Genomic DNA, 120,727 nt, shown 5'->3' on the forward strand with positions numbered 1-120,727 from the left:
CCCAGAAAGGATCTGCTCAGTCCCTGTGGTGCAGTGCCAGAGCCTGGTGGAACTGGGTAGAATTTCTACTGGGAGAAGTATTGAGCACACCCGATGAAAAGGGACATTGTGAAGGAATGCTAGGAAACAGAACCCAAGAGGAAATTCCAACTTAAAGATCATAGGCTGGATTTGTTGGGTTTTTCCTTTTTCAAGTGTACAGAAGGAAATTGCAAGTGAAGCTTAGTTTTTCTTTACTGAGACATGGTGCTGAAAAAACCCTTGTTTCAGAGTTTGTTCTGGTATTTGGCACTTGCAGCACTTTCCAGCATTTCAAGGTGTTTTGCAAATGTTGCTTATCTGTGAGGAAATGCAGGCACCCCAGTTTGGAGTGCCCAAAAGAGAGACAACATTACCTTGTGCCTGCAGGAATCCAGATGAAAAAACTTGTTGTCTAAGATAAAAGACTGCTGGAAATTTCTTTTGGTCTTGGTTAAGCCAGAAATCATCACTGCAAGCTATCCACTTGATTTTTTTTCCCCCCACAAGTTAATGGAGTTAGATGTACTTAGGAGTGAGAATGGCAGCTCCCTAAAGCACGAGCCAAAGTGGCAGGGTTAAGACTGAAGCCAGTGTAAGACATCTGAGTTCAGTGCTGGCTCTTTTCCACACTGCTGCCAAACAGACTAATGCAAAGTAATTTTGATGTCATTTTTGAGGTGGTGATTCTGCCACGTGCAATTCAAACTGTCAGCGTCAAAATGGTGCTTTAAAAAATGACCAGTTAAGGGAAATGGTTTAGTTTTTTTCAAAGCTGTGCTTTCAGAAGTGCTGCTGTTGGGGCTCGAGGCTTTATCTCTGTTAAATTGTGTCTTTGGAATGCCACAAAACTGTCTTTAAAAAATAACATGTAGTGTTTGAAAAAAATAACTCCCTGGGTTTTTTCCCCCACAAGTTCAGTGAGAATGTCAGTTGCTGATTAGGGTCTGCAGTAGTGCCATGCCCTCCACAGACACGAAAAACACTGCAGGAGTTTTGCAGCATTTGTCTGGATGCTTTCTCTAGTTGTGTTGTTGTTTGGTGTTCACTGGTACAAACAGAAGGGTGAAAACTTGATGTGCAGTGGATTTGGTTTAGAAGTGTTCTTTGCAGGTCACTAAGTTGTATCCTTATTGCTTTATTTGGGATTGTCTTTGATTGTACTCATTCTCATTGGAATTTAGCCTGAAATCCTTGATTTGGATCAAAGTCCAGGTGGCCAATCCCTCTGTTTTCCAGACTAGCAGGGAGTGATGGAAGAAGCTGAATAACGAGGGGTAGTGAATAATCTGCAGAGAGTGGTGCAGATGCCCTAACCCTGCTGAGTCAGCCTGCAAAACCAGCCTTGGGGGGATGCTGTCCCACCACTGCTTTGGAGAGAACAAATTAGCTTTGGCACATCCCAAAGGCAGAGCTGGCTCTGTGCTCCTGGTGGTACTGCTTTAAAGCTAATCCTCTTAGATTGAGGGCACTGCTGAGCCTCAGGGGATAAGCCTGCATGGGCCTCAGCTGGCTCCTTCCAGAGCCATTGGGGTGATTTATTCCATGACCTTCCCAGCCAGGGCATCAAGCCTGGTTCTGCTGCACTGTGTGAGGACAGTTGTGCAGCTCTTGCAGCCAAATTGTCTTTTTGCAGCCACATGCAGTCTGGGTAGTTGAGCTGATGACATCTTTTTACTCTGAAACACATCATTTGCAGAGGTGGATTCATGTTTTGCTTTTCCAAATTCTTGAGACAGTTCCAGCCATTGTGGTTGGAGCCTCCTAGCCAAGAATAAGAATGCACATGAAATTCCAAAGGTAGATAATTTTTGGGTTGCCTCATAATTTGAGCTGTTTTTAAAGCAAATGGAAAATTAAACAATCTTTTATGAATGATGTTTTCTTTAATAACATAATACTCAGCCAGTTTGCAGTGTTGTGGGAAGCTGCTGGTGCTTATATGTGGTTGGCTTTTCCTCTTTCAGGATCAGGTTATCCAGCTGATGAATGCCATTTTTAGCAAGAAGAACTTTGAGACCCTCTCGGAGGCCTTCAGCGTTGCTCGTGCTGCAGGTGCCCTGTCCCAGAACCGCTTCCACTTGCCCGTCATCGTTGTCCCTGACGGGCCTGCAGCTGTGTCTCACCACCAGCCCCTGCTCAGGGTAAGGCCTTAGCCCCAGATCTTGCCTCGGTCTGTGGTGGTGTAGCTCTGGCTGGCTCAAAGTGTAAGCTGATGTCTTTCACTTTTAGCTCTGTGGCTGAGGCTCCAGCAGATCTGGGATTGTAGTGCTTTTGTGAAGGGATTCTTAAGAACTTGGATATACCAGGCACTGCCTCAAGAACACATCATGTGGAAGTCAGCTCTTCACCTTCCCTCTTGTGTTAGAAAGAAGCAGGGAGGCTGGGGTGCTGAGCAGGGGAGAGCTCTGGGTGTGTAACACGGAGGGGTACTGAGTTGTCTGTGCTCCTGCATTCCTTCTGGGCCAAGTCTCATTGAAATGCTGGTTTTTCTCTCGTAGCTTCAAGTGACCAATGTTATGTCCCAGCTACTGACTCAAGTTTCTGTAAAGCTTGACCAAGCTAAGTCTGTGTCTAGCAAAGCCACTGTCCTTCAACAGCTACCATTTACTCTCTCTGGGTAAGAAAATAAGATTATTTTCAGAGTAAGGCAAGTAGGTGTTATTTAAGCAATGTTGGACTTTGTTTTCTGTTAAGTGTTTTTCCACCAGAGAAATGTTTGTGATAGAAAGCTCAAAATGCTGTGGTTGTCTTTTGTTAGTGTGGAGTGACTGATCACATTTGGTGGTGATGGTGAATTTCTGCTGTTTTTTCTTTTGACTGGGAGTGGGAAATTCCAGTGTTCTTTTTGACTTTGGCCAGCTTTGAAGAATTCTTTTCCTACTGCACTTAGCAATGTTAGCTTTATGCTGTGTTTGTTTACCTGTTTAATGGAGCATATTTGGAGGCTTCTTAACACCTTGGGGTTTTTTTGTTACAGAGATTTCTTTGAGCTGAACTTCATGAATGTGAAACCTGCTAGTGGATATTATGATTTCTCTATCAGTGTAGATGGAGATAAGCGATTTATTGCTAACAAAGTGGAGGTGGGTGTGCTCTTTGATGTATTTTCATTCTGTGCCTATTCACTGAAACAGCTTTTTATTTATACTTATGAAAGATGTTGCCAGTTGTATGGAATTATCACATGCTTTTCTATAATGCATTGGATTTTGACTCCGGATTACGGCCAGTAACCAGATTAATACATGATCAAAAGGGATTTGTGTAAATTTCAAACCTGTCTTATCACTTAGATGCTGATCTGACAGTGTATGAACAAAGGGTAACTTGGAGGTGTTTATATGGCAGCCCTAAGTCGATATGCACAAATGATTACCAAGTGTTAGTTCTTCAGAGCATTCCAGAGTGGAGCCCATAAATCTCAGGGCTTGGCTCTCAGTTGTCTGGGGATTGCCTGCTGTGTGGAAGCTGAGCATTTCTTGTTGTCTGTTTGTATAAGCTCTAGAGCCCTAGGAGAGAGTCAAGGGGGTCTTTTGGCATTTCCAAACTGTGTGGGTGGTGAAGATTTTGTAGTGGAGAAGCAGTGACCAAAGCAGATGAAGTCTTCTTTTCATGCGCACACAGCCCTTTTTCGGTGACAAAAACTGTTAGACCACACCTTTCTGAAGAGCAGCTTTATATAAACATTTGGAGTTTTCATTTCCTCAAGTTTGTTACAGTGAGAGGAATGTGACCTCTCTGACTGTTCGTGTAGTCACCCCAGTGTCAACAGCTGAGAATGCTCTTCTCCAAAGAGGTTAATTTTTGCCCTCAATCACCTATTTAAGGAAACAATTAGCATTTCAAGTCTTCCAACATATTTAGCTTGGAGTGGAGGAAGACACAACCGCTGACCTTTACTCTGAGTATCAAATTGGCTCTGTCAGTGGAGCAGTAATGGCTCTCAGGGCTGTCAGAAGGGGCTGGATTGTCCTGCTTAAGCTGGGGCTGGCACGGGGAGGCACCGGCAGGAATGTATTAGCACTGCAGCTTTGTGGGAACGGCTGCTAATAAGACACATTGTTACGGGGGAGGACTGCTGGGGAGCTGCTTTTTTCCTTACTGTTATTAGCATTAATTGTCCTTAATGCACCATCGTTTTGACAGTAATGAGCTAAACCAGTGGGTTATTACTCAGGCAGAGACTACATTTCCTGGCATTAAAATATTTGAGAGATGTTTGTGTACTGTGCAGCTGGGGGGGGCTTTGTGCAGCAGCTCTGAGTTGCCTCCACACAACTTTTTAAAAATAAATATTTCTTAGTCCATCTTTCTTTGCTCCCATCTTGGAACAAATGCAGGCTTTGCTAAAGTTAGCCTGAATCATCTGCATGTTAATGGAGCCATTTTTGGGGGTAGCCTCTCTCTTAAATTACACTTTTTTGTTGTAAAGGAATTGCCAAGATGATTGTGTTTGAAGTCTGACCTGAATAGTTTAGTTAATGTTTTTACATATTTTTCCTACAGGTTCTCTGAATTATTTTTCAGGCTGAGGGTGTGGGGCTGGCTCACATGAGCAAACCTGTAATAACAAATTGTAGTATAAGATGAAAAATGTCTTGGCAACGAAACTACAATTCTCTAGGGGAGCATTTGTAAGCTGTGAGAACAAATGTGCTAATTAAAAACTACAGACTGCAGTAACTGCTTATGTTTGAGAGAAGAATTGAAGTCAGTCAAACCCTCTTGGCTCAGTGCCTGAATGGGCTGTGGTTTGGGGCTGGGGAAAGGGCAGGAAATCATTTCTCTGCTTGGGGTTTATACTGCGCTTAGCACAGAGGAGTGAGATAAATGGCAGGGCCTTATTGGCTGCCCTGCACTGAGGGGTAAATGCTGTGACTCTGCAGGAAAGCTTGCTGGACAAAGTGCAGGTCTGCAGGAATGCTTTGCCATTTGCCTGCTGGTAATAAAGTCAACAGAAACCTGTTGGGCTTTAGGAGCCAGCAGAGGCAGAACTGTTGCTGTCCAGAGACCTCTTGTCTCAAATGGCTGTCCAGAAGGTAGAAGGACATGCACAGGCAGTGTGAAGCTGTATCATATGTGATGTAATCTTTCATAGCTAGCTTCTGCTAGTTCAGAAGGAAAACTGGTTGGATCTGGGTAGCTGGACTGTTTCATTCAAAGCAGCTCTCTCAAGGACAGCTGATTCCAGCATGCCTGAGAAGCTGGTGTCTGCAGAGCTGGCTGCTTGTGCAGGGAGGAAGGGGATGGGATAGTGACTGGTGCTGGAGCTTTGCCAGAAGGTAAATTGCTGTAGATCCTTCTGAGCAGTTAGGCTCTGACTTGGGCTTTGTTGTAAGACCCTCTTTGGGGAAGAAGGACTGAAGTATCTGCAATGAACTTGACCATAATCGGTGTATGTAGGGTTCTCTGAAGAATTTTCTATTGTGTTTTGTTGCAGCTGAAAGTAAAAGTTTCCACAGAAGTGGGGATTACTAATGTAGATCTTTCTACGGTGGATAAGGACCAGAGCATTGCACCAAAAACAACCAGGTAAAAGTGCTGGGGTGTGTGATCCTGGAAGGGCAACCCTGACTCTAGACTAGAGCCTTGGTTTCTCTGAGCACCAGGCCTTCTCTTGGAAAATCACCTCAGTTCTGTGTGGTTTTTTTCCTCCTAGGGTAGCTTACCCAGCCAAAGCCAAGGGCTCATTCACTGCTGACAGCCATCAGAACTTTGCTTTATCCTTCCAGCTGATAGATGTGAACAGTGGAGCTGAACTCATCCCTCACCAGGTTAGGACAATTTTTGTCATTGCTGTGTTACCAAGGTGTTCCATCATGAAGCATCTGATGTGACAGTTGCTCTTGAAAAGATTTGATAGGTTTTGTGAAGCCTTATGTTTCTGACATGTACTGTGAAGATCACTGATCTCACTAGCTGGGAGATTCACTTCATTTGTTTTGTCTGTCTGTTAAATGAAACCTCTCCTGGCTCTGGTATTGTGTTGTATTTAACTCCACAGATTGAGTGTGCATCACCTGCCCTGTAAAAGCACACTTCTGATTTATTTTTTTTTTTAATGTACATTGCTGGCTGAAAAGTTCTTGAATGTTACAATCTTCTTTGCAGACTTTTGTTCGACTTCACAACCAAAAGACTGGCCAGGAGGTGGTGTTTGTTGCAGAGCCAGACAGCAAGAATGTGTACAAATTTGAACTGGATACCTCTGAAAGGAAGACTGAATTTGACTCTGCCTCTGGGACCTACACTCTTTACCTGATCATTGGAGATGCCACTCTGGAAAATCCGATCCTTTGGAATGTGGTATGTTGCTGGGAGTGGGGTGGTGTGGGTTTGTCATTACTGACAGTCTAACAGCAGGGCATGGTACAGGCTTGGAAGCAAAAAGCTCAAATGTTTTGTTCTTTTTAGTGAACCAGAATCCTTTGGCCATTTATGGGCTCCGAGGTTTGCTGTTCATTGCAAGGTTTAAGTAAACATCAAAGCAAGGCAGAAATTAACATTAATTTCCTCATGTGGTGGTGCAGAAACTTCAGAAGATTTATGGGTTTGATGCAATTTCACAGCAGGCTCTCAAGGTTTAACCTCTCTGTTCTTTCTCTGCTTTAAATAAATCCAGTTCTTAATGATGGGTGAATGACATTGCTGCCCCTGTTTAGGAGAGGTTGTTTCTTAAAAAATATGGTGTCTTTTTCTCAATTTCCTTTAAAAATTATGTAAATTGTAGATTGTCAAATAAGGAAATAGAGCACAGTAATGGAATATGTTTTATGCATTTAGATCTAAATGCATGAAGCTGCACAATTTCGTTTCAGGCTGATGTTGTGATCACATTCCCAGAAGAGGATGCACCATCCACAGTCCAGTCCAAGAACCTCTTTGTTCCCAAACCTGAAATCCAGGTACAGTCAAGATTATATTTGGAGATGAGAGCTTAGTGTTATGTGTTCTCATCATCATTTATTTGTAAGTAATGCAATTAAAGGAAGACCAGAGTTACTGCTTAATGGAAAGAAGTTTGTTGGAGTTCTCTGGTGTATGAATAAAAAAGCTGTGTGTTCTAGCTATGAGAGAGCAACTGGTGGGAGTGAAAAGACCCAAACATGAAAATTTGGCCAGGCAAGCACCACAGAAAGGTCTCTGTTTCATTCCAGCCATCTAGGCTAATGTCAAGCTAACCAGTGCTTCTGTGAGTGCAAGGAAAAGTTACTGTGCAAGAAATCAAACGTGCGGAGACGGGAATAGACACTGTGTTAAAGAGTCAGTGTTTGCCTTAAGAAGAATGGCTCTCACCCAGAGGAACCTCTGAGAACAGCACTGGGGCTGCAGCTTGGGAGCAGAGGAGCTGCTCTGTTGGAACACTGCTGCTCATGAGCTGCTTTCGTTTGTTTGCAGCACCTCTTCAGGGAACCTGAGAAGAGGCCTCCCACAGTGGTCTCCAACACTTTCACAGCACTGGTTCTCTCCCCGCTGCTTTTGCTGCTCATCTTGGTGAGTGAACTGGGTCACAGAAGAACACTTCTTCCCATCCAGTCAGAGTCACTTAGGAGGTGACAGCTCAACTTCTTGCTAAAGCTCTTGGTTAATCATGACTGGCACAGCAGTGCTGGAGTCACAGCTAGCAGGTGTCAGTGCAGAGCACTGGTCTGGTTTGGGTTTTTGAGGTTACAGTCAAAGCAGAATGACACTGCTGCCAAGTTGAAGGAGGTGGATAAGTTTTTTCAGTGTGCTTCAGCTGGGGATGGTGAATAACAGTGGGCAGATTAAGTTACACTTACATTAGACTTCCACAGGAAAAAGGCAGTTATTCTGCCTCACATGTAATAAATCCATCACAAAATCTGTGTTACTTAATCCTATCAGATTGAATTCCCATTTATGGACATTTAAGTGTCTGGTTGAAACGTCCCCTGCTACTCACTGTATCATCAGGTCAGTGCTTTGAACCTAATGCAATAAAAATCCCACTGAGACAAGTTACATTATTCCTTTTTTGGAAGATGAAACTGATCCCAGCAGTAATCTCCCATTAGCCAGTCTCAGTGAAACTAGCGTTCAGGCAATCATGTCTTCTGGTCTATGGAGTATACAATATACAAGTTGATGACACTTTAATTAAAAAACTCATTGTTGCTGCTCCTCTTTTCAACCCTTCATGTCTTTATCTTTTGTAGTCAAAAACTGTAAGTGTTACTGTGAGCAAATATCTTGTATCTATAGCTGCTCTTTGGATGAGTCCAAAATGAGAGCATTCGGTGTTTCTTTTTTTTGTTTTGGTTTTTTGTTTGTTTGTTTGTTTTTTGGTGGTTTTTTTTATTTTTAATGGAAATGAATTCAACTGGGTAGAAATAGCAATGTCTGTTTCTTTTTCACTATTTAAATTTGGAGCAGTCTTCTCTCATGAGTTTAAGATATTTGAGGAACTGCATTAGGGCAGTCAGAAGTAGCAGGAGACATTTCCACTAAAGGAACTGAACGATGCTGCCTTTAGCAAAATTCCTACTGTCTCCTCTTGCAGTATTAAACAAATGCTTCTGTAGAGAATATACTGAATTCACTGAAGATCTTCAACAGGCTTGAAAGATGCTGAAGCTTAAAATAAAAGCTCATGTTTACAAGGCTGTTTAACTCCAATTTTGTTTCTTGTCCCTTTCAGTGGATCAAGATAGGTGCCAACATCTCCAACTTCAGCTTTGCTCCCAGCACCATTGTTTTTCACTTGGGACATGCTGGTAAGTGTCAGAGGCTTTGTGTGTGTTTGACCTCCTCACCTGGGAGTTACAGATGAGAGCCTCTGGTTAATGGGCTTGTGGTCTATTAACTCTAATGACATAACAGCATAACACTTGTTCTCTTGTTTCCATCTGCCTTCCTGCTTTTCATGATTGTTAATATGGTGATAAGCCTGTTTTGGCCATCAGCTTATAACAGCCATCATTATCCAGGCCCCTCTCTCACTCCATTTATCTGTACTTAATAGAACTTCTTATTTCCAGAGGTCACACTTTATTGCATGTTTATCCTCTGAGAGTGGGGGACCTGCAGGACTCTCAACAGTGAAAAGCCACATCTTTTCTTTAAAGCTCTTCCCATAAAAGCACTTCTGGTTCTTTGGCTGAACCAAATTTTTTCATCCATTTTATTGTGTCCTTGGTTACACAGTTATTTACTGTCTTGGTAGAATTTCAAAAGCATAGCAGGTTGGGAGAACATTGAATTGATTTCCAAATGTCACTGTGTTTCTCAGTCCAAGTCAGGTTACTTGGAAGCTTTATAAAGCTGTAAGCCCTTACAGATGTGTGAGGTTAGTATCCCCTATTGAAATCCAGGGTATCCTCCTCTTTTTAATAGCTCTTAATGTCTATAATACGTCCATAATTCTGCCACAGGAGAGTTGGTTGCAAGGTGTCAGTGTTACATTTTCACTCCGGAATGGGAACCCAGATGTCTCCATTCCCTGGCAGTAATGTGTGGTCTTTAGAGCTGCCATTCAGAGCTTCAGAGATGAGATAGAAACCAAATGCTTAGGCCTGGCAATGCAGTTCTTCTGAGGATGACAAATGGTTGGTCTTTGAAATGCAGTTTCAGCCATGGGCTGTCTCTTTTTTTTCCCCAGCAATGTTGGGACTCATGTATGTCTACTGGACTCAGCTCAACATGTTCCAGACTCTGAAGTACTTGGCCATTTTGGGTGGCATCACATTCCTGGCAGGCAACAGGATGCTGGCTCAGAAAGCTGTGAAGAGGTAAGGGGGAGACAGAGCTTTAACACCAGTGGGGAGGAGGTCACAGGATGCTGCTGTGTGTCAGTGACCACTGCTTTGGCTCTTGGACCTCCTGTGTGAGGCTGGGCTGCTCAGCCCCACTTCCCTGCCTCTGGATCTGAGCAGGGCAGCGAGGGGCTGTCCCCAGGGAGCAGCTCCTGCAGAGAGAATTGGCCGTGTGCTGAAGGAAGCTCTTAGAATAGTGTTAGATTATAGAAGCCACTGTAAATGTAGAAGAGGCCCAACTATTTGGGAGCTCTGCTTGTGATAAAGGTTTTAAGAGGAGGAAGGTAAGGTGGGAGTACATTAACTGCTGTGTTTTTCTAGCTAAGGGGTGGTTGTAGGGAAAAGGGAAGCAGCTGCTTATCAGCTGTGCAGCAACAGACAAGAGGCAACAAACACTGGCAAACTCAGGGAAAATTGTGCTAGATATTAGGGATACAGCATTCCTTTCTGCACTGGGTTGGATTCATTCTGCACACTTGTCTTCTGCCACACAGTGTCTCGTGGCTGGTGTGCCCCTGGTGGGGGCAGCCAGCAGTTTGCTGACCCAAACTGCCGCTGCAGTGCCCTGGTTAGAGGTCACACCATTCCCTCTCCTTCACCTCCGCCACACACAGTTTCCATGTGGGACTTAAGCTTTTGTACTGATGTAGCATTTGACTTTGAGGATGATTTACTGACCTGCTTTGCCATCATACCTGTGCTTTCCTTACTTTCCCCTTTTTCAGCTACTGGATACCTACCTGCATAGACATCCCTGGGGTCTCACCTTTTTGATTACGCTCTATTAACACCAGGACAAGAGCTGTAAAAAACCCATAATAATATAATTTTCAGGAGGATTGCATTGATTTCTTTTCTTTAAAACATCTCTACATTTATGGCTGTGTCAGGGAGGATGATTAATGTAATTAACCGTTTTCATACTGTCCTCCTAGCTTTCTCAGCCTTGCTCCCTCAGATGTCCAGCTCTCTCCACTGGCATTTTATTGTGTTAGCATAACTTCCTATGGGAATTTTGTTGCCCCTGGGACTGTCATGTCATTTAATAATGTTTCCTTTTTCATTGAAAGAGTAATGAGACATTGTTATTAAGTGCAGATTGCCTAAGATACAGATTTGGGGGGAAATAATACAATGAAGCAAATTTCTAAGTGTCTTGGCTCAACCAGGGCTTCTGTTAGCACTTAGATGCAGGTGGTTGGTTCCTGCTTCAAACCACTGCAGGGGGTGTCCATGTGCTTTTTCACTGTAAATGACACGAAGCTGCAACTACAATGGCAAATTTGAAAGTAAAACTTCTCTCTGAGGCTAAAGTTAAACCCTTTGTACACGACTTTAATGTTCAAAAAGACATGTTCTTGTGAAGGCAGTGCCTGCCTGTCTGAGATGCTGAAGTGCAGTGACAATTAAGCAGATTGCACTTTGAGGTGAAGCTGTGGAGGCCAGCAGCAGGCGTGGGAAGGAGAGGGAAGGGGGCTGACTGTATGAACCATCTCGTTACAGAAGTTACCAGAAGGCCTGGTTTTGCTTTTTGCATTTCTGTCACTGGGTCTGGCTCCTGGAACAGGGCTGCTTTCTTCCTTCCTGTCTTCTCTGAACCTTTCTCCCTCTCTCCTTTTGGCAGGATCGCTGCAGAGCAGAGCAGTAGGTTGGCAAAGTATAGAACGCTGCGGTAAAAGGGGGTTTGCTAGTGACCAGCTCTTCAGGAAGTAAGGGCCTTTTTGGATTTTGCCTCTCCCTGGGCATGCTGCCTGTTTCATTTCACCTCATCACTCACTCCTTTGACAAAAAAATATGTGAGCTGAAGCTGCTTCCCCCAGCATTGCTTAGTGGGCTTTAAATCAGTCCTCGGGTGCCCTGGCTGCAGCTGGGTTTGGCATATTAGCAGGACGTGTTCTCTGAGACTAAAATTGCATTTGTGTGATTTCCTGAACTATCTGAAGTCTGTGTGATGATATGTGCACATGTAAATATGCTGTTGTGGACATCAAGCAGCTCTCAGGTGATGAAATAAAACAATATTATTGCTCCTATAAATAAATTATTAGCAATGTTGACTGGAGGAGACCATGATCAAAGTGGCTGCCACTGGGGCTGTTCCCACCCTGCTGCTGGTACTCCCTGTCCCCTCCTGCAGTATTCTGGCTGTGCAGCTGCCAGGCACTCTGCCTGCTGAATTACGTCCTCATTTGGGGTGGTGAGAGCTCTGTGCAGCCAGGAGCCAGGTCAGCACCACCTCTCTCAGCTGAGAACACGACCCAGTCCCAGGTCACCCTCCCATTAGACTGAACTGGTCATGATGGCTCAGGCAGCAGCAGCTCCCAGCCTCCTCCGTTCCATACAGTCATGTGCTGGGTCTCCATTGCCCTTTGCCAGGAGAAAACCCTTTGTTTCCCTTCTTTCCCAAAGGTAAGGTCCCAGTTTGCTCTGTGCACTGTGGTGCAGCGGGCAGGACTGCCCAGTTCTGAGTGTGTGTGCATGGGGGCTTCATTCCTTGTTCAGTGCTCTGGTTTGTTGTGGGGAAGAGGAAGAGTTTGTGGGATGAGTCCTGTGATGACACAAATCAATGTACAATGTGCTGCACAGGTACATCTGAGCATCTGCTTCCCCTCACATCCACAGTCAGTGCTCCAGGGTCGTGGGGAGTTGAATGGAGCCCAATTTTTGTGGTGCAAATCAAAACCAGCACTGGGAGATTGTGCCACACAAAAGGTGTGCACTGTGGTGAGAGCTCCTGTCTGCAGATCAGGGAGCATGCAGGATGGTGGCATGGAAATTACCTGTGGAAATTTGGCACCATGTCCCTCAGAAAAACATCCTTTTGCTGTCTTTTCTCTCCCTGGAGCGTTTTGAGGTACTTGAGCACAGAACAAGCTGCAGGAAGTTATTGGAGAGGAACTGGAGGTGGCTGTCACTTGTCCTTTTGACTGCTGTGTTTGCTGTTCAAGCTCGTGGATGCTTCTCTTTTACATCACTTTGGGCCAGTGGTTTGCAGCTTTTTAGTGGCCTGTTACCAAGTGCCTCATGAGTGTGTTCTCCACAGCCTGCATGTTTCCTGTTGCTCAGCCTGGTATTTTAACTCCTTCCTTCCTTATGGGCTGTAAGTAATCCTAGAGGATTGTGGAATCACTGACTGGTTTGGGTTGGAAGGGATCTTAAGGTCCTCTAGTTCCAACCCCTGCCATAGGCAGGGACACATCCACTAGACCACATCCACCTGGCCAGGGTGGATCATATCCAAACCAGGGCAACATCCCCCCTGGCCTTTAACAGATTCCAGAGATGGGGCAGCAACAGCTTCTCTGGGCAGCCTGAGCTGGTGCCTCACCACATGGTGAGTTTAAAATTTCTTCCTAACATCTACTCTAAACCTGCCCTCTTTCAGTTGAAAACCGCTGCTGCATCTGCCTCTCTGAAACATCCCTCTCACTCCTTTTCATAAACCCCCTTCAAGTCCTGCATGGCCACAGTGAGGCCTCCCTTGGGACTGCTCCAGGCTGAGCATCCCCAACTCCCTCAGCTTTGCCTCAGAGCAGAGGGACTGCAGCTCTCAGAGCTGTCTGTGGCCCTAAGATCTTGAAAATGATTCAATATCTACAAACCCTAAGTTAGATTTTGCTGCCATGTGCAGTCACAAGCATTTTTCCTCGTTGCTGAGTCTTGTGCTGCCCCAGCTGTGTCAGTTAAGAGTGTGTGCCATGTGTGCCTGTGTGGCATCATGGAAGGCAGAAGGATCTCAAAAGGTTGGGTTTGCTGTGCTAACCCTGCCTGATCTTCCTGGGGAGATGAAGATCTTTGTGTTAACCTGGACCAGCAATTGCCAGCAGATGGATCAGCCCTGTTGAAAGGAGAAGTTAAGGTACTTGCAGGCTTTGCCTTCAGCCTGGGTTTTTTGGGGGTTTTTTGGGGTTTTTTTGTTCAGTTCTGTAATTTAATAGGTGCATTCATCCCTTTTGCACCAGAAATTAATCTTCATTTTCTCTGACCATTTCCATGCTCCTTGAATTCCATCCCCCATTCCAGAGCAGTACTGGTTTATCACTCAGATAAGTTGCTTTGGGGAAGTTTTTCCAACGAGCTGCTTTTGAGAGAGAATGAGGAGTCTGGGGGTGCTTGTACTGTCCAAGTAAGTGCTTTATTGCCTGGAAGAGTTAATATTTTTTAATTTTTCTTTCCAGGACACACTAGTACCAGAAGAATGGAAGAAATGTGGAAAAACAAAGCAAATCTTTTCAGAACAGAAGCAAATGAGTAACTGAAAGGCCAGAAGAAGGAAGGCAGAAGATAATTCTTTTTTATATATTAAGTCAAAAGGGTGCCAGTTAAACTTTTTTTAAAGTCTTTATTTTCATCATTGTGTTCATGCTACTGGAGTGCTTTTCATATGAATCTGGAAAATCTTTTCTTCCCTGGATCCTCTCCCCTTCTCCCAGGACATTTGAATTTCTTTTTGAGAAAAAGGAAGAAGAAAATACAAACTTGCTTTTTTCCCCAGGTGCCCTTTCCTCATCCTAAAGATTTGTGAATAAAGAGGAGGAAAGGATGGTCCTGGGTGTTGTGTTTTGGTTGTCTCAGAGGCAGTGATTGGAAGCTGGGCTCACATGAGAATGAAAAGAGCTTTTTCAGGTGGGTAATTTTGTGTGTGAGTCATTGCTGAGTGTGCAGCTTCCTGTTCTTTCATGTCCTTTCCCTGGGGGTTGTGTTTATTGGGGGGGACTTCCCTCCTGCCTGTCCCTGGGGTGAGGCTGTGGCTGCCTTTCTCCACCAAAGGCTTGTCTCTCCCGCTCCAGGCTGTGCCCAGCTGCTCTGGGCTCTTGGGGTCAGGCCTTGTGAGGAGCCAGCAGCTGTGTCTGACCCAGCAGCTCGGGGGGTCCTGTGGGGACTTCACTTTCTTTCCAGCCTCTGGCAGTTACCTTCTCACTCCAAACACCAGTTTGATGGGGGTTGTTGCTTCTGGTTTTCTATGAAACCAAAAGCCAGGTGTCTGCTGTTTGCCATGTGGCTGTGTTTGAGTTACTCAAACTGATTTCCCACCTAATTACTCCCTTCAGGACCACCAAGCAGGGCTGAGGCAGCAGCTTTGGGTGTTAGTGAAGGACTCACAGATAGTAATAACCAAAGGCTTCCTGATGAGCAACTTTTACATGGAAAACTTAACAGTTGCTCCCTCCCCTGCTCCTGTTCATCCTGTGTCAAGGGTAGTTGCTTTAGAGGCCTTTTGGCAAAAGGAACCTTATCAAATATCTTCTGAAAATCTGGGAAAATTACATCAGCAAGCAAGCATGTGCATAGAGGGTGTGGAGCTGAATCCTCCGAAGCATTTCACGTGTGTGAGACATGACCCCACTTTATTAAATCCACCTTGTCTCTTCCCCATACTGTTGCTCACACTTAGCTCACTGTTCCTGCTCTTTGTAGCTGTTCCTACCTGCTGGTTCAGTGTAAACATTAGGGTGGGCCCACAGAGGTTTAATGAACTTCTTTGACCTCCCCTGCACTCTTTCAAACACCAGATCTCAGGCTACATTCAAGTCCTCTGGGACTAAAGAAGTTTTAGAGAAGAAATAACCAAGCTACTATTCATAGTCATTTACTCTGAAATATTTTTTTTAGCCTTATATTTTGTTACTGCTCACTTAGCAGCTTTGTTTTGTAACTAATTCTTTCTGCTGATGCTTTGTGCTAGGGCAGAACTTCCCCTGTGCCTGTAGAGCTGCAGCATGTTATCCAAGGAGAGCAGGGATGCAAAAGGGAAATCATGGAGTGCCCCTGTGATGTATCTTCTCTAAGCTGTGTGTGTTGCTATTGATTGTACTACTTACTGTTTTTATTATTTTGGTCTTAGAGTCCTCAGATATTTTTTATTTGCTTTATTTGTTTTTATATTTAATCTCACAGAGATTGAGTATTTGTTTCCTCATTTTGAAGCAAACTGAACCTCCAGAGGAATCTCTTTTATTCCAAATAGCTACACTCACCCATCCATTTAATCACACAGACTTAATCACCCAAACACTTTCTGAAATGTTTTTGAAAGGGTTTTGATTTTATTGGCACTATCCAATCCAATGTTTGCATATGCTTTTTATGCCACTTAACAGAGTTTAAATTCATTTTGCTACTATGTCTACTTACTGCTTTAGGAATCTTCTTAATTTTTTATAATTCCTTTCCTTGGAGGGAGTAAGTCCTATTGGCTTTGAGTGTGCTGTTACAGAATGTATTTAGAAATCCATTTTGAAGCGGGTTACTCAGGTGATTCTTCTTTTGTGTATTTCTGCACTGTGGAGCAGAAGGAGGTCTCTGGCAGCTGCCTGCCCATGGAAGGGTAGCAGTTATCCATTAGTGCTCCTGCTGCTGTCACAGCTTCACTGCTCTCCCCCAACATCCTCTCAGTGTTCCCCATCCTGCTGGGTGGCTTTTAACACTTCCCTAGTGCTGGAATTGCAAAACCTGAACAGGAGGTTCATAAGGAGGTTCATAGGGAGGCTATAACAGGGAGGGAGTTGGTGCAAGGATGAAATAATTTCCATGCACGCTGGAGCCTCCTATCCTAAAACGTGTCACCTGAGGAAAAATGAGATGGTAGCTACTGCAGACCAACCCTGAATTGTTGGAGTGCAAGGAGGGAAGGCTTCCTAGGCCTCAACACACATTTATATATCAGTGTGTTTCCAGGCTGGTGTTGTTATTGGTACTGGAGCTGGTGCCTTTGTTAGCCCCGTTTTGAGTCATCCTTGGTGCACTTGACACCTGTCTCTGAGGAACATCTTCCGTGCTGGGCCCAGAATCAAGAAACTAAGGTGTCGACAAAAGAACCATCTTGACCTGCTGTTGGACAGGTTTATTTAGAACGACTCTCATTTCCTGCTGCTGATGAGAGAGCAGACCCCATCCTGGTGTTATTTACATTTCTGAAGACATAATTATTACACAAATAACAGGGGGATTGGGGTGAGAGGGAGGAAGGAGCTGTATGAGAGCACTGGGCTAATAACCTACTCCTTTTAAAACATTTACAGCTGTAACTGCAGCCACGGTGGATTCAGAGCCAGGGGATGGCACTCAACAGGAGTGTTCAACAGGATGGTGTTCAACAGGAGGCTGAGTTGAAACAGCCCAATCTGATGCACAGGGATCTCCTTTAGCTCTGGCAGAGCTGTAACTTCAGCTTGAACTCCTCAAGGCTGAGCAGGAATTGTAGCTGAGCATTTTAGAGTTCCTTCTGCTGCCAGGGCTCTGTGTCAGGCAGCCAGGCAGCAGCAGCCCTGGGCAGCGTTTCCAATGAATGGGAGATGTGTGGATTCATCTCTCACCTCACCCTGATCCTTGCTGTGTGTGGTTGTGCCATCAGCATCAATTTAGAGAATGCTGTAATCAATTTATTAAGTTCCCTAAAGGTGCCTTTTGGTGGCCTCATATTTATTAATCAGGCCCTCAAACAGAAAGATGACTTGGCAGAAATTTTGCCACACTTTGTGATTTGAAACCTTAATTAGCAGACAGAATGTCCCCAGGATTACAAGTGTATCACTTGTTTTAGTCTCTGTGTAAAGCAGCCTGAGGTTAAATCACGGAGGTGGTTTTTTTCTGATTTAGTAAAGAGCAGTGTTTCAAGAGGGGAGTTAAATTGTAAAGGCTGGAGTAAATTAAGTGGTGCTTCAGCACTGCATTCCTTTGATCAGATCTGAGGAGTGCATGCATCAGTTTCCAGCTGCTCACATCTGGGAGTGTCTTCACTGCCATGAAGGGCTCACTGTACAGTTTGGTCCATGAGCTCTGAATTATTCTAGACAGAAAGAGGAGGAAAAGACAATTACCAGAAAACTTCATAAGCACAAAGAAATTTTTTCATCCTTTGGAGGCTTTTCCTGACTAACCTTATCTGTGGAAAGATAACCAAGTCAAGCATGGCAAGAGAGATACTGGACTATTGTGCTCTCCCAGCTGAATGCACAGGTGTGATTGATGGAGAGTTCTGATCTTCCCTCTCTTCCCCAGCCCCTCTTTTGTTCAGTGTGCACTCTGATCTCTCCACACCCCTTTGTATGGTGCTGGTAGGATTGGACAGACTTAATTTCTGTGGGACAGCTGATCAAGTGAAGGTCCTCCCAAGGATGGATGGTTTGCTGTCTCTCATTCCCCCAGGAATGCCAAGACTTAGAGCACAATTCAAGTTCTGGCTGACTGTTTTCAGGAGTGAGGAATACAGAAAACAGTAAAACTTTCTCTGCTGTCCAGTGCAGGGAAAACCTGATAGGTCCCGGGGACCTAGAGACAGGTTCTGCTGCTGGAGAAAGACTTTTGTTTGCCTTGAGCCTGGCCTAGACCCTCAGGCACTCCGTCTCAGATAGATTTGCAAGGCTGCTTTGGGCTGCTGCAAGCCTGTTCCCAGACATCCACATGCAGCTTCACAGCACTTGTCTTCTGTCCGTTCAAACTAGCAGGGTTTTAGATACTTGACAATATTAATTGGGAGCTTTTTTCCCCTTAAACTGCAGCAAGCACCTTTTTCATGGGCAGCAGTGGGAGCTGGCATCGCTGAAAGAGCCTTCAAACCTTGAGCAGTGCAGCAGCAGAGAGTTATGCACAGGATTGAGCAGGGATGGTACTCACCAGAGCGTGGGGAGGTGGAAAAGGAAGAAGTATTTACACAAGCTTAGCCAGGGTGCTGGGAAAGCCTTCTAGCCCACTGCTGTCAATGTCCTGGGGCCTGTCGAGGAAGAGGACAGGGATGGCATCATTGGGATCAAGAGAGAAATTCTCTTTTCTGCTGCTCTTTGACTAGATTACAAGGCTGAGAAGACAGCAGAGTGATGTGCTGCTGCGTGGTGCAGGCTGGCTCAGGACAGGCTGTTCTTATCTGTACCCTGCTTGTGAGGTCAGCCTTATTCTTTCCCTGACTGTTCCTGAAACAACACTTAATCCAGAAGGTTCACACCTGGAAGGCAGGCAGTAATAAGGGCCTGGCTGTGTTCCTGCAGTGAGCAGAGGATGACCTGATTCCCACCCACCTTTGGCTCTGCAGGACGGCTCCCAGGAAGTCCCTCAGTACCATGTGCTGCTGGTATTGGCTGTCCATCAGGATGCTGTCGGACTGGCGCCTGCTCAGGAATTCCTGCACCCCTTCCCCTGGGCTGCTCTCGCTGCTTCTGTTTGGTGAAGATGAGAAACTTCTTTGTTTCTGACATGCTTTTTTCGTCCCTCACTCCAAGTTTGGCTCAGCCTGAGCAGCCCAGAAAGGGAGCCTGCTGGGACTGAGCCTAAGGACACTCTGCCTAATTTCAGCAAGGAACTGGTCGCTGTATTTGCTCCTTTGTTAGAAGATGGACTGGGCTGGCTTGCGTCTGACCAGTTGGTGTTGTTTAGTGGCAGACAGTGATCTAAGCAGCCAAGGGTAATGGAGAGGCTGTTTTCAGTGTTCAAACCAGGCCAGGGATAACAGTTCCCTACCAGTGAAAGATCATTGCAAATATTATCCACAAATACTATTGCTTGTTGGTATTGCAGCAGAACTCTCAGCTGATCTGATGCTTACAGCCTTGGAGGAAAGCATTAATTAGGCTGCTTAATGATCCTGTGATTAGGGGTATCCAAGACTGTAGGGATGCAGGATGCCCTTTGGGATGTGGAGCAGCAGAAGAGATTGCTTCTGCTGCAGTGAAAGGCAGCTACTTCTGCCAGGTGAATGGAAGGCACTGCCCAGGGTAACGGACAAATCCCAGCCCTAGGGCAGCAGGGTGCTGGGGCTTACCCAAGCCTCTTGCCAATGATGGTCTGGAGGAATTTTCGGGCTGAAATCTGCCCCAGGAATTTCCTGTAGTTGTCAGTGAATATGGCGTCAGCGTGGCGCTGCATCCTGGGGAAAAGGAAGCACAGTGTGCTCTCTGAGCTGTCTGAGAAAACACTGAACAGCCCACGTGTCACAGGGCTGGTACCAGAGCAGGTACCCTCAACAAACACCTGGTACTGTTGCACTGCATTAGTGTTGGAGGGTGAAAGGGTTTGAGGGAGCTCAGTCCTGACATGGAGGCAGCAGGCAAAACGAAATATCTAGGGCAGGGCAGGGCTGTTCCTGTGTTCTGCAGCAGCACCATCACCTCCTGGGAGGGCTGTGTGTGGGACAGGCTGACAGGAGCCTCCAGCAGATCTCTGGCCTGTGGTTTGAATCAGGCTCCAGAAAATCCACAGGTAAGGGAAGCACAAACCACGGGGCTGCTGCCACTGTTGTAAGGATGGGTCCTCTCTGCTTCAGACAGAAATAATGATGCTCTGTCTCCAGGCAGAGATGGAAAGGAGAGGCTCTAGCATCCCTGCAGATAGAGTCCCAGAGCTCAGTGGAAAATTCTGTCCCCTGAAGGAGCCCTGGGCCTGTGAGCCTGCCCCTGTCAGCATGTCCTTGCTGGTGGGGACAGCAGGACATGGCTCTGGACATGGGTGATGATTTGGGACTCGCTGAGCTGCTCCTGGGCTGGGGGGAGACTGTCACCAGCACATTCTGCAGCAGCAGGGCTGGCAGGTGAGGTACAAACCTTTTCTCAGTGGGGTCTGTTAACAAGCCCTCCTCCTGCTGCTGCTCTGCCAAGGGGTTATGGCTCTGCAGGGAGCTGCTGGGCTGCAGCTGGAAGCTCATGGCCTTGCCAGCAACTGGCTCTGGGCTGAACCTGCAAGAGAAACCCCCGGCACACTGTGAGATGTGCCGAGATGCCAGCTGGGGCTCAGTCTTCTTAACCATCATTCCCTACTCTCCGTTTTCTTCCTCCATTTGTCATCCCACCTTAGCAGTAACACAAGTACTGTCTGTCACTCTCCCCAGCCAGAAAGTGCCCTGAAGCTCTTCCAGCAGTGAAAGGATGGTTTATAGATGGTTTATGGAGCTGCCTCAAACACACATCCCCTCCCAGCAGCCTTGAGCAGAATCCCTCTGTTCTGCTGCCATTGTGCCATGCCTTTGGCACAAGGCTAAAGCATCTTCCATGGGACAGTGCAAATCCACAGTAGAGAAGCCAATGCTCCATTTTGGGCTTCTGTGGAGTCGTAGAGGCACAAAGCAGTATTGCAACTTCTAAGACCCACCAAGGAAATCCTTGAAATATTAATAAGTATCTGTAGAGTTCATGTACTAGAATATCTGCAGTTCTGACTTCAGTGCAGGTGCCCTTCAGACACAAATTATTATCAGTGTTTGAACTGGAGGAGCTGCCTGCTCTGGAGATTGCCAGATTTCCCTTTACAGAGCCCAGCATTCAATCCTAAACCCAACTGTTTTGGCTGAAACATTCCATCAGGTGCCTGCCTTCTTTGGAAATCACCCCTAGGCCAGCAGTGTACCCAAAAAAAATTAAGACAGGGCAGAGAAATAGGCCTAGAAACACATTTAGAGCTCACTTGGCTTTCAGAAGGGCTGGCAACTTTAGTTTGGCACCTGCTTATTCTGCACAAGGTCAGAGATGAGGCAGAGTGTGCATAAAGCACTCAGCACTTACCTGAGAGCTGGGTAGAGAGGGGAGGAGATGGAGCATGTGACTAAATGCAGGAACAGGAGCAGGGTGGCTTTATCCAGCATCTTCCACCCCCTGGAGTCACCTGAAATGCAGAGCAGCTGGGTCAGGGCACTGAGGGGAGGCCAAGTGCCACCTTTGCGTTCTCAGTCCCTCTGCCCATTTCTCAGCACCAAGGGACTGGAAATGTGCCTCTGAAGCTGTGGTGCTTCCCAGGGCAGGGATGCCTTGGTGTGGCACAGTCTCCCCCGTGGAGAGCCGCTCCTGGGGGCAGTGGCTGTGTGTGATGCCCTGGAGCTGCTGTCTGCTCTGTCGGGGTTTGAGGCTGTGGGAGCCCCTCCCTGACCTGGAGGTCAGTGGAGCAGAGCTCTCTTGGGCTGCTGTGAGCCCCAGGAACCCCTGCACGGGCTGTCAAAGCACCTGGATGAGGACAGCAGCTGGCAGGGATGCGAAAGGAACCCGCACAGAGCCTTCTGCAGCCAGCCCTGGGACCACTCCTGCCCTGCTCTCATGGCTGTACCTGCAGGGCACAGGTCTGTGCTTGGGCTGCCTCGCTGGCTGTCCAGAGGCTGGGGAGAAACAGGGAAATCCAAACAAAGCTCCTGGGCAGAGGGGTCATACTGCACAGAGGAACCCCTGGCAAAGCCATTCATCAAAGGCGAGTGCCGGGCTTGGTTTGCCGAACAAAACAGACTGTTCCTTCAGCGGAGAGGGGACCGAAATGCGTCCCTTTGGAGAGGCTGAGCTCTGCTGTGAGAGCAGCTCCCCCTGAGCCCCAGCCCCGGAGCCAGGAGAGCGGGGCTGAGCCGGGGTGCAGCCCCGTGTCCCGGGCTGGGCTGCGGGTGACTCAGGCCGGGGTCAGCCACCCTCGGGAGCTGAATGCCGAGATGAATGCCGAGCTTTTGTCCCTGGAAGCGAGCAACAGGAGGAAGGTATTTCAGCGAATGCTGCTCTCTCTGAGCCTTCATTGAAAGCGACTGATCTTTCGCTCAAAGAAGATTCTTAAAGAATGTGGATGGGAACCTTTAAAATACCAAGTTTCCCTGTTCCCTATCTTATTATACACAAGAAAAGCAGAAAGGTGTTTGATCTCCCTAAGAGGAGGAAAAAAAACCCCTCTTCCAAATGTATAATGATGCTGCCTTGTAAAAGGAGCAGCTTCCAGGTGGAAAGGGCTTGCTTGGACTTCTGATTGCTCAAGTGAACTTTCAAGCAGTGGGTTTTACCCATGGGGGGACGGGGAGGGAGGCTCCCTGCTGGAAAACATCATCGGTGAGCTCTTTTCTGCTTGGACAGAACAGGGCAGCACGGAGAGGGGGAGGCTGATTGAGGACCTGAGGTCTTGCAGGTGGGTCTGATGTTGACACCAGGCGAGTCAATAACAGAATTAGTGGCAGTGCCAGAAGTGCACAGACAGACACGGAAAAGGTGGCACTCTGAGAAATGGGGTTTCTTATCACCAAATCCTTCTCACCCAATCTCTGTTTCCCATTATTGTGCTCCCAGATGGGACCAGCAGATTCCCAAGCATTTCCCCTGGGAATAAAACAGGAGCTCCTGGCTCCTGCAAAGCTCCTTGTGCTCATGGGTGGCATCTCCTACCTCCTGCACAATCACTTTGGCCCCCCAGAGAGCCAAGGAATGCTTAAAGAGACTTTGATAGACATACAGGACTTCTGCTTTTAGATCAAATCCCCTGCTTCCCTTTCTTTTTTGACTTTTCATTTGAATTTGGAAAAACATGCTGCTTCTGTGCCTCTTCCCTAAATATCTTCAAGAAAATCCCAAGTCAGATCTTCCTAGACAGAGGAAATTACCTAAAGCTTTTATCAGTGGGTACCAGCAGACTGTGGCACCAGCATCTATGGAAAGTGCCAACCAGGAGATTTATTCACTATTAGAGAAGCTTCTATGTGAGCTGAGAAGTTAAGTGCCAATGGAAATGAAAACCTAGCCCAAAGCTGTCTTCTTCTCCTTCCTCCCCTAGGATACAGCCCTGATTACCACTTTCTTTCTGTCTCTGGCTTCCCTTTAAATGTTGGGTTTTTCTCTAGAATTGCTTTTTAACCATTTGAGATACTTTTTTTTTTTTTCCTTTTTCCCTACTATTAGTCTCTTTGAAATTATTTTTTGTTTGTTCCTGGCTTTGTTCTTCTTCCCTATCCTGCTTTTCTTCTCCCCCTTAGCTTCAGCCTGCTTCCAGATTTTGGGGTATGTCTGCCTCCCTTTTCCCCTCAGGAATAAATCAGAAATGAAAGTTCTACATCCCTTCCCAGATGTGTCTGCTATTTCAGAAGAGAAGCTGGGAAATTGAAGTGTCACCCTGCGTGCAGGCAGCTTGACAGCTCTGCAAAACATTGTCACCTTGGAAATTCTCCTGAGGTGAGGGACACCTTCCCTTCCCATTCAGGCAGCATGTGAAAAAATGATTAATAAATAAATCCCTCTTAAGATGAAGAGCTTTTAGCACCATTCCAGCAGATGAAGTGTAATAGCTTTGTTCCATCCTGTGCAGTGGGAACAGCAGCATTGTGGCAGTGATGTCGGAGAGCTGGGTAACTGCCTCTGGCCAATTCTGAAACCTCAACCTGAGCAGTCTTCAAAACACCTCTGTGTAGATGAAATGAAGCTTTTGCCATGCCTGCTGTTTTATAAAGCCAAAACTTTCATCCCCTGAAATGCTGCACTAGAAAAGCAGAAATCCTTTCAAGTGCCTCCCTGTGCCCCGTCGTGGCTGGCTTTGCATTGCCTGTAACACCGAGTTGTGTTCCTCCTCACACCTTCTTGGGCTCAAACACAGTCTCATTGCTGGGTGAGTAAAACACCGTTCATTTGCCAGGGATAAAGAAACTCACATCAACACAGCAAAAGAGGAGGACTGTGCTACAGCTAGCAATCATCTAACATGTTTTATAAAGCTCATCTATTGTATAATTCCATTGGTTTGTATTTACGATGTAGCTCAATTGTTGATTCATTCTATAAGTTGGTATAAAAACATGTTGATATAAATCTTGATACGGTACAAAGACACCTGGCAAAACTCCTTCCCGATGCCAGCTTTGATTGCATTTCAGTGGAATTTAATTGTCCCCAACCTCCAAATAGTCATTATCTTGTTAAACGCACAGAGAGAGGCTCCCACTTACCGTTCCTGGAGAAAACAAGCTCTTCCTGGATCAGCTCCTGCCCAGGTGCTCCTTCCCCTGCTGCAAATCCAACTTCTCCTCGGGAGCCCGCAGGGTCCGTGCCAGGCAGGGCGGGCACTCCGGACCGCCCCGCTGTCCTCTGGCTGCCAGGGCGTGAGTGCATCTCTGCTTTTATACCTGAGCTCCCTCAGGACTCCTGTGGGCTTCCACGCGTCAGAGCATCAATTATCCTCCTGAATTTCAGAGGCTGTGTTTGCATCCTCTTTGTGTGCGTGTGTGAGTGCGGAGGGGGCTGTGCCCGTAGCCCAGGGTCATTCGCACGATTTCTCTTTATCCCTCTAAGAGTGAAGAGCAAATAACAGCAAGAATCTGGCAGAGTGAATGACAAATTCGCTTTGCTAGGTAAACTTTGCTTTTCCTCTGCAACTGCATTTTTCCTTCTAGTCCACAATGAGTGTGAGTTAACCGTTAGTACTTTCTCGCTGTCTGAACAGGAGGGTTGATCTTTCTTTGCTATTTTATTTTTCTTTGATTATCAGCCTTTGCCTCCTTCTCCTTTGTTACTCACACCTGCACCAGGGGGGCAGTTCATGCTTCAGTCCCTCACAAACATCACAGCTTCCCACCAAGCCCACAGAGCAGCTGCAGAGCCCTGCTCCATTCATGTGCTCTGGGAAAAGGCAGGGGTGCTCCCTGGGGTGCTGCAGCACCAGCAGCTGTGCTCATTCCTGGAACAAGGTTCATGAAAGCCCCATTAAAACCAACACGGAGCCTTCGTGCCAAAAAGACCGGGACAGTTCAGAGGAGCTCAAAATGAGGTGTCAGCATGAGCTCCACCTGCCAGATTTTTCATACCGACTTTACAATGCCCAGAATTGATGGGGATGCAGACTGTCCTGTCTGAGGGCTCGCACGACTCCATGATGGGAAGAAGTTTCAGCAGCTGAGATGACTCAGGTCTGCTTGCTGCCAAATACCTTCACCTGGCATCATCACAGCTGCTGGTGGCAGAGAGGGATTGTAGGTGCAGCCGGGGTGCGCGTGGGTGCCGGTGTGTGCAGGGGGTCAGAAGCGTCCAGTGATGGTCTAACTCTGCAATTGCTTCTCATTGCTTCTTGCAAGTCAGGCAGATAGATCATCTGTCATCCACTGGAGACACTGGAGATGGGGATTCCTGGTTTTCCGAAGTCCTTGTCCTGGTGCACACAGCTGCATGCAGCCCCTGCAAACTGGAGAGGGATTTTTGTTAGCTTTTTTCGAGCTGTTCGTGTTCTCTCGTGTGTGAGGCCAGTTGCACTAATTTTTCAGCATGACTTATTTTTCTTCCACTGTCTTGGTGCTGCACTGGCTGAACAGATGAATCAGATCAAGCTGTTAAACCAGTCAAGAGCCAGTGCTATTTCAAGGTATTATCTTAGAGCCTGGTCTTGAGCTGATTCTCCATCCAGCTGGCCCCTTGCCTTACACAGAGCTGCACATGATGCCAGCAATATTTCACTGATCAGGGAGAATCACTAGATCAAGGAGAATCAGTCTGTAACTGACTTGTTTATGGGTGCTGCTGCCCAGCCTGGGTTAGGAGAGCTGTGATCCCTGTCCATATCTCAAGTGAGCTGCTTTCACAGAAGGCTCCATAAAGCTCCATCATCCCAGGGCTTTCCTTGTGCTGCCCAGGTTGGGTTCCTGCCATGCACAGCTGGACCCAGCAAGACCCAAAACAATGGCTTTGGGTTAATTGAGGGAGGCTGCAGAAATGTCTGAAAACCCTCAAGGCTCTGTCAGGTTCATCCAGCTTAGGAGTTCTGCAACAGCAGAAATAAAGCAGCATTTCTGTCCCTGGGATTTCCTGTCCCAGCTTCAGTCAGAACCTTCCTGTCTTCCCAGGACCCAGAAAGGTCATTTTTGGAGCTTCTCCACCAGGCTCCACAGGCTCTCCCTCTGGCTCGTGCAGCAGGAATGTCTGTGATCCCCACTGCTGCCTGGGTGAAGGTGCTACAGACTGTGACAGGATCCAGAGTTGTTTTGCATCCGTCCCTGCGGGTGTTGCAGGGTGTGCTGGAGGTGGCAGGCTCTGTTCTCATGGTCATTTTTTCAGCAGGGCTGTCACACATGCAGAGCTGGTGCCCCCTGCACGTGCCAAGGGGGCTCTGGCTGCAGCTCTGTGCTCCTCAGAGCTGCCCCAGGACCATCAGTGGCATTCAAAGTCTAAACACGCTGCCTGTGTGACAACATTCCTCACAGGAATTTCACTTCAGGGTCAGTATCAATAACAGTTTGGCACAACAGATGATAAATTTGATTTGCAAAATGAAAATTCTTTTTCTCTTTAGAGTATCTCTCAGTTTGTCCCTAGAACCTTCCCAGTTTCTCCCCATCTCTCCTCCTACCACAGCAAGTGCTGTGTCAGCATCCGGTGGCTCCCAAACCAGATGTTTGCAACACTCACTGCCTCCCCCAGATCTCGATGCTAGCAGGGAGCAGTGGGTAACTCTCAGTTTCCCTCTAAACCCAAGCCCACACCAGTGCCAGCTTGATGGACTCTGCAGCCAGGTACGAGCTGCCACTTCAGCACCTGGAACTGCTGGATTTTGGGGTCACACCCAGGCAGACCCACCCTCTGTTGTGATGCACTATATAGGTATTTAGATGTTCTGCACTGGGTGAACTGTTCCCCTTGTATCCCTTGGTAAGGGGATCTGTCCCCTGTAGCCCCTCCCTTTGCCCCTCCTCACTGGTGTCCCCTTGGCTGCGGCCCTCCGTCCCCACCTCCCATTCCGCGGGTATAAATGTCCCTTGGGATTGGAATCTTCCCTCTTTTTTCACCTGGATGCTCTCCGAAGCAGATGTCCCTTTCCAGCTAATAAACAGGACATCAGAACCACGTGGAGAAAGAGCGCTTCTCGTCCTTTACTTCGTCCATGTAGGATCCGTGCTGGCTTAAATCCCAAACTAGCCGGGGGGATTTACAGCCCGAAACCCCCACGGTTCCTTCAACCCTCCCCACGCCCCGGGTGAAGCACATGCCAGCTACTCTTATTTCAGTGCCAATCCTTTGCTGACAAAGGACGCAGAGTGAGGATCCTGAAGCAATTTCCCAGTATTGATTTCCTCTCAGCTTTACCTCCCCCAGTCTCCATGGCATGCTTTAAAAAATCACCCCTGTCCATTCCAGCTGCCCAGCCCAACAGCTTCAGATAGGCTGGGCAGTGTGGGAAATGGGGTCCAGCCTTGTGGGGCTGAAACTAATGGCAGTCAGAACTCATCAAATGGCAAAAAAACCATCCTGTGTTCTCAGCTGTCAAAAGCTTTTCTGCACTTCTCCAAAACGTCACACAGGATGGCTTCTCCACCCTCTGCCACTTCCAGGAGAGCCCTGGGGACAGAGCTGTTTCCTCTGGTTTGCTTTTACTTGAGTGAGAGGCGGGGTGGTGACTAACTTGTGGCAAATGCCCTAATGGTGAATGAAACAGAACTGACCAAAACTAAAAGTCATGGTTTTTGCCTGGGTTTGCCACCACAGAGGTAGGATGGAACCCATTTTGGTTTAAGTGTCTTATCCCAAGTGGCAGAACTCGGGCACATTATAATAAATTCATAATCATTTAATTGCAGTGTTCATTACTACTGTGTTCACAGCAACTTTCATTTCTAAGTTCTTTGTAAAAATCCTGTCATTTCTGTGGAAGGCAAGCAAATTAAAATGAGATGAGAAAGACAAGATTTAGCCTGTGATACCAGTTCCTTCTAAGGAAGAAACAAAAAAAAAACAATACTCCAACCCAGTGGGTGTGGTGAGACTTGCCATTAGAAAATTATACAAGACTTGGTTTCTTCTTCTTGGAAGGATAAAGTGTTGAGACTTGGATCTTCAGATCCTCCAGACTCAACCCTTTGAACATCAATAGAGTTCCTGAGGAGAGTTTTTCCTGGAGGAATTCAAATTGGTAGGAAGCCGAATACAAACATTTATCAAAATAATCTCAAGGAAGGAGACATTCTGGGTGAGAGCACTGTTGGCACTCTGAGAATGAATCTGAAGCAGGGGATCAGATTAAAAACAGACAAAATAAATCAGAAATTCAAAATGTACTGTTGGAAGGACTGTCTCGTGGTGTTAAAAGCCTGCTTGAAAAGCCTGCTTGATCTTCAGACATGAGCAATCCCTGAGCCTGTACAACAGAGCAAGTGGCAGCAGCCTGTGAGATGTGCATCTGCCAGGAGGCCCGATGGGCTCTGCAGGTGGGATCCATTTACAGAGCCTGTGGATACCTGCCTGGCTCTGTTTATTTCCTAGCAGAGTTCTGGAGCATTTCAGCATCACCCAAGTGAACTGCCAGGAGTTTCAGCCAGGCATCAGCATGTTACACTCAGCTGTATCCTTGAGAGTTACTGATTCCTGAATTTCTGGCTCTCTAAATACCATCTCCTTCCTCCTCCAACCGTGGCAGACAGAGCTGAGATGCCAGCAGTGCATGTCATTAATTAAGGAGCTCATCTTTGCTCTTACCACTCTCATTTCAGTTTGGAAAGGAGCCTTGGCGAGAAGGCTACAGCACGTTCCAGCCAGAATCAGTGAACAGGGAGAGGCACCTTCAATCCTTTGAAAAGCCTCTGATAAAAAACTGAATAAGAGTGAGATGTTACTGGCATCGAGAAGGCAAAATGTGGTTTATGGAGAGGGAATGAGGAAGGCTGTGTTTCCAGTAAGGGATGAGAAATGAGAGCAGTTGTGAGTGATTTTTTTTCTGGCTGAATACAAACGTGCAGCCTGAGGATGCTGAGACCTTGGGGCACCAGCATCACGCATTCAGTGAGTGGTAATAAAGAGGCCTCACAGCAAAGACAAGCAGGAAATACCTCAAAGAAGAAACATAGAAAGGACTAAAAAAAGCCAAGGATTATTTGGATTTGGAGAAAGACTTCTCTCCTGAGCATTGTGCCTACTTACAAAAGAGTGCTGACAAAATTGCCATGTCCACTTGTTTAATCAATTTTTCAAGCCCACTTGCATCCAGCAGGCTTTGGGAAATTTTTTTTTTTTTTTTTTTTTTTAATAAATAGCTTCCCTTTTTGTCATTTCCCAGTCAGGTGCAAGGAGTGGGCCGGTGTGATGCTGTGGAAGGTGGGGAGCCACAGAGGGCTGATGGCACCACCTGCTTGTGGCTGCCAGGCTGGGGCACTCCTGGCCTGGAGGGTTTGGTGGCCTTGGGGGGAAATAGAGGGGGAGAGAAGGGGCAGGAGCTGCCTAAAAACTGCACATTTCACCTGCCTAAAAACTGCACATTTCACCTGCCTCATTTTACTTGGAGTGAGCAGTGCCCTTTCTGTTGGGGAGAGAAGAAAAAGAATAAAATATACGGTAACAAAGGTCTTTTCCCCTTTGCCTGCAAACTCCATCTGTGAGGACTGGAGCCTGTGAGAAGGTGTGTGGGCAGCACCAGCACACTCAGTGTACTGGTACTACTGGGAAGAATTTAATCTGTCTGCTAATCCATTCTGATAAGATCCCTCCTGACATTTTCAAGAATTATTTCTTCCTTCTCAGTGGTTTTTTTCATCCCAAGCATTTAGAGTTTGGAAGGTAAGAAGGTGAAAGGGCAGAATTTACTGCTTTCCTGAGCTCTGGCATTATCCCTTAGCCACTCACCAGGGGCAGGAGAAGCTCCATTTAAGAATAATTTTCTCTTAGGATTATTATGCCAGAAGAGTTTCAGTGTATAAATGTCTCTGGCTTCTGCCACTCATTCAGCAGTGTTCTCCAGTTGTCTGTAATGTCTTCTGCACTAAAAACCATGAAGGATTATCTTATCCAATTACTAAAAATCTTTGAAATTGTTATCATTAATATCCACTTAATTCAGATGCTTGGTAATAGCCTAGAAAATCCTTTTATTACAAATGCCATACCTTACTTCCTCAGTGGATAAGTAACTGATTAGGTTTTCCCCAAAGTATTTAGGCTTTCTGGTAATGAAGCTCTGAAAAAACCAACCTGGCACTTCTGATAGTTTAGGGTTAGGAAAAGGGCAAAACAAATCAGATTCCTTAAATACCATAAACAAGAAAAACAGAGCCCAAGGCATTTCCCCCTTTGCAGCTCATCTTATGGAGACATTTCCAGTCCAGAGCTGGGAACTGGACAGGACATTAAAAATAAAGTCCCTGTCAAGAGCAAAGCCAGAAGCACATCTTAATTGATGCTGCCAGAGTATGTCAAGGGAGCAGATGAAAACCTTGCGGATAAAGAGAAACCCACCAGGACTGAAAGGCCACACAATTGGTGGTGGGATTAAAACCCTCACAGCGATTTAGGGGTGAGTTTATTAAGCCTGAGGTGTAAAGGCCTGGGGTGCTTCAGCCATGGGCACCCAGCCAGGATGAGAGGACACAGCCTCAAGCTGCACCAGGGGAGGTTAAGGCTGGACACAATGAAGAATTTCTTCACAGAAGGGGTGGTTGGACACGGAATGGGCTGCCCAGGAGGTGGTGGAGACACCATCCCTGGAGGTGTTAAGGACAGACTGGACGTGGCACTGAGTGCTCTGGTTTGGTTGGCAAGGTGGTGCTGTGTCATAGGTGGGATTGGAGACCTCAGGGATCCTTTCCAACCCCACTGATTCAGGGATTCTGTGACCCACCAGGGCTGGGCACCCCCAGGCTCCCAGAGCTGGGCTGGGCCCCACGGACCGTGGGGCTGATGGGCCTCAGGGGGTTTGCAGGAACATGGCAGTGGAGCCCCCACGCCCCCACTGCCCCCGGCCCCGGCCCCGGCCACCCTTGGGCTGCCCTCAGAACGCAGCACACGGGGTGCCGGGGGCGTGCCGGGGGCAGCTCTCGGGCTGGGTGCCAGGGGTGATGCTGGGGGTGCTGCCAGGGGTTGGGTGCCAGGGGTTGGGTGCCAGGGGTGGGTGCTAGGAATGGCTGCCAGGGGTGGTGCCAGGGGTGGTTGCTGGGCTGGTTGCTGGGATGGTTGATGGGATGGTTGCCAGGGTGGTTGCTGGGATGGTTGCTGGGATGGTTGCCAGGGTGGTTGCTGGGATGGTTGCCAGGGTGGTTGCTGGGATGGTTGCTGGGATGGTTGCTGGGATGGTTGCCGGGGTGATTGCTGGGATGGTTGCTGGGATGGTTGCCGGGAAGGTTGCCGGGGTGGTTGATGGATGGTTGTCACGGACGGTTGCCGGGGCGGTGGCCGGGCCGGGGCCGGAAGCGCTTCCAGCGGCCGGGAAGCCGTTCCGGGGCGGGCCGGGCGGCGGAGCGGGCGGTGAGCGGGGCCGGGCCGGGTTCTGCGGGCACGGGGCGCTGGCGAGGGGCAGCGGTGGCTGCAGCATGGCCCCGGGAGGCGGGTGCGGCGCCGCGGGCTGGCCCGGCAGCGATGGAGGGACGGGGGGATGGAGGGGCGGAGGCGGGGGGACAGCGCTGTCCCCGCCCTGGGGCTGCCCAGCTGCTCCTGGCACGGCTGCCAGCCCCGGTCCCTGTCCCTGTCCCTGTCCCTCGGCCGGGGGCTCCGCGGGGTCGGAGCAGCCGGCAGGCATCCCCGGGCTCCATCCCCGCCCTGGCTGAGCCATTTAAACATTCCAGCTCGGGCTTCTTCTGCCCCGTGCTTTGACGGAGTCTTTCGTGGTGCTTTATTTCCACCCCAGGAAGAAGCTAATACGTGCTGCTTCAGCTGTTCTCCGGGCTTGTCCTCTGCCAGTTGTTTATGTAGCGCCGGCTGAAGGCATCAGCTGGGAAACACAGTGCAGCAAGAAGACAGGTTTGAGTCTCTCCGGGCTGTGCACGGCCCTGATCCTGTAAATATGCTGATTGTTTATCACATATTGATATGTGCCTGAGGGGAACAGGCTCATCCCCCTCGGTGCTGCCGCGGAGCGAAGCAGGAGCGCAGCCCAGGAGCCCCGGCTGGCTCTGGGGCAGAGCCGGGATCTGCCCGCTCCTGCAGCTCCTTCACGGCTGCCGGGGCAAACTGCAGGGCAAGGACAGCTCCCCAGCTCCCTCCCAGGGCCTGGCAGAGGAGTATTGATCTTCAAGTGCAGTTTAGGAAGAGCTGCTTTAAGTGTGGCCACGGTGAGGTGGTCTGAGGAGAAAGGCAGCTGATAACCTGTGGAGGAGAAGGGATGCTATCTGAGGAAAAAGTGGTGAAACTGAACTTCTTTGGAACGGGGAGGAAGGCTCCATCATCCATTCGTTTAGGTGCAAGGCAGAGGCTTTGGGCATTGTGTGAACCACTGGAGTTTTTTTAAACTGAGGAGTGTTGCTCAGAGTTGGGCTCCAGTGATGGCAGGAAAATCAGTGGTTGGACCATGGGTTGCCTGAGCAAGCAAGGACACTGCTGGAATTAGTTGGAGCACAATGCCAGGTTTTTTCTGACCATGTTTCATGGGATGCTGCTTCAAATGGTGTTGGCAGCTGCTGCCAGCCTGCAGGAGAGCTCTTGGTGCTGGTCATGGCACCTGGATTTGTTAGAGAGCCACTAATGCCCTCAGGGGAGGTCAGCTAGAGGAAGGGAAAGGAGAGAGAGAGTTGTAGAAGATGAGGACAGAGATTTTTTTTGTTTTCATAGTATGTGTTTCTTTTTCCTGTTTATCTCTGTGTGCTGTGTTTCAGGTGTGTGAATTGGGGTTATCAGCAGGAGTTTGTCCTGAGAAAACTCCAGGTGAGGAATGAAGAAACTTCCCTTCCTGCTGGGTTTGAGGACAGGGGCCAGGGGCAGGCAACAATAATGTTTTCAAAAGATGTCCAGATGAGATAAATGCAGCTCAAAGGTGATGCTGTATCTTGTTTAGGAACTGCTGCCTTAGTGGGTTGGGGGAGGTGATTTAAAAAGCCGAAGCAATTGGGATGAGCCCCGTGCATGCAGGCTTTGTTCACAGCATGGAGCAGCCTTTGGGACTGGCTGAGCCCGGGTGGGTCAGTGTGTGTCCTGACCTCATGTACAGGTCCCACACAGCCCTTGCTGACTGAGTTTGAATCAGAATTTAAAACATTTTCTTTCACTGAAGTACAGACATGGACAGGTCCTCGAGAGGTCACCTATTCTTATCTCCTGGTTCCAAGGCAGAATTGTATATACCCACACCCATCCCCGGCCAGTGCTTATCTGATCTGCTCTTCTGAATCACCTGTAGCAGGGATTCCACACTCTCTATTCCAGTGGCTGGCAGTCTGTGCAGTTGGAAATGTTCTCCTGTCTTAAAATTTAAAATAACATTCTGCATTTCAGCTGAATGAAAATGAAATAATTTTATTTTTTTAATATACCTCTCCCTTTAGTGTGTCACTAAGTGATAGTTGCCTCTTGTGCAGTGGCATTGAGTTGATTCTCAAATTTATCAGCTGTAACTTCTCTGGAGTTTGCCACGTTTACCATCCTTCTGGACTGGGTCACATCTGCAGATTGCAACAACCTCCTCCCAGCCTGAGAAATGCAGAGATATCTCCTGCTTTGGAGATAATTCCTAGGGGGCAAACTCAGCCTACAAACTCAGTCACACCCAGCTGCAGTGGTACAGAGGATTGTGACTATCAGTGAGCAGTGCTGATCCAGGGAATGCTCGCTGGGATCATCCAGGTCAGGAAAACCGAGTGGGGCACAATCACAGCTGAGTGTGATGGCTTCTCAGACTAATTGGATTTCCCTTTGGGGACTTCCTGAGGCTTACTCTAGCAATTCTGGCAGGAGAGTTCTCCCTCGTTGTAAGAAGCCATTACTCATTCATAGGACAAATTGACAACTCCATTAGCAAAAGATAAAGGGAGGAAGGAACGATGGTCTCATGGCTGAGCAGCTTGGGACCCAGGAGATCAGTACTGAGCTCTGCCACAAACAGCCTGGGAGTCTGCTTGAAGTTGTATGGGGCTTAGTGTAACCACTAAAGCCACACTTAAATTTGTACACAGAACTCCTTCCTCTGCCTTCAGCAGCTCTGCTGCTGTGAGGTTTAAGTAGTTGGGTTTGCACAGCATCTTAAACAACAAGGCTGTGACCACAGAGACAATATAAGCAAAAGTAAGTAGTAATCACCTTGCATGTGTGATCCACTTCAGGAGGAAATTTATTCTTGCTTATTAAGCTTTTCCCTTATTGTTTCATGAACATGGTTCATATTTTGTCTTCTCCTCATCCACAAACAGCCTCATACCAGGAGGTGAGCGCTCTTTTTGTAGGCAGGTGACAAAAGACAAACACTCAAACACGGCTTTCCTTTTCCTTTTTGTTATTGCTCCAGTAGATCAAGAGTAGCTTCCAAACTCCATGAGGGAGTCTGTCATTTTTGGATAACAGAAAGCAAATGCCAGAAAGGGTGATGCAAAAAAATGCTCTGTATTTCCCCCCTTGCAGTAACCAGTCTTCTTGAGAGCAGTAGAGGAGAAGGGTGCACTGACAATGGCTGCAGAGTTGGATTTCTCCCCCCCTGAGATCCCTGAGCCCACGTTCATGGAGAACGTGCTGCGCTATGGGCTCTTCTTTGGAGCCATTTTCCAGCTGATCTGTGTGCTTGCCATCATCCTGCCCGTGTCCAAGTCCCACAAGACAGTAAGTAATGCTCTTTAATATTGATATGAATGGGCAGAGTCAGGGAAGACAGGATGGGAGGGGATGTTGAGTAGCTAATGGAGACACAGCTGCCCCTGGGATTGATGACAGTTTCACTGTTCATTCTCCTTCCTTTCCTCTGGCTTTCCCACCTCCAGTTTCTGTCTTGTGATTTGCCATCAGATAGAAAGTCAGGAACAAATATCTGAGCCCAGTGAAAAAAGCAACCTGAAGCACTGACAAGGTGCTGAATGCATGTGAAGTTCCTGGCTGCAAGAGAAGGCTTTGTCCCAACCCGTATTGTCATCCTGCTGCTTCATTAATTGCCAGGCAGGACATCCCCTGGCAGGACCTGCCTTCAGGAAATGACTCTGGCCTTGAGTTGGTGTGTGATTTCTGGAAGCAAGATGCAGGTGAAATTTCTAGTATATCCTAAAGGCGAGGAAAGCAATTTTCAGGACTGACATCCCATCCAGTGCCCAAGGGTCCTTTGATGCAGTTGGCACAGGGGAACTTGAAAGGAAAAGGCTGAGGTGAGCTGTTCCTCTAGACTGAGGGATGTCCTGCATCTGTCTGGCTTTTTTCATTAAAGAGAAAAATGTCTTTGGTGCTGGGGACAGGCATTTCAGTGCTGCAAGGTGATCAGACTGCAGGTTTGGTGCTCTGATACAGATGTTGATGGTATGTTTTCAGTAACAACTCAGCATGGAGAGTTTTGTTTTCAGACTCTTTATTTCCATGTTTGCTCCCTCCTGTGCAGAGGAAGCCTGGGAATTTTCAACCCCTTGGGGGAAAGGAATGCCTCAGGATGAGGCACAGAGTGAAGGATGAAGTTCATGACCCAATTTTTCCACCTTTAACTGCTGGTGTGACGTGATGCTGTCCTGCCATGGGTCATGCTCCCTCCTGCTTGTCCTGCCACAGGAACAGCAGTTGCTGGACACCACGCAGTGGCATTGCAAGTCTTAGAATCTTAGAATCACTCAGGTTGGAAAAGATCTCCTAGATCATTGAGTCCAACCTTTGTACTGTTACTCTGCAGCCACCAGCACCTGTCTGTCAGAGTCCATCATTTCCCCAGTAAATTTTGGAGAAATACCAGGTAACCCCATTCTTGAAAGTTGAAAATAGTGAGAGCTTTGGTCTGGAGTGGGAAACTGGAGACCAGCCCCCAGTTAAAATAAGGCACAAGGACCTTTTACTGCTTACATCTGTAGTATGCCTTGATGTTTGCATACTCTGGTGTTTATTTTCTCCATATATAAACTGTCCTCTTGATGTGCTGTCCATATGAGTTGTTTACAAGACTGTAAACACCACAGGCTGCCCCTCCAGATCCTGAGAATGATGTTTGAGTCTGGGTAGGAGCTGTCTTGGAGCCTCAAACTTTGAAGTTTGGACATTAGAAGGCAGCAGTGTTCACGTTATGGCAGCAGCATTCTGCATCCCTGAGTAACAACCAGCTCCCTGTGCCCTGATCACAGCTTTGGAAAGCCAGCCAAGTCTCCTTCCTTGGAAAGCCACACAGATGTGAGCTGTAATAGCCCAGTAACTGGAGAGACTTTGAACCAAGCTCTTTGATTAGAAGGACACTGTCAGATGCTGCCTCCCCCTCCATTAGCTGGAGTTCTGGCTTGGAAGCTTGGAACTCACACGTCTTGCTCAGCCATTTTTGGTGTGTCCTTTTCCAGTTGGCACACTCAGGCTGAGAGAACCCAAGATGCTAAAGCAATATTTATACTCAGATGCATTTAATGAAAGGAGGCAATCTGCATGTGTGTGCTTTCTCAGAGGAGACTGGCACTGTTCCCTTGTGTTTTCACAAGATAACTAGATTTTATTTCCCACGGCTGCAATATTATCCCTCATCCTCTCCGAAGGAAACAAGCATCACATCTCAGTATTTTGTTAGTCCAGGTGAAGAAAGCTTTGCCTGCAATTCCCTCCTTGGATTTTAGAGGCTCTGAACTTTATATTCTTATTGCTGCTTTGGGGAATATTTTTTTTTGTCTTGCACATGATAGTGATTAATGTTTGGCAGAAATGCCTGCTGACTGTTTCCATGCATCCTGGTGATTATGTGTTATCTTTTCCTAATTCAAATAGTTTTCATTTAGTGCTGATTTTCTTCTTACCTTCAAAGTTTTTCTTCTCCAAAGCCTGTTTTAGATATTTAAGCTTTTAATGGCATCTCTGGTAACAAGCTGTTTCTGTGCAGAAACTCACGCTCATCAAAAAGCACGTGCAGAAGGAGCAGAGATGATGCTGCTCGAGTCTCATTAAATGTAAACTCAGTTTGACATCAATGTGTTCCAACAGAGATACCCAGCACTTGTTCCCTCTGGTTTATACTTGAATCCCCAAAGCAACCTGTTAGCAAATGGTAAAAAAATAGTTACTGACTGTTTCTTGATTGATTCTTGTAGGACTCAGACAGTTTTGAGCCTAAGAATTCAGAGCCAGTGAAGAAGCCAAAGGCAGCTGCTCCACAGATAAGCAAGAAACCCAAGAAGGAAACCAAAAAGAAGCGATAGAGGTGTGACTGATGAGCCTCCCAAGACCAACCAACCACCTGTAATCGTGCTTCCTCAGAGACAGCATCAAAGGCAACTAACTCTCTTAATGGTTTTCTGGCATTGCCATCTTTTACTTTTCAGGGGCAAGGGAGAAGAAACTTAGAAGAGTGGAAGGGTTGGGGTTGTGCCATAGATTTCTTACAAGCAAAGAGAACTTCACATATCCAGGACTTCATTTGACTTGATTAATGCGTCAGTCACCATTAAAGTGACCTCTTCCAGTTCTGGTGGGTAGAGAGGGCTGTTGGCCTGGCTCCTCCATGCTGGCTGGGGTTTGTAGTGAAGTCCCTGTGGAAAGTGGAGCATGAGTTTGCTGCTTTGGATACCGGTTTGTGTTGTGTTTTTTGAAGGCAGAGGGATCAAATGGATCAAGAATGCCACACTACACAGCTTTGTATTCATCTCTGTTGTCATCTAGTCTGAAATACATAGCTGCATTTTATGGCTTAATCATAATGCCTTTGTCATATTCTTTAATTCTTCAGGTAATAACTCACCAGATTCCAGACTGCTGGAGATGAAAGCTTTCATTTCCCCAGCGTCGCTGCCTCTTGTTCCCCACCCATGCACTCTTCCTTTCTATTCCCACCTTTGAAAGCAGGTACATTTCAGGGAACTGAGGCTGTGCTGGGGATTGCAATGACTACAAGAATCAGGAAACAATTTGACTCTGGAAAGTGCAGAATTTAATGCCTGTGCTAGAGGAGTTGTTCTTGGAGACTTGGGAAGAGCAGGCGCTGCGTGCTGGAGAAGAGCTGCTGAGCTGGGAGCGTGGGGCACTGCTGGTGTGTCAGCCTGCACTGCCTCTCTGTGCCATGGATAAACCCTCCTGCCAGCTGGCTGAGCCCTGACCACGGGCCCTCTTTCAGCACAGCTGGGCACCGTTGCCCTTGCAGATCCCCTCCCAGCCCTGCCTGCCACAGGCTGCTCCATCTCCTCTGGCTGAACTCCTCCCGAGGGTGAATACGTTCCCAGCCTGAGGAGATGAGGTATTTTAAGATCCGAGGGGTGGCAGGCCAGCTGTGTACCATGACTGTATGTCAGGAGACACAGACACTGTGTTCCTTCAGGCTCTGGCTCTCCAGGCCCAGGGACAATCCAGGATTGGATTTAAATATGGCCAGACAGGACTGGAAGGAGATAGGTGGTGACGTAGCCACGGAGTCTCTGTAGAGCAGCTCAGGCTTCCTGATGCCAGCTCACATCTTGGTTTGTTTGATCAGGAGTGAGTCAATGGGAGGAGAACCTGCTCTCTGAGGCGCACCCAGGGTTCAGAGCGGCTTTGAAGGAAGGGTTCTCCCTGGCAGGGCTGCAAGTCTGTGATCCTCTGTGCGTACACAGACTCCCATCCCCGAGTGACAAATGCCTGGTGAGCCCAGGTGTGTGTTCTGTGACAGCAGGTGAGCAGCACGTTTACAGAAACCATCAGTGCTGAGAGCAGCCATGTCCCCTGCTCGCTCTTGCTGCTGGTAGGGGTGACAGATGGGTCCCAGAACCAGTGTGGCTCTGACTTCCCTGCTCCAGGCTCTCTGATGCTCTTAGCCAGAATGCTGGCACCAAGTTGCACTTCTTAAAATCCAGCTTGGAGTTCTGCTTTAAATTCTGCTTTTTAAATTTTTTTTTTTTGAGCTACATGAAGGCAGTACCAGGAGGATAGAACAAAGCCTAGGAGACACAAGCACTCTAAAGTTGCTTTAAGTTCTCAGTACAAAGAAACATTGCAAGAAGTTCCCACGCAAATAACAAAGAACAGTGTTGTGCCATGAGTTTCCATGATGGACCTGTGCTCTGTCTCTGATCTGCAGGGCAGAGAAAAGCCCTGAGTAGGTAGTGCAGATCACTCTTTCCATTTTAATACATGAGAATGGTTTTATGTAAATTCCAGCTTTCTGCAGGTTACCTGCAGCAGGGAGTTAATGCTTTAAGGGAATCACAGGACACATGTAATCCAAAATACAGAGTCACTTCTGCAGCTCAGAGCCAGTTAGCACTGCGTGGCTGTTACCTGAAATAGCAGCTGCTACATCAATGTCCACATCCAGCTGTTTGCAGGCTGGCTCACTCATTGCTCAGTAGAAATCATGGATGTTGGGGTTTGGTTTTATTGGGGGGAAGAGGGATGAAGATAAATTCCCCAGTCTGTTCCTGACAGCTTTATACCTATTTGAATGCTCTTGTTTGCTGAACTTAGTGTATGTAGAGATTACCAGTAACCCATGTATTTTAGTTTATCCTGAAATGTGTAATAAATGCCATCAGAATCTTTGTTATAAAAGAAATCTGTGTTTAGAGTTGTGCTGTCTGTTCCCTCACATTGACTGTGAAAGCTGCCAGAACTCCCAGACTATAGGAACACAGGGACATAAATAACCTATTCATTAAAATGATCCATTAAGGGAAATCCTTTCAGATCCTTTAATCTGTGAGAAATTGGTTCGTTAATACTGTCAGGCATGTGTGCATCTGTATCTGTGTTTGACTTGGAAGTAGCCAACTATTTCCTAACACTGCTTCACCTTCCTGGCAGGAGGGAGAAAAGCAGCCAGTGACTAAATCCATTTGCCCCCAGTGAGAGGTTTTTGGCTCTAAGAGCCCCCATGAAGGTAGCCCCAGTAAAGGCATCAGTTGTTAGAATGCAAGCAGGGGATTAGATGGGGATTCAGTAGGCTGGTGAAAGGGATTTTCAGGAGCCCAGGTTTGCATGGCTGGAGCATGGGGCTGTCTGGGGGCTCTTCTTGGCTGCAGTGAGACCAATGTGGTAGCCAAGCTCTGGCAAGTGTGTGTTGGTTCCTGGTAGCCAAGCTGTGGCAAGTGTCTGCTGGTTCTCTCACCAGAAAACCAAAGCAGAGAAGGACTAGTGTGGCGACTCCTTTAATGCCCGAGCACTTTTCTCCAGGCTGTTTTGTAATTAACATCCCAAAGGGAGCTGAAGACCTCATTAAGTCAATTTTATTGAAGGGGAGGTTTTCAAAGGTCTGTCTCCAGGTACCTGCCAGTAGGCAGCACCTCTGCAGCCACACCTTGCCCTGCTACCCAAAGCCAGGAGCTGGCTGAGGGCTGGATTTCCTCTGCTAGTGTGTGTCACAGGGTTCCTGTCCCTCAGCAGGACATGCCTCAGCTCTGAAGAAACGTGGCTGAGAGTTGGGAGTTCTTCCCCCTGTTTCTGATCACAGTCAAGCAGCTCTGCCTCTCTGGCCGTGCTGCTCTCCAGAGCTGTGGCCATGGCTGTCCCTGGAGCTGTCCCAGGCTCACAATGCATCCTTGTGCTCGCCAGAGCCAGCAGCACAATCCCTTGAGACAGACTCGTAAGTAGCTCGTGACTGGAGTTCCAGTTCACATAGTTCAATTAAATCCCTGTTAATCTTGTTCAGACCTAATTTACTTTCATTCTCATACACTCCTCTCTCGGCAGAGATTCTGCTGAGGTTCCCTGCTGGCAGGGCTGGAGAGCCCCAGGCCCTCAGCCCATCAGACACTGATGTTTGCAGAGCTGCCCCCTTGGCCAGTCAATAAGCTCAGATTATTTCCCAGCCTGTCACAAAGAATGAAAACACTCCTTCAGTGCCTGGGTTTAGGGAGGGTCAGGCTATCTGGCAATGCTTGAGGAGACCATAAGGGAGCTGTAGGAAGGGAGGACCTGCTCAGTATCAGTTTGCCAGGGCACTGCTCAACCGTTCCCCTGTGTGTGTGTTAATTTTTGGACAGCTGGGAGCTGGGGTGCTGCGCTTCCCTCCTGGGAGCATCTCTTCCACACTGATACTTCTTTCAGGCAGAAGTTGTGTTGTTCACAGCCTGTGGCCTGCAGGGATTGAGATGACTGTATTGATTTAGTTGTTTGTTTATTAATCTCATGAGGCATCAGAGACTGACTGCAGTGAGGAAATGGGATGGTGAATGGAGAGTGCTGGAGTACAGGGCATTGCTGTGTCTTTGATGATTAGCTTGATTGCTGGCCTTGGCTCTGGGAAGGGATCTGACCCTCCTCTTCCTCATGCAGCCATGAGGGATGATTTGTTTGGGAAGCATTCCCTTTCTCCCTGGCCTCAGATGTGGGCTGTAATCAGTGTTTGCATTCCTCCTCCAGCTGACAGTCACTGCAGGTCCAAGGTCCAGCTCTTCTCTGGCAGTTTGTGCCTTTTCAGTGGTGGTTTGTGGGGGTGTTTTCTGGCTTTTGGTTCCCAGGCCACTGCAGTAGCTGCTCCAAGTGTCTCTCACTTGGAGCTGGCAATTGCAGGGCAATGGAATCAGCTTCCTGCCTCTCCCTTGAAATTCAGCTGATTTTCCCATTTCATGGTGCTTCTTCCCAATTTGTGGCTTTTCTGTCACCATAAATCACTCCTCTTGTTGCTTCCAGCCTGTAAACTCATGTCCTCTGCAGTAGTTCTGTCCTTGCAGACACATTTTTCCTGCCAGTGGCAGTGGGCATTACCTGCTGTTGTCAAGGACTGATACAAAGGAGGAACAGGCGCAGGAGCATCCACGATGGAGGAAGGTGTCCCTTTGTAAATTTTGGCAATGACTTTTTCAGCCAGCAGATGTAACAGCCAGGGAAGGAATTCTCCCTGCCTTGGGAGCCCCGGGTACCCTTGGACATCTGTGCCAAGCACATCATCCCTGAAAGCCATGGGGAGCCCAGCCCATCCCACACTACACTTCTGAGCTGCTGCTGAGTGAGTGCTGTGGTGCTGCGTGTGCCCCACGCCACCCCTCAGAGCCTGCTCCTCACCAGCACACACAAGATTTGTCTTATGCAATCCCAAACCTCTTGCAGTGCCCACTTCCCTCCTCTCAGCTTCCCTGGTTTCATTTGCTGCCTGCAGGCCCCTGTGTGGCTGTGATGCCCCTTGCACTCTGCTTGCCATCCCTGGGAAAACAGTCCAGGTGAGCAGTCAGTGATGCAGAGCAGGGGGCTGGAGCACAGAGCCTGATGGGCTCCTCCATGGTTTCAGTCCAGCCCTGCTGGCTGCTGGGGACAAGGCAAACCTGCTTTGGGTCACGTTTTAAAAATCTGTTGCCTGGTTGGTGTCTCTGGTTGTGTGAGAGGAGCTCAGCTCCCGAATGGGGTTGAAGGGCTGTCACTTCTCCCTATCTCCAGCTCCAGGCAAGGTGTCTTTAGCATCATGCTCTGCTGGAAGTCCTGTTTGCACAGCATTCCTTTTGTGTGAAACCTGCACTAAGGACAGCTCCATGTTTCTTGCCAGAGGCTGTCCCAGCCTCTGAGCTGCCACCCCTGTGTGAAGTTCTGCCAGTCCCAGTGCATGGACTGGGGCCATGGAAGGCATCAGCAATGGCCTGAGACATCTCATATCTTGCCCAAGCTAAACCCAGGTGTCCCTGGCTCCAAGGCTTGTTCCTGCTGCCTTCCCTTTGGCTGCTCTTGTGCAAAAGCCATCCCAGGCTTACAAATTCACCTTGCCACGAGCCAAAGTCCAGAGTACAACAGACAGCATGGAGCTCTGCAGGCAAAGCCTCTCCTGTGGCTCCAGGAATCAGCTCCAGACGTTTCCTGCTGTTATTTGTGCCTCAGCTCTGGCTGCACAGGCAGGATTCCTGCTGGAGCTGTGCTGCTGTGGTGTGGAGCTAGTGGGGTGACATCCCTGTGGCCCCCGAGGGCAGCTCTTGCCCAGTGCTCCAGCCAAAGGGCTGAGTGCAGCTGCAGGGGGGGTGCAGGAGAGGCTCCTCATGGCTGTGGTTCCATGCAGCAGCTGCTTGTGATGCTGTGGAGGCTCCTTTGGTGGAGCAGATATCCCCCGGTGTCAGGCCTGGGCAGCAGGAGCAGATTTTGAGAAAAGCTGCAAGCAGTTCTCATCCCTACCTCCCCCCTCACTTAACTTGTTTTGAACTGAGCTGGGATCCAGCCATCACATGGTTGAAGCTTTTCAGATTCAGACTGTGGCCTCCTGCGCCCATCCCTCGCTCCAAGGACCAAGGCTGGATGATTAAGGGGAAACACCCTGGTGTCTGCTCCAGCTCTGCTTGCTCAGGCTGCAGGCAGGGAGGGAACGTCCCAGCCCTGGGGCAGGGTCTCCTGGATGTGGCTACCAGAGCTCTGCACCAACCAGCCATCCTCTCCTGCTCTGCTACCAAACCGAGCCAGAAGCAGGGCTATAAATCTCATCTGCATGAGCTTCCCTGAGTTTCTCTGAATTGCTCTTTTCTATGGATAATAAGACTGGCCAAAAAGCAGAATTTCCATGCTGGGAGATGCCAACATCTTGTGTGTGGCTTTCATGCTGAGCTGAGGCAAGAAGCAAAATGTGTCAGATTTTTGCCCAAACGAGCTATTCCAAGATACTTAATTCAGATTGTATCAAAGCATATTTTATCAGTCAGAGCCCTGACAGGAAATGTTGTGCCTTTATTGACCATGCAGATAATTTCAGCCCACAGCTGTTGAACTCAGTGCCTCCTTATTAAATATTTGCATGTCCCCGAGTCAGTGGCTTCCCCGCAGCCCTTTCCCCCAGGGAATTTTGCAATGACACTTCCTGGCAGGGGCTAAGAGCCCGTTTTGCATAGCAGATTGTCACCACACTGAGGGACACAACAAGTCCTGAGCCCTCCTGGTAATTTCTTCTCAGGTGCCCCTTTTTGTTCTATTACTTGCAGGATGCTGGCGATCGCTGCTCGGCTCCTGCAGCCCTGATGCTCAGTGTGGGAGAGAATGGCCAGAATGAGCATTTCTAGCATGAAATATTGCCAAATGGCTCGTGCTGCAGGGTTATTCTGGTCAATCCCCCTCAGTAAATCAGCTCCTGAGCTTGAAACTGCAGCTTCCCTAACAGGGCTGATGGTGCTGATCATTTCCCATCTCACACTGACTATTTGCAGGGCTGTAAAGCTCAACGATCATAAAATCTCAGGGCAAGAGCCACGGCTGCCTCTCTCTCTCTCTCTGTCCAGCAGCTCAAACACAACCATTATATTATTAATAGCAATAATTCCTGCAACCGTATTTGCAATTTGCAGTGAACAAAGTGCAGCCTCAGGAACAGAATCCAATAGACAAAACTTATTCACGCGTGCCAAGGGGATGCTTAAAAATAAAGCTGGCTGGAGATGAATAGATGTTTTGTTGTAAATCCACAGTTACTTTGGGGAGGTCAGGGCTCAGATCAAACACTGGACCCAACAAGCACCCTCTTACCTCACAGGAGGATTTCAGGAGCCCTGTGGAGCAGTTTGATCTGCACACCTGGAGGGGAAAGAGCCACGTACTTACTTACTTACTCATGAGCATGACAGCATCTGCCCACAGTAACTCTCATTCTTCTTGCTGCTGATGAAACTCGTGTAAAGGTCAGCAAGAAAACACAGAAATACCTGAGCATGTCTTCATTTCTTTTTAAAGTATCATCTCAAGATGTCCTGTAATAACCGAGCCGCTGGAAATATTCAGTGCTACTTTTGTTCAAATTGAAAGTACCTGGTTTTCAGTTTCTGTAACCCTCTTCCTCTCTCTGGGGTGGCTTTTATCGGAGCTATTTAAAAGTGAAGAATCATATCAAGAAAATAAGTTTCGGACGAGACACTGAAATCTCTGGTTGGGTGAAAAAAGCAGCAATTTGCATCAGACTGCATAAAGATAAATATTTGGAGAGAGGCAGGAGGCAAAGGGAAGTGGGTGGCCAGGGGCTGTCAGGCTCCAGACCTCATGTCTGAGCCAGGAGCGTCCTGAGGTGAGCTGGGTTGCTTAAGTGGTCCTAAATCGCACTATCACCAGCACTTGTGTTTAATGTCAGCCCTGTGAGGGCACATTCCAGCATTTGAGACCAAAAGATAAGAGTCTGGGTTTAGACACTGTCTGTTTGTAATTTTAAATTTGCACACTGGCATCGTCTTAGAGGAAGAAGAGGCTGTGTCGTGGACTTGGTCTGGCTGTTGAAAGGCACAGTGCTGTGGGTGTTTGCCCTCCAGCCATGGGCCGGCACCGCCAGAGATGGGAACTCCGATTGGGAGGACAGCCTGGAGAAAAGAAGTGGATTGCAAAAGAGAAAAACAAAATACAAATATTTATAAGTCATAATTGCATCTTAGATTTGGGTCTGGATCCAGTAGGGGCTGAGTCATCCTCACCAGCTCACCCGGGGCTGGAGCCAGGTCCCCACTCCCCCGGGGTGTTCTCCCCTCCGGCAGCGCTCCGGGCTGCAGTGGGTGCTCCCGGGACAGAGGGGTGTCCCTGTGTCCCTGTGCAGCGCAGCAGGGACAAGGCGTGGGGCTGCCCAGGCACTGGTGTGACCCCCTCTTTCCCCGGTGTTACACCCGCTTGGGTCAGCAGAGCGGTACCCGGGACTGCCCCGCAGCACCGGCTCAATCCCTTCATCCCACATCGGATGAAGAATCCTCCCCTCCGCAGCTGAACAGCAGAGAGGGTGGGCTGAGAATTAACCCCCCCGAGCCTCGGAACAAACCGGGCTGCTCTTGGATGCTCCAAGAGCAGGCAGGGCTGCCCCCCCGGACCACACACGGCACGGGTGTCCGGGGAGCCGGGCCGGGCCTGGGAGGGAGCCGGGAGGGAAAGCGACTCCTGCCCGGCTGGAGGGACCTTATCAGCTCCAGCTCCTCCCAGGGAAGGGCCCCTCACAATGTGCTGGCCACGGCTGATGGATCGGCGCGTGCATGACTCCTTGTTCCTGGTGACTCATGGATTCGCTGGCCTTCGCCAGTGTCATGGGAAATATTTTTTTAATAACTCAAAAGGCGGGGGGCGGGGGGGAGGAGTGGGAAACAGAAAGAAAAACTCCGCTACATGGTTCTTTAAAAGTTGTTAACTTCCCAAATCGTTTCTGAAATGTCAGATGTTGCTCGGAGGAAGGAGGGTTTTGGGAAAACCCCCGCGGAGTGGCCGCAGCGTCGGTCGGAGGGGCGGCAGAGGTGGCGCTGGCTCTGGGAACGCGAGGGTCACTGCAGCTGGCCGGCAGCCGAGCGCGCCGCATCAAAGACCTAAACGTGGGTTTAAGGAGTGGACTGCTTCACCCCCTTTCTTCCTGGAGGATAACGTGACAGGGAACACTTCAATGGATCGCCAGTGGGGGAGGTGGGAGGGCTGCCAGCGCCGCCGAGCTGGTCGGGCAGCCCCGACGGGCTGGGCGCAGGCACCGGGCACCCGGCAGAGCCCTGAGCCCGTGTGTGCGCCCCGGTGCCAGGGCTGGGCATGTCCCACCCCCTGCTGCTGCTGCTGGAAGGGGAGGGTGTCGAGCAGCGAGGGGAACGATGGGTGCAACTGTTCCCGTGCGCCCACCTGCCTGAGTGACACACACACACCTGAGGGGGTGATGCTGCCAGCTGGGGACTGGGCCCCCGGAACACCCGCAGCTCCACTCTGCCTGGGTTTGGATCCGGCACCGGCTTCAGGGGCGAGCGGGGGTGGGAGATGTTAACCCCTGGACGGAATGGATGCCCCAACAGAGCACAGACACCGCTGAGCGCCTGCGCTGCCTCCAAGGGGCCCCACAAAGTTCCCCGGGTTCCCAGGGAGGCACAGGACGTGGTTTATCTTCGCCTGCTTTTCCATCTGAAGTTTTGCCTCCTTCCGACTCCAGGGAAGGGGGAACGCGGGTTGCAGTCCTCTGGGAAGGCGAGGCGGCCCTCCTGGGGGTGGGGAGGAACAGAACCTGACAAAACAGCATTCCCCCCGCAATTCGCCGTGTGTTAGAGCTGTCGAATAAAGCGAACCGCAACGCAGCCAGGAGGTTTCAGCCTCCTGAAAATCACTTTTGTGTTACCAGCTCCGGCTTCCAGGTACCACACCAAGCCCGCCCGCCGGGACGATCAGCGCTGGGCTCGGGCGGGAGCAGCCCCTGCCCCTCACCCGCGGGACCACGCGCCCCGAGGACCGCGGCCGCCGCTCCCCCGCGTGTCCCCGGCGCAGCCAGGCGGTTCCCCCGCCGCGGGCCGGGACGCGCCGGAGCGCCGGCGGCGGGGGCGGCCCCTGGCCCGTGCGCGCCCCGCGGAGCCCGGCTGCCCGGAGCCTTCTCCCTGGAAAAAAAAAAAAAGCCACGGAGGGAGGGGAGGGGCTGCTGCTGCCTTTTCCCCCATCCTCCGTTTCCGGTTTGCTGCCATATTACTCTCTTTCTTTTTTTTTTTTTTTTTTTTTTTTTAATTTTTTTTATTTTCCCCTCCCCGTGGTGCTCCCCCCCGCCCCGCAGAAGGGGTGAGCGGGGGCGGGCGAGGCACCAGCGCGCCGGGGCCGCGGCGCTGCGCGATGCTGCTGCCGGCGGCGCAGCCCTGAGCCCGGCCCGGTGCGGGGCGGTGCGGGCACCGAGCGGCGGCGGCGGGGGCGGCGGCCGCGCCCCCGGCGCGGAGACAAAGCCGGGGCCGAGCGCTGGAGGCGAGCGGCGGGGGCGGCCCCGCTCCGCGGACAGGCGGGAGGTGAGTGCGGGCGGGGGTGCCCCGCCGTGGGGCAGCCGGGGGTCCCGCGGTCCGGCAGCGGGGTCCGGCGGGGGGTGCCGGGGCTCCGGCAGCGGGTCCGCCCGGGGACGTCCGGGGTCCGGCCGCGGGGTCCGGCGGGGGATGCCCGCAGTGGGGACCGGCGGGGGGATGCCCGCAGTGGGATGCCCGCAGAGGAGTCCGGCGGGTCGGCGGGGAAATGCCCGCGGTGGCGGGTTGTGGGTCCGATCGGGGATGCTGGCAGCTCGGCAAGGAGGCGACGGCTCCAGCCGAGCGTGCCCAGGCTGCCGTGGGGCGGCCGTGGGTCCGGCAGCGTGGGATACCCTGGCTGCGGGTCCCCACAAGGATGCTGGCGGTCCGGCGCCGGGTGTCGGTGGGGCGGCTGTGGGTCCCGCGGGATGCACATGGTCTGGCGGGTCAGCCGTGGGTCCGGCTGGGGGTGTCACTGCCTGGCGGGGCAGAGCTGGGGACGCGGGGGGTCCGGCGGGGCGGCCCCGCCTGCCTGCAACTCCCCTTTGTTGTGCTCAGGGGCTGTGGGGGACCCCCGGGAGCGCAGGGCGGGGACAGCCGGGCTGTATGTAGGCCAGGACATGAAATATTCATCGCCCCCCTGCTTTGATGTCTCGTGATCCGCTTCCCTTGTTGTGTTTGTTCACCGGTGACTCTGGGGCCGGTGTCCAGCCCTGGTGGAGCTGGCAGGTCGTTCCCCTCGCCGTGCCCAGCTGGCTCAGCTGCTGGGGGGCTGCAGAGCCCCAGCTTCTCCGATTTAAGACTTCATCCAGTCGGGAAGTTCCCCGTCGCAGCCTGGGCGATCCAAGCCCCATGTGTGGCTGCGAGTGGTGGCAGTGGCGTGTCCCCACTGTCACAGCCCCCGGTGCCATGGAAGAGCATCGTGGGCTTTGCCCTGAGCCACGCTGGGGCCAGGGTGAGGTTTTATCCCGCTCACTGCCCAGACAGGCTGTGCTGCATCCTGGGGCCACTTGGGATGGACACGGGAGGCAGCCTGCGGGGCTGAGGCTGCTGTGCAGGGCTGTGTGCATGGGGACAGGTGTGGCAGGGGGCTGGCATCTTGGTGGCACCGATCCTGGCATGGTCCTCTCTGGTGCTGGGCATCATGTCAGGGAGCTGTGCAGGCTCGTGTGAGACCTGCTGGACTGACTGGGGATCTGCTCCACCTCCCTGTGTTGTGCTGTCCCTGCACAGTGCGCTCCTCCCCGGTCCTTCCTCACCCCGGTGGCTGCTGTGGTGTGCCAGGGCTCAGCCCTGGACTCGGTGCCAGGAAGTGACTGTGGTCCTGGTCCCGGTCCCAGAGATGTTGAGCAGCAGTAAAGGCTGTAGGTGGCAGGGAGCAGGTTGTGCTGCCCTGTGTGTGCCATGGCCTGTCCTCCTGGCTCCCCAGAAGTGATGCAATGGCAGGGACATGATGTGACATGCAGCCAGGGGTCCCACAAGACAGGGGCATTAGGAGCTGGGGACAGTGGAGGGTGCAGAGCACAGGGCTCCCTGAGGTGAGCTCCTGCCAGTGCAGCAGGGACAGGGACAGGACAGCACCTATCCAGCAGCGCTCTGTGAAACTGAATGAAGATGGTAACAAAATACTTGATTTTTCTTTCTCCTGCTTGGCTGGTGCTCCCAGAGGAGGAGGTGCTGGGGATCTTTGTTGCTCTCCTCTCAGCTGAGGAGATAGCCACTGCCAGCATGACCCATGCAAGAACTGAGTCGTGACAAACCTTCCCGAGATCCAGCCATTAGTGATGGGAATCCTTTTGTCCCTGCCAGACTTGGAGACACCCCTCAGATACAAGTGGCTCAGCATGTGCCCAGGGCCCCTGTGCAGCAGGTGTTGGTCAGACATTCATAGGGCTGCCCAGGAAGGCGTGAGGAAGGGGATGTGGAGGAAGGCATAAGCAATCTTGCACTTTAAAGCAATATCCTTTCTGTCATTTTCACTGTTGGGCTGCTCCTGCCGCCTTTGCCGTAGAGTTTGATCCTGGCTTACCTGTGCTAAGCCATCAGCTTCAGCTGGCTCCAGATCCACCCAGAGCAAAACCGTGGCACTGAGTGTCTGAGCCGAGGCTTGTGTGCAGTGTGTCTGTAATCATTAGCCAGTCAGTGCTTATATATCAGGAAGGAACACCTTTGCTTAGGAGATCGAGGGTCAATTCTCACTACCAAGCTTTGACTTGGGAGCAGCAGAGCAGGGGCTCCTCTAAACACCTCCTGGCTTCACCAAAACAGCCCAAGACAGGGTTATTTATGGCCTACGCAGCAGCAGCAGGGAAGGGAAGTCCAATGTTCCCTGTCTCGATCGTTAGTGGCCTTGCAGTGCTCCCTGTGTGATGGAGATGCCCTAATGATAGCTCTGCCCTTTAATGACTTTGTGCCAGAGTGATGGAAAATCAGGGAGGTTCCAGGGGGAGGCAGAAAGGGCCATCCCAGCCCCTGGCTGGGGAGCAGGGGATGAGACAGGAGAGCGCTGTGGTGACCAGCCAGCGTGGAGGCTCTGCTGCAAAGACCAGAGGGTCCTTTTCTGCCTTGGTGGCACGGAGGGGACATCAGTGATCCTGAGACAGGGATGGCCTTTAGCAGCATGGGCAGCTCCTGCAAAGCAGCATCGTTTCACTGGACTCACGGAGCAAGCAGGGGATGGACCATGGGGCTCCCACGCCTTCGAAATCCCATCTGCCTCTCCCTGTTACTGGTGTGGGATCCTGCCTGGCCTTTGAAGTCATCACAGAGCTAAACTCTTATTTAACGAGACCTGAAGGACTTGGTCCCCAACCTCTCATTTAAACAACCAGCAAATGCCTGTAAGATCTTGAAAGAGAAGAGGTGGGAGGGAGCAAGCAGCCTGCACCTCCTCCAGCATGTCTAAGCAGGGGGGGACCCACGAGCATCCCTGGGACAAAGCACTGGACTCCTGGCAGGGCTGTGGGAAATTGGAAAGCCTATCTGAAGTGCTATTGTTTCCTGTGCTGTCTATTTTGCAGCTCGGTTTCCAAGTTGTTTCTTTATCTCTTGGAACAATTTCCCATGTGAGCTCGCTTCCGCAGCTCGCCCCGAAGCCCGCCTGGAGATGTGTCCAGCATGCATCCCATCAGAAACAGCCTTGTCAGACAGCAGCACACCCCTGCACCTCCCTGCAGAGGGGAGCCCTTCAATCCCATGCCTGGAGAGCAGCTCGGACCTGTGGATGGAAATAGCCATGCATGCGTAGCTGTTCCTGGGACAGGAGCGCAGTGGGTTGTCACTGTTTCCAGTCCAAGCTCCTCTTCCCAACTGCCTCTAGCTGTGGGTGGTGCAGTCCAGCTCCCCAGGGCTCCTGTCTTGCTGAAGTTTCCACCCATCAGCAGAAAACACACCGTGTCACGGGGCTGCTTTAAAGCCTCTGGTTCCTCTTCGCTTAAATGGGCAGCAAAGTGGGAGACAGTCCAGTACATCACAGAGCTGCGGGGTGGTTTGGGTTGTAAGGGACCTTAAAGCTCATCCGGTTCCAGTTCCCCCGATCATCAGACTTGCCCAGAGTGTGCTTAGGAGGGGCACCCAGGCGCCCAGCTCGGTCCCAGGCTGGCACAGTGACCTTGGCCCTGGCTGGGTTGGAAACCAGTGCACATGGCTCTGCACACACGCTTTGCAAAGAAAACCCCGAAACAGATTTCAGGAACAAATGTGGTTTGAACCTGGGCCAGGAACCAGGACCTGCAAATCTGCGTGTTGCGCTGACTTCCCTTCAGGCTATGGATCTGCTGGCTGCTCTCACTGGGGAGCAGGGAGGGGTTTTCAAGGGCTGGGGGCTGGCCAGGCTGCCGGGAGCATCGGCCGCTGGGCAGGGTGGGACTGCTCTTTGATTTTAACTCAGCCCTTAAACAAATCTGCCCGACACCGTGTAGCCTCAGTGGAGATGCAGCATCTGAAATATCCAAAGGCTGGCATGTGGGATTGGTGGGCTTGTCTGGAGACATGTGGAGAACAGAACTGCCTGGATGTTTAAGGCAAAAAGATAAGAAATGGGGCCCATGTATAGCAAGCCTGCCCTTACCTCACAGCTGTGGGCGCCGTGCCAGGAGGGCACTTTGGGGTCTGCAGCCAAGGGGGACACGTGGTGCAGGGACACGTGTGACTTCGGCTGTGCTGTGGTTCTTTCCCTGAGCTGCAAGATTCAGAGGCTGGCCCTGAGTTTCCCAGCCCCTGCTTGTCCTGTTGTGGTCTCACTCCTGTGACCGTGAGGTTTCAGCTGGCCATGAGCCCCCTGTGCCAAGAATGGATGGATGGATGGATGGATGGATGGATGGATGGATGGATGGATGGATGGATGGATGGATGGATGGATGGATGGACGGACGGCTGGATGGATGGATGGATGGATGGATGGATGGCTGGATGGATGGATGGATGGATGGATGGATGGACGGACGGACGGACGGACGGACGGATGGATGGATGGATGGATGGAAACCTGACTGCCTGCTGTGCAAATAGCTTCCACCCAGTGCAGCTGCTCCCATCCTTGCTGACTGTGCTTGGCAGCCTTGGCCACTAAACACCTGGGCAATGAGGGTAAAAGCCATTGCTGCATTGCCCCCTCTACCATGGCAGAGGCTAACAAGCCCAGCCTTTCCTGAGCTATGTGTCCCTCTCCCATGCCACACACCAGCTTGGGGGCAGCATGAGGGGGTCAGGTCAGTGCTAAATTGATCCTAAAAATATCTCACCTCAGGGCACCCTTTCACAGTAATTTGGGGTTGGAGGTGTAGTGCTGTGCCTGGGTTTCACTTCTCCCCTTTGCTTTCCCACTGCATTCCTCAGTTTCCCCCTGGAGCACCTGAGGAGAAGCTGTCGTTGGAGCTGGTGAGGTTTTACACAGAGTGCGTGCCTCAGTTTCCCCCTCTCCCAGCCCCAGCTGCACTGCCCTACCCCGTGCACACACCACGGGTAAAGGCTCCCCTTAGGCAGGGCAGACAGAACCCGGTCTCCATGAAGAACAAGCACCTTCCTCATCCTCAGCTGCAGCTGCAGCCAGTGCCAGCAGCAGCGGGGTCGGGCAGTGCTCTGCCTGGCCTTCCGATGTTCCCGGGTTGAAGCATGTGCTTGCTGACTTATGCAAAAAAAACTACACCAAAAGGCTCTTGGAGCCACTCCCTGCTCAGATGGGCCCTTTCCTTCCCCTGCCTGTGGGGCAAGTGCTGCTGGGGCCCTGCTGTGCTGGGAAAGGGATTGGGAACCCTTGGGACAGCAGGAGGGAGCTTCCAGTGAGCAGCCTGCTGCGTCGGGCAGGGGGGTGACACGGGATCAGGAGGGTGCAGATGTAGCTGCAGAAGTCACCGTGAGCAGGATGGGTTGCATGCTCCAATGCCATGAGCAGCTGAGCTCAGAGCGTGTGGGGTGGAAGGCTCAGGCTGCTGGCACCAGACTGTATGTCTGGGGCTGGGCAAGGGGGGCAGCTGCCTGCCCGCCTGGCTGCCTGCACAGGTGCAGGTGTGCGTGGGGTGTGCACGTGTGTGTGCACGCTCACCTGAGCCCTCCGGGTGATTTGGGGGCGGGCACAGCTCTCGTGCTCCTGTGGTCCAGGAGGGCTGTGCTGAAGGCACCGTGAGCCACAGGTGATGGATGGGAAGCAGAGGAGACGCCCTTCATCCCTTTGTCCCTGCATCCCTTCATCTGTCCCTGTAGGATGAGCGGCACAGGCGAGGGCTGCAGAGATGCCACGGGAGGGTGCAAGGTCCACGTGTCACCGGTCCCATGCACCTCACCCACAGTCCACCTCTGCTCCCCACCACCACTGCAGTGAGCAGTGCCAGAGGTGTGCAGAGCCCAGCTCTGCTCCAGGAGCGACAGGGATAAAAGACACCAGCTCAGCATTTTTCTTTGTTTTTCATCTGCTCAGGTTGTTGATAGTGAGCACCATCAGGGGCTGCACCTCCCTGCTGGATCCTCTCTGATGTGAGCATCCCACTCACTGCGGGAGCAGCTGGCAATCCAACACAGTGTTTTGGGCTTGGAAAAGCTTTTTAGGGCTGGCTGATCTCCCTTTGCCCCTCAGGACCCTCCCTGGTTGCTTCCTCTGACGCATCCTGAGTGATGCTTTGTTTTGGTGGTGCAGATGGGAGTGGCTGTGGGGACCAGCATCTCTCAGGGCTCTGGTGCCAGTGATGTCCTCGGTGTTCCAAGGCCAGAGCCACAGCCCGTGCTGTGATCCCTCGTATGGGACCTGCTCCCAGTGCCATCCATGCCCAGGGAGGTGAAAGGAGTCGCGTGTGCCCTGCTGGAGGCTGACCCTGCTCATCCAGCCCTGACCTGCAGCCACACATAGCATGTGTGCGTTAGGGCTGGTGGCCCCACAGTTCCCCAGAGCATGAGGCTTGTGTTGGGCATATGCCCCAAAGTCCCAGAGTAACCCAGGAAAATGATCAGCGTAAATTGGACACATTTGCACTGTGGGATCCTGCTTGTTTATTTGAAAATGTTCAGGGGTCTGCAAAGTGGGAAACGTTTGAAATCTGTGACAGAAGAGCCTTGGCCTCTACTTGGCTCGTCCTTCATCCCCTCCCATTGCAGTGAACCCCAGCATGTGTCCTGCCAAGTCTCCAGCTGGGAGAGGGGCAATTCCCAGCTCCGTGGGAATTGCCACATACCATATATACCCATATATACCCACATACCCTCCCTGCATTTTCCCTGTTTTTCCCCAAGAGTGTTTCAGTTCCTGTTTCATGTCAGGAGGGCTGTGGGAGGTTTGCTGCCACGGGGGTCCCACAGGACCCCCCAGCAGGGCTGATGGGGCTGTGGCTCTGGTCTGGAGGGCCAGCGGAGCCCTGGCACCTCCTTGCCTGGCTGGACTGGATGGGCTGGTTTCTCTGAAAGTGGAAATGTTTTAGCAGTGACGCCAGCGTGGCCAGGGGTGGTTGTAACTTGCTCAGATGTGGAGCTTTCCTGCCTCCTGCGTTCCTTGCCCCCTTCCTCCCCCTGCCCTGGAGATCTGCCGCCTGCCCGCGCTGCTGTCTTGCCCAGGTCAGAATGGGTGTGTCAGCCCCGGGGCCACGCAGACGCAGGTGGCACCGCTGTTTTGTCCGGATCTGAGACACCTGTGAGTCACAGCAGCCTCCTGCTGCCACCTGCCCCTTCCCCAGAAGCCAGGCAGGGCACGGGGTGGGCTGGGTGCTGCCACAGCCATCCCCCAAGAGCCCCGGGGTGGATGTGCACTTCCAGAAAGCAGAAGGAAACCACATTTCCTGGAGCCTGAGGCTGCCTGTGCAGGGAGAGGCGCTGCAGAAATGGGGAACAGAAATCACCCCTCCTCCTGCAAGGGCCAGCTGGTGTCACCAGGTCTCTATCACCCCCTCCAGTGGGGCCAGTCCCTTGTCCTGGATCTTTGCCTGGAGGACGGTGGGAGCAGCCGGGCTGTGATGGGCCCCGGGAAACTGGAGAATTAAGTGGCTGGCAGTGGGAGCTCAGAGGTGCCAGCATGCCCAGGAGCCAACATTAAAAGGGCACATTTTGAGGAGTGCTGAGCCACAGGGCTGTTTTGGGGAAGCATTGCCCCATGGCTCCAGGCAGTCCTGGTGGCCAAGAGTTCCAGCTCCTAGTGCCATTCCAGCTCGACATCAGAGTTTCCCTGCCCAGCATTGTCTCTTCCCAGCCCCACGGGCACTCCTGCCCTTGGAAGCATTTCCTTTCAGTTTCCTTCTCCTGGACTTGGCAGGAGGAGAGCGGTGCCCTCATCACCTGCCTGGGAGAAGCCAGCTCAGGTGAATGCAGGCCAAGGGCTTTGTGTGCCTTGGAAAGCATTTGCTGGAGCTGGTTGGGCAATTCTGGCTTTGGCTGGTGTCCTGATGGGAATGCTGGAAGTGCAGGCTTGAGTCAGGCTGGGAGGTACTGGGAGGCATCCCTGCTGTGACCCGGAGCGCAGTCAGGCTGCACAGCACCCAGCCAGCCCTGAGCATCTCCTGCTGGGGATCCCACCACCCCTCCGTTCCCCGTTCCTGTGCTGGACCACCCTCAGGTGAGAAAGCTTTGTTTTCCCTTCTGTGATTGTTGGACGCCCTTACAATGCAGAAGGGATGCACCCACACGCTCACAGATCCAAAGACGGTCCCTGTCGGTCCCCAGGCCTGCTGCAGTGCAGTGACAGGGATGTGACAAGGTGTGGCAATGGCCACCTTCCCTTCTCACATCTCTCAGTGGAGAAAAGGCTTAAAACCGAGTGCTCAGCTCAGCGCCAGCCAGCACAACTTGCAGCACATTCCGCTTCTGCATCCAGCTGCCTGCGCTGTTCCGGGCAGATAAGGCTTGTGGCTTTCTCCTGCCAGCCTTATGCAGGGTGCTGCTTGGGGGTGCCCAGTGTCAGGATGCCTGCCCCTGCCCTTGCCTGGTTTTGGGGTGCTGTGTGGATAGGGGGGGCACAGCCTGCAGCTCTCTGTGCCACTGATGTTGGCAGAGCCACTGCCCATCACCCCAGCAAGCAAAAATCTGCCTGCGGAGGGGCTGACCCTGTGATGGCTGGGAGAGCTCAAGCTCCCTACCTGCTCCCAGTGTGCTTGCTTGGAGTTTCCCAGTTTCTTGGCCACATGAACATGCAGAATGTGCTTGCGTGCTTCTCAGGGTTTGTTTTGGTCTTTTAAACTCCCTGTTTTGACATGTCTTTTTGGAGGCGTTTTGCATTGCTCCTGACCGTGCTCTCCCCCATGCTTAGGGGGAGTGAATTTGGATGGTTGATCTAATTATCCTTTCCCCTTTTGTGACGCACTGGCCTCTGCTGTCTTGGGCTGTGGAGCTTTAATTAAGATGGTCTTAATTTTAACGGGAGTTGACAGGGCCAGAGAGGAGGAGTTGGGACTTATATCTGTGGGGAGTGTATGGCTGGGCCCCTGCACAGCAGCTGCACTGCCCTCCCTGCTCCAGCCATTCTTTCATCTGGAAGAGCTCTCCATCAGCTGGGGGAGCCAGGGGAAGGCTGGCCTGCTTTGGCTCAGATGCCTTCATCATGCTGTTACTGGGTGAAGCAGAGATCAGCACTGGGGACACCTGCCTGTGGCCGCTCCCATCCCCAGGCTGGAGCTGAGAGATGAAGTGAGCAGCCCTGCATTGTTCCCCCTGTTTTAGGAATCCGTGCAGGTGAGAAATGAGTGTCCTTGTGGAGGAGAAGGGCAGCAGGCACAAACCAGACGTGTCCTCACTGCGTCAGCTGGGCAGGGACAGGGTCTGCAGCATCACAGCCCACTTGTGGGGCTGGGGCAGCAGCTCCCCCCTTTCACAGCTCCCGGGACTCATCGCAGTGAGCCTGCTCCCAGCCTGTGTTCCCTGTCCTGTACTGAGCACAGCCTGATGGCGGGGACAGGGGACGGCAGTTGTCACTGGCTGGACACAGTGACTGTGTATTCGGGGGGCAGAGGGGATGGCGGGCTGAGCCAGGGCAGCGAGGCTGTCCCCAAAGCACCGCGGGCTGTGCTGCTGCTCGCTGGCCCCCGGCTGTGATGCTTGCCGTGGGAAAGGGCAGAACCAGGAGCATCCCCTGGGACAGAGGGGGAAACTGTTCTGTGAGCATATCCGGGGCTGTGCATCCCACTGAAATGTGGGGAGGGAGCAGAGAGCAAAGCAGGGAAGGGGACAGGGTGCCCCCTTAAGATGATTACGAGACCACCTCGATGTGGCTGTGGCAGCACTGACCAAGCTGGCACTTCACCCACAGCGCTGACCCCGCTCTGGGGGCCACGCTGGCAGGGGAAGCACTGCTGCCACTCAGTGCCACCCAAGCAGGGGGACACGGGGGATGGCAAAGTGCCCCTTGGCTGCCTCCAGCCTGGGACCTCTGGGTTAATGCCCCCCTTGCGGGCAGCTTCCATTGATCCTGCAGGGATCTGCTGGCCCCGGCGCTGCGGGGAGGGGGCTGGTTGTGTGCCGAGGGGCTGGGTGTGTTTGGGGCCGCTGCTCTGTGCCTCTCCCTGTCCCCGGTACCGGCTGCCGTGGGCTGGGTGCCGCCAGGCTGCTTTGTCTCGCCCGCCGTCCCGCACGCTTCATTTTTCAGTCTGCTGTGAGACAGTCGCCGTGATTAATCTCACCGGGGCTCTGCGAGCTGAGGACACGGCTCAGCTCGTCTCCCCCCATCAGTGGCCGGGTGCTGGTGCTCCCAGCCTCTCTCCCCCTGTCCCCCAGCCCCCCAGCCGGCAGTGCTGCTCAGCACCCCCGGCTCTGGAGCAGCTCCAAGGACAGTGCCTTTATTGCCGGAGACGTTTCCCTCCCAGAGCTCCGTGTCTGGTGTTGGGCCCCGGCTTGTCGCGGCATTTCCCAAGGTTTCTGCCTGCGCTGTGTTTTGTCTGCTCCCAATCAGTGTCTTTTGTTGGTGTCTTTGCAAAGGCGATAAGATCGCTTCCCCTGCGCTGTCAGCCTGCCCGTTCCACGGCCATTGTATCCTTGAGCGATCCCGGCAGAAAGCAGCCGGAGCGGGACTCGCCGGGGAGCTGCCGCTTCCCCTCGCTGCGAGAGCATCTCTCCTCAGGGAGGTAGGGCAGAGGATGGAGCCTTTTCCTGCCGTCCAACTTGCCTGTTAATTTTTGGGGGGAGGCAGCCTGGAGCGTGGGTGTTGGGCGGGCCAGGTGGCATTTCCAGCGCCGGCGGTGGAGGATCGCTGTCTGTGTACCGTGATCTGATCCGAGCTGAGGTGTGCAGCCGAGTGTGCTTCATTTTTAATTGCTTTTGGAGAGGGTAGGACTGGGTTGGCCTCTCCTTGCTGCGGCCTCTGCCCCGGGCAAGTTGCGTGGCTGAGCTCAGCCCTGGCACCCTCCCCTCTGTCTGGGGAGGAATGGAGGACCCCAAACGCAGAGGCAGCAGCACACGGAGATCAGTGGGGATGGCATTGTCTGAGCCTGGCTGTGGCGGTGCCAGTGATGTGCTGGTGAGGATGGCAGCCCCAGTGCCAAGCGAGCAGCAGGACTGTGCCAGATGTGCCAGGGAGTGCCGGGCTGCTGCCACGGCAGCCACCAGTCAAATCTGTCAGCATGAGGTTGCTAGTGCGCCCTCCCTCCACCCAGGGACCTGCCCTTCCCCATCAGCGGACCTGGCACCCGCTGCTCTGGCACATGGCTGACCCTGGGCTGAGGCATATTTGGCTTTTCCTCGCAGCTTTTTTAAGCTCTTTTTGGTCTAATCATTGTTGTGGCCCATGTCACAGCGTGCCCGGGGGGCAGGGACATGGGGACCACGTGTGTACGAGGCACAGCTTTATTTGTATGTGCTGCAGCCTGGAGTTGGGGCTGCAGCTTCCCCCCTGCATCCCGCTGTGCAATCATTACCAGCCAGTATTTGTCAAGTACAAATTACAAACCATTCAACGTCTTAAAGAGCTGTCAGTCAGCTCCCACTCATTATCCTAATCAAATGCACTAAAAATAGTGACAAAACTTATTAGCAGGGGAAGGGGAGGCCATGAAAACAAACCTGCGGTGGGGCACGGCCCGGCACGCTGACACTGGGATATTCCGCTTACATGAGGTGTGAAACCCGGGATGTTGCCCTTGGATCAGGTGTGAAACCTGGGCTCCAGCTGGGACAGGAGCCTGGTGGGATACTGCTTGCGGCCTTGAAGCAGGGTCTGAATCCCCTCTGTGCAGGAGCAGGAGCCCCTCGGGGGTGGCTGAAGCCTCTGCCCAGCACTGGGTGAGCAGGGCTGGTTGGAGAGGCACTTTCCTTTCTGTAGGAGAAGAACAAGCAGTTCCTGCAGGAGCTGGGGCTGGGAAAGGGTGGCAAAGCCGGGTGAGGGGCTGCTCTGGCTCTGCAGGGCCATGTCCTGCTCTGCTTTCCACCTGCAGCTCTGCCCCAAGCTGCTGCTGCTGACTAGGGTCCCCCCATCACGCACACTTGTGACACAAAACCGTCCTTTTTGAAAAATTTAGCTAAAACACTCTTTTCTGGATGACTCAGGGCTTGAGCAGCACAGGTTGCTGCCATACCTTGTGCTCGGTTCGTGCCGTAGCATTTGTCTCAGCTGTTGGAGCAGATGACTCATCCCGGGGGACGAGGTCTCTGCTTGGTGGCCGACCATGCCCTGCCGCAGGTCGTGGCTGTCCGGAGATGGAGCAGCAGGGCTGGAAATGCCGGTGTGTCAGGAGGAACTGGCTTTGCTTTCCCCCTGAAAAATCCCTTGCTGGGCTGGGGGTGCCTCTGCTCCCCTTCCACTCTGGGACATGGCTCGGGGCGGCTGCAGCCGCCGGCTCTCCCGTCCCCAGTGGGGTTGATGAAGTGGAGCAGGGAATCGTCCCCCCTTCACACCGCAGAGATCACAGCGAGCGGTGCGAGCGGCCGGCCCCAGGCCGGAGGGATGGCGAGGAGGAGGAGGATGAAGGCAGCCCTGGCGCTGAACCGTGGCGAGGGGGGAGAGGGTGTCGGGGCGCGGGGGCTGCCGCGGTGCTGACGCTGCCTCTCCTCGCAGGCTGCGGCGGGAGCTGAGCCGAGCTCTCCGGCAGCGCCTCCCTCCCCGCGGCCAGGCTGTAGCCGAGAGCACCGGTAAGACGCCGCCGATGGCCCGGGCAGCGGGCACCGGGCTGCTTCACCCTCTGGGGGCTCCGAGCGGCGGCACTGGGGGCTGTGGCACTGGAGCGGCGCTGCAGCCCCCCGGGCGGGCCGGGCTGGGCTGGCTGCGGGGGCGCACGGCGGAGCCCCCCCGGCTGCTCCCGGCCGGGCCGAGACCCCGCAGCTCAGGCCGGGCACGGTTCGTGCTGAGCCGCTGGCGCTGCCCCCGAGCGGAAGGCAGGGAGTTCCTGCAGGCTGCGACGTGCCCGGGGTGCTAATCCCCGCCGCAGGAAAGCTGCGAGCCGAGCGCAGGCAGCGCTGGCCGTGCTCCAGCCCCCTGCACAAGCCCCGGCAGGGGGAGAGGGGCAGTCCTGCTGAAAGGAGAGGCACTGGCCGGGACGGGGAGCGATGCTGAGCCCCCCATCCCGGCACTGTCAGCTGTGAAAAGCACGGCAGCAGGGCAAAATCCCACTGGGCATCAGCCAGGCTGCCTTGGCTGGGCGCTGGTGGTGCTGAGCATCCCTGCAGCCTGCTGTGTGTGGAAATGCTGTATTTAGTAGACATAAATTTATTAGACATATACACAGCATAGCTCCTGGCAATGAGTGTTTTTTGCAGTCTGGCTGCTGTCCCACAGCTTCCAGTGATGCTGCTGGGGTGTGCTGGGAGCCACCACACTTCCTCCTTTTTTTCCCTTTGACTCCGGGGTGACTGTGCCAGAGGCAGGGGGGGTCTCTCCCTGGTGCCTCCGGAGGACCTGAGTGCACAGCACATTCCCGCTGTCATTAATCACTCCTTTGCCAGGCTCTTGCACAACCCTGCATTCTCCAGGGGATCCTGCACCCTTTCCTTTCCAGCTGCCAAGGGGGAGTGGGAGCTGCAAGGGTTTTCTCAGGCCCCTCTCCTCTCTGGGACAGGGGGAGAGCCGCAGGGCTAAAGCCATAAAGCCACATGGTCGCGTAGGCTGAGTGACCTGGGACTCAGAGTGGGGATGGTGCGAGGCTGCCAGTGCCCCTGGGCACAGTTTGGGGTTGCCAGCCTGTATTTTGCCCTGGCCAGACTGAAGGCAGGGTGTGTAGGTATTCAGATGCAAAGCAACGGGAGAGCTTGCAGTGGGGCTCTGCAGCCCCTTCCCCAGAGTGCTGTGGGCCTGTGCCTCCTCCTCCTCCATCTTTGGCTCTTGCAGCCAAATTCCTGCCGGAGCATCGTGTCCCAGTGACCAGCACATCCAGTAGAGCCCTCGCCTGGGAGGGTCAGACCCCAGTGCAGGGTGGGAGCTCTCCCTGCCCAAACTGCTGTGTGAGGAGGGATGAACTCACAGTTCGTAGTGTTCCTGGCCAGGACATGGCTGGAAGTTGCACATCCTGTGCCCACAGGCTCACAGGTGTAGAGGTGAGGACTCCCCTGTTTTAGGGAAATGCCTGGGGGATCCCCTGTCCCCTCTCTGTACTCTGCTTCTGGCTAATCTCTGGGCATAGTGACTGTTTTATACCTTGATTTCCTCAGCACACTGATAAACAATTTTCTGACCCAGGCTCAGAAAATATGCTGGGGGACACTTGTGTCCCCAGAGTGCTGCTAAATCCACCACCCTGGCTGGGGTGTTTTCCTGCCTGGGGAAGTGCTGCTTCCAGGGGAAACTCTGAGCAGCTCTACTCTTGCTCACTGTCCCGTGGGGAGTCACAAGCCGCACGGTCACAGCCCTGCCATGCTCCCACTTTTCTCCCTGCACTGCCACTGGCATCCCGGGAGCCCCAGCGGGTGCCAGAGCCCCGGGCAGAGGTGAGCAAGGGGCTGGCTGGGGACAGGGAGGTGGGGGCTCCTTGTCATCACTCCTCAGGTCTTGCTCTGCCCTACTGCAACAAGCTTTTAAAGTGCAGTTATGGGACAGACTCTTTCCCTTTGGCTGCAGGATCTGCCTCTGGAGTGCCAGAAATGACCATTTGCGAGTCCAAAGCTTTTATTTGATCCTTATTTGCTCTGAGACCCCCAAAGCCTGGCACAGGTATGGATGGACTGAGTCCTGTGGCAGATAGAGGCACAGTCCGTCCTCATCACCTGCATCCATAGGAGGAAGGACAGCTCTGCTGCCCACTGGAGTGACTGCTCGAGTCATATTCAGCACAAAAAAAAATGAGTTTATTACATTTCCAAGCCATGGCAGGATCTGAGCCTGCCGGCGTGGGTCACACAAGGACACTGCTGGTCCTCTGTGCAGTGTGGGAGCTGGAAAGCAGGAGATGGAAATTGTGTCTTTTGGGAAATAAGCCCTGATCGTCAGTCAAAGCCCTTGCTGTGGGAGGGGAGCTGAGGGGGACAGGGAGCAGCTTGTGCCTGGCACCCCTAAGCTTTCCCACAGCAAGAGCCAGGGCTTTGCCCCAGTGACACTGGGGCTGTGCAGGCTGCTGGGGCTGCCCATGGCTCTGGGGTCTCAGCCCGAGCTTCTCTCCAAAGCTGGGCTCAAAAACCCTCTGCTGGATGAGGCTGAGCCCTCCCAAAGCCTCACGGATGGCTGAGTCCAGGTCTGCACCCTGTGGGCAGCAGCTGCCTCCTCTGCTGCTCCCCTGCTTGTTTTCTTATCAGAGATACTCTCCTCCCTGCTTGTCTCCACCTCCCTTTTCCCTCCTGCCATGCGTGATCTAGCCTAAATATTTCCTGCCATAGCTTCAGGACACTGCTGGGTATCCTGCCATCTTTAGAGACTGCAAATAATTCCCTGCCTTCATTTATGTCATTACCTTGAAGGTATTTATAGAGTTTGGTCTTGAGTGGAAAGGAAGGCTATATATAAACTATTTGACTATATATAAAGGCGAGTTCCCTTGGTCCTTAGCTGCAAACTGCCTGAAACTGCTCCTGATTTAAACTTTTATCCCGTTGGCTGCATGCTTTGGACTTCAAAGGTCCGTCTTCAGTACTTAAATCCCCGTCCTGGTGGAAACTCATATGTAGGAGGAAACACGTGGGGACTGAGCTGTGTCCCGTGGCCCCAGAGCTGCCACAGTCTCAGCACAGGTCCAGGTTCCATGCTCAGCATCTTTGCTCTGCACTCCCATGGCTCGGCGTGCTTCCCTCTGCTCCCACAGCATGTCCTGGCAGTTTCAGTGGCTGCTGTGGCCGCTCAGGAGGTGTCCCCATGCTAATGAGGGGCAATGGTGTCCCAGGGCAAGGGCAGGATGGCCAGACTGCCCAGCAGCTGCTGCTTGAACAGACTCCAGAGGTTGTTTCCTTTCCTGGTGGGCAGGCATCTGTCACTCCAGCCCTGGGAAACAACTTCTTATTAACAATAATAATTACAAAAACAACAACAACAACAACAACAACAACAACAATAACAATAATAATAATAATAATAATAATAATAATAGAAGCCCTCTGTGTGTCCTCCAGCCCGGGACCATGGGGAGCAGCAAGAGCAAGCCCAAAGACCCCAGCCAGCGCCGGCGCAGCCTGGAGCCCACAGAGAACACCCACCATGGGGGTTTCCCAGCCTCGCAGACACCCAGCAAGGCGGCTGCTCCCGACGCCCACCGCACCCCCAGCCGCTCCTTCGGGACCATGGCTGCCGAATCCAAGCTCTTTGGGGGCTTCAACACCTCTGACACGGTCACCTCGCCGCAGCGTGCCGGGGCGCTGGCTGGTCCGTGGGGGCTGGGCTCAGCGGGGTGGGGGCGTGCTGGGTTTGTGTCCAGCTTCTTGGGGTTTGGGGTTTTTGAGGGACTCTGGGCTTGGGGGAGGAGCGGGTCTGTGTTGTCAGGCAGCGGGAGGATGGTGGGAGGCAGTGTCCCTGTGGCTGTGCGCCTCCTGAGTGCTCTGTGTCGCAGGGGGAGTCACCACCTTCGTAGCCCTCTACGACTACGAGTCCCGCACGGAAACAGACTTGTCCTTCAAGAAAGGAGAGCGCCTGCAAATCGTCAACAACACGTGAGTGTCCCTGCAGGCAAGCCCACGGGGTGAGCTGTCACCTCTGTCCCTCCCGTGGAGCCCCCAGCCCAGCCTGGCAGGACCAGCTGTGCCAGGGACGGGTGCTCACAGGGATGTGCCAAAATGCACCCGGACACAGTGACTTGTCCAAGGACACTGACACTGAAAGCAGTCATTCGCCTGCTTCCTCATCCTCCTGACTCTGCTGCTGGTCACTGTGGCCTCACAGCCTTGTCACCAAGCCATGTCCTGTCTTTGCTGGCCACCCTGTGCCCTCCAGCACAGAGCCACGTCCCCACCAGTCCCGTCCCCATCCATGCTCAGCTGCCTCTTGTTAGCCTGGGCACATCCCTGAGCTTCATGGGTGCTTTTCCCGGTGCTTGAACTCTGTCTCTGGTCTCAGCTTGTCTCTTGTCTCTTCTTTCTCTCCCTCCATGCTGTCGTTTAGGAGAAAAGTGGATGTCAGGTGTGTATTGCACATTCTTACTGTTGTTACAAATGACCTAAACCATCAAAGCCTGTCTGCTGCCCACTTGAGGACAGGTTGGATGGAGCAGGGCTGGGAGGAGATGGTTTCCAGATGGTTTTGCGGTTGGTTGCATTTGTCCTCTTTGAGTGACCAGAACAGAGCAGGGAGTCCCTTCCCATGCTGGGGAAATGTTCCATCCAGAGCTGTGTCTGCACCTGGGAGCGCTGAACCCGTCCCCTTTCCTTGTCCATGTGTGCCTCCCCTCTGCACTCTCTTTCCAGCTGGCTCTTCACTCCCCCCTGCCCTTTGCATTTTTCTTTTGCATTTTTTAATTTTAATTTTATATTTCCTGAGTGGCTCTGGTGATTCAAGTATTTCCTCAGGGGTCTGACCCCTGGTTTGCTCCCCATCCTGGTCACAACAGCGCATCCATTGTGTGCAGGGCAGCATGGCCAGCTGGAGGATGCTCCTAAAAATGATCCTATATTAACCCCATGTGTGGTCTGTCCTGACAGGAGGCACACACAGTCCAGAGCCTGGCTGGCAGAGCCAATGTCCCCAATGTCCCCAGCTCTGGAGCTGCCACAGGGTCCTGAGGGTCTGCAGCTCCTGCTCCCCTCCCACTGCTGCCTTCCAACCTGGGCACTCAAAACAGCCAAGTCAAAGGGTGGAAAGTCGAGGCAGCATCCCAGGAGTGAGATTTCTCCTGCAGTGCTTGGGCAGTGTGGCACAAACATGTTTGCAATCTGATCCTTGTTCTCGTTGTTCCAGTGCTGTTTATTAATGGTGATTTGTTTCATCTATGAAGTCTGGGATGTGCAGCATTTCAACATTGCAGGAACAGCCTGGATTTGGGAGTTTTGGTGCTTCTTACCTTCATTGTCAGCAGTGTGTGAGCCCCATGCTTGAGTTCTGCTTTCTGGCTGTTGCAAAGTGAGCTCTGCCCGTGGGGGTCCAGATCAGGCCCATACATGAGGGGTTTTTCTATTCACCTTTTATCACTTCTGGGGTTCCCCCACTTTTTTTTCCCTCTACTGCTGTTTGTCAAAGGCTCGGTCACAGGGAGGGCTCAGTCTGTGAGGGCCTCTGCAGCATCCTGGGGAGCAAAAGGGCTTTTTTTGGTGACCCAGTCCTTTGGTGGAGGGTGCAGGATGTAGCTGCCAACCTTCCCAGTGCCTGTGTGGGTGAGATGTCTGCAGGGAGAGAGGTGGTGGAGGAAGTTGGGAGTTTGTGCAATGCTCAGGGGTGAATCACTCTTCTCAGTGACCTCCCGGAGATGCTCCCACAGCCTGGGAACAGCTTGGGCTGCTGCACTTTGGGGACAGCAACAGACAGATGTGTGATGTCCCCTTCCTCTGGTCTCCCTGGCAGGACAGTCAGTGCCCTGGAGCTGCAGGGAGGGGACTTGGGTGCAGTCCAGGAAGGGCTGGCAGGTGCTGGGCGCAGTGGGAGCCCGTGGCCAGGGTGGCTCTGCAGGGTGGCAGCAGGTTTTGAGGATGGAGCTGCTCAGGTGAGATGAGAAGCCTCCACATCGCTCACCTCCCTGCTCTGGGTCATCCTGCCAATCCACCCAGTGCAGAAGGGCTCTTGTGGTGCCATTTCCAGTGGGAAGAAGTCTCCTCCCAGCCAGCAGGCAGCCAGCTGGGATGTGGTGGGATATTTTGGGTAAGATTGTGCAGGGAATTGTTGAAATGCTTTGTTTTGATGATGATGATGATTATTATTTTTTTCCCCACTGAGACATTTTTGGAATAGTTTGTTTTGCTGAATTCCCAGCTTGTAGCCTTGCAGCCCAAGCTGGAATAAAGCCACAAGTCAAAAGCTGGGCATTTTTCAAGCAGATGTTTACTATGGTCCTGTGGGAAAGGAGCTCAACCAGCCTCCTGTCCCCTTCAGAGCCACCTCAGTAAAGGTGACTGGGGCAACAGCCCTGGCTGAGGAGCACAAGCTGCCTGCCACAAGATGTGCTGGGGCTGGAAGAAGCTAAAATGTCATCCAGGGCTGCTGTGAGGCTGTTCCAGGGGCAGAGCCCAGCTCTGTGAGTAGGAAGAGATGCCTGGAAGGTTCCCACCATCCTCACCAAGTGACACCATCACGGGAGCTGGGGGCCGTGTCTGGGTTATGCCAGTGCTTTGAAGCATCACTGGTTTAGCTGGGAAAAGCACGGGTCACAAGCTGCTGGTGAGTCTGAAGCAAGGCTGGAGGTTTACACGTCTGCAGGGTCAGGGATGGGTCTGGATGTGGTCTGGTGTTCCTTGTAGTGGTGGCTGAGGTTGGTGGTGTTTTTCTGTAGCTTGTTTGTGGAGGCTGTCCTGCCAAGTTCTTGTATCCTTTCGAGGCTGTTCCCACGAAGCTGCACTTTTCCCGTAGCCTCGTCTCCCTTGTGGTCAGGATGAATTCTGTGGCTGTCTTTGATGGGCAAGAAGATGCAGGTGGTGGGAGGAAAAGCCCTGCTGTCCACAGGAAGGGGAAGCCACCTCCTGCCGTCCTCTTGTTCTTCTCTATTTGTTGTCCTTTCCAGCCCCGTCCGGAAGGAGGGCAGAGCACCCTCCAGCTCCTGGGGACATGCCTGGGGCCGCTGTGCCCGGGGCAGGAGGGCTGGCTGGGGCTCAGCCGCGGGTTTTTAGGGACAAGGAGCCTCACTCGTGGCTGAGCAGGTACAGCCCTTGCTGGGGTAGCAGCAGGCTCAGGATCGGGCTGCAGCCTTGCAGGGGCTGTGACTGGGACACCCGGGCTGGACAGACCCCGCGGCATCCAGGCTGGACACCACACACGGGCAGGGCTCAGCCCCTGCCCAAACCGCAGCCCTGTCCTGCTGCTTTTCTGCAGCCTGTGTTTAACTAACTCCCTTGGGTTTTCCTGGTTCCTTTTTCAATCGCTGCCATCATTCTGTCGCTGCTCCACGTTTCCTGTCCCTCCCCTTGCCTGCTGCTCCCTGCTGCCAGGTCCCCCAGTGCCTCCCAGCCTCCAGCCGGACACCCTTCCCATTCAGGTGGCTCTAGAGGTGTTTTGGCTTGCTGGCTGCCCTGCCTGATTCGGGTTTAAAGCCTTCCAAATGTGGGTGGATGCCCCAGGAGTGAGAGCTCACCCAAACAGAGCCGGGGCAGGGCTGGCAGCAGGAGCTCTCTTGGCTGGGGTCTGGCTGTGGGGCTGGGGGCTGTGGGGCTGCACCTTTTCCCAGTGGGGCTCTGTGCTGGCTCATCCTGCCCCGGTGCCTGTGGGCGGGTGAGGGGCTGGCTGGGGGGCTCCTGGCTTCACACTGAGTGTGTTTTGGTTCTCTTGCAGGGAAGGTGACTGGTGGCTGGCTCATTCCCTCACTACAGGACAGACGGGCTACATCCCCAGTAACTATGTCGCGCCCTCAGACTCCATCCAGGCTGAAGAGTAATTGCCATCTTTTAGACAGTTTATAGACAAGTGATAGCAAACACACCCTGAGCACTCCCCCTCCACCCCTGCCCTGCTCCTGGGAGAAGCCTCCAAGCCCTCTGGGTTTTTCCTTTTTGTTAGTTTTGCCCTGTGAGTGTGCAAACCAGCCTTTCTTTAAGGCTGTAGGTGCAGCTGCAGCGTGCTTGCATGGTGGAGGGGTGAGTGGGGGCACAGCAGGGCTGTGGATGCTTTCGCTCTGGTTTTTATGGAGAGCCCGGAGAAGACAAGGCTCCAGGGAGATCTCATTGCAGCCTTCCAGAACTTAAAGGGGATTCTAAAAAAGAGAGAGGTGTTTTACATGGGCAGAGAGGCCTGTGAAAGGACAAGGGGGAATGTTTTTAAACTAAAAGAGGAGAGGTTTAGATTAGATGTTAGGAAAAAATTCTTTACCCGGTGGATGGTGAGACACTGGCACAGGTTGCCCAGTGTGGCTGCCCCATCCCTGGCAGTGTTCAAGGCCAGTTTGGATGAGGCTTTGAGTAACCTGGTCTCGCTGAAGGCGTGGCAGGAAGGTTCCAGCCCCTGTGGCAGGGAGGCGATGCCCAGCCCGGGCTGTGCAGGGATGTGACACACACCGAGGTGCCCGAGCCCGGACACAGCCCCTGGTCTCCCAAACCTGCAGTGGGCAGGCAGTGGAGGGGGGTAGAGCCAGGGGCTGAGCCACTGCCTTTGTCCTGCAGGTGGTATTTTGGGAAGATCACTCGCCGGGAATCCGAGCGGCTGCTGCTCAACCCCGAGAACCCCCGAGGGACCTTCCTGGTCCGGGAGAGCGAGACCACGAAAGGTGAGCAGGGCTGGGGGGGTTGCTGGCCTGGAGGAGACCCTCTTTGGGAGGGGTTGGGGTACCCTGAGTCCCCTCAGTGTCTGCTGCTGCTGCTGGTCTCCGGGGAGCCAATGCTGACGTGGCCATCGCATCACCAGTGACATGCCTGTGCCAAAGGCACTGTTACACCCCTGAGCCCGTGGGCTGGGGGGATGTGGCCACTTCTGTCCCACCACTGCCCACCCAGTGAGTGCCCTTCTCAGGGGTGATTCAGCTCATGGCAGGGTGGAAGCCAGGGGTCTCACCAACTCTGGCAAGACCACCAGGCAGGATGGTATCTTTTCCTAGGTTTTTTTGTTTGTTGTTGGTTTATTTGGCTGGGTTTTGTACACCCCCAACTAGATGGGTTTTTTTTTTTCTCCTGGTCCCTGTGTAGTGACAAAATCTTGAACAGGTGCTTCCTGGGCAGTCAGGCCGAGGGAATGATGAACTTTAGTCCTTTCAAGTCTGACACTTCTGAAAGTGCAAGTTGTGATCTTTAAGGTTTGACTGCCTGAGGATATTTCTTATCTGGTTTAGTTTGGCTCCAAATGCACCTTTGGGAAAAGCTCCTTGATGTTCCTTTCTTGTTTTATGCCTTGAACTTATCACTATTTGTTTCATTCTGATGGAAGCAGCTTTTTCAAGCAGCAGCATAAATCTTGCCCTCTGCTATCTGTGGCCCCAGCAGCACCACATTGTTCTCATGTGGGCAGAGCAGAGCCAGGCTCCTGAAGTGATGCCTGTGGTGGGACTTGTGCAGGAGGGAACTGTGCCCACCAGCCCCTTAGATCCTCTCTGAGACACTGAGGAGCTGCTGGTCTGCAGCTCCCCCCAGCCTGGCTCTGCCTGCTCCTCTCCCCTTGTCAGCACGTCCCATAGGATGGCTGCTGGCAGAGCTGCTGTGCAAGCAGAGGCCAGCTGGAGGTTGTGATGGTGTGGCATGGCTGTAGCAGGGAATGTGCCATTCCTCCCTGGCACCTGGTGCCAGCTGGTGCAGCCAGGAGCTGCTCCCCATCCTGTGCTTTTGGGTGAAGGCAGCACCTCCATGCCCAGCCCTGCCTCCCCATGCCCACCCGCCCCACGGGGAGCACCCACCCATGGCACGTCCCCTGCAGCCCCCGTGTCCTGCCCTGCCCACAGGTGCCTACTGCCTCTCCGTGTCTGACTTTGACAACGCCAAGGGGCTCAACGTGAAGCACTACAAGATCCGCAAGCTGGACAGCGGCGGCTTCTACATCACCTCCCGCACCCAGTTCAACAGCCTGCAGCAGCTGGTGGCCTACTACTCCAGTGGGTAGCCATGTGGGTCCCCCTGGGCTCTGGGGGGCACCCTGGGTGCTGTCCCTGCCCTCGCTGCAGGGCGGGGGCTGCTGGGCAGTCCCCGCTGCACTGGGGGACACCAAAGCAGCCGTGTGGGACTGTGGTGAAAGGCTGGGGCTCGGTGCAGAGGGTGAGGGTTTGGGTATGGGTCCCCAGGGTGTTTACGGGAAAGCTGTGGGGTAAAGACATCGCATGCCTGAGTACCCAGGTGTCACCCTGCTGTTGTCCCTTCCCGTGCCAGAACATGCTGATGGCCTGTGCCACCGTCTCACCAACATCTGCCCCACGTCCAAGCCCCAGACCCAAGGCCTTGCCAAGGATGCCTGGGAAATCCCCCGGGAATCGCTGCGGCTGGAGGTCAAGCTGGGACAGGGCTGCTTCGGAGAGGTGTGGATGGGTAAGGACCATTCCCACCCTGCTGTGCACTCTGTGTCACCATCTGCTCCTGTCCCCAGCCATCTGCAGATGCCTGGAGCTGCTGGTGGGGTGGGGTGGGGTGGAGAGCAGGGGAGGGACACAGCCCCCTGCCCCATACGTGTGTCTGAGCAGCGTGTCCTGTGCCACAGGGACCTGGAATGGCACCACCCGGGTGGCCATCAAGACCCTGAAGCCTGGCACCATGTCCCCAGAGGCCTTCCTGCAGGAAGCCCAGGTCATGAAGAAGCTCCGACATGAGAAGCTGGTTCAGCTCTACGCTGTGGTGTCAGAGGAGCCCATTTACATTGTCACTGAGTACATGAGCAAGGGTGAGCATGGGAGGGACACCGAGGGGGCAGCTGAGGGACCCTGCTCCTCTGGGCTGCTCTCACCATGCTCTTCCTCACAGGGAGCCTCCTGGACTTCCTGAAGGGTGAGATGGGCAAGTACCTGCGGCTGCCCCAGCTCGTGGACATGGCTGCTCAGGTGGGTTTGCACATCCCTGGGCCTCCCTCATTCCTTGTGGGGACACTGGCTGCCTGAGCCCCTCACTGGGCTGTGGTGCCTGTCACTGGTCAGGCAGTGGGGTGCTCTGCAGCCTCACTTGGGTGGGTGCCACTGTTGGGTCTCAGTCCAGAGCAGGGTTGCACGCTGGGACCGTCATTTTGCCCGTTCCTGTTGCTGCCAGCTCTCCCTGGCCAGAAAACCCAAGTCTGCATGGCATTTCTTGAGCAGCTGGTGTTCCCCACACCTCAGCTGGGTCCCACTGCAGGCCTGTCCCCCTCAGTCATCCTGTCAGCCACAGTGCCCCGTGTGCTGGTCCCCACAGATCGCATCGGGCATGGCCTACGTGGAGAGGATGAACTATGTCCACCGGGACCTACGGGCAGCCAACATCCTGGTGGGGGAGAACCTGGTGTGCAAAGTGGCTGATTTTGGCTTGGCACGACTCATTGAGGACAACGAGTACACGGCTCGGCAAGGTGCGTGCCCAGGGCTGCTGGCACCGGAGCAATGGCCACTGGTCCCACGGTGTGCTGTGCCTGGAGCCAGCACGTGGCTCTGGTTGCACGGGGGCCCTGGAGGCACCCCCTCACCCTGCCTCTCCATCCAGGTGCAAAGTTCCCCATCAAGTGGACGGCCCCCGAAGCAGCTCTGTACGGCAGGTTTACCATCAAGTCAGACGTCTGGTCCTTTGGCATCCTCTTGACCGAGCTGACCACCAAGGGCAGAGTGCCATACCCAGGTGAGGGCTGGCACTTGCTGGCAGAGCCCTGTCCCCATTGTGGTGCCCAACACCAGCTGTCCGTGCCTAGTGCTTGTCCCTGAGCTGCCTCTTCCCAGGTTGGACCCTGCCCCGCTGGGGTGAGCAGATATTGGCCAGGATGCAGTGTCCCAGCCACCCTGTCCTGCTCTAGTCCCTGAGCAAGGTGACAGGGACAACTGCTGCTAGGCCAGGGGTCCCTCTCTCCCTGGGTCACTGGGATCGCCCCTAAGGCGGGTCCTGGCACAGCACCCTCGGTGTCCCCTCAGGGACAGGCAGGGTGCAGGCCTGGCTCTGATCAGTGCCCTGTCTCCTCTGGCTGCCCGCAGGGATGGTGAACCGGGAGGTGCTGGACCAGGTGGAGCGGGGGTACCGCATGCCCTGCCCGCCCGAGTGCCCCGAGTCCCTGCACGACCTCATGTGCCAGTGCTGGCGGAAGGACCCGGAGGAGAGACCCACCTTCGAGTACCTGCAGGCTTTCCTGGAGGACTACTTCACCTCGACAGAGCCCCAGTACCAGCCTGGAGAGAACCTATAGACAGGGGGCTCCTCCTGGCACCAGGGACACCGCTGTCCCCACCGCGGGGCGCCGAGGGTTGGCCTCCCCAGCGAGGGGCTGTGTTTGTGGAGCAGCCCTGCAGCAGGACAGGGCACTATCTCCAGATGCAGCCAGGGGAGCCCCTGGGGTCCCCCATCGCTCATTAAGACTTCTGGCCCGTGTCTAACGAAGCGGCGCTGTTCTGCTGGCGAGAGGAGCCTGTGGGCACCAACAGAGCCAGCTCAGGAGGGCAAGCAGAGCATCTCCTGCCAAGAGACTTGGGTTTTGGGAGACTTTCCCCCCCCCAGCTCTGAGGTGAGCCAGGAGGATTTGAGGGACAGCATCACCCCACCTCAGACACACGGAACCAGTCTCCTGCAACCCCTTTCTAAATCAGCACAAATTTCCCTGCCCCTTCACCCTCCCCACCATCTCCCTTTTGGCTCCAGCTCTCCTGCGGGTGCTGGCAGAGATGTTTTGCCACAGGGATGTCACAGGTCCAGGCTGGCTTGAATGCGGTGATGTGCCAGGGTGGTGGTGGCAGCATGGGATGACAGCAGAACTCTGGTGGTCCCTCTGGCCTCACCATGACCTTAAGGGCTGGTGAGTTCTGGGACTCTGAAATGTGACAGCTCCAGGCTCTGGTGACCAACACTGTTCCATCGGAGCATCCAAGCACACGATCAAATCTTCCAGCTATGTCTGTTCCCCCAAGGGACACATCTTGCCTCTCTGGGGAGCAGGACTGGGGATACCAGCAGAGCCCTCACCCTGCAGTGCTTTGTCCCGCCACATGCTCCAGGTCTTCCAGCCAGACCCTTGGAAAGCACCCCCAAGCCGCCCTCTCCAGCTCTGCCCACCAGCTTGCCCACCAGCAGAGTCCCCTGGGCTGGCCCTGCCACCAAATCCAGTGCCACTGTGGTGCTTGGGTGCATGGCCCATGTAGTGTTCTGGGTGTGGGAATGTTTTGGAGGAAGTACTCGACTTTCACAGATGGTTTTGTCCACCTGGTATGTTTTTAGCTGCCTTCCCTCTACCCATTGTGTCTCAGATTCCAGGCAGCAGTCCCCATGCAGCATCCCCAGCCACATCCCCCATCTGGAAGTGCTGTGCCCCATGTGCATCCTCATCTCCCCTCTGCTCGCTCCCACAGGCCTCAGCCATGTCTCAGCTGCGGTGGCTATTCCTGCCCAGCTTTGTCCCACACACATCGCGTGGGGCTGATCTCTGGTGTCAGCAAGGCAAGGCTCATCCCCTGCCCTCTCCCACCCAGCTCCTGCTTGTACATAACCCTTGAGTGGTGCCTGCACCGTCCCAGACCTTGACTTCATTGCATGTGTCAGTTTTCCCTGTCCTGTGGCTGTACCCTGCTGGAAACCCTTCACCATGGTGGTTCACAAAGCTTCACTCTTTCACCTCCTGGGTCCCAGAGACCCTTGCTCAGAGAGACCTGGGGGTCTTCAGATGCTCTCCTGGAGCACAAAGGGTTGGGGGCTTGGGGGATGCTGCGGGGCAGGGGTGCTGGATGGAAGCACCTGGAAAAGGGGAGCCAGTGGCTGTGTGCTCCTCTCAGTCCTCAGGCTTTCTGTGCCTCCCCATCACCTTTGGGATGGTGTTTGCCTCTGGCACAGCCTCCTTGCAGGCAGCAGACCCAACCCACCCCTCACCAGCCCCTGCCATGGTGCCAGTGTCCTACAAAAACTGGGTGGGAGCCAAGCATGAGCAGGAGGTGGCCAAAACCCCTGCCCCAAATCTCCACCAGAGCAGGACCCAGGCAAGCCACTGCCACTCACTCACTCACTCACTCACTCACTCACTCACTCACTCACTCACTCACTCCCACAGTGCCCTGATGTGGTTTGGCCCAGCCACTTATTTATGAACCAAGTACATGGTTGGTTGGTTGGTGGCTCCTTTTTTAATAGTAAAACTTTTAAAATCAGTTTGAACAGGCTCTTCAGCAGCATGGAGAGGACATGCTAGCTTGAAGAGCAGCAGCTGGATAATGGATTTTTTTTAATGATTTTGGGAGTTGGAGCCTTTTCTCCCCCCCACCCCTTCCTTTCCTAGCAGGTTTGCTGTGTTGGCATTTCTGCATTTGGGCAGGGGCTCCCCAAACTTCAGTGTTCTGGGTCTTCCCATGTTTGCAGCCCTTTGGAATGGGCAGCTGCCACAGATACCCTGTCCCATGGTAGCTGTTCCAAGGGGCGGCTTGTGCCATAGCTCTCCTGAATTATACAAATCCCTGTCCCTGGGAGAAACCTTTCACAGCTGTACCATGTGGAAGCCAGATTTGGTCTGGAAGCTGGGAAGAGAGAAGGCAAGCACACGTGTTAAGGTTTGGCCTTTGGCTGTCTGGCACATGCAGGGCCTTGGGTGCAGCAGGACAGGAAGGCCAGTGCAGCCTCTGGCTCTCCCCAGAAGGCAGCAGGTGCCCGGGATGCCTGAATTCCCTCAGGCTTTCAGCAAGATCTGGTGAAGGAGATGTGCTGGGGACACTTCAGGGCAGAGAGCAGTAAGGCAATCCCAGAGAAGCCCTCCTCCACGGGGCTGTGTGTCCACGTGTCCGTGCGTCCATCCGTGTTCCTGTGCAGTGCTCGTGGTGGGACCCAGACTCACCACCACAGCCAGCATCACCTGGAGGCCCTGGGAATGCAGAGCTTCCCCTCCATCATTCTGTCTGCCAGTTTACTTTTTAAGCCAATGAACTCCAGAGGGGAGCCCCCACCTAAGGATGCTCTTTGGCTTCCTGGGGTCCATAAAACCGTACAAGTCATTCTCCTCTGCTGTTACCATTTTTTACACAGTCTTTTGTAAGATCTCCAACTGACTATGCAGAGAATGTGTGGATCTGTGTCTCTCTCCCCAGCTCCCCTCACTTCCTCACTTGCCTTTTTCGGTGTCTCAGTAAAATATTTAGCTTTTTTTTTTTTTTTTTTTTTTGGATAATAATACAACTTTGGAAAAAAACCTGAAAAGGTCCAGCTTTTTGGGTGGTGGGGGGGGTGGAGATGCTTTGAAACTCTAACGTTGATGTAAATACTTTGCTATTTGATAATTAAATACAAACAGACCTCACAAAACAGAAGTGTAGCTTGTGTATGAGAGGACTTGTTAGCTCCTTAGCATCCCTGTTAGAGGAGCTGATGCTGCCTGGAGCATGTGCAGTACCCATGTGAAGCTCCTGGTGCTTCAGACACTTTTTTTGGAAGATCTTCTGGGATCTCTTGGGGCTTCTGTGTTGCTGAAGCCACTCCCCGGACAGGCTCGTGGCTCAGCACAGATCAGGGCCATGTCTGGCATCTCCAGCAGTCCTGGAGGAAAAGCAAGTGACACAATCACTGCAGACAGGCCTGAGGGGTGTTCCATGTGCCCCCAGCCTGGGACACTCTGCCATTGTGTGGCCCAAAGCAAGCACAGGGCAGCTCAGGGGTGGTGCTTGTGCTGCCAGGGCACGGGGCACAGTGTCCCTGAGTGAAGCCACCCAGGCTGGGCTGGGGGCACAGGACAGGGGCACAGGACAGGGGCAGCCTCCCTTCAGCAGAATCTGCTTTATCAGCAATCTAAGAAACAAGCCTGCTGTGTCAGGGTAATTAGTGGGTGCTGAGTGGGACCCCTCACTTGGTGGTGAAGTCATTGACACATAGCACAGTGCAGGGCATAGGGGTTTTCAAATTCAGAGTGGATGCTGCTGCTGCTCCTCCACCACTACCATCATCACCACAGCCTGGGGTGGCTTTAGTGCCCCAAGTCCCCCAGTCTGACTGCTCCCTCTTCCTCAGACTGGTAAGTGAGTCAGTCTTATCACCTTAAAAGTTTAATGCTTCATGTTTTGTTTGTCTTTAAAACAATTAAGTGATTGAGGGATTATCTCATGTGTGCAGGTCTCTCGGCCTCCGAGCAATGCCCTCAGATCTGCACCTTTGGTGTTGCTGTTTGAGAATGGGGTGGCCATGGGGGGTGAAATGGATGAGGACATGGGTGCTGGAGGAGGCCAGGGTGCTGCTGTCCAGCCTGACCTCTGGAGAGGTGCAGGGGAACTGTGGTGGTTTATGTGCAGGGGATGAGGGGACTGGATTCAGTACTTGCAAGCCCTGCCTATGGCACCGTTTGCTTCCTCCTCTCTCTGTCTTGTCCTCAGCCTCAGTGGCAGCACCTAAAGAGGGTATTGGGGTGGGGCTGTGGCTGCCCCTGAGCAGCTCTAGTGAGGAGGCAGGGGTCCTGTGCTGTGCAGTTTGTGTTGGCAATGGGCTCTAAAATGGTGAGGAGTTGTTGTTTGTCTTGAGCATCCCCTTCAGTCACCCAAAGCTCAGTGGTAGCCCTCCCCAAGAACGCGGGCTCCTGGCTCCCACAGGATAAATGCTTTTGAGTACACAGGGTCAGCCCTGAGCTGCAAATCTGAGTTGTGCTGAGGGCTGGGGTCTCTCCCACAGCCCAAATGCAGCAGAAGGTCTGGGGCAGGAGCAGGGTGCTGTATGTTAAAGGGTTGGTTCACAGCAGGACTGTCCCCCTGTGTCAGGCTCTCAGGTTTTGCTGGCAGTGCCACCAGAGCTCCCACAGTGCCCGTTACTCACTGGTAACAAGGGGTGGACAGGAGTCTGCCAGCATGTGTTCACTCAGAGCACACAGCCTGTTGTCACTTGGATCTCATCCCCTCCAGCAGCAGGCCTGGGTGGCACCTGAGCCATCTGTCCTCCCTTGCCCTACTACCAGAGGATTTGCCTTTGCTGGAAGAGTAGCAAAACCCCCTTGCCAAGGGGTAATCTTCAGGCTCTGGGGGGAGGGCTAAAGTCCTTACGTGACTGTAGCTTACCACCCACGGCTGGGAAACCACCTGGTGCCAGAGAAAAGCTGCAGGCAGGGCTACCTGTGACCCTGAGCGATGTTTGTGGTCTGCCTGGCTCAGGAGATTGGCCGGACCAGCCTGGGTGACAGCATGAGGGGACAAGGCCGGTGCTATTGTCAGTGGGACTGTGCCTCCAGACTTGGCTGCCTTCCTGAGCCACTGGTGGGTGCTTCCAGCCCTAACGGCTCCTCCACGGGACCAGCCTCTTTCCTCTGGCTGCTGCTGTTCGTAAGGCCACATTGTGGGTTTGTCTCAGGGTGAGCAGGAACAGAATCCAGGCAGGAGGCACCAATGACCCAGCAAGATCCCTGGCTGAAAGGCAGAGGCTGGGAGAGCAGGCTGATTCCTACCTGCACCCCGAGCACTGCTGGGGAGCTCAACTGCCAAGTATCAGATGAGGCACTACCATGGATATAATACAGATCTAAAGCTTCAAAAAAAAAGGCAAGCCTTGGGGTATTCCAGCTGCTCATCCTGGGGATGCTCCCTCTCCCTGAGAAGGGTTGAGGAGGAGGATGAAAAGCCCCTGGACCCTAAGGGTCTCTTCACAAGTCCAAGGACTGCCTGAGCCAAGCTGCATCTCTGTTTCTAAGGATTGGAACCTGGGCTGGCTTTTGTTTTGTTTTTTTTTCCTTTATTGACCCTGCTGTGCCACTGATCTGTTACGTGACCTAGAAAAGAAAATGATCTCTCCCCCATACGGAAAGACAAAGGAACAGCTTAAGGCTCCAGCTCCTGTATCCAGGGAGCATCAGGCAGATGGACACTCTGTAATTCAGCAAGGTGATGACACTCACTCAGTGCCAAAGTGTCAAGTGACACTTGTGGACGGTGTCCAGGCTCAGTGGGGCCGGGCACAGCAGCGGTTTTGCTCTAAATCCCACTGGTTTGAGCCACTGGTGCAGCTACCCACCTGTGTGGTCCCCACACAGACTCCATGGTGACCCCAGGACACCCAGGGACAGAGCCACCCCACCGTTCTTCTGGCAGAGAAGGGCAGAACATCTCATGTGAGCATTTTTCCATGGAGCTGGCAAGTGCCTGGCTGAGCACTCCAGCAGTCTGTCCAGGCTCAGCCCCATCTGTGGCGCACGGGCAGTAAAGCTGTGATGCTGCTTTTCAGAAGCCATCGGGTTTGACCTGTTCTGCAGTCACAGGCTGGTTTTTCACAGTCTCTTGATGGAGAAGGATGAACCAGGCATTAGCATGGGATGTGAGACTTGGTTGGGTTCCTCCTTCTGCCCGAGGCTTTCTGTCTGACCATGACGATTTTCTATCTGTACAGTGGAGATGGTATCTCAGGGCCCTAAGGAGGGTGAGAGAGTGTGCTGGAGTGCTGTGTGCACATCAAAGAGTGCTCCTTCTCTGCAGTAGGGGTGGGAGGCTTCTTACCCCATTGAAAGCTGTCCTGCAGCCTCCCTCGTTTGAAGTGCTTTTTTTGAGCTGGGTTTCATACAAGGCAAGAGCCCGCAGCTGTACCTTGTCCTGAACCCCACATACAAAGCCAGGGCTTGCCCTCATCCAAAGCACAGTCTGGCTTGGTGGCTAGCATTTATTTAAATTGCTGTAAAGTGCAACTTGGCTAGTGAGCAATAGAAACGTTCTCTTGACAGAACAGAGTGCATTAGCTTAAATACATTAAAACTCAGGAGTTGCTCAGAGCACAGCTGTGCCATGGCCTGCAATGGGTGCCCTCCCTCTCCTTTCCATTTGTTATTTATGACTGAGTTGATGTGACAGCTACCGGGACTTCCCTCAGCCTGACAGGTGACAGAGCTGTCACATCTATTTTTGATGTGGCACATGCTTTTATCATGTAAACAATAACTGAACTCCTTCTAGCCTGGGCCTGGTCTTCAGAGCAAGGGATAAAGGCAAGCCTGATTCAGCTCCAGCAACGCAGCTCCCACAGCCTTTAACACTCTCAGGTGCTCCTGGGTGCTGTTGGATCCCATAGTCCGTTTCTCCTCGTCCTACACAGGGCCGTGGCCAAGGCTGGGGAAGAGCTCACACCATGAGTGTCCCCCTGGATGGCTGGTGGCAGCTGGGCTGCCCTGAGCAGAGGGACAGGCTGGGGTGATGTGGTGTCATGGGATGGGCTTGCACCACGTGGGCACCCAACAGACACTTTTACTGTTGCTGGGGATTAGTGGCTTCCAGGACACAGCTCGGGGTTTAATTTCCTAAGCAGCAACAAAAAGGGGAATCTGTCACGTAAGTGCCGAGACACACACGACACAGGAGGTGCTTCTGGTTGTGAGATGAGGCTGTTTAGGAATTGCCAGTCTGGCTCCTACTCAGCCCAACCAGTCAAGAAGAGGCAGTACTGGGAGCTACAGGGCAAACAGGCTCTGCCTCTTGCTGGGGACTGCTGGGGGTTGCTGTGCTGGGAACAGAACAATGCAGGGACACGTGATTGCTGGGCTAAGGCATCCACAATGAGCAGCCAATGCATCATGCTGGGCAGGAGGCCATAGACCAAAGTTTATAAAGCTTTATTAAACATTTTGAACAGCTGTGCAATGAACAAACAATACTCTGGAAGTTTCACAACCTCATAGCTTGAACTGCCTCAGGACAGCAACAGCCTCTTCTGCTGCTCTCCACCAGAAGACTGAAGGAAAGACAAACAGATGGCAAAGGAGAGGGAAACCTTCAAAGTTTAGAGATAAGTGTTTTGTGCCAACCTCTAAGGCTTCTTACAAACCAACCTCTGCCCCAGGCTGTAGGCCTGACCCATCAGCACCTCGGATTCTTGACATCCTTCTGCCAGGGAAGCTGGAGACACCAGGCATTTTTCCAGCCTCTGCCCTTCTCTAGTCAGTAGCACCAGCACCTTCTGTCACCTCTGGCCCAGAACCATCATCTCTGAAAATGGCTGAAGCATTTAGTGCTTCAAGCCATGCCTCCACCTCATGGATCCTCTCCTGCCCTACCCACACCCAGCCTTTTGGGCTAGCATGAGTTCTGTAGGGGAAAGTCCACAGTGGCTTCCAAAACCCTGTGACTTGCAGCATGCTGGTTCTTTCTCCCAACGGTCAATACCTTGGTGAACCCAGGACATGTAGGAGGAGGGGAAGAGAGAGTCTCTACTGCCTGTCAGGCTTTATAAAAGCAGCAGCATAACTGAGGCTTTCAGGCTGGGATCTCAGAGCAAAGAGTTCAGAAAGCACTTGGGCAGTGCACACATCCCTTTGGCAGGCTGAGCAGGAGGAGATGACTCAACTGCCTCTGGCTCCAGCAGCTTTTGGCCAAGTCCATTTGTGAGCTGTTGCACTCACCCTTGATCAGCAAGGTGGGAAGGCTGGCTCCCCACAGAGAGAGACTGAGAGAATCTTGTAGCTATTCAAGCAGGATCAGGGGGCCAAGAGCCCTGAGTTAGACCACCGTGGCCTAATGCAGACAAGTGACACACAACTCCAGCGCTCCCAGCTGGGCAGGGGCCAGCAGCTGAGGCTTCCAGCAGTTCTCAGTTGAGAGGGCTGGTGTCTGCTCCCGGTGATACGGGAAAGAAAAAAAAGACTTCTGCTCCTAAAAAAGCAGGTGGTGCTGCCAGAGTTCACACAGTAAACGAGTCGAATTTCACAGGCAGAGTGGGAAGGATTTGCCACTCCAGTCCACGCACAGTTACAGGAAATAGGTTGTCCCTGTTACTCCAGTCCCACACCCAACACCCCCCTCCTCCCCAGCCCCACCCCTTTTTTAAAAAGCAAAACAAGAGCCCTCAGCAGACTGGAAGATGATGGTTTTCTAGGTGCCCACTATGTTGGGATCGTGAGCTGATTCGGGTAACTGGGATCCTGTGCAGTGATACAAGAAGCAGTTCCCCCAGCAGCTGTAGCAGATGAGGAATAGAGCTGCCAGGAAGACCAAGGCACAAATTGTGCAAGGTTTCCGTTCCAGGAGAAAACTGAGCAGGTAGAATCCCATGAACATCGAGTGACTGAACCACAGTGCTGGGTTGAGGGGCTTGGGTATGAGTAGGACAGGTAGCAACCACTGAAGGCAGTACATGGTGGCTGGCTGGGGCCTCGCTGGCAGTAGCAGTCAGATGTGCTCCAGAACAGGCTCAAGCAACTCCTCCAGAGGGCAGGCTGCTCTGCGGGGAGGAGGAAACAGACACTCAGAGAAATGCAGGGAAAAAAAATCAACTGACATGCTTCTAAAGCTTCATTTACTCCCAAGCATCATATGCTGATGGTTGAACTCCCACTACTAAATTCTAAATGTGTCTTGCAGCTGGTAAGCTTTCTGAACCACTCACCTGGGGACAGGGTCAGCTAATGCTGGTATAGAAGTGTATCCTGTGTGCTCTGTTCCTCAGGCCTTTATCCAGGCTAACAAGTGAGACCCTTTTAGCACAGTGCAGGAACAAAAGAGGAGAGGTGGAAATGGGAAACAAGCTGCCACAGCCTTCCCTACACACACTGATCCAGTCCAAAGGCTGGAGAGATGATATAAAGAAATGCAGTTGAAGGGTAATCATTATTTGGTGCTACAGAGACATGTTAAGGAAGCAGTTGCGTAAGGAATTGTTCTGCACACAAACAATAAAGTCTTCCAGCAGGACAGCACCAGACCAGCTACACATCAAGCTACCCAGGAGAGCCCCAGCAGTGTCCAGGCTGTAAAACAAAGGGGAGGACAGTCCCAGCTTTATGATTTATAATCCTTGCCAAACAGCTAAAGTCAGATAAGAAGAAGTATGTGAATGGATCAAACGGGGGGACAGGCTCAAAATGGCAATTTCCCTAAGTGCTGTAAACACAGGATTTCCTCACTTGGATTATTATAAAACCCTCTGGAAACTGGGCTTTAAGGGCTTTCCTAGGCAGGGATGGCAGCATGCTACAAGTCCAGAAAACCTGCTCCTACCTTTAGCAACCACCTCAATGACATTAAGTGTGTGCTTTTGTTTTTCCCTTTGAAGCACTACAAACCCCTTCAAGAATTTCAAATGGCTTTAAAAACAATAAATGCCTCACCCCCACCAAGAAGAGTCTGGTGGGGACGGCTCCTTGCAGCAAGCCTTGTGTCTGCAATTACTCAATGGAGCAGTGCTCCCTCAGAAGGATGAAGGGCTCAGCCGAGCCTGTCAGGATTACAGCTGGGGGGTGGGAAGGTTAGTAGGATGAAGGAGTGAGAATGTAAACAAACAGCACATTCCACTGGCTCCTGTTGGCAGGAGAAGGGATTTCCTGGCAAAGGGAGGGAGAATGAGGGATTGCAGAGAAAAGCCAAGAGAAAACCACAGGAGATTCTCTTCCAAAAAAAAAAAAAAAAACTGAGGTCAGCCTTGCCTCGCAGGTAGCAATGGGCTCTGCTGTCAGCAGCAGGAAATGCTGCCATCCCGAGCAGCACCATCTATTTTACTTTAATGTTACCAGGAAAATGCAGGCCAACATCTCCACCAGCACGAACATTATGTGGGGAAAGTACATTGTGCTGGTGCTCCTGCAAGGGAGTGTTCTCCAGCAGAGAGAGCAGCTGGAGTTCAATTAGTAAAACTAGGCTGCAGCTCAGCAGCCAGAGAGTAAGGAAAAAGTTATTCTCTGCTGCAATACAGATAAAGGCAAGTCACAGGAATAAAGCTCCCAATGTTAGCCCTGTTTTAGGCAGGTCACTCACTTGCATCTTTAAGGGCAAGTCTAGTCCCAAGCCTTTTCCCCGTCTGTAAACTGGAACTAGCTATTACTCATTTCATAACAAAACATGCTGTCAGCTTGCCTTTGTGAATTGCTCAGATGTCTCTGGAGTAAACAATACTGCAGGAGTACTAGAGAACTTTTTTCCAAGGGGAAGAATGGAGAGAAAAAAAAAAAATCTAACAGCAAATATTTGAACAGGAAGGTAATTAAACCCCATCACCCAAAGTTCCAGTTCAAACTGCATTGAAAGCAGCAAAGTTTTACTAAATCAGTGATCTGCAGCTGCTTTAATCCTCCTGAAATGTTCCCTTCTTGAAGTTTCCTGCAATTCTTTTCTCACAAGTGCTCCAAACACCAAGCATTAAAAATCAGTGCCTAAACACCATGTTATGTTTTTGCCAGATCCAGCCCTAAGTTTCATCAGCTTGACTTCTGTGGCAATTTGTGTCAGCTGTTCTCAAAACTTTAGTTTAAAGTGCCTACTTTGCTTTGGGTTTTCTGTCTCTAGAGTAAAGAAATTGGTAAATAATGTGTCTGCTAAGTAGCACAAGGCTGAAACAAAAAACTAGAATTTTTCAGAACTAATGTCACAAATCTCTCAGCTTTAATAGGGTCCTGTGTCACTACTGAGCCTTTAGCCCCAAACTTTACACCTGACTACAGTTAGAAAATAATTATAATTTCTCTTGTAGCTACCTTTTGTACTTCATGGTCTGGCCTCCTCACTCCTACAATGCTCTTAACAACAACACTCTAAACAATGAGTTGATTTTAAGTGTCTAGGCTTTACTTGAGCAGCTCCTACAAACACAAAGCCATCTCACAACAAGTTACTCATTTTTAAATATTAGTATTTCCTGCAAGAACCAGCTGCTTGTAGCAATCAATGCAGCCACTGCAGAATACAGAACCATTCAATAGCAGTTATTCTTACTATAACTACAATAGTAGTTATTCTTACTATATATAAGTAATAGTATAATAGTAGTTATTCTTACTACTATAATAGTAGTTATTCTTACTTCTTACTATGAAGTTTCAATGCCAATGCCCTCCAACCTGCAAACCTCTTGGATTTCTGCCAAATGCAGCCATTCAAACAGCTGCTCTTTGTATCTGTAGTCAGTTTGCTTTTATTCTCACGTGTACCAACCAGTTAAAGGCTGAGGACCCTCTGCTGTATCCCACAGCTGATCCTAGACCAAGTACTTACTACTGGAGGCTGCTCTGTCTCCCTCGAGTGACTCTCCACTAGTGAGATACGTGCTCTTCACTAGAGACTCTTTGTACAGCTGGCATCGAGACTGAGTTCTCTTTACCCTCTATTGATCCAAGAGAAACAGCACCTCCTGCTATCAGCTCTTTACTGAGCAGGGAACATTCTCCTTCATGCCCAGGACAGGCAGATCCTCCTGGAAGCCACAACAATATTTGGTTCTGCCTGGTTTCTCAAGCAAGGTGAAATTTGCAAATTACAGATTCCTACCTTGTTGTCTTTGTCCCCTCCTCACAACCCAAGCCAAAGATTACCATGTTCCAGAGCAAATAATAACCTGTCACCCAACAGGACTGGTTTCACAACTGCATCCTGTTTTCCCTCAGCCAGTCGCTCTTGTTCTCCCCAGCCTGACTCACCTCTTCCTCAGCCAGTCCTGTGTCCCGCTATCCCCAAACCTGCTCCTGTGCTGCTCCTCACGTCACCTGATTCGGTGGCCACTCATGTTTACCCGACAGCTCCTTCCCACTTCCTCCTTTCACCCCTCCACAGCTCTTGGAGCCACTTGAACTCACTTCAGACCCCTCGGCAGCAGAGCTGGTGATGCTCCCAGTGTGGCCCAGTCTGATCTCCACGTGCTGCCAGAGCCTCCTCTGCCAGTTCCTGCAGGCAGAGGAGCAGCCAGGGGAGGTTCCCTGCACGCCTGCTAATAAGCAAGCACCAGCACTTCTCCACATGCTCATTAGCTGGCTTCCATTGCATTGCCAGCCCTCCCTGCCGTCATCTTCCCTCCCAAAAACATTCAGGACCTACTGGTGTATGTTTGTGCGGAGGATTCTGGAATTCCAGCGCAAAGGCAGCAGCAGACCTTTCCCAAGCAGAAAGAGAATCTCAATTATGACAGGTCTAGAGTGAGTAGCACAGGGCACTGCTTTGCAATGGATCAGTCACGTTTTGGAATAAATCCATCTGAGGGCTAGCAAGCTGTTCCTTCACATTCTACAGACTAACCCAGCAATTAACACACTGAGAGGTGTTCCTGCACCATGGGTTTGGCACACCAGTATGTCAATATCAAGTCTGTACCTTTCTCAAGAACGTTTGAATTCTTTAACAGTCCATTTACCCAGGAAGGGGAGAATAATCAGCCAGCTTTCCCTGAGCACTTGAAGGGTAAGCTTGTTCAGACCTTACAAAGGCAGCCTTTAAGCCAGTGCTGTCCACACAGAACTCCCCCAGCAGATGCTACAGAAAGAGTCTCCCAGGCTGAGAGCTGAAAGGTCTGCAATAAAACACTGAGTAACCTTTTATTGGGGCGTGCTGGTATCATCCACCCCGTTTCCCAAAAGCTGAAGTCTCTGCTTGTGATGAAAAGCCACAGTGGGTAGATAGAAGTCTCTCAAGTTATCCAGTGCACATAAACTGAAGAGGAAGGCTCAGGGATGTGTTTCTTACCTACAACGCTCACCTGTCTGCTTAAAATTGTTTTAATCAAAAACCCTGTCACAAATACTAACTGATGTGTGTGGGCAGCGCTTCACACTGCCAGCGTGTGCTCAGAACCAACTCAAATATCACAGAGCACCCAAAACAGCTGCTGAAAAATACACAACATCCAAAGCACTGGGACAAAAAGAGAGGTGAAGAACTATCAAGTGACAAGTATGAAGAGTTCAGCTAAGAAAAGCAACAGCAAACCAGCTTCCCAGATGCCAACCCTCTGTCGTAAACCCAAGGACCATAACTGCTCAAACTTTAAGACCTATTTGCAGCAGGGATTAACTTCTCTAGGGTTTTTTTTAGCCTTGCCACTATTATTTCAATTTTTTTAAAGCTTTATCTGCTGGTATGACTCAGCTGGAAAGAGTGAGTCTATATTTTTTGGCAAAGGCCTTACCCTAATCTTGGATCATGCCTTGGACACTCGATGTAGACTCAGAAATGGTGCAATGTAGTCACAACAGCTTCCAAAAAGAGCAAAAAGAGTAACAAATCCTTTACTAACCAAGCCTTGGGTTGGTGTTCTGATTTCTCAAGCTAGACAAAAGCCAAAGTAACTCACTTGGTGAAAAGTGGAGACTCTCTGTTGAGCCACTCTTGTCACCACCTCCAAAGCTGCCCTCTGAGCTTCATTCCTGATGGGGGATGGATGAGCTTTTGTCCAGAGGCAGTGCCCACTCCATCTGGAATGCAATGCCCTCACAGCATCAGGGTGAATCCTTCTCTGCCCATGAGCAGGAAGGCAGAGGAGAGATCCAAACTGAAACTAATTGTTTTTCTCAGAGAGCTTGGAATGGGCCTGGAAATCATCAGGAATCAGAGGAGCAGAAGCTTAAGTCAGCCAGCTCTGTGGTGGGAAGAGATGCCAGCAGTCACAGCTGTCATCTGAAGTACTACTACTTCCATTTGTACTAATTCATTCGTTTTCAGAGGTCCTCATTCCCACCTTCTGCCTTTGTTTAACTGCCAAGGATCACAACTTCCAGGCCCATTCCACGTTCCCTGAGAAAAGCAGTTTTAATTTGGACCTCTTCTCTACCTTTTGTGCCTTCAGCAAGCTTCAGAGGTCCAAATACAGCCTGATAAGGGTGAGTTTTCTGCATCTCAGCAGGCTTCAGAGGTCCAAATACAGCCTGATAAGGGTGAGTTTTCTGCATCTCAGATGAGGAAAGGCAAAAATGCTGTTTGGGCAGCTATGAGGAGTTATGACCTACAGTTTGGAAAGACAAAGGTTACTGCACTATGACAGTATGAGAGTACTTGCAAGGTCCATTGAAATGTTTCAGTACCAAGGAAGTATGGGAGAGTTCAGCATGCTGCGGACTGCATTTAAGAGCTTGTTTTTCCTCTTCTCTTGCACTTGCATGTTTGGGATATCATGAGCAATGTTCGTATGACAGAGCAGCTTGTAAACTCACTTTGTATCTGGCTCAAAGCGCGTATGGGTGCTCGGGGAGGGTGCCGGGCCGGGCACAACAGCGCTGCAGAGCGCTGTATTCACAGACTATCACTGAATATCTCGGGCTGGAAGGGACCCACAAGGCCCATCCCAGTCCAGCTGCCTGGACAAAGGCTTGCCAGGGCATTGTGCTGCCCTGGGGAGAAACGGGCCCGGGTTTCCTTTCAGAAGGCGCTAACGAGAGCTGGAGAGGCTCGCGGCCGGAGCAGAGGGAAGGAGGGGAGGGCACACACAGCGCCGTTATTTCCATGCTGGCACCGAGCTCGGGGTCGCTTGAAGCCTTTTCCATCCCGGCGCACGCACGGCTTCGAGCGCGGGGCTCCTCGGCGGGGGAGCCGTCCCGCTTTCCCCCCTCTCCCCAGCGCTCCCCCGCTCCGCCAGCCCCGCCGGCTGGGCCCCGGCCGCTCCCCGGCCCGTACTCACCGCGCGGCGCCGCCGCCTCACGCCGCCATCCCGGGGCCGCCCTGAGGAAGGAGGGAGAGGCCTCCCGGGATGCGGGGGACGCCTCGCTCCCCAGGGGCCGGGCGGGGGGGCGGCTGTCCCGGGAGCGCTGCCGGCCGCGGGCGCTGCTGCTCCGCCGGCGGGGCGGGGGCGCGGGCAGCGGCCGCTCCTCGGGCGGCTCCGGCAGCCCCGCGCGACCGGCGCTGCGCCTGCGCGGATGGCGCTGCGCCTGCGCACGGGAGGGCGGCGCTGAGGGGAGCCGGCCTCGGCCGGATGGGCCTTTTGAGAAGAGGTTTTTGTGTTTATGGGTTCTTGTAATGAGCCACGCTTGGGCTGTTCAGCCTGGAGAAGAGGAGGCTGAGGGGGAGACCTCAGCGCTGCTTGCAGCTTCCTCACGAGGGGCTGCTCCGATCTCTTGGCTCTCGTGAGCAGTGACAGGACCCGAGGGAATGGCCTGAAGCTGTGTCGGGGCAGGGTTAGGCTGGATATTAGAAAAGGATTTTCAGCCAGAGGGTGGTCGGGCACTGGAATGGGCTCCCCAGGGCAGTGGTCACAGCCCTGAGCCTAAATGACTTCTAGAAGCGTTTGGACACCGCTCTCAGGCACAGCGTGGGATTCCTGGGGTGTCCTGTGCAGGGCCAGGAGCTGGACTCGAGGATCCTGAGGGGTCCCTTCCAACTCAGAATATTCCGTGGTTATTTTTCCATTGTGTTTGCACGCTGCATTGCACCTTGTGCTGTGCTGCCTCAGAGCCACAGAGGACAGCGGGGCTGGGCAGGGACCACCGCAGGCCATCCTTCCATGCTCTGCTGGGTCCCCTCCAGGCTGGGCAGGGACCACCGCAGGCCATCCCTCCATGCTCTGCTGGGTCCCCTCCAGGCTGGGCAGGGACCACTGCAGGCCATCCCTCCAACCCCCTGCTCTGCTGTGTCCCCTCGAGCACAGTGCTCTGGATCGTGTCCAGGGGCACGGGAATATCTCAGTGCAGCCTGTTCCAGTCACCCATGCAGTAAAGTTCTTCATGTCCAGGTGTTCCTGTTACCTCATCCTGTTCAGCACCACTGGGGAGAGCCTGGCTCCATCCTCAGAACACCCTCCCTGAAGCTGCTCACAGGCAGTGATAAGCTCCCCTGTCATCACTCCTCCAGCCTAAACAGCCCCAGCTCCCTCAGCTTTTCCTCTTAAGACAGATGTCATCTTCACAGCCCTCCCCTGACTTGCCCCAGGAAGCTCCATCTCTCTCCTGTACTGAGTAACCCAAGGGAAAGAAGAAAAATAGTCCAAGAAAAACAAAACCAAAAACCCCCAAAACCAAATTTGGCATTTTCACAACCATTTAAAACCCACCCAGCCACAGTTGCAGGGCCACCCACATTTCCCACAGTTTTCCACTTGGCTGGCCTGTGTATTTTTGATAGTTATGATAAGACCTGCTCTCTCAATGGCCCAGCAAGCGTGTATCCAGCCTGGGATAGTTCCCCTCTGCTCTGCCATTATTCTGAGCTGACCTTTTTATGGGGTGTTTAAAATTCCTGGTTTATGGCACTGCATAGGAATGGCCCTAAAGCCTTTGGCTGATGCCAGCTCTGATGGTTCATAGTAAAAATAACTAGTAGATGCCAGCCGATGATTCCCATGGCACTCAGGGGACTTGCAGGATCCCACCCAACACCAGCAGCAAGCAGGCTTCACCCAGGGAACCGGGCTGCTCCAGCACATGCTGCTGGTTGCAGTTTGCAGGATTGATACTGGATCCAACTGATGGAACTTGAGGTCTCCAAATCATTATTAAAACTGCAATGTGGGCCCTCATGCCTAAGACTGCTGTGGGAGCGGTGTGCTTGGGTTTTGGTTGTAGTTCCAGCTTTCTATAAAGAAATTCCATTTTGCACTTGAAGCCTGGCTGGCAGGGCTGTGAACTCCCAGCCCCATGGCACCTTTTTCAGCAGGCAGGAACAGAGAGGGATCATCCAAAACTCTTATTTCAGCAGGCTCTGCAGGCTGCATGGAGCCATCCAGTGGAGTGGGTCTGTAAGGAGCTGCAGAGCAAAAAGCATCTCTGGCATGGAAGGGAAAGGTAATCCCAGGCTGGTGGGAACAGCTTGTTCTGTGCAGGACAGGAGGCCATGGGGTTTTTATGGCCTTTCTGTTGAAGCAGCAGCTTTAAAGGACCTCAGGCTGTGCTCTGCTTTGGTTCTGGGGAGTGTTTCTTCCAGTGATTTCCCTGTCTTTTGTTTAGCTGGTTGTAAGCAGTGTTGCAATCACAAAAGCCACATCTGAGACGGAAAGGGCGTAGCCCTGAAAGCAGCACTGTCAGAGGCCAAGCAGCAGCACCACCACTGACCTGCCGCTGCTCTGGGTGAACCACAAGGTGGTAATCTGTGTTTTGAGAAAATAACTGAGGAGCACAGTGGTGCCAGTGTTCCTGCATTCTCATCCTAGGGCTGGCTGCAGCTCAGCATTGGGGTCTGCTGAGCCAAGGCTCCCCGAAGCTCCAGGGATACTGTGGGTGCAGAGGAGAATCCTGTGCTGGGCTGAGCAGGTGGAGGGTTTCAAAACCCTGCAAACAGAAGTTGTGAGCAAGAGAAGCTTTTTCCTGTGAAAGAAAATAAACTCTTGCTGTTGGTGAAGGGGCAGACAAATTCTGTGCCCAACAATTAATTTGCAAACTGGCTCCAATGTGGCCAAGTGTGACAGGACAGATATATGTGAAACATAGCAACTGTGAAAGGTGAGATGTTAGAGCAGATGAATCCCTCTGTTTTCTGCAGATCAAACCCCCTTGCCTGGTCCTGCCTGCATCAAATCCCAGCTGATCCAGACACTGGGCTACAGCTCACAGTCTTAGAGGGTCAACTCTGCCCATGAGCTGAGAAAGCAAAACCAACCAGGAGCAGCACAAACGTACAAAACACTCCAGTTTACTTCCAGTACCATTCCTAGCACGTAAGTTACACCTCTCCCAAACAGAAGTCTTTTACTTTTCCCAGTCCCACAGCAGTGCAGTTCAGTAGTCAATGGGCTTAGAGCCATTTCCCATCTTAGCAATGGAAGTGATCTCTCGGCTTATTGGATCCCAAAGAGAATTCCTGGCAGCAAAACCAAACAAGCTGCTTCAGCAAGACAAGAGGCAGCAGTGCTCTGCTGTCTGTCTCCCCACAGAGCCCTGCAGGCAGCGCTGGCTGCCCTGGCTCCTCTCAGAGCAGGGGCACCCCCCTGAATTTTCGGATGACGTTGGCCAGCCGCTTGGCCAGCCCGCCCCGGCTGGGCTCCTCCACGTGGAACGTTCTGGTCAGCAGGTTGTAGAAGGAGCCGTAGCACACGGCCACCACGGTGCAGGTGAGGCAGATGACATTGTAGGGCATGCTGAAGTCTGGTGTTGGCAGGTTCACCAGCAGCGGCTCCGTGTACAGGCGCACGAAATAGCTGGAGCCATCGGAGGAAGGAAACCTGGGGAGTGGAAGAAGGAAAGGCAGGGTCAGCCTGCACAGGACTGATGCTTTGTGCTCACCAGAGAGGACGAGAGCAGCCACAGCCCACAGGTTGTGGCACAGCCCCGCTCCCCAGCACAAGCACACTCACAGCGAGGTGAAGAGAGGGCTCTGCTCCACATCCATGTCCTTCATTGCAGTGACACTGGGCACCAGGGCACTGAGCACAGATGAACTAAGGGCACAAAGAGCACACCAGTGTCAGTCCTGACACTAAAGACATCTCCAGAGACCTGGGCAGTAAGTGCTATGCAAAGCCCAGGAAGGGATGAGGAGCTGAGGAATGTCATTACCCAACATAAAAGCCGTGATTGGGGTCAGGTGGGTACTCTGTCCACTTCAGTAAGGCCCTCTCAAACTGGATTGTGATCTTGGTGACGGAGTTGGCTGGCAGCTGGATCAGCATTTCCAAGAGGTGAGGCCGTCTCCGGTCCTGGGCTGGCTGGTAGTGGATGTAACCTGACCCCAAAGAGATTTCCACAATGACACCAGGGGAACCTTGTCCAGTCTCACACTGCCTAGACATCTCCCATGAGGTGGGTGCTCCTGCTTCCACTGTTCTGAGAGAGGTTTTCTGACCAAGTGAAGATGCACCCATAGCAAAAAGCATGTGTTAAAGCAAAATTTAGCTGGTCTTTAAAGCTACTGACCCATGACAGTCAGGTATTCATAAGGAAAGGTATAAATGCAAAATAAAACCAATCATCAGTTTTAAACTGAGCTTCCTGTGCTACAAAAATTAATTCATGTTGGTTTAAACCCTTATTGGATTATCAAATACTATCCATGTGCCTCTTAAAAATAAAACAGACTTAATGGTCTCATCTGCTGTGAGCACTGAACTTGGGGCTAGGAAAACATCCTAAACTGTTTTGGTTCACAATCCAGTTTCCCAGAGATCACTGGAGCCAGAGGGAGGGATTAAACCATCTTTGGAATGAGCTGCTCATGCCAGGGAATCGGGCGGCATGTGCTGCTTGGAGGGTTCACTCACTGGGCTTGTTTTCCTTCCCTTTGGTGATGATGGTCAGGGTGTGCACGTAGAGCCGCAGGTACCAGGGCACAGTCTCCAGCAGGATCACGGGGAAGGCTCGGTACGGGTGGGTGTTGTAGATGAGGGTGCAGATCTGCCCGGTCTGCAGCCCGTACCCCCCCACGTAACGCTGAGCATGGAGTGTGGGAATGGGCATTTCCGCTGTGGAAGGGGAAGGACAGCAGGGGGGTGATTTTCAGCCCTGGAGCCCTGGCCAGTGGTGCAGATGTACTGAAGATCTGTTCACTCACAGCTGTCTTGGGGCCGCTTCCACTTCAGCTGCACATTGAGGCTGCGAGATGTGTTGAAGAGGGAGGGGCTCAGCAGGTCATAGACAGCATAGGTTTTCCTCTCTCCCTGGACAATAGCTTCATGTACTGATGTTGGAGGGGGGGACACTTCCAGCAGCTCCTTTTCCTGAGGAAAGCAAATGGACCATGAAAGGGAAAAGTGCCCCTGGAAGAAACAGGCTGCACTGGGCAAAATCCCTCCAGGTAGCCCTGAGCTTTGCCATCCAACAGCCAGCTCCGTGCTCTTGCTAACACCACCAGGCTCATCCCCCTCAGCCCTGCTCAGAGCAAGGAAATCACCTCCCTCTGTTAGCCCCTGAGAGGCCAGGCCATGCAGAGGATGGAGGTGAGGATGTTTCAGAGCCACATGAAGCGGCTGAACTGAGGGAGCAGGGCATGCTTTCAGGCCCTTGGGCTTACCTTGTTCTTGGGGGAAATGTCAACGTAGACTTTGCTCTGCGATGCCAGAGGACACGTGTCAGTCAGCGTGCGAGAGAACATCTTAAAGAGGGACCAGTCTGCGGGAAGCAAGGTCAGGCGGCAGGTCAAGTGCTGCAGGCTGGGAGCACTTGAGCACAGCCACCACGCTTACCTTTCTTTCCTTGGCCACTGGAAAAGAAGTCAAAGACCACAGTGAGGGTCTGTCTGAGCTCCCAGGACACAGCCAGGCAGGAGGCATCCTGCACAAGAGACAAGCAGCTCTGATCACACCTTCTGGAGGGGGAGGACACCAGGATGGAGTGGATGGTGGATGGACCTCCAGTAGGATTGCAAGATTTCCATGGGGTTACCAGATAGGCAGGATGACAGCTGTGTTAGACACAGTGAACCCAACCCAGGGTAGCTGGGCAAACCAGTGTGATACTTTGCAATGTGACCAGGGGGCTTTGGATTTTCTCTTGGGGAGTTCAGGGAGGGAGCTGAGCCCACACTTACCCTGCAGATGGGGCGGATGTGCACTGCCTGGGAGTGGTAGCTGCTGTGGAACAGGCGCTCGGCCTTCAGCAGCACAGCCAGCCCAGCCTGCAGGGAACACAGGAGAAACTCAGCCCCTGCCCTGTCCTCTGCTCACACAGAGAAAGACACTGAGGGAATTTCCCAGCCCAGCTCCATCAGGAGTGGCCCAATTGGGCAGCAGGACTTGTCTTTACCTTTGAGCCACACGGCAGCAGCTTCTTCCAAGGGGTGAGGTTCTCTGTGCAGACGACTTCCCGGGGCAGGACAGCGTAACGCAGGAGATGGTGATCTGTCCCTGGGCAGGGAGAGGGAGGTCAGCAGGCTGGGATTACTACAGGCATGAGCACAGCAGCAGAGCTGTTCCATCCCCAGAGTACCCCACATCCCACCACCCTCTCAGTATGCCTGAAATGCCGTGAGCTCCACCAGAAGTAGATCCCACTCTGTTCAGAGTGATTGGAAAGAATGGGTAAGGATACATCCTAGCAGATCTTTTTCTGTGAGTGCCTTAAATCCTGTAGTCCTCCCTGTTTCATAAAACACTTTTCATAGAGACATATAAGGGCCTGGGAGCATCTGCCATGTGTTACTTGTGAGTTTCCTCTGTTTAAATCCAAGCCTTGTTTGTAGGGAGAGTAAATCCTTCCCAGGAAAGGTTAAGTTGTTGTACACACCCAGACCCAGAGTCGTTGCAGGACCTGCACCTGGAATGCTGGCAGTGGCACAAGGCAGAACTAAGGAGAAAGGCAAGAGTGAGAGAGCAGAGCCAGGCTCACCATTGGCTAAACCCAGGGGTTTGAAGGATGCTGTTGGAATCACTGTGTTGGTCGAGTCAATGAAGTTGAGAGAAGCACAGAATATTCCTGAAAGGATGTTACTCAGTTCTTTCCAGGCTTTGTCAACACTGTGTGAGAACAGACACCAGAGATTACTCAGCAGCTCAAATCTTTGAAACAACAAGTGTTAAATCAGTAACATTCAGTAAATACAGCGGGGTGACCACACTGGCTTAGCAAAGCTGCATAGAGTGTGCAGAGAGACTGCTGGGCTGGCACTCCCCAGCTCTCTTGGCATTTTATTCTGACACATCAGATTTGAGGGAAACACAGCAGGGCCTCACAGGCATCACAAAGCCAAGGGACATGGCAGTGGGCACAGCTGGTATGTGAGGAGAGAGGCCGGGGAGCAGGGAGCATGCAGGGGGTGATGTGTGTGAATGGGGAAGGGACTGTGAGACCCAAAGCAATGCCTTGGTGCAGCTCCAAAGGCTGACCCGACCAGCAGACAAGGAATGGGACACTTGCAGGGAGGAGAGAGCTCTGTGAGTCCCCACAGGGCTGCTGCAGCTTGAACAGGGGTGATGAGCTAAGGGACATGGTGACAGGTATTGGATGGGAGTCAAAGGAAGTGAGTAATGGATAAGAGCCCAAGATATAGCCCCACTGTACTAGCGCAGCAAGGGGTTCTGCAATCCCCTCTGAACCCTCATGCCTCACGCTGTTTTCTCCCAGTGACACACACACCCACTGCTTGGTTAGATCAGTGTGGTTTCTTCCTGTGCCATCGTTAAAAGCTTGTCATCACAGAGCCCACAGGGGAATTACTTGGGCCTTTAATGAACAAGGATTTGCCCTCAGCACCACATCTTGTCCTGTGAACACATGGGGATGTTCTGTGGGTTTTTTAGAGCTACTCCTAGGCTCCTCTTTCCAGCAGACATTTTTCCACCCAGGAGGCCCATTCACACACCACGGCTGCCTCAGGAGAGGCGAGCAACAGCTCCTGGGAGCAGTGGCGACAGAGGGGACCCAGAGGGACAGATCCACGGCTGGGGTACCTACTCGGTGACCGTGGGCTGGAACCAGACCCAGAGCTCCGCGCCAGCGGGCGCCTGGAGGGGCGGCTGCCCCCAGTACCGGGTGCGCCAGAAGCCCTGGGTGAGCGCGAGGTGCAGCTCCCGCACGCCCAGCGCTGCCACCAGCCGCCCCAGCGCCTTCGGGAAGAGCCTGTAGTGAGAGACTGCGGGCAGCGTTAGTCCCTGCCCCTCCCTGTCCCCGGTCCCTTCCATCACACCGGGCCTGTCCCAACACGACATCGCCCTGACACCGCCTCTGCTCGCGCCATCACACACGGCCTGCTTGCGTCACGGCCCGAGCCCCCCGTGTGGCGTCACCGCACCGCCCCCTCCCTGCTCACCCCACCTCGACTCTGACGTCACTCGCGCCCGTGACGTCATTGCTCGATGCAAGCATGACATCGCGCGGTCCCTCCGCGATAGCCCCGCCCCTGCGCACCGCCCTAGCCAATAGCAGCGCGGTCCGCCCCCGCGCCAGCCAATAGCGGCGCGGTCCGCCCCGGCCGGGCCCGCCCTACCTGCGCCCCGCTGCAGGTCCGCGTCCCAGCGCGTACGGAACTGGAAGGTGGCGGCCACATCGCCGGTGGGCAGCGGGCTCAGCAGCAGCTCCTCCCGCAGCGCGTCCCGCCGCTCCCGCCCCGCGGCCGCCCGCCCGGGCCCGGGCCCTGCCGCCGCCAGCAGCAGCAGCAGCAGCAACGCCGCCATCCTACCGCCCGCCCCGCCCGCGCCGCTTCCGCTTCCGCCCGCGCCGCCGAGCGCGCCGCTTCCGGGGGAGCCGCGGGGCGCCGTGTGCGCCGGGCCGCGGCTGTGCCGGCCGGGCTCCGGCAGCTGCTGGACCGGGAGAGCCCGGAGCCCCCGCGGGGAGAAGCCCGGCTGCGCCTGCCCCCAGCCCGGGAGCGGCCTTTTCACAGCGGCGCAGAATACTCTGCGGCGGAAAGGGCGCAGAGGGGTGATCGCGGTCAGCTCTGGTGTGTGAGCGGGCATGGAGCGGCCCTCCGAGCGCTCCCTTCCGCCGGCTGGAAATCCGTGCTGCGGGGGAGGCCCTGGCCCCGGCTCAGCCTGGGGGGTTCCCCGCCGGCCTGGAGTGCCCCGGGGCGCTGCGAGGACTGTGCCTGTCCCCAGGTGGCTTCCAGGCTCTCCCCCGCTCCTCGTCTCCGGCTGCAGAGCCGTGCGGGAGCGCCCCGCTTCCATACCGCCAGCCCGGGGCCGCCCCGGGGGAAGGGAACGGCAGCCGCAGCAAGGCAGCGCCGGCGGTGACGGTCCGATGGAGCTCACAGCATCTCCTGTTCTCCCCGTGATGATTTGAGTGTGGGGATGATTTGTTCCAGTAGGAAATAAGCATAAAAATTATAGCAACGTGTGGTTGCCACTTACCAGCTGCTATACCTTGTTGATTACCCACTTAGTTGCTCAGATCTAAGGTCCTTATGCAATGTTAACTTGGAACAGGCAATGTGATTCAGTATTTGTGAAGAATAAGGAGTTACTTTATATCTCTTTTTTCCCCTCTTAATAGGCCAGTTAATAACATCACATAAAACCAGAAAGTCAGCATGCCCAGAAAAAAAACTAAAGGTCATATTTACATAATATTGTTGGTCTTGGTTTTGGGTTTTTTTTACAGTGGGCAACTCCTTGCAACGGGATACTGGTAGGTAATAAAGGTTTAGATGCATTTTGGAAGTGATCAGCCAAATTAAAGATAAAAACATCCATCCAGAGCTGTTAATTACCCTATAGCTAGGTAGGGAAGTCCCTGTGTTACAACCTGAAAAGTCATAAAGCCTGCCCCCTCTTTCTTGATCAATTTCCCAGCTTAAGGCAGCACGTGCAACACATTTATGCTGCACTCGGATATGGGGCACTCCAGCTGGTCCCACAAAGTGTTGGTTGGCACAGGAACAGTGCAGTAATGTCTCAACACCCCCAGGGAAGCAGCCAGGATGAGGAGCATTCCCTGGCTCCTGTTGCTTATCTGCTGGGCTCCTTTCCCCGTGGTGACCACGGCTGTGCTGGTGCAGGGGCCGGGACGGCGCTTTCCTGGCCTGCAGCCACTGATGGTGGCAAGGGGCCTGCGGCCAGCTTTGTGCCCAACTTTGGACCGAGTGGCTGCAAAGTGGCCTCGTGGTGGTGGTGCTTCCTCCACTCCTGCGGAGCTGCACGGGGGGTGCAGCTGCCGTTCTCTGCTCAGCCCATCTGCGTGGGAAGTCCCCACTGTGCTCGTGGCTGGTGGCTCCGGGTCACGAGCACCCAGCCCTGCTCAGGCCAGCTGTGTCGGTGCTGGCTCTCTGCAGAGCCCGAGCCGCTCCCCACCGTGCCCTGCAGCCCCTCTCTGCCAAGGCCTGTGCTGTCTGTTCCTGCCCTGGGCTGTGCACCGGGAGGCTTCGCTTGCTCCTGCGTGGCACAGCGAGCCCGTGGCTTTGCACCGCTCCCCCTGCTGCAATCCCCCATGCTGATTTCCCCCAGTGACACACACACCCGCTGCTTGGTTAGATCAGTGTTATTTCTCTCTGTGCCATCGTTAAGTGCTTGTCTGGACAGAACCTTAGTCAGTAGGGCAGGGGGAGCTGGGATCCTAAGGGATGGCTTTCCGGAGTGGTGGGGCTGTGGGATGCTGAGCATGTTGGGGGTGGGGGAGTGAAGCAGGGACTGAAGCAGTGTTAGCAGCAAAGCCTGAAGAGTTAATTTTGGGAGCTTACAGTACCCCTTTCCTTCTCCTTTAGCTGCCAGGAGAACACATGGAGGGAGAGGAGGGGAAAACCATCTCTCCCCTCTGGCAGGGCAGCAGTCCAGGATGGGGTTCACTGAGCACCAGCAGCTTTCCTTCTGGGCTGGCCAGTCCGTAGTGAGGAGGCTGGGAGCAGGGCAGAGCTGCCTGCTAGCTTCTCACCACCTGCTCTTTGGGACTGTCCTCCTGCAGCTCCTCCTCATCCGACTGCACCACGGGGGTCTCGGCCCCCTCCTCGCTGGTGTCCAGGCTGTTCAAATCCGTGGAGGCAGAGGAGGTGGAGGAAATGCGAGACTTGCTCTCAGCTGCACTGGGCACTTGCAGGGTGATCTCCTCTGGGCACTGGCTGGCATCTGCCCCTGGAGAAGAGAGCAGTATGAGAATGAAAAAGGTTTTTGGAGGTTTATTGCTGCCGAAGCTCCGTGGATGGCCCCTCCACAGTGGGGCTGTGCATTCCTGGCCGCTCCCCGCGTGGCTGCTGCAGCCATTCCCCACCTCACACCCCCGGCTTGGCTCAGGGCAGTTGCTGCACATTCCTTCCCCGTTTTTGGCAGTGGAGCCTCTTCCATCTTGCCTGAAACACGGCTCAGAGCCACGCTGTGTGAGGCTGTTGGCTGCAACAGGCGAGGAGACTTTTGGTTTGACCTCACTACAGTGTGTGAGTGGGGAGGAATGTGCTGGCACCCCTTGCTTTCCCTGCAGACCCCAGCCCAGCTCCCCGGGGCGTGGCTGGAAGGTGGAGAGGCTCTGCAGCCTTCCTGCTCAGCACAGTGAGCTCTGCAGCATGGTGGGGACCCTGGGAGTTGTGACAAGGCACTGGCTGCTCCAGAGAGGCTTCAGGACAAGGGAATTTGACTCACAGACTCTGGAAGGTGTCTGGGCTCTTCTGTCTTTTGCAGCACAAGGAATTTACAGGGGTCTGTTGTCTGGGCTGTGGAGGTGCCTACTGATGTGGAACAGCCCAGTATGAGGTCCCTCCAACTTCACAGACCCAGCACCAGTGTCTGCCTTTGGGTGGGTGTGGATCTGCCCACAGGGCGGCTGGGGCTGAGGAATGAGTCAGTGTGGGCACTGGGGGCAGGAAGGGCTTCCAGCCTGGCCCACACACTGCACATACCTGGCAGAGACCCAGCAATGCTGCTCTCCTCTGTCCCACAGCCCAGAAACACATCCACAGTGTCCTGGTCTGACAGGTCCAGCACATCCATCTGCTCCAGCATGTCCACGTTCACCTCCATGGAGGAAATGCTGCCTAAGGGGGCTGCAGAGACAGAGGCCAGTGAAAAGGTGAGTGACAGTGCCAGGCAAAGGGACCATCAGCTCTGTGCAGGCAGGACCCTGAGGTGGGAGACCAGCCTTGACACAAGGAACTGAATTCTACTTGCTGGTAAGAGGTCCCAGGAAAATCATTCTTCCTTAAAACATCCCTCTGGAAGCCCCTGCTGTGTCACTGCAGTCCTTGTCCCTGCTCCAAAATGCAGCCTCCCCAAAGCCAGACTCTACAGGGCCCCAGCCTGGGTACCCACGTGCCTTCAGTGGAGGGGTGTGAGTAACCCACAGCACACCCACACACAGCCACTGTGGTCCCGCCGTGGTTCAGGATATGCATGTCCTGGGGGTGTCCCACCAATGTCCAACCCCTGTGTCACTGTCCCCTGAACCCCCCCAGCCCCGTGCTGGTGCCCGCAGCACGTACGTCTCCGGTGCTCAATCTGCAGGTGAGACATGGGGAAGAAGAAATCCACATCATGCTGGAAAACCTCCTCAAAGAACTTCTGCCGGTCCCGCAGTTTCAGCTGCTGCTGCTGCTGCATTTGCTCTGCATCCACGCTCCGCTGGGCCTGCTCCATCTCAGCTGGGGAGAAAAGGTGAGCAGAGTTGGAGCAGGCAGGGCTGTCTGAGCCCTTCTGCCTGTCCCAGCTCACACCGTGCGGCTGTGCTGCACGGTTGGTGGTTCCCTTCTGCTCTGCTTTACCAGCACACATTGATTTAGTCACTGTGGATAGATGTGACACACCAGAGCAGCAGTGTCACCAGCACTTGCTGTGCTGGAGCCTCAGATCCCTCCCCTGAGGTGCAGGGCAGCCGGGAGTGGGGAGCTCATCCGCTGTGCTCACAGCTGCTGAAGGGAATCCTCGAGGGGGAAGGGGAGCTGGTGTGAGATCAGCCGCGGTTTGCACACTTTCAAGTTTCAGTTTCCCTGCTACCGAACAGAGGGCTGTCTGTGAATGCTAACGAGCCGGGGAACTCCCAGGGTCAAGAGCTGGCCTTAGTGCTCCAGGCTTTCTGGGCTGAAGGCTGGATAAGGAATGAAAGGAACTGGCAACCCTGTCACCCCTGCCCGTGCGCAGCGCTGCCTGTCACGCCCCCGCCACCACCGGCGCTATAAATGCAGCCGCACCCACGCTCCAGGCTCCCGCTCGCATCCCCGCTCACAGCCAGCTTGGCTTCTGCCTGCACAAACATTTTCATTCCTGTAATTCCTCGAGCAGTTCACTGCCGGTGCTTGTGTCCCCAGCTCACGGGAGGGAGTGGTGGGAGCCCTTGGGCTGTTGTTGAAGGAGCTTGTTGCTGCATCCCCGGTCTTGGTAACTTCCTTTTGGGCCGGGTACCCAAAATAGCAAAGACCCAAGTGGCACAGAGAGGCTGAGGCTGGTGGCCCCAGCTGTTCCCAGGCTGGTGCTTGACCTCAGCCATTCCACATTTCCTTTCTGCTGCACTTGGCCCAACCGGCACAAGGAAAATGTGATTATTGGAGCAGGCAGTGTAATAACCAAGGAAACCAAACAAACATCCTGTGCTCTGCCTGAGCACAACCCAAACCCTCTGCTCCTCCAGGCTGGGGAGGAGGGAGCAGAGGGAGCAGCATCCCCACCCTGTCTGGCAGGAGCAGGGGCAAGGACAGCAGGGGAGCTGGCTGCCAGCAGCACGGAGCAGCACAGGAACCATGCTGGAGAGAGGTGCTGAGCCTGCTGAGATGTCATGGAGATCAATGTCACATCTTCCTGAGAGCTCTTCCAGGGCTTCTCTGCATCCTGTTTCTGGGGCATCCTTCAGTGCAACCCCATCATCTGCAGGTGCTGCCCCGGCGGGCTGGGCTGTGCTGGCAGCACCACGTGGGGATGCACTGTGACTCAGGGCGACTCACCACGCGCTCTCTGGAACAGGCTCTGGTCCTCCTCTAGTGCTCAGCGTCTTCCTGCAATGCCTGGGGCAGCAGTCCAGGCTGCCTGAAGGGCTCTTTGCCTTGGTATGTCTGACCGAAGCACTGGTGCCGGGGCTCAGTGCAGGGCCCAGGATGGTGGTGCCAGTGAACCTCTCCTGCTGGGAAAGCCGACTCACGCGATGGCTGCAGCCTGGTGCTGCAGGGTACAGCAAAAACCTCCGGCCTCCCTGTGCTATCTGCAGAACAGAATGAAGCCAGGGACGAGGAGGGGTGATCAAGGCACCGATTATGGAGCTGTCTCCCTTCAGCAGCTGGCTGTCCCAGGCAGAGCCGTGCTCCCCAGCCCAGCTGTGCTCAGTCCATGGCAAACTGCCGCAGTTCACACACCAAGGAGAGCCCGTCGGGCTCCAGCTGTACAGGGGCTGGGCTCAGGGCAGAGGCTGTGCTGGCTCCAGGGTTCAGGGTGACAGACCAGCCCTCCTCGGGACATCCTGCCAAAGGGACCTTAGTGTGGAGGTAAGGAGCAGTGTCCAAATCCTTTTCCGGTGCAAATACAAAATAAACCAGAATGCTCTTGGGTGCTGTCTGAGCGCCACGAGTGCGGCTGATCCGGGCTGTTGCTGCTCTCCCCGGCACATGACCGATACTCGGAGTAAGCGTGCCTGGGGAGAGTGGTGACGGCTGCTGGTGGCAGCATTCCTGTGGGCGCCAGGGTTTCTCTTGAGGGAGAAATTAGCAGGACCTGTTTATGAACTTGTTTTCGAGCTCCGGCCGGGGAGTTGGGCACGAGCACTGAGATCCCATTATGTAAGGAGCGCCGGCAGCGGGAGACGGCAGCTGGGGCTGTGCTTGGCCCTGCCTGACCCGTGACCGCGGCGAGAGTCGGGGATGGAGCCTTCCCCCCTCGCACGGCTCTTCCGGGCCCGGGGCGAGCGAACAGCCCCGCTAGTGTGGCTGCCCCTCGGCAGCCCCCGCCGGGGAAATAAAGGAGCGCGGCGTTCCCTGCCGCGGCGCTGCCCATGTGACGGCCGGTCACACTCCGCGGCTGTCAGTCGCGGGGATTGTCTCATCCCGCTGGCATGTTCCCACCGCGGGACACGTTAGCACACACAATGCGGCCCCTGTGCGCCGTGGGGGATCTGTCGGTACCTGCTGGTGGCCTGGCTTTTATTGCTATTGTCATGGTTATTACTACAGCCCCTCGGCCGAGGGGCTGGAGGCTGATCAGCATTCAGGGCCGGGCTCTGCCCCGCTGGCTGAGCCGCCCAGCGCGGCTGCGGCGGCTCCGAGCGCCCCGCTGCCTGCGGATCCTTCCGGCTCTCACGGGTATTGGCCAGCGCTGCTTGGACAGGAACCGGGGCCAGACACTGCTGCAGAGTTTGGGCGGGCAGGACAGGGCAGATTCCCCGCAGGGATTTCCTCTCACCTGCTGCGAGGCAGATGGCCGCAGGGTGGGCTGTGGGCAGGGACAATGGCCCCGGTGGCTCTGCCCTGCCAGAGCGCACCCAAGAGCCGCCACCCCTCGCGTTGTGTGGGCTCGTGGCCACGCTGTGGTGGGGAAAGGCGTGGGAGGGCCGAGAGGCAAAGCTCTGTCAGCTCTCCCGTCCACACCTTCGCCAAAGCAGGCTCGGGAGAGGAGCAACTCCTGGGATGCTGTTTGGATGGAGCAGGGGCCGGACGGGGCTGGAGGGTGCTGGGAGTACCAGCTCAGGGTACGGAGCTGTGCTCAGACCCAGCTGCCTTTCTGCTGGGAGGGAATGCACTTTCCATCCCCCATGGCCATCGGGATCCCGGCACACCCCCTCTGTGCCGGTAAATAGGAGGGGTGTGTTTGGGTTGGGAGAAGGATTGTTAGTGAAGGCACAAGGCCAAGAGAGGATGGGAATGGCCTTTTCTTGAGGCCACAGCTCTGCAATATCTTGCAGAGATTTCGAGGGATTTAAAGAAGGTCCTGAAAAATAATATGGGCTGTGGAAAGGAGCAGCAGGTGCTGGCAAGGTGAGCAGAGTTTAAGTGGGAGGTTGCTCCAAGCATGGGTCGGTTCTCTGATGAATGAAAGGGCTGGAGTAAGAGCCTTCCTGTAGCCCAAACCCCTGACCCTGCTCCTCCAGAGAAGTCCAGTATGCCCCACTGCCTCCAACTTGCCAGAATGCACCTTATTCCCCCCCCCCCCCCCCCCCCAGGTCTGCGAGGAGATGGGTGGGGGACAGTGCAGCTCCTCAGCTGCCTCGGCATCTTCTGGGAGGCTGTGCAGACATGGCAAACCTTTCCCTGTCACCCTGCCCCAGCAGAACCCCTGCAGAACAAGGATAACTCCCAAGGGCTTTCGGCTCCTTCAGCCTTGGCAGAAGTGGCTGGCGAGGAGAGCCGGAAATGCCCAGAGAATCACGCAGGGTCAGGCCACGCGTGAGATGGGATGCTCAGACGCCGGCTGCCTGAGTGTTAATGCCCTGCACAGTTCTCCATCGGCACGTCTGACCTCGTGTTGCAGCACAGCAAAAAATAACCGTAGTCCTGATGAGAGGAAATGCACCGGCGAGTGCGAGGGAGGCAGTGGTTTTGGCAGGGCTGCTTGCTGGGAAAAGCACGAGGGGGGGAATGGAGGGAAAGGACACGGCACCTCGTAACCCCTGTGTGTGCCGTGGTTTCATCTGCACTCCTCCGAGCGATCTCCAAATCCCCTGCGTCTCAGCACTAAAAATATCCTTCCCTGCCGCCCGGAGCTCTTCCCCGGCAGAGGCTGTGTCATAAGACCCTGCTATTTGCGGGGCCCTGCTTCCTTTCATGCGAGGAGAAGCATGAGAACGGAGCAGCGCGGTGCCCGAGGCACGGCAGGCACAACCCGGGCACGGTGCCGGGCAGGCTGCTCCTCCGCAAGCCCCGCTCCCCCGGCTGCCGCTCGCCACGGAGTTTGCTCTGCCCAGCATCCTCAGCCCTGCGGGCACGGGGGGATCCGCTCCTTCCGGGAGCTCCGAGGGCTGCCGATGCCGCTCCGAAACAAGCCCGCGACCCAACAGGTTCCCGAGCTCCGCCACTTCCCAAGCAGGTGTCCCTCAAATCGCCCCGCTCCCCGAGCATCCCGCTCCCAGGCACGGAGCTCCGCGGGCAGCCCCGGGGCCGGCGGCAGGCTGGCGCAGCGAGGGGCTCGGGGGCGGCCGGAGCGGGAGGCTCCGGGGGCGGCAGGCGGGGCACAGCCGCTCTGCCAGGGGCATCAGGTGGGCGCTGCGGGGAGGATGGAGGGGATGTGGCCCCCGAGCCCTGCCCGCCCGCCCGGTGCGGTGCCCCGCTCCCATCCCCGAGCCCACCCCGCGGCCGGCACTTACCGGGCGGCCGCCGGCTGCGGCTCTGCGCCCCGGGCCCCGACATGCGGCTGCTGCCACCGGGCCGGGCCGGGCCGGGCGGGGGGCCGGGGATCAGTGCGGGCCCCCCCGCCGCCGCCGCTCTCCCCAGGCGCTGCGGGGCGGCGCTCGGCGCGGCACGGGGCGGTACCGGCGCGCCCATCACCGCGGCACCGCGGCCGCGCCTCCCGCCCGCCGCCCCCCGGGGTCCCGCAGCGCCGCTGCCGGGGGTCCTGCGGCGAGGATGGGGTCTCCCGTGCTCAGCGAGAAGCAGAAGGTCCCCGTGAAGGGCCCCCGGTCCCCGTGGAGAGCAGGGTCCCCGTGCGCGGTACCCGGTTCTCGGTTTGCCGGGACCCGCGGAGTGTCCCCGTGCAGGGTCCCTGGCCCGAAGAAGGGTCCCTGCAGAGGGTCCCTCCCCACCACAGCCGCCCCAGGCAGAGATCAGTGCCCGCGGTGGTGGGCTGCAGGTCCCCTGCTCCGGCAGGAGGTGGGCAGGGGGAGGCGCGGGGAGGCAGGGGCTTTGCCCGGGCAGGGAGAGCAGTTACCATTCGTGCTTGCTTTTTCTTTGCTTATCTTCTCAAAATGCCCAGCTCACGCATTCCCGCGGGACAGAGGACAGCATCATGAATTGATGGGCCCTCCCCCTCTGACTCCTGGCCTTGGGAGACCCTTATCCCCGGCAGACCCCACTCCGGGGTGCTTTCTCCCACGTTCAGCCCTGCACATCAGGGCTGCTCCTTGGCAGGGCCAAGGACTTGGCCGCCGCCTCCTTCCTGTGTCTCAGCAGGGTGAGTCAGTGCCTCGCCGTGCCCAGCGCCAGCTCTGGTCAGTGCCAAGCCGGAATGGGGGACATCCACTGTGCCCTTTGCTGCGGCTGGAAGGGAGTTTCCAGGGTCTGTGGCGTGTCCCGCCTGTCCCGTTCTCAGTGTGTTCCTCTGGCTGTCTGCATAACAACAGATAACTGGGTATTGTTTGTGTCCCAGCTCTATTTTGGCTACTGTTGCTTTGCTGTCCCCCCTATTCCTCCTGGGACCTCCTGCTGCCGAAAACCGGCTTTGTGCTGGGTACCCGGAGCTTGTGCCGGGGCTGGCTTCGGCTTTCACGATGGTTTTGAATTTTGCCCACGTAAATGTTTATCCCTGTCCATAAGCACTCCCGGTCCTTCCCGCCTGATGTTTGCACGTCGTGTGGGGTGCCAGCGCTGCGGTTTGGGGGGACCGGGCTGGTGTAGCACGAGTGGGGGCTTCTGTTCTCTGAGCAGCTGCATGACCCAGTCTCTGCTGGGCACCTGCCGGCGCTGGCTTGTTCACAGCTCCGTGTGGCCTCCGGGCAGCATCAGCCAGTCGGCACCGTCCCTGCCGCCCCCCTGGCCGGCGCTGCCCGCGGAGGGCCGAGGAGGCAGGGCCGGGGAATTAGCTCAGGTCTCTGCTATGTGACACGTCTGTGTCTTTTGGCACCAGGCACTGCTGCGAGGCGTGGAGGCTGTTTGTGCACACACGAGTTTCCGGAGCACCCCGAGGTCCCCAGAGCTCGCTGCATCCCGAATCCCGCTGCGGGGACAGCACATGTGGGTGCTGCCCGTGCAGAGTGACACGTTCCCACATCCCTCGCTGTCGTGGCCCCTTCATCCTCCCTTGCCGGGAGGGCGTTGGAAAAGCACTGATATCATCGGCACCGAGCCTGACTCATCCTGGCTCTTCAGCACAAGCCGTGCCGCTCAGCGGGGCACACATTTTATTCCAATTAAACCATTGCAGGCAAGCCAGATCTACATAATGATTTTTTTTTTTTCACTCGTAGCAAAGCGTGCCTGCCCGGGGCCAAAAGGTGAGAGGGGACAGAAGTGACGCTGGAGTCAGTGGAGAGTCTCCGCTCCTGGTACGGAGCCCTGAGAGTAAGTCCTGCCAGAAACCTGCAGGGTCTGTCTCGGCTGCCGCAGCATCCCTGCCTCCCCCGTGCCTCCAGTGCAGGCTCAGCGCTGCCTCTGTCAACAGCCCCCGCCCTTGCTGCGAATGCCCAGGTGGGAATGTCACCTCTTCTCCCCACGACGCGGAGTCCAGCTCCCGCCAAAAGACCCCAGGGGGGGCAGCATCAAAGTGCCCCTGTCATTGTGAGAAAATGTAAGGTGACTTGTTCCTCCTGCCCTTCCTGCTCAGGTTTCTCCCGTTTATTAGAGGTTTGGGAGGTGAGTCAGGGAGCTGCGGGGTGAGATGGAGCTGGGGAGGAATGGGAAGCTAAGGAAAGGCAAACCAGTTCCAGGCACAGGTGAATCACTTGCTGGTGAAAATACATCTTATTCTCTGGGAGGCATGCGTGGATGGGGTGGGGAGTGAGCTGCAGCTTGACTCCATCAGAAAATTGTGGAGTCAAGAAAAAAAACAAGGCAAGGCAAGGCTGCTTTTCCAGTAAATGAGGCGATACATTGCAAGGGAGCAGCCTGCAGCCGGCAAAGCTCCAGCAACCCGTGGTCCTGTGGCTCCCTTAAAAGGGGCGATTTTAGCCCGGGACAGCGGGGAGACAGAAAAGCCATAAACACCCTCAAAGGAATGTGGCTGCCGAGAAACGAGAATCTCCGCAGGCGAGGCGAGGTGGGGGGAGCCTGGATGGGGTTTGCACCAGCACTCCGTGCCTGGAGCCAGCCGGTTCCTTGGCCATGCCCTGCCCCGAGGGAAGACCCCCTGTCGCAGTGCTAACAGTCCCTGTGTGCTGCTGGGAGAGGCTCCTGCCAAGCCCCGCGGGTGTCATGTCCCCATGTCCTCGGGCCCCATGCCAGACAGACATTCCCGCTTGCCAGCTGCTGGCACGAGAGCAGGTAGAGCTGGGAGGTGCTGTGCGGGCAGCAGGACACCAGCCTGGGCCAAAGAAGGAGCAGGCAGGGCTGGCAGAGGGTGCCTGTCCCAGAGGAATTTCCTCTTCATCATATCCCACTGCTTTACGGGTGGCTGAGCTATTCTGCACTGACTTTGCTCTTAGCGCCATGGAGCAGCCCTGAGTGTCCTGGGGCATTGTGCAGGTTCTTGGGAAGAGCCCTTGGAGCTGGCTTGTCCCTGCAGGTAGCTGTGGGCATGTGGTGACACCTCTGGGCCAGGCTCTCTCCTGCGTGTCCCAGGCTGGTGGCAAACGGAATGTGCCTGACTGAAATGAACATGCTGTTTGATTTTCTTCCAGGACTGGTGAAGATGCAGCACGTGGCACTCGTCTGTAAATAAACATTGTAGATTGTTGTTTTTGTTGATCTTTCATAAAGAAACAGTCTTTGGTTTTCACACCCCAGCTCTTTTTGCATTAGATTTGGGTAGATGCAGTGTTTGCAGAGTTGTGGTTTCCACTTGCTCTGGGTTCCTGGGGCTGGAGGTGTCTGGGTGTGGTGGCACAGCTGCCCCGGGGGTGAGGGTACCCGTGCACACAGGGGTCCCACTTACGAGGGTGCTGGTACTGGTCATGTTCGTGGGCTGGTGCAAAGCAGTGTCTCCAGGAGCAAAGCTGTCACCAGCAAAGAGAGGGGTCTGACATCACCAGCCTCCACAGCAACGCCACCAAAGCAGGCAGGAAACTTTCTGTTCCCCTTCCTGCTGGAGCCAAAGGGATTCCTGGAGCAAGAGCTGGGATCAAGCCACAGACATGCAAAATTCCAACTGATGCCACAACTACCATGCCTTGGGCAGTGCTGAGCCAGGGTCTGTGCAGACGGTTTTGGAGCTGTAGGTGCTGATGTTTAAGGCTTTGACCCTTCAAACGCTCTGGGTTTTGCTTCCCACCCTTCATTGTGTTCTCCTGTGCTGTTCAAGAGACTCCAGCCAAGCGAAGGGTTCCTCGCCCTGCCCGGAATCCTGCTGCTGGCAGCGGGCACTGTCCCATGTCCCCGACTCGTGTCACACCTGGAGTGGGCAGCAGAGGCCGCGGTGGGCAGGGGGTGGGGGCCTGTGGGGTGAGGATGCTGCTACCGGGGGCCGTGGGCGCTGCATCCTGGAGGTGGATGCAGAGTGGGGGCAGCGGTGGTGCTGGCAGAAAGTCCGGGCCAGATGCGATGCGGGGAGGCGCAGGGCTGCGGGATCGGGGGCTGCGGGGTGAGGGGCCGGGGGTGCCCCTGGACGCTCGATAGCCTCGGCCCAGCCCCCTCCTTAATTAGCCGCGGCCGAAGCCGCTCATTAGCGGCGACTGGGGACGGGTGCCCTCCCCGCGGAGGCGGGAGCGAGGGGAGCGCCGCCGGCCCCGGCGGTGCGGGCACCGGCAGCGGCACCGGCAGCGGCACCGGCAGCGCAGCGGGGCTGGAGCCGGGCCCGGCGGAGGGATGGGGCAGCGGCGGGGCCCGGCCGTGCTGCTCCTCGCCCTGGGTGAGGGGATGCCTGGGCGGGGGTCGGGGCGGGGGGACCGGGCGGTGTCCGGAGTATCCGGGGGGAGGGGGCGATGCGATGTTGTGTCCCCTTCTTCCGTCCCTCTCTCCCTTCGTCCGGGCGGGGTCTGCGCGGCTCTCTTCGCCGGCTCCCGCTGCCGGGGCCGCTGGCTGTCCCCCGCCGGTCGCTGTCCCCCGCCCCGGGCCAGGGGTGCCGGTGTCGGGATGGATGGCGGCCCGGGCTCGGGTCGCCCCGTGTCCGCCGGGCTCTGGGCAGTCCCCGACAACGCCGGGCACGGCCGGGGGGCGGCGGGGGCTCGAGGCTGTCCCGCGTGGAAGGGGCCGCTCTCCCAGCCGGGGCACCCCGGGGCGGAGGTGGCTCTGTCCCCAGGGGTGCCGGTGCTCACTTCGCCCCCCGGTGCTGGCAGGGCACCTGGCCGGGCTGCTGGCAGCGGCACCCGCCTGCGCCGACGCTTACCGCGGCCTCTCGGACTGCGTCCTCAAGCTGGGGGACAGCATGGCCACGTACGAGGAGGAGGAGGGCATCGAGCTGCAGGGGCTGCGCCGAGTCTGCAGGTGAGTACAGTGCGGGGCCAGCCTGGCTTCTGGCATCGTCCCTGTCTGAAGTCTCCTGCCCTCCTGAGTCCCGCCGTGCCTGCACACACACATGTGCTCCACATCTCACTCCAGTTTCAGATTGACCCAGCGAGCTTCTTTTCTCTGTCCATCCGTCCATCCATCCATCCATCCATCCATCCATCCATCCATCCATCCATCCATCCATCCATCTCCTACCTGTGTCTTCCCGGAGTTTGTATCCCTGGTCCTTGGCAGCAGCTCCAGTCCCATCACCCCTGCATGCCAGCGGCCAGGAGGAGCGGGGCTGCAGGGACCCGACCCGCTCTGCAGCCCCGGAAAATCTCCCCTGCAGCCCAGCTTTCAGGCAGTGCTCTGCCCCGTGCCCAGCGCTGCCGGGAGCAGCCTGCACCGGGCACCACGTGCAGCCCAAAAGAAGCTTTCTCTCTGTCTAGACCCTTCATCCTTCAGTTTTGGATTTGTCCCAGCCCTGGTTTGCCCGAGTTTGTAGTGATGCCCTGAGATATTGGGAAGTTGTTAACTTTAACAGAACTGAAGAAGAGCTGGGCAGTGAGGGGTGGTGTTGGGCGGGTTTGGGGAAAGGTCCACTCAAAAAGCAGAGGAGGAGAAGCAGCAAGGTGGATGTAAAATGTTTGCAGAGATAAATGGAGGCTGCTTTGCATCTCCAGAGCGAGCTGTGGGGAGTGAGCAGGAGTTACAAGGAAATGCAGATAGCAATGAAGGGAAAACCCAGGTGCCTGGGGGCAGCAGGAGCCTGGCAGAGCAAGGTGGAGGGCTGAGTGCCCCGGGGTCGTGCTTTCTGAGCTGCTGGAAACCACCCTGCAGGCTGTGACCTGCTCTGTACTCCCCCTTCTCCAGGAGACAGCCCGGATCAGGATGAACAGCCTCTCCGGGGCCTGCCTATGGGTGGGCTGAAATGGGAACTGCTCTGGTTTGGACAGAATTGATACTTTTTGGTTTGTTTGGGGTTTTATTAACAGAGGCTTCTTGGTATTTGAAAACACCCAACTGTCAGCGCAGCCCATGCTGCTGCTGGCTGCAGGAGGAGAGATTCCTTTGCTGAAGCTCATGTGAAACATGCGAGCTGAGTTTTTCCTGCAGCTCAGAGGCACAGACCATCCCTGAACAGGTCCTGGGATCTTCCCTGGCAGGAAGCTGATGATGTCCCAGGTCAGCCTTATCCACTGCTGCTTGCGTTTCTGGAGCTGGTCCCCTCTCCAGGAGGGTGGGTGAGGGATGGACAGGGAGCCGGGAGCTGCTGTGGGGGCTGGTGGTGTCTCAGCTCGGTGTGCAGCGCTGCCCCAGAGCCGCCCTGGCAAGGCACCTGCCAGCATCCTGCCTGCCTGAGCAGATGGGGGCTGTGAAGGGTGAAAGGCTGGGAATTGCCATCCCAGCTGAAATCAGATCCAGGCTGGAGCTGCTGTTCACCTTTCTGAGCCTATCTTGCCTGAAGACACGGGGCAGGTTTAACTCTTACCTGTCAGAGCTGCTGCTGCTGCTGCTGCGGGTCAGGAGCGAGTGCTGGAGGCTGCCTGGGCTGGCACCAGCTTTTCTCATTATCTGGGGACGTTTATTCTGCCACAGTGACTCGGTTTAATGAACTCCCTCACAGCTGGCGTTCTGACGTAAGCCCCGGGTCTAAGCAAGCTGAGTGCTCAGGTTTGCCTGTGTGCACAAAGTGTCATCTCCAGCACAGTGCACTCAGACAGCACCGTGCTGTCCTCTTCAGGTGCACAGTGTCCCCTCTCAGCCAGCTGGACTGCATCCCCTTCCTGACGGGTGACACGTGTGCCTGGTGTGCTGGCAGACACGGGGAAGGTGGCAGAGTAATTGCTCCTGTCCTCTAGACTCCTGTCCTCCAGCTTGCAGGGAGCTGGGCGTGGTGCCAGCCCCAGCCCAGGTGGGACAGGACAGCAGAGCAGCTCCTGCTTTATTCCTGCAGGACCGTGGGTTATCTCTGCCTGTTTTCTCTTTTCCCTCTGGTAGTCTCCAAAAGCCTCTTTCTCCTGAACAGCCTCTACTTGTGAAAGTAATACCCAGCAGATAAATGGAGATGATTCTAATGAGAACACAGTGACTAACTCCTCCTGCCCCTGCCCGTACCTCAGGAGAAGCTGAGGCAGCCTGTGGGAGCTCTTGTCCTTCTCCCTGCTTTGTGCTCCCATTTGCCCTTGACTCTGCTTGGAGAAAGTGATGAATGAGATGTGCTGGGCCTTTGTTTGCAGCCTGTGTGAGATACTCAGGGAAACATTTGTTGATGGAAAACAATGGATTTTATTGACTTCCAGAGAAAAGCGGGGGGAAAGGAATAAATAATTTCAGTGTTTTGAGATTTGGAGTTTTAGCCAAGATGCTCTGGCAGATGATGGAGGGGATGAATAGTCTGGGAAGCTTGCACAAAACACGAGGGTTGCTGCTGCTCAGAGGGCAGGCTCAGGGCAGCAAGGCTCTGCCTGGCATCCCACGCCGTGGGAGTGCAAAGGGACTGACAGCGTGGTATCTCCCTGGCTGCAGGTATTGGGATGAGTTCCACACCTGTGCCCTGACGGTGCTCTGGGAGTGCCAGAAGGAAGCAGCAGCTGTCTGGGAGATGCTGAGAAGGGAGTCTCGAAAAACCAAATTTCAAGGTAGCTTGTTTGACCTCTGCAGCCCCAGCATGGCCCAAAGCTCTGCCTGGACCCACGTTCCCAACATTTCCATCCTCAGCATCCCTCTCATCGTCACTTGGCTGAACTTATAAACTGCAGCTCTGTGAGTATCCCAGCAAAAGTGGTGGCAGGGTGTGGCATGGCATCTTTCAGATGTTTTCCAAACCTTTGAGGAATACATTGTGTGGAGCTCAGAAACTCCCAGCTCCATCCTGCACCTGGGAGACGTGGAAGAGCTCGGCAGCATCTCCAGGGTGTGGAAATTTCTCTGTAATTTGGAGCAACTCCTCTCCCCCTTCTGCCTCAAGGCACAGGCACAGATCTGGCTGTCAGGAGATTTGGGAACTTGTAAATACAGGGCACAGGATTTGGGGAGAAATGATAAATTCTGGAAAAAGGATGAATGCTGGATACTTCTGCACTCTTTTATGGCAACTGGAAGGAAACCTGTTTACTTTGCTGACTCTTTCCACCAGATCGACTCTCCAGGGTTTTGATTTGGACACTCAAAACAAGATGGGTATTTTTCCCACTGCTCCATGAGGTGCAGGGGATGGTGTCTGTCCTGTCACAGGCTGAAGGGAGACCTTACTGCCCTGTACTGGCCTTTTTCCTTTGAGGACGTGGTAAAACCCCTGCTGAACAATAATCACAGTTGCATTACTTCTCTTGCACACATCTGAATTCCTGGGTAACTTCTGTGTTATGTGTAAATCCCTTTCCTATGGACAGAGGTGAAAAATATCTGAGGGGAGAGGGAATATCAAACTAGGAGGACAAAAGGGATTTACAGCAACTCTTCTGCTTTAAAGCTTTCCCCAAGGTACCTGTAAGCAGCTGTGGGTAGAAGTGTGTAATTCCAGAGTATTAAAGTTTGTTGTAGAGCCAACAGCGTGGCAGAAGTTATTTGTCCTGGCTCTTGCTCGACAGCACAGTGTCCTCTTGTCTCCTTTGTGGCTCAGAGTGCTGTCAGCTTTGCAGCTTCAGTACAAGCATGGAAGTATTTGGAACAGAGAGGTGTTTGCAAGGGATTTTTGAGTATGTTGGAGAAACACAACAATATTATTGGTTAGCCCAAGGCAGTCTGAGTTTTGAGGATGCTGATGGATCTCTGTGCCCTGCCTGGCTGCACAGGGCCATGGGGTGTGTGCTCACAGTGTGAGCAGGGAAACCAGGGCCCTGCAAACTCCACAGATCCCACCGGATGCATTCCAGGCAGTGGGCAAGCTTCTAGAGCAAAGGATCTTAGTCCTAACAGTGGTGTTGGACCATGCAGCTTTCCTCTGGCATTCACGTGTTCTTCCTCTTACCTTCACTGTCCCTCAACACTCTGCAGCAGCAGCAGCAGGAGATAATGAAGAAATTGGGGCAAATTCCAAGAAATAAGCCAGGGAAGAACATCTGGTGTTCAGACAGCACTTCAGTGCTCGAGTTGTTACTTATGTATGCAGTACTCAGCATCTGGGGCACCAAGCCTTAGGGTGAGCAGTGGAGAAAGGGTAAATCAGAGCATGGTAAAACCTGGAGTGAACCACTCAGATGCTTCATTTTTTTCTTTGTACTCCACACCAACAGCACTGTTTGCTGTTTGATCCTGTTCCCCCTCCCCTGTTAACTGTAGTGGCTGAGGTAAGCCGAAGCAGGGGAGAGTGATATCCAACCAAGGCTGGAGTATTCTGGCTCCGAATCCTGTACCTGTTCTTCGTTTAGAACAACTGTTTAATGCCATTAGGAAAAGAAGTAAGCACAGCCCCCTAAAATCCCACAACCCTTGCCTTCTCTTTGAATTTGGCAATTCCTCTCTTAAAATTTTCTACGTTTAAAAAGCTTTGGGGAAAGGGAAGGTAAAAGAATCAGATCGTCAAGAAATCTTTTTGCAAAACCATGGATGCAAATGGCTGATCGCTGCTGCCACTCTCTGAGAAGAACAGGTCTTGGGACATATCTTCCCTGGAAGCAAATCCCTCAACTATTGCACACAAAAAAAACACCTCAAAAATTCATTAAGACACAAAGACCATCTGCCACTGTTCTGGTATGGAGCAGCAGATTTTTTTTGTAAGCCAAAGGTGCTTCTAAATCTGACTGAAAGCATGTGAGAGAAAACTAGGTCTCACAGTATGGGAGTGATGAGTTTCCTCAATCAGTATTTCATTTTTAGCAGAACTTCCTCTATGACTAGGACAATTAAAGCAGAAGTCCTTATTAAAAAAAAAAAAAAAAAAAAAAAGTAATGCACAGGTTCATTTCTCCTCGGCCTTTCAGAAAGATTTCTGATCCTACAGCACACTTCATGCTGATGCAGTGCAGCTCCTGGGACGTCCTGCAGCCTCAGTGTTAAAGCCCCATTTGTCAAGGATTCTTCTCATGGCCTTGCTGTGAGTTTCTCCAGATACAAAGCTGTCCCCAGATTTCCCCCCCAGGGAAGCTGCTGAAGCTGTTACAGCATATCTCGTGTGTTCAAAAAGAAATGGGTTAAGTGTTCCTTAGTCCAAAGTCTTCACCTTTGTTCTTGCAGGGGAACAAAGGTGGCAGCTCTGTTAATACAGACCCACAGCAGCTCTGGGAGCAGCTGGAAGAACGTGGCTTTGTCTCCTTGCTCTCAAATTCGCTGTAATTAATCCTCAGATCCCGCTCGCCTCAGGAACAGCTCTGAACACAGGAGTTCACACAAGGCTTTGCTGTGGCATTAAGCCTTGAAGTAAACCTGCAAGCTTTCCCTGTCCCTGCAGGACTGGGATGTTCTTTCTCAAGAATAGCACCAAGAAGCTGCAGAGGACAAAATGACCCTGAAGGAGCCTTAAAACATGACTAACAGCAGGCCAGTACTCTCACCCGAGGCAGCACTGCCCTCTGCTCCACGCCCTGATCCCAGCCACCGCACACTCCCTGCTCCTTTCTGAGGGAGATACTGGCACCTACTGGAGACCAGTTTATATCCACGCTGAGGTGACTGGGACAAAGGCAAGTATCCTTGCATGTGAAAAATGAGCAGATTTTGAGAAGGGATGGACTGTCTTGCTGCAGGGGCAGCCCTAGGAAGTGACCTCGGGGTGGCCCTCCAGGCTGGCTCCTGTCCAGAGAAACACTTCCCTCTGAAAGGCTGCTGCTGTTTGAAGCTCAGCTTCCAGGGGCTTTGGTCAGGATGGGCTCCTGGTGAAATCCCCCAGTATAAAAAGCACTGGTTACGTTTGTTTAGACAGAAATCCTCTTTGGAGACCTGCTGAGTACGTAAAGCAGCAGCATGTCATCCTGCCCCCATTTACAGTGTCTGAGTGCGAGAGCAGGGATTGAAATACAGCTCAGCTGCCCAGTAACAGAACTCAAAAAAACACCTGCAGAGAGTTTATCAATCCCACATCATCCCATCGCTTTTCAACAAACTGAATTAGCAAACTGATTTCTGCAAATTAAAACTTACCAATATTAACATACAAAGGGAAGTTACTGCAGCAAGATGCTGCACAGGGGAAAAATCTGTCTCTAGACCTGGCTTTGCCCTCGTTTGGGGCTGCACAACATGGCCGTCCCTCAGTGGGACGTCTCTTACTTAACATCACCACTACCAGGCAAGAACCTGTTGCTGGACTGCTGAAGCCTGATGGGAAGCCCATCCAAGGGGGAAGAGCATCATGGCTCCAGGACACTTTGGCAGGTTTCCCCAGGGCAGCTCCAGGCTCAGGCTGGACGTGTGGAGATCCTGGACTGCTGACACCCTCTGTGGTTATGCCAGCTGACTTCCCAAGACAGCACTCAGTGATGCCTTCCTCTCAGAGCAGAGGTATGAAATGTTTATTGTAGGAAATTTTATGTGCCCCAGACAGTGGGCACCCCACAGCCAAGTGTTCTCTGGCTGCATCCTTCTGTTGCCATGATACAGACACTCATGGTATTTCTTGAAGTGCTCAGCTTCCCAGGAGAGCCGTAACACTCACAGCAACATTATATTTTTATTATTACAAAAGATTTCTTCAGCAAACTGCTGTCTGTCACCTCTATGTATCAAACATGGAAACAGCAAACAAACCCATCTAACGTTACAGGTTATTATTTAGTGTCTCAGCTGGTGATTCAGGTAAGTAAATGTCTTTCCTTTCTCCCCATCCATTCACTTCCTTGACTCTTTCCCAGGCAAAGCCCAAAGAAGTCACAGTTTGGAAGCAGCAGCTCCCAGCCCCACTGCTCACCGTGCCAGCTCCAGCAAGAAGAGCTGACCATTGTGTTACCCATTCAGGGCACTCCCACATCGTTAAATTCCAAATGCTCCTCGCACACCAAGTTTTGCTACCTGGCTTTCAACAGTCTCACGAGTGAAGAGTTTAAGGGCGCACTCCATCCAGTCATATTAATACTTTGTGTTAACAAAATAAACATCTGCTCCTCCCTGCTGTCAGCCGACGCCAGAGGACACGCTCACACTCATGCAGTCACCGAGGTCCAAAGGAAAAAAAAAACCAAACCATAAAGTCTGAACAGACCTGCTGTGCTTCTTGAGGGGTGATTCTGAGGCATTGGACGCATTGTGCTGGGGACAATGACCGAAGGCAGCACGCGGTTGCCAGAGGCAGTCTATACGTTGGATTTGGGCGCGGAGTTGAGGGGGATCTCCCGCAGCTCTATCCTCATGCACAGGTACTCCCCGATGGCCGCCATCAGCGCCGTGCACACGATGTGCACCAGCCACCACGTCAGCGTCGAGGGGAAGCGCGAGTTGTAGATCCAGCAGCCCAGGAGGTGGAAGAAGTGGACGGTGACGGTGAAATCCAGGCACTGCTTCCCTCGGCGGATGAAGTAGAGCAAGCCCAGAGCACTGCAAAGTAAAGGCAAGGGATTAATGAACTCCACCAGACCTGTGGAAAAGGTGCTGCAGCAAGAGCTATCAGCACTTGTCAGAGCTGATTATGCAGTGGGTTTAAAATTTCTTCAAATATTTCAAGAATAGGTTGTTTCTGACCTCCCTCCTGGCTGCTGCAGCAAGACTTGCAGGCTTACAGCTTTTTAATTACATGATGGCAGGAAAATGAGATTTTAGTGCAGAGAATAGGCAGGGATTTGTAGACTATCTTCTAATACATTAGTGTTTATAGACCACTGTTTGCTGAGATCCATTAATTCTATCTTTTAGTAAAATCTCCCACAAAAGCAAATCTCATTCCCAGCTGGGAAACTGAGGCAGTGAAGTGAAATGACTTTTCCATGTTCTACAAAGCCAAGAGTCAGCAGCTCCCAACTGCCCTCGGCAGACACGCTTAAGAAGGCACAGGGATTTTGGGAGATGTTTGGAGAGAGGCAGTACACCACAATGAATTCTTTTACAGCTTAATGGTAGGAAAGGACAAGATGCAGGTGCTCCAGCTAGCTGCAGACTTACCAGGTGAGTGCATTGAGGATGAAAGCCATCATGGAGAGCCTCCCCGGCGGGGTTGAGAAGCCTAAAATCTACATGGGACTATTAGTAGGAACCCGCGGCACAAATCGCAGCCCGAGTCTCCCGTGGCACAGCCCTGCATGGATCAGGATCTACAGGAGGAGCTGGACACGTCTGTCTATCTGGGGGCACCCACGGGAAAGGGAAAGGTCTGGTTCTGTGCTGAGGGGAGCCACCTAAACTGGGGATGGAGAGCATGAGTCCATACTGGGGTTATTTTTAGGGGGTAGGGGAGCTGTCTTTATACCGGGGGTTCCTACAAAGGCTATTTCTATAAGGGGGGCATCTCTTATCTCTATAAGGGGGGATGACCTACAGAGCGAGGTGCTCCGTCTCCACAGGGGCACCCCCTGCACAGGGCCTCTGTCCCTACATGGGGGCCACCTCCCACCACACACCGAAGTGCTGTCTCTTCCCCGGGGTACCTGTTCAGAGGGACGGCTTCACCTCCACACTGGGGCACCTACACAAGACAGCAGGTCTGTGCACTGGGGGGCTGCCACACGGGGCAGGGGAGCTCTGCGCCCACACCGGGGTGCTGGCAGGGCGGGGGGCCGTCCCTAACAGCGGGAATGCCCACACGGGAGCGGGCTCTGCCTCCCCCAGGACAGCCCCAGCAAGTCCCCGCTCCAGGGGCCTGGGCCCTCGGCGGCTTCCCGGGGCGCGCCCTCACCTCGTCGCTGAACACCTGCTGGAGGGAGGGCCCGGTGCTGCCCAGCGTGCCGAGGAGGGCGAGCCAGAGCCCGAGCGAGCTGTAGTACCCCGCCTGCAGCAGCACCATCTGCGCCACGATCAGCGCGGGGTCCCACACGTAGCTGCGGAACTGCGCCGCCATCGCCCGCCCGCCGCCGCCACGGAAGAGCCGCCGCCGCCGCCGCGCCACAGCGGCCCCTGGCGGCGAGGAGGACCCGCTGCGCCCCCGAGCCCCTCCCGATCCCGATCCCGATCCCGATCCCGCTCGATCCCAATCCTGACCCCCGCCCGCTGCCCCGACCCTCTCGATCCCGATCCTGACCCCGCTCAATCCCGATCCTGACCCCCGCTCGCTGCCCGGATCCCGATCCCGACCCCGCTTGATCCCGATCCCGATCCCGCTCGATCCCAATCCTGACCCCGCTCGCTTCCCCGATCCCGATCCCGCCCGATCCCGATCCCGCTCGATCCCAATCCCGATCCCGCTCAGTGTCCCCTACCCCGCTCGATCCCGATCCCGACCCCGCTCAATCCCGATCCCGATCCCGACCCCGCCCGCTGCCCCCGACTCCCAGCTGCGCCTCCGAGCCGGCTGCCCTCCGTGCCCGGTGTCCAGCACCAGCTCTGCCGCATCTGCCTGCCAAGGGCGTCCCCAGCCCTGTCCCCTGCCCTGGGCCGGTGCCTTCAGTCACTTGACTAAAAGTTGCTAAAAGACGCAGAGTCCCCCTCCTGTGATCGGCTCTTGGCTGCGGGGGCTCGGTTTGGTGGCTCAGTGAGCCGCGGTGTTTGCTTGGCTTCAGGAATGAGAATTGCCGCTGTGTGAACAGTGAAATTCCCGAGGTTTTGTGGGGCAACAGAGGATTTTGGAGATAAGGCTTCCCAGCCCCTGGCCCTGCCCATCTGCAGTGCTGTCAGCGCGTTCAGTAACTTGGCCGAGCAGCCCTTGCTAAGGACACAAATACCAACCATACAAGAAATTGTTGTCCTCGGGTATTTCCTTTCATTTCCAGGCCAGTTCCTGTAGGGGCCGAGGCTCTTGGCAGCTGCTGCCCAGCTGTGCTCATTTGAGCTCTAGGCCATCGGGTACCAGGGTGTTGTTCCGAGTCCTGGTGTGCTCTGGCAGCACCTTTCCGTTACAGGGCTGGGTTGGGAGGTTTCTTCTGATACGTGCTGATTTCTTCTATTTAGCCTCACGAAATGGCCAGGTGCCAGACACCCTCCAGCTCCGCTGTACCCTGTCTGTGATCAGCCCCTGGCTGCTGGGGCTTGTTGTGAGCTGTCCTGCCTGCTTGGCTTCAGGTACAAGAATTGTCACTGACTTAACAGCAAAATCCCCAAGGCTGTGTGGGACAACGAGCATTTTGGAGATAAAATCTTTGCTGGAAAAAGGAGAGGAGGCACCCCCGGGCTGTTTCGGTAGATGGGGGAGTTGCCACAAGAGCCGTTTTCACCTGGAAAAGAGAGCAGAAGGAATAAAAAGGGGAATCCAGGTTCTGAGGGAGGTGGTAGGCTCACATCTGTCGTGGGTGTGGAATATGCTGGCTATGGGAACACAGATTATGATCTCTGACAAGCTCTCATGACGTTTTTTCCATGCCTCTTATGGGAAGTTCCCTATGCAGCTCTGCTGTATGTTTTCCTTTCCTCATTCTGTGCATTTCTGTGCTGAGCCAGGTTTGACACATTTTGTTCCCTGTTCCCAGACCATCTCCTAGGAAATATTGTGCAAGGCAGAGGCACATGGCTGGTGGACGTGGGCCACTATTGCTGAGTTCTCACTTAGGCCTTTGGAGAATTAATTTTTGCAGAAGCTCCAGCCTCAGCCAGTGCAGAAAAGAACAGGGGAAAATCCCAGCCTTGTCAGGGCTGTCTGCTGCCAGCACATCGCTGAGCATAAATTGTGGGGCTTGACACTTCCTCTGTTGATTCTTGGTAGAAATTGGTTTCCTTTCCTGAAATCTGCGGTGTTTGGCTCTCAGAGACAGGCAAGCCATCGCTTAGATATTAATTCTCACTTACCTATTTCTTTTATAGTCCCTCATAAGACTAACTTTCCTTTGCCAGCAAAAATTTTGTCACTTTAGACAAAGCTGACTAAAACTCCAAGCTAGTGTAAGGTAGCACTGTTGGTGTCGTTGCTGGGTGTCTTTCCACAGCCAAATATCTGACTTATCCAAAAGTCCACGGTATCACACGATACAAGCCGGTGTTTTGGGGAGGTGTTGACTTGAATTGCTTTGGAATTTGAGGCTCCTCCCTGCTTGGTTGCTGCCCTTGTGACTGAAGGTATCGAATAGCCGCAGCAGCAGCTGAGCCTGAGGTGTGATTTGAGGCTCCCTCCTGCCCTGGACAGGCAGAGCACCCATATGGACACGGGGAAGGGCTGTGGCACAAAGACATTTGTGCTGTGACTCAACTGCAGCCCAGTTTGTGAACTTGTTTCCTGTCTG

The 120,727-nt window shown here is 53.6% G+C and overlaps 9 protein-coding genes across 16 annotated transcripts in view; 4 read left to right on the forward strand and 5 right to left on the reverse strand.

Annotated features, from left to right (window-relative positions):
* Positions 1-14,339, forward strand: part of RPN2 (ribophorin II) — a 21,656-nt gene extending 7,317 nt beyond the window's left edge. Inside the window, exons 6-17 of the mRNA XM_038159384.1 lie at positions 1,986-2,162; positions 2,520-2,638; positions 2,999-3,104; positions 5,462-5,553; positions 5,681-5,795; positions 6,133-6,327; positions 6,840-6,926; positions 7,420-7,515; positions 8,681-8,756; positions 9,641-9,770; positions 11,419-11,503; positions 13,973-14,339. Coding sequence (XP_038015312.1) covers positions 1,986-2,162; positions 2,520-2,638; positions 2,999-3,104; positions 5,462-5,553; positions 5,681-5,795; positions 6,133-6,327; positions 6,840-6,926; positions 7,420-7,515; positions 8,681-8,756; positions 9,641-9,770; positions 11,419-11,470 — 1,245 coding nt within the window. The 3' untranslated portion in view covers positions 11,471-11,503; positions 13,973-14,339. The remainder of the gene's footprint in view (positions 1-1,985; positions 2,163-2,519; positions 2,639-2,998; positions 3,105-5,461; positions 5,554-5,680; positions 5,796-6,132; positions 6,328-6,839; positions 6,927-7,419; positions 7,516-8,680; positions 8,757-9,640; positions 9,771-11,418; positions 11,504-13,972) is intronic.
* Positions 14,340-16,623: 2,284 nt separating this feature from the next.
* Positions 16,624-24,654, reverse strand: GHRH (growth hormone releasing hormone). Of its 2 annotated transcripts, XM_038159445.1 has the most exons (7): positions 24,445-24,654; positions 21,281-21,380; positions 20,327-20,458; positions 19,549-19,653; positions 18,809-18,946; positions 18,411-18,507; positions 16,624-17,583 (listed from the first exon to the last, which is right to left on the reverse strand). In XM_038159445.1, exons 1-6 carry the CDS (start codon positions 24,605-24,607, stop codon positions 18,444-18,446), a joined length of 702 nt encoding a protein of 233 aa, XP_038015373.1. In that variant the 5' UTR covers positions 24,608-24,654; the 3' UTR covers positions 16,624-17,583; positions 18,411-18,443. The 2 variants fall into 2 exon arrangements, with proteins under 2 accessions (XP_038015373.1, XP_038015372.1); XM_038159444.1 differs by lacking the exons at positions 16,624-17,583; positions 18,411-18,507 and having other exon boundaries at positions 18,519-18,946.
* A 7,132-nt stretch (positions 24,655-31,786) lies between these two features.
* MANBAL (mannosidase beta like) lies at positions 31,787-39,833 on the forward strand. Of its 2 annotated transcripts, none has more exons than XM_038159306.1 (4): positions 31,787-32,234; positions 33,049-33,097; positions 34,784-34,978; positions 37,405-39,833. In XM_038159306.1, the coding sequence occupies exons 3-4, from the start codon at positions 34,829-34,831 to the stop codon at positions 37,510-37,512; spliced, it is 258 nt and encodes an 85-aa protein (XP_038015234.1). In that variant the 5' UTR covers positions 31,787-32,234; positions 33,049-33,097; positions 34,784-34,828; the 3' UTR covers positions 37,513-39,833. The 2 variants fall into 2 exon arrangements, with proteins under 2 accessions (XP_038015234.1, XP_038015233.1); XM_038159305.1 differs by having other exon boundaries at positions 31,793-32,197.
* A 7,874-nt stretch (positions 39,834-47,707) lies between these two features.
* Positions 47,708-75,693, forward strand: SRC (SRC proto-oncogene, non-receptor tyrosine kinase). 3 transcript variants are annotated; one of them, XM_038158864.1, is made up of 13 exons: positions 47,708-47,925; positions 63,835-64,084; positions 64,269-64,368; positions 64,817-64,834; positions 68,123-68,221; positions 68,947-69,050; positions 70,212-70,361; positions 70,633-70,788; positions 70,958-71,137; positions 71,218-71,294; positions 71,638-71,791; positions 71,923-72,054; positions 72,402-75,693. In XM_038158864.1, the coding sequence occupies exons 2-13, from the start codon at positions 63,844-63,846 to the stop codon at positions 72,608-72,610; spliced, it is 1,620 nt and encodes a 539-aa protein (XP_038014792.1). In that variant the 5' UTR covers positions 47,708-47,925; positions 63,835-63,843; the 3' UTR covers positions 72,611-75,693. The 3 variants fall into 3 exon arrangements, with proteins under 3 accessions (XP_038014792.1, XP_038014794.1, XP_038014793.1); XM_038158865.1 differs by lacking the exon at positions 47,708-47,925 and adding an exon at positions 56,174-57,054; XM_038158866.1 differs by lacking the exon at positions 64,817-64,834 and having other exon boundaries at positions 47,709-47,925.
* Positions 75,694-79,926: 4,233 nt separating this feature from the next.
* Positions 79,927-87,932, reverse strand: LOC119710171 (BLCAP apoptosis inducing factor). 2 transcript variants are annotated; one of them, XM_038158868.1, is made up of 2 exons: positions 87,703-87,932; positions 79,927-81,550 (listed from the first exon to the last, which is right to left on the reverse strand). In XM_038158868.1, exon 2 carries the CDS (start codon positions 81,468-81,470, stop codon positions 81,207-81,209), a length of 264 nt encoding a protein of 87 aa, XP_038014796.1. In that variant the 5' UTR covers positions 81,471-81,550; positions 87,703-87,932; the 3' UTR covers positions 79,927-81,206. The 2 variants fall into 2 exon arrangements, with proteins under 2 accessions (XP_038014796.1, XP_038014795.1); XM_038158867.1 differs by having other exon boundaries at positions 79,927-81,555.
* Positions 87,933-90,621: 2,689 nt separating this feature from the next.
* Positions 90,622-97,689, reverse strand: PIGT (phosphatidylinositol glycan anchor biosynthesis class T). 2 transcript variants are annotated; one of them, XM_038159250.1, is made up of 12 exons: positions 95,865-97,689; positions 95,333-95,510; positions 94,268-94,395; positions 93,686-93,786; positions 93,471-93,557; positions 93,127-93,214; positions 92,955-93,052; positions 92,496-92,661; positions 92,206-92,374; positions 91,505-91,771; positions 91,303-91,386; positions 90,622-91,170 (listed from the first exon to the last, which is right to left on the reverse strand). In XM_038159250.1, exons 1-12 carry the CDS (start codon positions 96,535-96,537, stop codon positions 90,918-90,920), a joined length of 2,292 nt encoding a protein of 763 aa, XP_038015178.1. In that variant the 5' UTR covers positions 96,538-97,689; the 3' UTR covers positions 90,622-90,917. The 2 variants fall into 2 exon arrangements, with proteins under 2 accessions (XP_038015178.1, XP_038015177.1); XM_038159249.1 differs by having other exon boundaries at positions 91,505-91,670; positions 92,206-92,406.
* A 142-nt stretch (positions 97,690-97,831) lies between these two features.
* DBNDD2 (dysbindin domain containing 2) lies at positions 97,832-104,788 on the reverse strand. The gene is made up of 4 exons (XM_038159251.1): positions 104,564-104,788; positions 99,771-99,929; positions 99,192-99,335; positions 97,832-98,433 (listed from the first exon to the last, which is right to left on the reverse strand). The coding sequence occupies exons 1-4, from the start codon at positions 104,739-104,741 to the stop codon at positions 98,225-98,227; spliced, it is 690 nt and encodes a 229-aa protein (XP_038015179.1). The 5' UTR covers positions 104,742-104,788; the 3' UTR covers positions 97,832-98,224.
* Positions 104,789-108,669: 3,881 nt separating this feature from the next.
* LOC119710153 (neuritin-like) lies at positions 108,670-113,045 on the forward strand. Its single transcript, XM_038158835.1, has 3 exons — positions 108,670-108,912; positions 109,340-109,487; positions 112,023-113,045. The coding sequence occupies exons 1-3, from the start codon at positions 108,870-108,872 to the stop codon at positions 112,246-112,248; spliced, it is 417 nt and encodes a 138-aa protein (XP_038014763.1). The 5' UTR covers positions 108,670-108,869; the 3' UTR covers positions 112,249-113,045.
* Positions 113,046-115,926: 2,881 nt separating this feature from the next.
* SYS1 (SYS1 golgi trafficking protein) lies at positions 115,927-118,520 on the reverse strand. Of its 2 annotated transcripts, XM_038159366.1 has the most exons (3): positions 118,258-118,445; positions 117,528-117,595; positions 116,084-116,966 (listed from the first exon to the last, which is right to left on the reverse strand). In XM_038159366.1, exons 1-3 carry the CDS (start codon positions 118,417-118,419, stop codon positions 116,726-116,728), a joined length of 471 nt encoding a protein of 156 aa, XP_038015294.1. In that variant the 5' UTR covers positions 118,420-118,445; the 3' UTR covers positions 116,084-116,725. The 2 variants fall into 2 exon arrangements, with proteins under 2 accessions (XP_038015293.1, XP_038015294.1); XM_038159365.1 differs by lacking the exon at positions 117,528-117,595 and having other exon boundaries at positions 115,927-116,966; positions 118,258-118,520.
* Positions 118,521-120,727: the final 2,207 nt, after the last annotated feature.

The sequence above is a fragment of the Motacilla alba genome, chromosome 20 (assembly GCF_015832195.1).
Source record: "Motacilla alba alba isolate MOTALB_02 chromosome 20, Motacilla_alba_V1.0_pri, whole genome shotgun sequence".
NCBI lineage: Eukaryota > Metazoa > Chordata > Aves > Passeriformes > Motacillidae > Motacilla > Motacilla alba.

What these genes read in the sequence shown, in the direction of transcription:
- GHRH (XM_038159444.1), bottom strand. Translation starts at nt 24,607, where the DNA reads ATGCACTCACGCCCTGGCAGCCAGAGGACAGCGGGGCGGTCCGGAGTG. An exon ending in ACAGACCCCACTGAGAAAAG is followed by an intron (nt 19,654 to 20,326) that starts GTTTGTACCTCA and finishes CCTTTTCCCCAG; the next exon opens with GATGCAGCGCCACGCTGACG. An exon ending in ATCATTGGCAAGAGGCTTGG is followed by an intron (nt 18,947 to 19,548) that starts GTAAGCCCCAGC and finishes TTCACCAAACAG; the next exon opens with AAGCAGCGAGAGCAGCCCAG.
- MANBAL (XM_038159306.1), top strand. Translation starts at nt 34,829, where the DNA reads ATGGCTGCAGAGTTGGATTTCTCCCCCCCTGAGATCCCTGAGCCCACG. An exon ending in TGTCCAAGTCCCACAAGACA is followed by an intron (nt 34,979 to 37,404) that starts GTAAGTAATGCT and finishes TGATTCTTGTAG; the next exon opens with GACTCAGACAGTTTTGAGCC.
- SRC (XM_038158864.1), top strand. Translation starts at nt 63,844, where the DNA reads ATGGGGAGCAGCAAGAGCAAGCCCAAAGACCCCAGCCAGCGCCGGCGC. An exon ending in GCGTGCCGGGGCGCTGGCTG is followed by an intron (nt 64,085 to 64,268) that starts GTCCGTGGGGGC and finishes TCTGTGTCGCAG; the next exon opens with GGGGAGTCACCACCTTCGTA. An exon ending in CACTGAGTACATGAGCAAGG is followed by an intron (nt 71,138 to 71,217) that starts GTGAGCATGGGA and finishes TCTTCCTCACAG; the next exon opens with GGAGCCTCCTGGACTTCCTG.
- LOC119710171 (XM_038158868.1), bottom strand. Translation starts at nt 81,470, where the DNA reads ATGTACTGCCTTCAGTGGTTGCTACCTGTCCTACTCATACCCAAGCCC.
- PIGT (XM_038159250.1), bottom strand. Translation starts at nt 96,537, where the DNA reads ATGGAAGCGGGGCGCTCCCGCACGGCTCTGCAGCCGGAGACGAGGAGC. An exon ending in ACCCCTGGGTTTAGCCAATG is followed by an intron (nt 93,787 to 94,267) that starts GTGAGCCTGGCT and finishes CTCCCTGCCCAG; the next exon opens with GGACAGATCACCATCTCCTG. An exon ending in AGGGAAGGAAAACAAGCCCA is followed by an intron (nt 91,772 to 92,205) that starts GTGAGTGAACCC and finishes AACCTCTCTCAG; the next exon opens with AACAGTGGAAGCAGGAGCAC.
- DBNDD2 (XM_038159251.1), bottom strand. Translation starts at nt 104,741, where the DNA reads ATGGGCGCGCCGGTACCGCCCCGTGCCGCGCCGAGCGCCGCCCCGCAG. An exon ending in CCGCAGCCGGCGGCCGCCCG is followed by an intron (nt 99,930 to 104,563) that starts GTAAGTGCCGGC and finishes TTTTCTCCCCAG; the next exon opens with CTGAGATGGAGCAGGCCCAG. An exon ending in CATTGCTGGGTCTCTGCCAG is followed by an intron (nt 98,434 to 99,191) that starts GTATGTGCAGTG and finishes TCTCTTCTCCAG; the next exon opens with GGGCAGATGCCAGCCAGTGC.
- LOC119710153 (XM_038158835.1), top strand. Translation starts at nt 108,870, where the DNA reads ATGGGGCAGCGGCGGGGCCCGGCCGTGCTGCTCCTCGCCCTGG. An exon ending in CGTGCTGCTCCTCGCCCTGG is followed by an intron (nt 108,913 to 109,339) that starts GTGAGGGGATGC and finishes CGGTGCTGGCAG; the next exon opens with GGCACCTGGCCGGGCTGCTG. An exon ending in GGGCTGCGCCGAGTCTGCAG is followed by an intron (nt 109,488 to 112,022) that starts GTGAGTACAGTG and finishes CCCTGGCTGCAG; the next exon opens with GTATTGGGATGAGTTCCACA.
- SYS1 (XM_038159365.1), bottom strand. Translation starts at nt 118,419, where the DNA reads ATGGCGGCGCAGTTCCGCAGCTACGTGTGGGACCCCGCGCTGATCGTG. An exon ending in AGCAGGTGTTCAGCGACGAG is followed by an intron (nt 116,967 to 118,257) that starts GTGAGGGCGCGC and finishes TTTACTTTGCAG; the next exon opens with TGCTCTGGGCTTGCTCTACT.